The sequence below is a fragment of the Salvelinus alpinus genome, chromosome 12 (assembly GCF_045679555.1).
Source record: "Salvelinus alpinus chromosome 12, SLU_Salpinus.1, whole genome shotgun sequence".
NCBI lineage: Eukaryota > Metazoa > Chordata > Actinopteri > Salmoniformes > Salmonidae > Salvelinus > Salvelinus alpinus.
This window is the reverse complement of record NC_092097.1, coordinates 1,143,939-1,265,834: the sequence shown is the minus strand read 5'-3', so window position 1 is coordinate 1,265,834 and position 121,896 is coordinate 1,143,939. Positions and strand designations below refer to the sequence as shown.

The 121,896-nt window shown below is 42.6% G+C and overlaps 2 protein-coding genes across 4 annotated transcripts in view; one reads left to right on the top strand and one right to left on the bottom strand.

Moving 5' to 3' along the window:
• Positions 1-2,311: 2,311 nt before the first annotated feature.
• On the top strand, positions 2,312-98,998 carry unm_sa1614 (un-named sa1614). 2 transcript variants are annotated; one of them, XM_071334657.1, is made up of 28 exons: positions 2,312-2,653; positions 20,503-20,575; positions 20,851-20,996; positions 21,340-21,414; positions 21,530-21,579; positions 23,933-24,062; positions 24,386-24,471; positions 25,321-25,396; positions 26,488-26,574; positions 28,948-29,048; positions 30,843-30,912; positions 33,598-33,685; positions 39,017-39,065; positions 40,156-40,319; positions 41,900-42,033; positions 42,453-42,544; positions 43,900-44,086; positions 44,496-44,581; positions 56,326-56,441; positions 62,317-62,384; positions 62,751-62,852; positions 63,163-63,403; positions 85,449-85,640; positions 86,428-86,491; positions 91,722-91,783; positions 92,031-92,206; positions 92,802-92,924; positions 95,538-98,998. In XM_071334657.1, exons 1-28 carry the CDS (start codon positions 2,528-2,530, stop codon positions 95,610-95,612), a joined length of 3,039 nt encoding a protein of 1,012 aa, XP_071190758.1. In that variant the 5' UTR covers positions 2,312-2,527; the 3' UTR covers positions 95,613-98,998. The 2 variants fall into 2 exon arrangements, with proteins under 2 accessions (XP_071190758.1, XP_071190759.1); XM_071334658.1 differs by lacking the exons at positions 2,312-2,653; positions 20,503-20,575 and having other exon boundaries at positions 20,891-20,996; positions 21,262-21,414.
• Positions 98,999-120,807: 21,809 nt separating this feature from the next.
• LOC139535342 (CMP-N-acetylneuraminate-beta-galactosamide-alpha-2,3-sialyltransferase 2-like) overlaps positions 120,808-121,896 on the bottom strand; it is a 35,243-nt gene continuing 34,154 nt past the window's right edge. For both annotated transcript variants that reach the window (XM_071334656.1, XM_071334655.1), the window contains exon 7: positions 120,808-121,896. This exon is cut by the window's right edge and continues 2,592 nt beyond it. The gene's annotated coding sequence lies outside the window, so the exon portion shown is untranslated.

The following is a 121,896-nucleotide window of genomic DNA, read 5'->3' as shown; positions in this document are numbered from 1 at the left end:
CGTTCGTAAGCTCACAGTGTTGTCAGATGGTCCGTTTGTAAATTCATAGCTTTTCACTCTCGGAGAATTCAGAATGCACAGTGGATGCTCTGGCTGTGGAGGAGGGTTGATCCGAGCGTTCTGACCTTACAACAGCAGTCAAATTGGTATGGCAACTGCTTGGCATCTGACCGTAAGGCGCTACAGAGGGTAGTGCGAACCGCCCAGTACATCACTGGGGCCAAGCTTCCTGCCATCCAGGACCTATATAATAGGCGGTGTCAGAGGAAAGCCCAGAAAATTGTCAGAGACTCTAGTCACCCAAGCTATAGACTGTTTTCTCTGCTACCGCATGGCAAGCGGTACCGGAGCGCCAAGTCTTGGACCAAAAGGCTCCTCAACAGCTTCTACCCCCAATAGCCTTCTGTGTGTTCTCTTTTCGACTCCCTCTGTATAATTTTCTCCATCTCCTTAGCTATCATACTCAAATTCCACTGATTTCAAAACTCGGTTTTCCAGAAAGTGGAGAACAACACTTTTGCAGTTCTACACTACTCGATATCTTTCAAAAAAGAAGCAATAGAAAGGATTACCTACACATACTGACCAGCTCATGTTATAGACAGAAGCAGGCTACATAGCAGTCCAATCCAAACTCATCTCTGGCAAGTCCAGCCCATCTATTATCTGAGCCAATCATGGCTAGCAGGAAGGTTCCTGACTTTTTCCAAGGCTCAACCAACTAGGCTCGTAATTTAACAATTTTATTTGCATTTACAGATGGCATACAAGTTTGTAATTAACGAGTCAGACGCAAGGGATTTACTCTAGACACCTGACAAGGCCCTCATCCCGATCATTCGCAGGACAAAGAGATGGAGATATCGGGGACGAAGGTCGGGGTGCCTCGTAAGGATCCGGCGGCGAGTGGGTAATGTGCCTTTACCATCGGTCCTATTAGCCAACGTACAATGATTGGATAGTAAAATAGACAATCTACGAGCACGTATATCCTACCAACGGGACATTAAACACTGTAATATCTTATGCTTCACCGAGTTGTGGCTGAAGGACGACATGAATAACATACAGCTGGCAGGTTATACACTGTATCGGCAGGATAGTAGCCTCTGGTAAGACAAGGGGTGGCGGTCTATGTATATTTGTAAACAAAAGCTGGTGCACGATATCTAAGGAAGTCTTGAGGTTCTGCTTGCCTGAGGTAGAGTATCCCATGATAAGCTGTAGATCTCACTATTTACCAAGAGAGTTATCATCTATATTCTTCGTAGCTGTCTATTTACCACCATAAACCGATGCTGGCACTAAAACTGCACTCAAGTGAGCTGTATACAGCCATAAGCAAACAAGAAAACAACTGCATTGTTGGTTAAGAGCTTGTAAGTAAGCATTTCACTAAGGTCTACACCTGTTGTAGTTGGCGCATGTGACAAATAAAATGTGGAATTCAAGTTTTTTTCTGTCAATAATGTTTGGCTTGTGATGTGATTGGTCTGAAGCCAAATCCAAACGGGCTTCTCTTGACCCTTTTTTAAATTTTATTTTTTTAGGTGCACCAGGACTATTCACAGCTGAGCTCACTCAGTTTAGTGCATTGCTGATTGGCTATTATTTTATTATTTTTTTTTATCAAGGGACGCCAAATAGATATGCTACACATACTAAGACAGAAGGTCGCTATTTTGTTTGCTAGGATGCTTTCGTCGGTGAGAAACATTCATCCTCCTGTGAACTGAAGAAAATGTATGAAACACAGAGAGACTAAAGATAAATAATTTTGTATGTTTTTTTCTTTATACATTTTTGGGGAAAGTCTGGCATCCCTTGGCATCCGCTGTTGATGAGAGGAATCATTTGAAGCCATTGCGGTCTGGTCAGTTCTTTCAGTTTTGCCCAAAGGATTTTGGGTGTGTGAGTCCGCTTCCCTTTCAAAAATGCCTGCCTTGGGGGAGGGACAGGCCACAGCACGAAGCATGTTCAGATCTCCCCCCCCCCAAATACACTGGAAGTTGTCATGGGGTGAAGGCCTATTGTTTGGTGCGCAAAGCCCTCTTCATGGCCAATTATGTGTGAAACACATCTCACTGACCTATAAATCCCTAGGACATGATTAAAACAAACCCAGGTGTCATAACATAAAATTGCTTTGATATCATGTGAAAATTAGACTACAAAAAGAGCATGAAAAAAAGGAAATTGTGGGAAAGTGTTTATGATATAGGCCAAGGTCATTACAATGTAATTTGTGGTGAATTTTTCTCCACCAAAAAATGCCATTATTGAAGGTGCGTGTTCGGGCATGCGCGCATCCATGCCATCAGTGCGAGTCTGACGATGATGCACGCGCACAGGAGAGTAGCCTCGATTCCTCCCTCCTTTCGAATGTAGTATGGATTTTAGATGGGTTGTCGAAAGGATAAACAATAACATGACTTACTTAGCCTATTAAACGCCGCATGTTTAGTCTATCACGTTGTGAATTCATTTACATTTTTTTATTAAATTCCGTGCTCTTTTTAAGATCAAAATGCCGGAGTTTATCTCTGTCGACGGGTTTATCGCCGAGACCTTGGAGGACTATAGCTCTCCAACAACCTCGTCCTTCACAACCAAAATGTCAAGTTGTAGAAACGCAGTAGACAACATCGAGGAGGTAAGTTAATCGTTTCTGTACATTATGGCTGTCGTAACCTGTAATCATTTTGAGAAACACTCTTTTCACGTCACTTCGATACAGAAACGAATGGGAGTTTTTGGGAGGCTTGCCAAGGTAACGTAACGTGCACAGCACAAAGGTGTGCTATACAATTCAGGCATCAACCAACTGACGTTATCGCTCAATCTATGGACTGGGGTAGTAGACAAAGCGCCTGACGGCTTTCTTTGTGTCGGCCGCATCTTTTTTCTCGTTTGTTCATGGATTAATTTAATTCCACAATACATAAGCATGGTTTTTGTCACGAAAAGGCTCAATGTTGCATTAGATTTCACCAATATGCGTAAAAGCATCTACATTGAGGTGATGTCCTTTGTTTATCAGATTGTGGCGCTCGTGCTCATTGTATGGAACGCGAGGAAAAACATTCAAATGTATTCTATATCAATAACCATAATAATAACTACTACTATTATTTGATGGTGTGCAGGCAAAACGTCCTATTCATGTTGCCTTTGAATCCATTGTCACTGGTTTTATTGTTGGACTGAGAACGTCATTTTACCACTATACTCAACAGTAAATCGACTGCTGTAGCACAGTCGATTCATTAGGAAAGTGATGAAATTAACCATTTAGACAAATACGCCCATGGCATAGAAAAATGACAACACAACTTTGTCTTCTCCGTTTATCTATCCTAGATATCAATTCAATAAAGTTATTTTTATAATAGTCATAATTTACACTACTGCAGTTTTTATGATTTTGATTCAAGCTACTTCAAATAATAGGAGGCTATCAAGGCCCATATAGCAATATATATATATATATATATATATTTTTTTTTTAACAAAACCGGGCAGTTCTTTTAAAGATTAAGATGCTTAATCCATAATTTTAAAACCATTATTTAGTGGAGGCCTACTGTATATCTATCCATGCTTAGTCAATGATCATAAATGCTGGACAGCTGTTTTTGACCAGCAGTATTTGACCAGCCGTATTTGACATCCCAGATACCTCAGAGGTAATGTTTTTATTTTTTAACTTTTACCCCTTTTTCTCCCCAATTTCATAATATCCAATTGGTAGTTAGTCGCTGCAACTCCCGTACGGACTCGAGAGAGGCGAAGGTTGAGAGCCACGTGTCCTCCGAAACACGACCCTGCCAAGCCACACTGCTTCTTGACACACTGTTCACTTAACCCGGAAGCCAGCCGACACCAATGTGTTGGTGGATGAAACACCGTACAACTGGCGACAAAAGTCCGCTTGCACGCGTCAGTCATCTAAACCCTCCCCTAACCTGGACGGCGCTGGTCCAATTGTGCAATGGGTGTCCGAGCTGTGTGCCAGTAGTTTAAACAAACCACTTGGTGCATTCAGCTTGTCAACACTTCTTACAAAAATAAGTATTGATCAAGTCAATCTCTCTTCCACTTTGAGCCATCAGAGATTGACAAGCATATCATTGTTAGCTCTCCGTGTACGTTTAAGGGCCAGCCATGCTGCCCTGTTCTGAGCCAATTGCAATTTTCCTAAGTCCCTCTTTGTGGCACCTGACCACACGACTGAACAGTAGTCCAGGTGCAACAAAACTAGGGCCTGTAGGACCTGCCTTGTTGATAGTGTTGTTAAGAAGGTAAAGCAGAGCTTTATTATGGACAGACTTCTCCCCATGTTAGCAACTGTTGTATCAACATGTTTTAACCACGACAGTTTACAATCCAGGGTTAGTCCAGTCAGTTAAACTTCTCTGGGATATGTGGGACGGTAGCGTCCCACTTGGCCAAAAGCCAGAAAAAATGTAGCGCGCCAAATTCAAATATATTACTATAAAAATCTATCTGTCATGAAATCGCACATGAAAGACACCAAATTAAAGCTACACGTTGTGAATCCAGCCAACATGTCTGATTTCAAAAAGGATTTACGGCGAAAGCACACCAAACGATTATGTTAGCTCAGTACATAGCCACAGAAAAACACAGCCATTTTCCCAGCAAAAGATAGTAGGAACAAAAAGCAGAAATAGAGATAAAATTAATCACTAACCTTTGATGATCTTCATCAGATGACACTCATAGGACATCATGTTACACAATACATTTATGTTTTGTTCGATAATGTGCATATTTATATCCACAAATCTTGGTTTACATTGGCGCCATGTTCAGAAATGCCTCCAAAATATCCGGAGAAATTGCAGAGAGCCACGTCAAATAACAGAAATACTCATCATAAACTTTGATGAAAGATACATGTTTTACATAGCGGTTGCATTAAGAACAAGTGTATCTTTAATTCTGTGTCAGATTTTTTTTAAACTACGTAAAAAGCACACCATGCAATAATCTGAGACGGCGCTCAAAAATAACAACATTTCTCTGCCATGTTGGAGTCAACAGAAATACGAAATTACATCATAAATATTCCCTTACCTTTGATCATCTTCATCAGAATGCACTCCCAGGAATCCTAGTTCCACAATAAATCGTTGTTTTGTCCGATAAAGTCCATTACTTATGTCTAAGTAGCTACTTTTGCTAGCATGTTTAGTGCACATGTCCCAACGCTCGCGCAGATGCAGGCGAACTCGGACGAAAACTTCAAAAATGTATATAACAGGTCGAATAAACTGGTCAAACTAAGTAGAGAATCAATCTTCAGGATGTTGTTATCATAACTATCCAATAACGTTCCAACCGGAGAATTCCTTTGTGTCTCTAGAAGTTATGGAAAGCAAGACGATATTGTTTGGAACCCGCATGACCAGGAACTGGCATTCTGCCAGACCAATGACTGAAACACCTCCCATCCGGCCCCACATCACACTAGAGGCTTCATTCCACGTTCTACAGACTGTTGACATCTAGTGGAAGGTGTAGGAAGTGCAAACAGATCCATATCTTACAGGGAATTGAATAGGCGATGAGTTGAACATTGTGAGTTGAACACTGTTTGGATTTTTTCTCAGGTTTTTGCCTGCCATATGAGTTCTGTTATACGCACAGACATCATTCAAACAGTTTTAGAAACTTCAGAGTGTTTTATATCCAATAGTAATAACAATATGCATATATTAGCATCTGGGACAGAGTAGGAGGCAGTTCACTATGGGCACGCAATTAATCCAAAAGTGAAGTTAATCACCTCTACTTGCATAATTTCACATTATTCATTACAATATTTACTTGAGGTTTAGGGTTTAGTGAATGCTTTTAGTTTTTTTTTTTAAAACCTCCCTAACAACCCAACCAAGCCGCACTGCTTCTTAACACAGCGCGCATCCAACCCGGAAGCCAGCCGCACCAATGTGTCGGAGGAAACACTGTGCACCTGGCGACCTTGGTTAGCGTGCACTGCGGCCCGTCACAGGAGTCGCTGGTGCGCGATGAGACAAGGATATCCCTACCGGCCAAACCCTCCCTAACCCGGACGATGCTAGGCCAATTGTGCGTCGCCCCACGGACCTCCCGGTCGCGGCCGGCTGCGACAGAGCCTGGGCGCGAACCCAGAGTCTCTGGTGGCACAGCTAGCGCTGCGATGCAGTGCCGTAGACCACTGTGCCACCCGGGAGGCCCTGCAGCTCTTAAGTGTTGCAGTCATTTCATGTCGCTGATGTGTATAGTGTTGAGTCATCGGAATACATAGTCATTAGTGAAGTAAGGGGCATAGACAGCTGCCCTGGGGAATTCCTGATTCTGCCTGGATTATGTTGGAAAGACTTCCATTAAAGAACACCCTTAGACTGATGGATGCCACCCTTTCGATAAAATGCCAGCAGCTCTGCTGTTTATGAATTCAAGCCTATCAACTCCCGAGATTAGGCTGGTGTAACCGATGTGAAATGGCTAGCTAGTTAGCGGGGTGCGTGCTAATAGCGTTTCAAACGTCACTCGCTCTGAGACTTGGAGTAGTTGTTCCCCTTCCTCTGCATGGGTAACGCTGCTTCGAGAGTGGCTCTTGTCGATGTGTTCCTGGTTCGAGCCCAGGTAGCGGCGAGGAGAGGGATGGAAGCTGTTACACTGGCAATACTAAAGTGCCTATAAGAACCTCCAATAGACAAAGATATATGAAATACAAATCGTATAGAGAGAAATAGTCCTATAATTCCTATAATAACTACAACCTAAAACTTCTTACCTGGGAATATTGAAGACTCATGTTAAAAGGAACTACCCGCTTTCATATGTTCTCATGTTCTGAGCAAGGAACTTAAACGTTAGCTTTCTTACATGGCACATATTTCACTTTTACTTTCTTCTCCAACACTTTGTTTTTGCTTTATTTAAACCAAATTGAACATGTTTCATTATTTATTTGAGGCTACATTTATTTGATTGATGTATTATATTAAGTTAAAATAAGTGTTCATTCAGTATTGTTGTAATTGTCATTATTACAAATACGGCCGATTAATCGGCATCGGCTTTTTTTGGTCCTCCAATAATCGTTATCGGCGTTGAAAAATCATAATCGGTCGACCTCTAGTAACAAGCGCATGTGAATATTAACTACTAAGCCAGAAGGCTCATAAAGTTATGCAACAAATTTCTGCCCTGCCTAAGATCACCGTGCGCAATGCCAAGCATTGGCTGGAGTGGTATAAAGCTCGCCGCCATTGGACTTTTAAGCAGTGGAAACGTGTTCTCTGGAGTGATGAATCACGCTTTACCATCTGGCAGTCCAGTGAACATAAGTCGGTGCTTGCATCTGTAGCAGTTTGTATGAATTTGACTGGTTACATACAATGCATGGTGTCATATCTTTATTATCCTTAACGTGATGACATGCTATTTTATCAAATCGATTACCTAACATTTCATTGATTCCACAATTGAATTAAATCATGCAACAATTAACTCATTATTAACCTGGGGCACCACAGAGAAGTTTATTTAACCTCTCTGGGATATGTGGGACGCTAGCGTCCCAACTGGCCAACATCCAGTGAAAATGCAGAGCGCCAAATTCAAATAAATTACTATAAAAATTAAACTTTCATGAAATCACACATTCAATACACCAAATTAAAGCTACACTTGTTGTGAATCCAGCCAACGTGTCAGATTTCAAAAAGCTTTACGGCGAAAGCAAACAATGCTATTATCTGAGGATAGCAACCAAGCAAACAAACACAGACCATCATATTTCAACCCTCCAGGCGCGACACAAAACGCAGAAATAAATATATAATTCATGCCTTACCTTTGATGAGCTTCTTCTGTTGGCACTCCAATATGTCCCATAAACATCACAAATGGTCCTTTTGTTCGATTAATTCCGTCGATATATATCCAAAATGGCCATTTATTTGGCGCGTTTGATCCAGAAAAACACTGGTTCCAACTCGCGCAACATGACTACAAAAGTTACCTGTAAGCTTTGTCCAAACATTTCAAACTACTTTTGTAATACAACTTTAGGTATTTAACGTAAATACTCAATAAAATTGAAGACGGGATATACTGTGTTCAATACCGGAGGAAAACAAAGTGTAGCTAGCTTTCAGGTCACGCGCCTCTAACAAAGAGTACACTTCCCTCTCCCCTCATTCTGAACAGTGTTACTTCTTCATTTCTCAAAGGAAAAACCTCAACCAATTTCTAAAGACTGTTGACATCCAGTGGAAGCGATAGGAACTGCAAGAATGTCCCTTAGAAATCTGGATTCCCAATGACACCCCATTGAAAATAGTGACCTAAAAAAGAAAAATCTGAATGGTTTGTCCTCGGGGTTTCGCCTGCCAAATACGTTCTGTTATAGTCACAGACATGATTCAAACTGTTTTAGAAACTTCAGAGTGTTTTCTATCCAAATCTACTAATAATATGCAAATCTTAGCTTCTGGCTTCTGAGTAGCAGGCAGTTTAATTTGGGCATGCTTTTCATCCAAAATTCCGAATGCTGCCCCCTATCCTAGGGTCTTACTCACATCGGCTGCGGAGAGTGTGATCACACAGTCTTCTGGAACAGCTGGTGCTCTCATGCATGTTTCAGTGTTATTTGCCTTGAAGCGAGCATAGAAGTAGTTTAGCTCGTCTGGTATGCTCGTGTCACTGGGCAGCTTTCGGCTGTGCTTCCCTTTGTTGTCTGTAATGGTTTGCAAGCCCTGCCACATTCTGGACACAGAAGATACTCTTCAGGAATGACAGAGTCCATCCAAATCATCTTGGCTCCTGGACTCTGTCCACGCATTTCAAGGCTGTGTTGAAACAATGACTGGTAAATGAACCAAGACCAGCTCAGTTAATCCCTACCATTGTGACATTGAGTCGTCACTGCATCAAATGTACATGATCTTAGGGGCAATGGCAAACACAATGTAAGTAATTAAATTTATGTACCCCACATTGCACCGAATACATCTGTTTATCCTACAGCTATTGTAAGCAGTAATCATGAGCCTATAAACCAGAGTTAGCACTGAGGCGGTGTGCAATAGCAGGAAGACCACTTTATGCAGCTCACCCTGTACTATCAGCTCCAACGTCAATAACATGAGTAATTCTACGTCTGATAAGCTTCCCAGTAAAGCATTAAAAACAATCAAGAACCTCAGAAAAGTGCTAAAAATAGCCCATATTAACATACACTACCGTTCAAAAGTTTGGGGTCATTTGAAATGTTCTTGTTTTTTAAAGAAAAGCAAATTTTTGGGTAAATTAAAATAACATAAAATTAATCAGAAATACAGTGTAGACATTGCTAATGTTGTAAGTGACTATTGTAGCTGGAAAAGGCACATTTTTGAATGGAATATCTACGTAGGCGTACAGAGGCCCATTATCAGCAACCATCACTCCTGTGTTCCAATGGCACGTTGTGTTAGCTAATCCAAGTTTATCATTTTAAAAGGCTAATTGATCAGTAGAAAACCCTTTTGCAATTATATTAGCACAGCTGAAAACTGTTGTGCTTATTAAAGAAGCAATAAAACTGGGGTTCTTTAGACTAGTTGAGTATCTGGAGCATCAGCATTTGTATGTCCAGGCTCAAAATGTCCAGAAACAAAGTCCTTTCTTCTGAAACTCGTCAGTCTATTCTTGTTCTGAGAAATGAAGGCTATTCCATGCGAGAAATTGTGATTTTTAATGTTGACTGGCTTTTATCAAGCTGCCTACTCAGGAAAAAACTTCACCCTGTAACCAGTGCCTGCAACCTGGATCAGGCTTTCAGTCAACCTACCAGGGTAGTTCCAAACAGCACAGGAATTAAATCGTCAACATGTATTGATCACTTCTTTACTAATGCTGTAGACATTTGCTTTAAAGCAGTATCCAAATCCATAGGATGTAGTGATCACAATATAATAGCCATATCTAGGAAAACCAGAATTCCAAAGGCTGGGCCTAATATAGTGTATAAGAGGTCATACAAGAAGTTTTGTAGTGATACATATGTTGATGATGTAAAGAATATTTGCTGGTCTGTGGTGTGTAATGAGGAGCAACCAGACGCTGCACTTGACGCATTTATGAAACCACTTATTCCAGTTACTAATAAGCACGCACCCATTAAGAAAATGACTGTAAAAACGGTTAAATTCCCTTGGATTGATGAGGAATTCAGATATTGTATTGTTGAGAGGGATGAGGCAAAAGGTATGGCAATTAAGTCTGGCAGCCTAACTGCTTGGCAAACGTACTTCAAATAAAGAAATCATGTGACTAAACTAAACAAAAATAATCTACACTATGAAACAAAGATACGTTATATAAAGAAGCTTTGTGGCACCTTAAATGAAATTTTGGGAAAAAAAGCCAACTCGGCTCCTTCATTCGTTGAATCAGATGGCTCGTTCATCACAAAGCCCACTGATATTGCAAACTACTTTAATGACTTTTTCATTGGCAAGATAAGCAAACTTAGTGATGACATGCCAGCAACAAACCCTGACACTACACATCCAAGTATATCGGACCAAATTATGAAAGACAAGAATTGTACTTTTGAATTCTGTAAAATCAGTGTGGAAGAGGTGAAAAAAGTTGGCTATCAACAATGACAAGCCCCCGGGGTCTGACAATCTGGATGGAATATTACTGAGGATAAGAGCAGATGATATTGCCACTCCTATATGCCACATATTCAATTTAAGCCTCCTAGAGAGCGTGTGCCCTCAGGCCTGGAGGGAAGCTAAAGTCATTCCGCCACCCAAGAAGAGTAAAGCCCCCTTTACTGGCTCAAATAGCCGACCAATCAGCCTGTTACCAACCCTTATTAAACTTCTGGGGAAATTGTCTGGGCAATGCTATTTCACAGTAAACAAATTGACAACAGAATTTCAGCATGCTTATAGGGAAGGACACTCGACAAGCACAGCACTTACACAAATGACTGATTGGCTGAGAGAAATTTATGATAAAATGATTGTGGGAGCTGTCTTGTTAGACTTCAGTGCAGCTTTTGACATTATCGATCATAGTTAGGGTTTTACACCCCCTGCTATAATGTGGATAAAGAGTTACTTTTCTAACAGAACACAAAAATGGAAGCCTCTCAAATATAATCCAGTTAGAATCAGGAATTCCCCCAGGGTAGCTGTTTAGGCCCCTTGCTTTTTCAATTTTTACTAACGACATGCCACTGACTTTGAGTAAAGCCAGAGTGTGTATGTATGCAGATGACTCAACACTACCCACGTCAGCTACTACAGCGACTGAAATGACTGACTCAACAAAGAGCTGCAGTTTGAGTGGGTGGCAAGGAATAAGTTATCCCTAAATATTTCTAAAACTAAAAGCATTGTATTTGGAACAAAACACTCACTAAACCCTAAACCTCTACTAAATCTTGTAATAAATAATGTGGAAATTGAGCAAGTTGAGATGACTAAACTGCATGGAGTAACACTAGATTGTAAACTGTGGTCAAAATATATTGATGCAGTAGTAGCTAAGATGGGGAGAAGTATGTCTATAATAAAGCGATGCGCTGCCGCCTTAATAACACTATCAACAAGGCAGGTCCTACAGGCCCTAGTTTTGTAGCACCTTGACTACTGTTAAGTCGTGTGGTCAGGTGCCTCAAAAAAGGACTTAGGAAAATTGCATTTGGCTCAGAACAGGGAAGCACGGCTGGCCCTTGGATGTACACGGAGAGCTAATATTAATCATATGCATGTCAATCTCTCCTGGCTCAAAGTGGAGAAGAGATTGACTTCATCCCTACTTTTATTTATTAGAGAGATTGACATGTTGAATGCACCGAGCTGTCTGTCTAAACTACTGGCACACAGCTCAGATATCCATGCATACCCCACAAGACATGTCACAAGAGGTCTCTTCACAGTCCAACTCCAGAGCAGACTATGGGAGGCACACAGTATTACATAGAGCCATGACTACATGGAACTCTATTCCACATCGAGTATCTGACGCAAGCAGTAAAATTAGATTAAGAAAATACCTTATGGAACAGCAGGGACTGTGAAGCAGTACAAACATTGGCACAGACACATGCATACACACGATAACATACGCACTATACATACAAATAGATTTAGTACTGTAGATATGTGGTAGTGGTGGAGTAGGGGCCTGAGGGCACACAGTGTGTTGTGAAATCTGTGAATGACAAACTTTGATTTGATGTATGGTCATTTTTTAAAAGTTGTATTAACTGTCTTAATTTTGCTGGACCCCAGGAAGAGTAGCTGGTGCCTTGGCTAATGGGGATCCATAATAAATACAAATACACCCGACGAGTGTTAGAGCCGGTGTAGTACGATTTGATCTTAGTCTTGTATTGACATTTTGCGTGTTTTATGGTTCATCAGAGGTCATAGCGGGATTTCGTATAAGCTTCTGGGTTAGAGTCCCGCACCTTGAAAGCGGCAGCTCTACCCTTTAGCTCAGTGCGACTGTTGCCTGTAGTCCATGGCTTCTGGTTGGGGTATGTACGTACGGTCACTGTGGTCGATGACATCGTCGATGCACTTATTGAGGAAGCCAATGACTTATGTGGTGTACGCCTCAATACCATTGGAGGAATCCTGGAACATATTCCAGTTTGTGCTTGCATCTACTTCATCTGACCACTCTTTTTTATTTATCTAGTCACTGGTGCTTCCTGCTTTAATTTTTGCTTGTAAGCAGTAGGGTTGGGCGATATGGCCAAAATATTATATCACGGTATTAAAAAAAAAATGGACGGTATGACTGTTTTTGAGGGTATTTTTTAGTTTTTTAATAATAGAAGTTCTATGTTTGCTTCATTAGTAATGAGTGATCCTAGGGTGGCAACACATACATTCTTAGTGATTTCAATTAGTATTTCTCCATTGTGATTTGTTTTATACTGTTCAATTCAACTACAACCAAAACAAATTTCAGCACTTTTATCATTATATGATCATTATATGTTAATAGAAAATTACTCAAGTAAAAGTGAAAGTCACCCAGTAAAATACTACTTGAGTAAAAGTCAAATTATTTGGTTTTAAATATACTTAAGTATCAAAAGTAAAAGTATAAATAATTTCAAATTCCTAAGCAAAGCAGATGGCACCATTTAATTTTCTTATTTTTTATTTACGGATAGCCAAGGGAACACACTCCGACATAATTTACAAACAAAGCATTTGTGTTTAGTGAGTCCTCCATATCAGAGGCAGTAGATGACCAGGGATGTTCTCTTGATAAGTGCGTGAATTGGACCTTTTTCCTACCCTTCTAAGCATTCAAAATGTAATGAGTACTTTTAGGTGTCAGGGAAAATGTATGGAGTAAAAAGTACAGTATTTTCTTTAGGAATGAGGAAAGTAAAAGTTGTCAAAAAAAAGGTAAAGTACAGACACCAAAAAAATGACTTAAGTAAAAATACTTTGAGTACTACTTAAGTAGTACCACTGCTCAATTGAGATAATTTCCACACTGCCACGTAGGGGTGCACGATATGGGCAAATAATCTAGGATTTATGTTTAACCAAATGTTGCAATTGCGATTTGACTTGCGAATTAGAGCAAAACTGTTGGAATCATGGAATCAGAATGACTATTCTAATTATATACACTGCTCAAAAAAATAAAGGGAACACTTAAACAACACAATGTAACTCCAAGTCAATCACACTTCTGTGAAATCAATCTGTCCACTTAGGAAGCAACACTGATTGACAATAAATTTCACATGCTGTTGTGCAAATGGAATAGACAATAGGTGGAAATTATAGGCAATTAGCAAGACACCCCCAATAAAGGAGTGGTTCTGCAGGTGGTGACCACAGAACACTTCTCAGTTCCCATGCTTCCTGGCTGATGTTTTGGTCACTTTTGAATGCTGGCAGTGCTTTCACTCTAGTGGTAGCATGAGTCTACAACCCACACAAGTGGCTCAGGTAGTGCAGCTCATCCAGGATGGCACATCAATGCGAGCTGTGGCAAGAAGGTTTGCTGTGTCTGTCAGCGTAGTGTCCAGAGCATGGAGGCGCTACCAGGAGACAGGCCAGTACATCAGGAGACGTGGAGGAGGCCGTAGGAGGGCAACAACCCAGCAGCAGGACCGCTACCTCCGCCTTTGTGCAAGGAGGAGCAGGAGGAGCACTGCCAGAGCCCTGCAAAATGACCTCCAGCAGGCCACAAATGTGCATGTGTCTGCTCAAACGGTCAGAAACAGACTCCATGAGGGTGGTATGAGGTCCCGACGTCCACAGGTGGGGGTTGTGCTTACAGCCCAACACCGTGCAGGACGTTTGGCATTTGCCAGAGAACACCAAGATTGATAAATTCGCCACTGGCGCCCTGTGCTCTTCACAGATGAAAGCAGGTTCACACTAAGCACATGTGACAGAGTCTGGAGACGCCGTGGAGAACGTTCTGCTGCCTGCAACATCCTCCAGCATGACCGGTTTTGCAGTGGGTCAGTCATGGTGTGGGGTGGCATTTCTTTGGGGGGCCGCACAGCCCTCCATGTGATCGCTAGAGGTAGCCTGACTGCCATTAGCTACCGAGATGAGATCCTCAGACCCCTTGTGAGACCATATGCTGGTGCGGTTGGCCCTGGGTTCCTCCTAATGCAAGACAATGCTAGACCTCATGTGGCTGGAGTGTGTCAGCAGTTCCTGCAAGAGGAAGGCATTGATGCTAGGGACTGGTCCGCCCGTTCCCCAGACCTGAATCCAATTGAGCACATCTGGGACATCATGTCTCGCTCCATCCACCAATGCCACGTTGCACCACAGACTGTCCAGGAGTTGGCGGATGCTTTAGTCCAGGTCTGGGAGGAGATCCCTCAGGAGACCATCTGCCACCTCATCAGGAGCATGCCCAGGCGTTGTAGGGAGGTCATACAGGCACGTGGAGGCCACACACACTACTGAGCCTCATTTTGACTCGTTTTAAGGACATTACATCAAAGTTGGATCAGCCTGTAGTGTGGTTTTCCACTTTAATTTTGAGTGTGACTCCAAATCCAGACCTCCATGGGTTGATACATTTGAATTCCATTGATTAATTTTTATAAGAAAAAAGTATTTAATAAGAACATTCAGCTCTAGGATGTGTTATTTTAGTGTTCCCTTAATTTTTTTGAGCAGTGTAGTTAGAATATAACAGTGGGCACTTTGAATACAGTGTTGTTTGAGATGACAACGAATTAAAATGCTAGGGAGGTGTTATTGTGACCGGGTAGGAACTTAATTGTTGATAAGTGTTTCCTAGGGGACCCTATAAGCTTTGGCTACATTGCATGTTTTCTCTAGCTACTTCTTGTAGCTAACATATTCTTGCTTTGCATATTCCTCTTTAGAAGATTTAGAAGATACTGTTGCACAAACAACATCCTGATTTAGGTTGTATTAGCTAGCTATGTTTGCTCTTACTCAGTACATTTATTAACTAGCTAACGTAAACTCACCCCATTCCGTACAAATGTGCGCAACCGCAACATTCAAACGAGGCTACAAAGAACTAATGGGACTGTAGCGACTGTGTTGACTTCAAAATCGGGGGTGTGAACTAGGTTTCTATTCAAGCGTTGATCGACATGGTAATGGCTCTATAGTATTGGAGGAAAGTTGAAAAAACGGACCCTCCGTTACCTCGTGACGTGTCTTGTCGTAACGTACAGCACGCATAAAGTAACTATTTCTGTCTTACAATCTCTCTCCACCAGGTGTAGCACTTCTCTCATCGTTTAAAAACAAGAAATGGACAGTGACGGGGGTAAGGGGGGGATACCTAGTCATTTTTTGCGTCATCTTTGCATGCGATCATCATTCTCAAAGCCACTGTTTACTTCTAAGATTACTTTAGCACCGCCCTAAAAACTTTAGCACCGCCCTAAAAACCTGATTCAAATTCGACACAAACCTTCAAATAGGTATGTAATGACACATTATATAAACTCTTTATAGTGTTTTATTTACATTTTAGAGGCGATAAGGTGATAAGTTGGACAGATCGAGTGAAAAAAAAGCTATTTTCCCACAACATCTCTTCTTCTCACTATCACGCATTAGTTTCGCTTCCTCAACCGCCATTTTTAAACGGACCCGACGGGGCTCATTGCCTGCTTGAATTATGCAGAAACGGGCAGCGTTTAGGTCATGTAATTGATTCTGTTGGAAAGGGGAGAAATTGTGCTTTACAATGGTATTGACATTACAGTTGATCTGGAAGTATTACGTTTTTGGGGCACTAAAATAAGGGCAATTGTACGGACCAAGGCGATGTATGAGTTTACGTTAGCTAGCTGTTAGCATTAGCGTCTCACAAGTTTTAAGGCAACTTGCGAAGAAAAGACAAACTAGCTGTTTGCTGATGTAAGAAACACAAACGAATAGTGTCACTTATAGAATGCTACTGGATTTATATTAAGAAGCAAAGTGAAAACAGCATTGTTGTCATCAACATTATTGCATGTGCTGCATTGAGGTCTGTGTGGAAAGAGGCACAGAGAGAAAGAGCGGAGTGAGATGACTTCAAGTAGCGAAGTAAACTATAACAATTAACATTACACATGGCGTATCACATTTAACAAACCAAACATTCAAATACCGGCAGTGAAGGTAAAGTAAAAACCCAAACCGGTCCCTGCATCAAAACCGGTATATCATAAAAAAACGGTATACCTCCCATCCCCAGTAAGCCGGAATCAGGAGGATAGAATTATGGTCAGATTTGCCAAATGGAGGGTGAGGGAGAGCTCTGTATGCGTCTCTGTGTGCGAAGTAAAGGTGGTCCAGAGTTTTTTTCCCTCTGGTTGCACATTTAACATGCTGATAGAAGTTTGGTAAAATGGATTTAAGTTTCCCTGCATTATAGTCCCCGGCTACTTGGAGCGCCACCTCTGGGTGAGCGTTGTCTTGTTTGCTTATGGCAGAATACAGCTCATTAAATGCTGTTTTAGTGCCAGCCTCTGACTGTGGTGGTATGTAAACAGCTATGAAAAATACAGATACACTCTCTAGGTAGATAGTGTGGTCTACAGCTTATCATGAGATGCTCTACCTCAGGCGAGCAATTGCTTGAGACATAGTCCGCCGCCCCTTGTCAGACGCTGCTGTTCTATCCTGCCGGTACAGCGTATAACCAGCCAGCTGTATGTTGATAGAGTCGTTGTTCAGCCACTCTAAGGTAACCTGCTTAATTGACGTCTTTAGCCATGAAGTACTTCAAAAGGCTGGTCATGGCTCACATCAACACCATTTTCCCAGAAACTCTAGACCCACTCCAATTTGCATACCACCCCAACAGATCCACAGATGATGCAATCTCTATTGCACTCAACACTGCCCTTTCCCACTTGGATGAAAGGAACACCTATGTGAGAATGCTGTTCATTGACTACAGCTCAGCGTTCAACACCATAGTGCCTTCAAAGCTCATCAATAAGCTAAGGACCCTGGGTCTAAACACCTCCCTCTGCAACTAGAACCTGGACTTCCAGACGGGCCGCCCCCCAGGTGGTAAGGGGAGGTAACACATTGGCCCCTCAGGGGTGCGTGCTCAGTCCCCTCCTGTACTCCCTGTTCACTCATGACTGCACGGCCAGGCAGGACTCCAACACCATCATTAAGTTTGCCGATGACACAGCAGTGGTAGGCCTGATCACTGACATTGACGAGACAGCCTATAGGGAGGAGGTCAGAGACCTGGCCGTGTGGTGCCAGGACAACAACCTCTCCCTCAACGTGATCAAGACAAAGGAGATGATTGTGGACTACAGGAAAAGGAGGACCGAGCATGCACCCATTCTCATCGACGGGGCTGCAGTGGAGCAGGTTGGTTGCTTGAAGTTCCTTGGTTTCCACATCACCAACAAACTATCATGGTCCAAGCACACCAAGACAAATTCCTATTTGAAAAGGGCACAACAAAACCTATTCCCCTTCAGGAGACTGAGAAGGTTAGGCATGGGTCCTCACATCCTCAAAAGGTTCTACAGCTGCACCATCGAGAGCATCCTGACTGGTTGCATCACTGCCTGGTATGGCAACTGCTCGGCCTCCGACCGCAAGGCACTACAGAGGGTAGTGTGAACGGCCCAGTACATCACTGTGGTCAAGCATCCTGCCATCCAGGACCTCTATACCAGGCGGTGTCAGAGGAAGGCCCTAAAAATAGTCAGACTCCAGCCACCCTAGTCATAGACTGTTCCTTCTGCTACTGCATAGCAAGTTTTACCGGAGCGCCAAGTCTCGGTCCAGGAGGCTTCTAAACAGCTTCTACCCCCCCAGCCATAAGACTCCTGAACAGCTAATCAAATGGCTACCCAGACTATTTGCATTGCCCCCCCCCCCCCCTCCTTTACACTGCTGCTATTCTGTTATCATCTATGCATAGTCACTTTAATAACTCTACCTACATGTACATTGACCTATTCGCACATTGACTCTGTACCGATTTAAATTGTCTACTTAGCTACCTTTTTTTATTTTAAGCTCTGTCTATACCTTGGTCTAACATGCATCCTTTTTCCTGATCGTGTCCACATTATGCATTGTTTGACAAGTATATACGATTAAAAGACTCATTGTGATCAGATCTTTCTGATCACCTCCGGAGTATATACAGACCTGAACAGTGAAACCATTTAAATCATCATTACTCCACCTTCTAAAGTCATTATCAGGTGACACCGTTGACTTATGGCATATGTTTCTTAAAATAAATAAATACATGTTATTTTGAAGGAGTAGCGGTCGAATAATTTCCATAAAGGGAGGGACCAGGATATCTGGTCCCTCCCACAGTGGACAGATGAGACACTTTTTACTACCATGTGTAGATGCAACGATAAGATCAGGACAAAGGACGCATGCTAGCACTAGGTGTAAATGAGGCTATATAAATATCTTTCCACACCGCCAGCCTCATTCGCATACCTCATTGTTAAAAACTCCCAACTACCATTTATCTTGCCTTGCTCGCTTATGTGCTCCAAAATTGCCTTGTGATGAATAGCAGTGATGGGGGCATTCTTTGCAAGGGCACACCAAACCCCCAGTGCTCTTCACATCACACATTTCTATTTCTCTCTATGTGTGTTTGTGTGTGCACGAGTGTGAAGAGGGGCCTATATTACGGACATGAACATAGATTTTAGCATATGCTCCATTTTAATCAAGCATAATTAGGCTAGTGTTATGTAACAGTGAGAGCTTTGTAAATTAACGGATTTTTTGTTCAACCATATGAATATGATGTTCATTGAATTTGCATGATGGCACATCATTGTGGTATTCTTAAGAGTTTCTACTGTAAGTGTTATAACTGCTGCCACAACATGATGTATCAGACTCAAAAATATGTCTTTGGGTGAATTGTTTTACCTTAAACAATAACATACTATACACACCATACTATGTCACATTCTTAGTGTACGTTTTTGTTTGGGTCTGTCTTATACAGTCTATGTGTTTGGTGTTCTGAATTAGGCTATGACATGTTGAATTGCCTCTTTATCAACGGTAGAAACATGTTTCATTGACCATAGCCTTCTATTCACAAGCCTCTGCACAAGTCACCACTTTTTTATGGATGCGATCAATCATCAAGCCATGCACATCAAAGAACAAAGTTTTAAGATTAGCTGTGCTGGTTTATTGTTGGGCTTATATATGGTGAAATGCATGGTTAAAAGGGGAAAAGAGCAGTGAATTCTTGTAGGGCTGGGCGATATATCTTATTTTAAAGGGATAGTGCGAGATTTTGGCATGTAAGGCCATTTTTGGCTTTGTCTCTGCATGCTTTGAAGGAAGTTGAAATTAGTTTCATGAGCATGCTAGCTGTTCAGGTAGACTTCCAGTCATTGTGCTAATGGTAGTTAGCAATGGCTCGTGAAACTACCTTCAACTTCCTTCAAAGCATGCAGAGACATAAAGATGGTATCCATGAGCTCATCTGACTATGGGTAAGTAGAAAAGGGGCTTAATTACCAAAATCGTGCGCTATACTTTTAGAGGCGGTTTCCCGGACACCAGAATAAAGCCAAGTCCTGGACTAATAAGCAAGCTCAACGGAGAATATCTATTTTAAAGTGTTTTTTAGTCTAAAACTAATCTTAATATGTATCCGGGAAACCGCCCCTCAAGGTGTACCAGTATGGATACACATACCGGTATGAATTTTTACAATACTATTTATAATTATATTTTGATACAGTTACTAAATAAATGAAAATTCGACACATTGGACTACTTCACTGTCAATTTTAGCCTAGTTTGGTTGAGAACCAATCAGAATAGAGAAAGCCCATTAAATCCACTAAGCATTAATTTGTTGCCATGCTAGGGTCATGTACTACTCATAAAACATATATTTAGAACTGTTTTCAGAAACATAAAATACAATTCTGGCCAAGCCCTAAATTATTGTTTTGTATATGTTTTACAGGCTTTGGACTGTGACAGAACAGTCTTGCAGAAAATGAAGAAAGCTGCGAAAGCCAAGTATGCTTCAGGTCAAGGTAAAACACAATCATATTGAATAAATCATCATTTTGTTTGGTACATTTAATAGAACTGGGGAACAGTGCAAAACAAGTGCCAATTGTGCCTATTATTCTATGTGATTTGCAGCACACAGAATAGCACCTTTTATCCAAGATCTATAGCACAAATGGTAGCCGTTACCTAGAGTACCGTGTAGGAATCATGTGGGCCTGTTAACACTGATCTAGTGAAACCTGTCATCTGCTGTTATGTATGTGTGCTAAACGTATTGTCCCTTTCCCCCTTATAGACCATATCTCCCATCTGGAGCTGTACATCAGTTCCATGGAGAAACTGGTTGTGAATTTCCGCTCCAATGGAGAGAAGGAAGTGGCCTCTGCCTTCACTAAGTTTGCTGAATTTTCCAAAGAGCTGTTGACGCCAATAAAGAACTTGGTGAGAGAGAAGATTGCTTTCGAGAGTATAAACAAACAAAAAACGATTAAAAAAGGTCAGACATCTCATTAGGCGAGAAGAGAACTCACTTGGCAGATAATGTGCGTTGCTTTTTACTTCAGTCCTCTTTCAGCTCTCTGTGATAGTATCTGTGATACTTTGTCTCATTCAAAGTTCTGACGTAAACCTCTTTTGTGAAAAAAAACCAACTACCTCAAACTTGAATAATCAGTTAGAATGTGTTTCTGTTGTGTCTACTTCAAAGCTCCTCAGTGACAGTGTGACATTGTGCGTATTGTAACCCACCACAACTGGACGTGAACTGAGTGTGTCTTCCCATCAGTTAAAGAGCATGCTGCACAACATCAACTTCTTCCTGGACTCTCTAGTAAAAGGAGACCTGAAAGAGGTCAAAGGGGTAAGTCTAAAATGTCAAATAGCTGATCTTGCCTCGCTCAAATATCATTGTCGTATTGCTTATTTGTGATGACCCCTCTAAAATAATGCAACGTTTCTGTTCTCTTCTCCGTCAGGATTTGAAAAAGCCGTTTGACAAAGCATGGCGGGACTATGAAAATAAATTGTGAGTGTACATCTGCCCAACAGCTAAATGGTCCTGGTGAGGGACCAATGATTTTACCTGGCTTTTACATTTTCACACCAGTGCCGAATGATGCATTTGCTCCATATCAATACAATGCATTGCATTCATACTTCCTACAGTCAACTGAAATATTGCTGTATTTTTTTAAATTCTGTATAGCTGTTTTAATTAAGTAGACACAACAGGCTGGTTTATTGCCAGGCCAATGGGCTGGAGGATATTGTTTTGATTTGTGGTGCAAGAGTTATTGTTCATGTCACAAATTTGGTCCAAGAGACAGAAGTTATATCCTCCACCAACAAGACAAAATGGACCTGTTCCTATTTAAAGAAGGTTTTAAGTGTCATAGCAACCAGCTTTGAATTACTGTACTCTGTGGGGCTGTTTTCAGTCGGGCAATTTGTCCATGGTGGGTTTTTATTCGTCTGTGTGTCTGCTCCCACTAACGGGGTCAGAGGTACAGCTGCCCTTGACACCACATTCACATCCCCTGTACTGGAAACAGTGGTTGAGCCGTGCATCATTTGAATGATTCTCTATATGCTCTTATTACAAGCCATTCCTGTTCAAGCTCCCCACAGTCTCGTTTTCCCCAAGGCCTGAATCCAATCTTCTGATTTTCGATGCAAATGACCTCAAAAACATCATATGACAACAATACTGTACAGCCCAGCACCATTACATAATATTACGTAATATTAACCATTACATAATGATTTACCATTCATATGATTTTTTGCATTAATAGTAGTCATACTATTTCTCATGTGAAATATAATCAGTATCCCTTATCAATATCACATTCTTCCCTATGGTATGATCGCAAACATAGAAACTCAGCAAAAACATTTACTTCCCCTTTTCAGGACCCTGTCTTTCAAAGATATTTCGTAAAAATCCAAATAACTTCACAGATCTTCATTGTAAAGGGTTTAAACACTGTTTCCCATGCTTGTTCAATGAACCATAAACATGCACCTGTGGAACGGTCGTTAAGACACTAACAGCTTACAGACGGTAGGCAATTAAGGTCAAAGTTATGAAAACTCGGGACACTAAAGAGGCCTTTCTACTGACTCTGAAAAACACCAAAAGAAAGATACCCAGGGTCCCTACTCATCTGCGTGAATGTGCCTTAGGCATGCTGCAAGGAGGCATGAGGACTGCAGATGTGGCCAGGGCAGTAAATTGCAATGCCCGTACTGTGAGACGCCTAAGACAGCGCTACAGGGAGACAGGACGGGCAGCTGATCGTCCTCGTAGTGGCAGAACACGTGTAACAACACCTGCACAGGATCGGTACATCCAAACATCACACCTGCGGGACAGGTACAGGATAGCAACAACAACTGCCCGAGTTACACCAGGAACGCACAATCCCTCCATCAGTGCTCAGACTGTCCGCAATAGGCTGAGAAAGGCTGGACTGAGGGCTTGTAGGCCTGTGTTAAGGCAGGTTCTCACTAGACATCCCCGGCAACAACGTCGCCCTGTCTCACCAGGTGATAGTCAGATTCACGTTTATCGTCGAAGGAGTGAGCGTTACACCGAGGCCTGTACTCTGGATCAGGATCGATTTGGAGGTGGAGGGTCTGTCATGGTCTGGGGCGGTGTGTCACAGCATCATCGGACTGAGCTTGTTCAGTCCTGTGCGTTACAGGGAAGACATCCTCTTCCCTCATGTGGTACCCTTCCTGCAGGCTCATTCTGGCATGACAATGCCACCAGCCATACTGCTCGTTCTGAGCATGATTTCCTGCAAGACAGGAATGTCAGTGTTCAGCCATGGCCAGCAAAGAGCCCGGATCTCAATCCCATGTAGCACGTCTGGGACCTTTTGGATCGGAGGTTGAGGGCTAGGGCCATTCCCCCCAGAAATGTCTGGGAACTTGCAGGTGCCTTGGTGGAAGAGTGGGGTAACATCTCACAGCAAGAACTGGCACATCTGGTGCAGTCAATGAGGAGGAGATGCACTACAGAACTTAATGCAGCTGGTGGCCACACCAGATCCTGACTGTTACTTTTGATTTTGACACCCCCCCCTTTGTTCAGGGACACATTATTCTATTTCTGTTAATCACATGTCTGTGGAACTTGTTTATGTTTCAGTTGTTGAATCTTGTTATGTTCATACAAATATTTACACATGTTAAGTTTGCTGAAAATAAACGCAGTTGACAGTGAGAGGACGTTTCTTTTTAAGCTGAGTTTAGAATAGCAATTTTGTCCAATTCTCTCAACTGTATGAATCAACCAACCGTAATGAGCGGTACCAGTGTGTTTATCTCTTTGACTGACCTGAGAGGAACTACTATTATATTGTATCACTCAGCACCAAGATCGAAAAGGAGAAGCGGGAGCTGGCCAAGCAGTACGGCATGGTGCGCACAGAGGTGAGCGGGGGAGAGATCGCAGAGGAGCTGGAGAAGGAGCGCAGGATGTTCCAGCTACAGATGTGTGAGGTGAGCGGGATCTACTGTATAGAGGGGTTCTTATTCAAATTATATGGGGGAGTCTCAAAGTTTTGACATCTGATTAACAGTTCTGGCTTTGAGCTTTGGCCAACATTTGTGCCTTCTGAGAATGGGGTGTTACCTCAGGGTTTGACCTCTTATCCCGTAATGACGTAGAGTTTCAGATATGAAACCTTTCTGAATAGCTCCAAGGTCTTCCATTGGAATCTGTAGTTTCTCTGTCTTAACGATTGCTCGATGGACACATTGGCTTATTCAATGGATGAGTAACTCAACCATAAAAACGTTTGCTTCTCCTGTGTTTCTTGTAGTACCTCATCAAAGTGAACGAAATCAAGACTAAGAAAGGTGTCGACCTGCTTCAGAATCTCATCAAGCACTATCACTCCCAGTGCAAGTAAGGCAATGTGGTCTCTGTCTAACTAAAGGTCAGGGGGAGAAATTAACTTCTCAGCTAAACGTGAGTGTGTCTCTCTGTTGCTCTGAGGTTTATTGAGCAAAAGGAGAACCTCAGGTGGTAAAAATAATGGGGAGAGTGGAGTGATTGTATACTGTACTGTAAGTACATTGAAAAAAAGCTATTGCCTAATGATCTTACTTCTGCTTTCCTGAAAAATCCAATAACTTTTTCAATCATATGACTTTATATCTTATTGAAATATGTAAATCATGTCTGTCCCACATACTGTATTACTGTGCTAGCTCAAAGTGTTTTATAAAATACATAACACTTATGGTTTATCTAGATTATGATATAATAAAACCTGTTGGGGAAATTCAGGCTTGGACTCCAGAGGGTTGATAGACATATTGATGCATTATATTGAGTAAAGGGTGATTTATTAAAAAATGCTTTTGAACAAGATAAGTGGTTGCGAAATGAGTTGACATAATGGTTGCGGTTTTAGATTTGCCCGAGGGTCATGCAGTAGCAGTATGATGGCATGATCATATACAGATAACCAGATGAGAACCAGCCTATTGTAGAACTCATTTTCATCTTTCAGTAGAGCTTCAATTGCGTGTGCCAAACACATCAGTTAGATGTTAAACACAATATCCCCTGTGACTGACTCTCCCTCCCCTCTATGGCCGCCATGCGCCATCATATGTGACCAGAATCGGGAAACATGCTAGCCCATCCTGCAACACATCCAAACACTCACTCACTCATTCTCACACACACTCACACATACTCTCACATACACACACAATGTGGCAATAAACTGATATTTCCTTTTGTCAGTTTCTTTCAGGAGTGCCTGGTGGCCACAGAGAAGCTCAAGCAGTATATTGACGAGCTCACAGGAGCGCTGGGCACTGTGAGTGGCATTCCACTAATTCATTTTATTTAACCTTTATTTAAGCAGGGAGTATGTTGAGACCACGGTCTCTTTCACAGATGAGCCCTGCACATTCTGGTGTTCGATCAAATGGCAACTTGCAAAGGTGATGTTCACTACAAACACCCCCTACTGCAGTCTCAGAATGAGCCGTTTGCAATCAACTGCGGTTTTGGTTTTCTGTTGCAACCATCCCCCACACAACTGATTGATTTTGGTTTTGCTACAAACCCGCCTTGAACAGATGTAAGGATTCTCTCCAGAAACCATATAAAAGATATAATCTGAACTGTTAATTTTTTTACTCCTGTCATCAGTAGTCGGTGACTGTCCTCTCTCCCAGCTGTTGGGTTCCATTTAAGATTCTATTGAGATAAACAGCCCACGCTGTTAGCCCTTTACTCACATTTAGTGTAGATAGAGATAATCAGCTCAGTTAGCCTCAAACCACTACCGCTCTATTCAGAGAGCCATTCATGCTGCGCTATGGGCAGAAAACTTGCACATGTGACTGAAGCAGGGCATCTGCATTCTGAACACTCTCCCCACCCTACAGCTCACACAGACAGTACCCTTTGATCAACATCCAACTGGATCAACTCCATCAGAGTAGACACTGCACAATGGTTGTTCGTGTAGATCATAGTGAGCCAGTAAACGACCAAACGTGCTCTGTTTATGACTACCCTATCCTGCACGGTGAAGGGCTATGAGGACTTTTGCTGTCGGAACACCTGTAATGCCTCTGGCAGATTTCCTTGGGCTAAATTACAAATGTTTTATCCCTAGTCTCTAGCTCCTACCCCCTAAACACTGCTGTAGAACTGAAAAGTTTGGATGGGTTTAAGCAATACATTTTCACAACCATTGGGTATTAAAGGAAGATTTTTATACTCAACGAGATTGTTTTAAAGCAGCCATTCACGCAATCAATTTGTGCGACCTGGAATGTGTTTGGAGGGAAAGGATGTGAGGGGTGGGTGGAGTGTGTGTATGGGAGGTCTAGAGTGTGTGTGTGTGTTGGGTGGTGATGATGAGGGTATTATTGAATGTGCTCTGTCTCTGTCCAGATCAAACACAGACAGGACGAGGAGAAGAGACAACTCTGCTCTCTGAGAGACCAGCTCCGGCCCTCACTGCAGCCTGAGCTCAAAGAGGTGAGGGCACACACACACACCATACATACAGGTTTGATTGAAATTCTAAATGTGCCTGTCTATGTAAAAAATGTGACATTTGAGGTTGTTTAAGAGTAATATATATATATTTTTAAATGCTTCTTGAGTAAAGCATTTATCTTCCATGCTCATATGGGGTGAGTATTATCTCACTAAATGTGGATGTTGTAATTCATTATATAGAAGTATTAACATTGGTTTTATTTCAATCCTGCAAGTCGTCTAGTCAAGGAGAATAAGTTGAATTTGATTTACTTGATATGTACAGTACTTGCATATGATAAAAAATAAAGTTAATAACCAAAAACCTGGAAATGCAGTGCATTCGGAAAGAATTCAGACTACTTGACTTTTTCCTCATTTTGTTACGTAATAGCCTTATTCTAAAATGTATGTTTGTTTTTTTCCCCCTCATTAATCTACACACAATACCCCATAATGACAAAGCAAAAACAGGTGTTAAGAAACTTTTTTGTAAATGTATAAAAAATAAAAATGGAAATAAGACATTTACATAACTATTCAGACCCTTTACTCCTTTGGCAGTGATTACAGCCTCAAATCGTCTTGGGTATGACTCTACAAGCTTGGCACACCTGTATTTGGAGAGTTTCTCACATCCTCTCAAGCTCTGTCAGGTTGGATGGGGAGCGTCGCTGCAAAGCTATTTTCAGGTCTCTCCAGAGGTGTTCAAGTCTGGGCTCTGGCTTGGCCACTCAAGGACATTCAGAGACTTGTCCCAAAGCCACTCCTGTGTTGTCTTGGTTGTATGCTTAGGGTTGTTGTCATGTTGGAAGCTGAACCAGTCTGAGGTCCTGAGCGCTCTGGTAGCAGGTTTTCATCAAGGATCTCTGTACTTTGCTCCGTTCATCTTTCCCACGATCCTGACTAGTCTCCCAGTCCCTGCCTCTTAACAGCATCCCCACAACATGATGCTGCTACCAACATGCTTCACAGTAGGGATTGTGCCAGTTTTCCTCCAGACGTGACGCTTTGCATTGAGGCCAAACAATTCAATCTTGCTTTCATCAGACCAGCGAATCTTGTTTCTAATGGTCTGAGAGTCCTTTAGGTGCCTTTTGGCAAACTCCAAGTGGGGTGTCATGTGCCTGCCAAATGCCTACTGAGGAGTGGCTTCCGTCTGAGCACTCTACCATAAACGCCTGATTGGTGGAGTGCTGCGGAGATGGTTGTCCTTCTGGAAGTTTCTCCCATCTCCACAGAGGAACTCTGGAGGTCTGTCATGCGTACCACCACCTCCCCCGATTGCTCAGTTTGGCCAGGTGGCCAGCTCTAGGAAGAGTCTTGGTGGTTCCAAACTTCATTAATTTAAGAATGATGGAGGCCACTGTGTTCTTGGGGACCTTCAATGCTGCAGAATTGTTTCGGTACCCTTCCCCAGATCTGTGCCTTGACACAATCCTGTCTTGGAGCTCTACGGACAATTCCTTTGACCTTATGGCTTGGTTTTTGCTCTGACATGCACTGTCAACTGTGGTACCTTATACAGACCGGTGTGTGTTTTTCCAAATCATGTCCAATCAATTGAATTTACCACAGATGGACTCCAATCAAGTTGTAGAAACATCTCAAGGATGATCAATGGAAACAGGATGCCCCTGAGCTCAATTTTGAGTCTCATAGCAAAGGGTCTGAATACTTATGAAAATAAGGTATTTCATTTTTTAAATTAAAAATAAATACATTTGCAAACATTTCTAGAAACCTGTTTTTTGCTTTCATTATGGGCTATTGTGTGTAGATTGATGAGAAAAAAATAATATTTGATCAATTTTAGAATAAGGCTGTAACATAACAAAATGTGGAAAAAGTCATCAGGTTTGAATACTTCGAATGCACTGTACACCTGTGGTGGTTCTATTCAGTCCTTGTGCAACAAGCTAAATGTTTTACATTCAAGGGCTATTTGTACTTTTTATGAATCACCCTTTTTTAGAAACTTTTGTTTAGTATGTGTTATGATGTTATGGCTGATCTTAGACAATCTCTTCTTGTCAAATAACACTGTCTGACCTACCACTCAGCTACTACTGTACTTGCATGCATACGTTAATCTGTCTTGTTTGTCACATCACATTTCTGCTTTCCGTGTTCCTCACTGCTTGAGTCACAGGATCTAGATATCGAAACTTGAGTCATGATATGTTAATATGGAATATGTCAAATAAAATAAATGTTTATTGGTCACATACACATGTTTAGCAGATGTTATTGCAGGTGTAGCGAAATGCTTGTAAAGGGATAAATGGTGACGCTCTGTACATTATAGAAAATAATGGATGACGTGGTAGGGAATCTTGTAAATGACCTCCATCTCTTTGTCAAACCCAGGACTCCTTGAGCAAGCAGACATTCTACAGCATGCACCAGCTGCAAGGCAACAAACATTATGGCACAGAGAAAGCGGGATACCTCTACAAGAGAAGTGACGGGTATGAACACTTTATCTGTGTGAAAGTCATTATCCCAAGCAGAATTGTCATACCTACAGTGGCAAGAAAAAGTATGTGAACCCTTTGGCATTACCTGTATTTCTGCATAAATGTGTCATAGATGATCAGATAACATTTTAAGTCACTACAATAGACAAACACAATGTGCTGAAACTAATAACACGCAAACAATTATACATTTTCATGTCTTTATTGAACACACCGTGTAAACATTCACAGTGCTGGGTGGAAAAAGTATGTGAACCCTTGGATTTAATAACTGGTTAACCCTCCCTTTGGCAGCAATAACCTCAACCAAATGTTTTCTGTAGTTGGCGGAACAGACCTGCACAAAGGTCAGGAGGGACTTTGGACCATTCCTCTTTACAAAACTGTTTCAGTTCAGCAATATTTTTGGGATGTGAACTGCTCTCTTGAGGTCATGTCACAGCATCTCAATCGGGTTGAGGTCAGAACTCCGACTGAGCCACTCCAGAAGGTGTATTTTCTCCTGTTGAAGCCATTCTGTTGTTGATTTACTTCTGCGTTTTGGGACGTTGTCCTGTTGCATCACCCAACTTCTGTTGAGCTTCAATAGGCGGACAGATAGCCTTACATTCTCCTGCAAAATGTCTTGATGAACTTGTGAATTCATTTTTCTGTCGATGATACTAAGATGTCCAGCCCCTGAGGCAGCAAAGCAGCCCTAAACCATGATGCTCCCGCCATCATACTTTACAGTTGGGGGAGGTTTTTATGTTGGTGTGCAGTGCCTTTTTTTCTCCACACATAGTGTTGTGTGTTCCTTCCTTCCAAACAACTCAAATTTAGTTTCATCTGTCCACAGAATATTTGACCAGTAGCGCTGTGGAACATTTTGCGAACTTCAGACATGCAGCAATGTCTTTTTTGGACAGCAGTGGCTTCTTCTGTGGTGTCCTCCCATGAACACCATTCTTGTTTAGTGTTTTACGTATCGTAGACTCGTCAACAGAGATGTTAGCATGTTCCAGAGATTTCTGTAAGTCTTTAGCTGACACTAGGATTCTTCTTAACCTCATTGAGCCTTCTGCACTGTGATCTTGCAGTCATCTTTGCAGGACAGCCACTCCTAGAGAGAGTAGCAACAGTGCTGAACTTTCTCCATTTGTAGACAGTTTGTCTTACCGTGGACTGATGAACATCAAGGCTTTTAGAGATACTTTTGTAACCCTTTCCAGCTTTATATAAGTTTACGATTCTTAATCTTAGGTCTTCTGAGATCTCTTTTGTTTGAGGCATGGTTCACATCAGGCAATGCTTCTTGCGAATAGCAAACTCAAATTTTGTGAGTTTTTTTTATAGGGCAGGGCAGCTCTAACCATCATCTCCAATCTCGTCTCATTGATTGGACTCCAGGTTAGCTGACTCCAATTAACTTTTGAAGTCATTCGCCTAGTGGTTCACATACTTTTCCCAACCTACACTGAATGTTTAAATGATGTATTCAATATAGACAAGACAAATACAATAATTTGAGTGTTCTTAGTTTAAGCACACTGTGTTTGTCTATTGTTGTGACTTAGATGAAGATTAAATCACAATTTATAACCAATTTATGCAGAAATCCAGGTATTTCCAAAGGGTTCACATACTTTCTTTCCACTGTACAAGTGAAATCCTATTTATACTAGACGGATGTAGTATTACTATGTGTATAGTGAGAATTTCATTTGAGCTTCTATACAATTACATCAGTACCTCAGTCAGTTTGTAGGCTGAAAAATGTTCACTCTTGTTATTTGTTCCGTGCAGGTTGAGAAAGATGTGGCAGAAGAGGAATTGCACGGTGCAGAACTGCTACCTAACTATTGCACATGGAACTGTGAGTTCAGTGTTGTGGATTATCTTCTGACACAATTGATGATAACCTGGTACCAAATAGTCCCTGGTGTTTTTTTTTATGAATCCCAAAGAATCAAACGTGATAGTAATAACCTATGTGATAACCATTTTACCATGTTATCTCTTAGTAAATACCTGCCAATTTCTGTACCCTAAAGTAAAGTGCAACTTTAATGCTTAAAGTGCAACTGACAGCATTTTAGCAACATTAAACATTAAACAAATCTGTTCAATTACACCACCAGGAAGAGTATGACAATTTTGTTTTTGTTGCATTTTCTGACAAGCAAACACTTAGATATGGTCATTTTCACGTTTTCATAAATTCTTAGTATAAGTAAATCCTAAACATTCTCAGGCATTTGTGAAAATTCTATAGCAGTATAGAGTGGGAAAGCGGCCGTGCATTTGGACAATTGACACTGCAGTAAGTAAATAACACCTAATAAAGACATCTGTCTCGTCCAGAACCAGAGTCTACGCAGACCGATGCGCCATAGCCAATCAGAGGTACATTAGGCCTACAGTGGGGCAAAAAAGTATTTAGTCAGCCACCAATTGTGCAAGTTCTCCCACTTAAAAAGATGAGAGAGGCCTGTAATTGTCATCATAGGTACACTTCAACTCTGACAGACAAAATGAGAAAAAAAATCCAGAAAATCACATTGTAGGATTTTTTATGAATTTATTTGCAAATTATGGTGGAAAATAAGTATTTGGTCACCTACAAACAAGCAAGATTTCTGGCTTTTTCCGTAAAGTGTTTTTGAAATCTGACACAGCGGTTGCATTAAGGAGAGGTATATCTATAATTCCATGTGTGTAACTTGTATTATCATCTACATTTATGATGAGTATTTCTGTTGAAGCGATGTGGCTATGCAAAAACACTTGATGTTTTTGGAACTAGTGAATGTAACGCGCCAATGTAAACTCCGATTTTTTGTTATAAATATGAACTTTATCAAACAAAACATGCATGTATTGTGTAACATGAAATCCTATGAGTGTCATCTGATAATCAAAGGTTAGTGATTTAATTTTATCTCTATTTCTGCTTTTTCTGACTGCTAATCTTTTGCTGGAAAAATGGCTGTGCTTATTGTGGTTTGATGGTGACCTAACATAATCGTTTGTAGTGCTTTCACTGAAAAGCATATTTGAAATCGGACACTTTGGTGGGATTAACAACAAGATTACCTTTAAAATGATATAAGACACATGTATGTTTGAGGAATTTTAATTATGAGATTTCTGTTGTTTGAATTTGGCGCCCTGCACTTTCACTGGCTGTTGTCATATCGATCCCGGTAGCGGGATGCAGCCATAATTAAGACACTAACAGCTTAGACTGTAGGCAATTAAGGTCACAGTTATAAAAACTTCGGACACTAAAGAGGCCTTTCTACGGACTCTGAAAAACACCAAAAGAAAGATGCCCCGGGTCCCTGCTCATCTGCGTAAATGTGCCTTAGGCATGCCTCAAGGAAGCATGAGGACTGCAGATGTGGCCAGGGCAATACATTCCTATGTCCGTACTGTGAGACGCCTAAGACAGCGCTATAGGGAGACAGGACGGATAGCTGATCGTCCTCGCAGGGGCAGACCACGTGTAACAACACCTGCACAGGATCGGTACATCCGAACATCACACCTGCGGGACAGGTACAAGATGGCAACAACAACTGCCCGAGTTACACCAGGAACGCACAATCCCTCCATCAGTGCTCAGACTGTCCGCAATAGGCTGAGAGGCTAAAACTAAAAGAGGATTTACCTTAATTGGTCGAGATCAGAGGGACCTCGAGTTAACCCGCTCGCAGGATTGGTTTGGTTCTTTTATACGTTAGCAACGAAGTTAGGAAAGTTGGAATCTTGGGTAGTATGGCTTTTGTAAACAAAAAGAGTGTAATGAATTGATCTACTGGCCTTTAATGAAGACCAGCCAACCTTTTGATACACGATGTAGTGGTGAGTATTAAAACTGTCACCAGTGATAAAACAAATGCTGCTATGGTAGACGGCATCCAAAGGTTTAAGAGTAGTGGCTGCTGCAATCTGGTAAATGGTGTCACCATAATCAAGAAATGTCAGGAAAGTTGACTGTTCAAGTTATTCTTCCTGCTATTTAGGGAGAGGCAAGATCTATTTCTTAAAAAGAAGCCCACTTTAAATCTTAGCTTTTTACCTAGCTCATCTGTATATCCTTCAAAATGTTGTTTGCGGCCCACCCGTTGCCCTTTCCTCCTCTTATAGTGTTCACAATTTCCAGCCATGAAACAGCATTTGAATGTCATTGAAGCAGCGTTTTTTCACTGTTGGTCACTTTAATTGCTGAAAATAACAATAAACCTCATGTTTAATCATCACCATGTTCTATTAGAGAACGGTGTCTTGCACTCCTGTCAAAGCAAAACAGAATTGACAAAGAGATAGATGATACTAAAGAGACCCTGGTGAAAAAGAGCAGTGCGAGAACTTGAGAACATGTATTTAGTCTTGCCTGCATTAAGTACACATTTTAAACCAACTAGGGCTTTCTGTAAGGTAACAAAGTCAGATTTCAGCTTTAACATAGCTTGGTCAACAGTTGGGGCAATGGCATACATAATTGTCGTCTGCAGGAGGGACTTCCCTGGAAGTAACCATGCTATCCTTTCCTCAGCCCAACAAACCACCAGCCAAACTCAACCTGCTCACCTGCCAAGTCAAGCCCAGTCTGGAGGACAAGAAGTGCTTTGACCTCATTTCTCGTAAGTCAGCCTCCCTAACCAGGATTGAAAATATACGTACAATGTAACTTTCCGGTCTAATTTGCATCTGTAATTTGTTCTCCTCTGTTAGTCTAACAACCAAAATTCAATATAATGTTTTAGTCCAAATAATTTGGAAACATCGCTGTTTGAAATAATCATGCCTGTCAACCATTGCCTATTTTCATTATGAGTTCAGGCATATTGCGTATGCCATATAAAACACACACATACACTTTGTCATGCAGACTTTGCTATGTTCCGGGTAGCCTCGGATAATAACATTGATGTATACACGGACAGAGTGACATAGTTCATCAGGAAGGGTATAGGGGATCTTGTTCCCACTGTGACTATTAAAACCTACCCAAACCAGAAACTGTGAATAAATGGCAGCATTGGCGCTAAACTGAAAGCGCAAACCACCTCACTTAACCATGGCCTGGTGACTGGGAATATGGTTGAATACAAACAGTGTAGTTATTCCCTCCGTAAGGCAATCACACAGGCAAGACATCAGTACAGAGACAGTGGAGTCGCAATTCAACGGCTCAAACACAAGAGGTATGTGGCAAGGTCTACAGACAATCAACTACAAAGGGGAAACCAGCCACATTATGGATAATATCTTGCACCCAGACAAGCGAAACACCTTCTTCGCCCGCTTTGAGGATAACACAGTGCCATCGACGCGACCCGCTCCCAAGGACTATGAGCTCTCGTTCTCCGTGGCCGACGTGAGTAAGACGTTTAAGCGTGTTAACCCTCGCAAGGCTGCCGGCCCAGACGGCATCCCTAGCCGCCTCCTCAGAGCATGCACAGACCAGCTGGCTGGAGTGTTTACGGACATATTCAATCTCTCCCTATCCCAGTCTGCTGTCCCCACTTGCTTCAAGATGTTCACCATTGTCCCTTTACCCAAGAAAGCAAAGGTAACTGAAATAAATGACCATCTTCTTCTGTCATCATGAAGTGCTTTGAGAGGCTAGTTAAGGATCATATCACCTCTACCTTAGCTGACACCCTAGATAGATCCACAGGCGATGCAATCGCCATTGCACTGCACACTGCCCTATTCCATCTTGACAAGAGGAATACCTGTATAAGAATGCTGTTCATTGACTATAGCTCAGCCTTCAACACCATAATGTTGATGCTCGGGGCCCTGGTCCTGAACCCCGTCCTGTGCAACTGGGTCCTGGACTTCCTGACGGGCCGACCCCAGCTGGTGAACATAGGATACAACACCTCCACTTCAATGATCATCAACACAGGGGCCCCACAAGGGTTCGTACTCAGCCCCCTCCTGTACTCCCTGTTCACCCATGACTGCGTGGACACTAGAGATGAAACGGTATGAACATTTCATATCACGATTATAGTGACCAAAAGTATCATGGTTATGAGTATTATCACGGTATTGTTAAAATGTGCTAGAAATTATCAAAAAGTACTGATACACACACTGAAATCATTTCACCAAGTTTTATATTGAAAACCAGCAAGCATAAACATTAAAATATTAACATTTAAAGATGGCACCATGTGGCCATGAGAGGTAAAAGTTTCCCTAGTGCAGGTTTAAATGAACACAACCTTAAGTAAGCAAATAAACAAACAACAAATAAAATTAGCAGCGCTCACTTTGTAGTGAGGCACGGCAACCTTCATCAGCTTTAGAAAGCCAGGCCTCTCAATAATTTGAGAGAACAAAAATACCCTTTTCAAACATCTTTCCCATATATACATGTATTTTCTCAACCGGCACATTTGGTAACCCTGCAGACAGGGTTACTATCTTCGATTAACTTTCCCTCTGCACTAATGTAAAACCCAAATACGACCACAATTCAGATTTGATCCTCTAAGAAGGCTGAAAAATCTCCCGAGCGCTGTCACTGCCTTCCTCCATGTTTTCACACAAAACCCACATTGCATGCTGCGCCGGCGTCAAACTGTTGCTAACTTTGGTTGATGCTGGACAGTATTTACCGTGAGTTTTTCAAACCGTGGTAATCAAACACGGTTTTTAATGATAATAAAAAAATTGAAACGGTAATACTAATCATCAGGAATTTTACTGTGGATTATCGTGAAACTGGTAACCGTTTCATCCCTAATGGTCACGCGCCTCCAACTCAATCATTAAGTTTGCAGACAACACAACCATAGTAGGCCTGATTACCAACAATGACGAGACAGCCTACAGGCAGGAGGTGAGGGACCTGGGAGAGTGGTGCCAGGAAAATAACCTCTCACTCAAAGTCAACAAAACAAAGTAGCTGATCGTGGAGTTCAGGAAACAGCAGAGGGAGCATGCACCTATCCATATCGACGGGACCGCGGTGGAGAAGGTGGAAAGCTTCAAGTTCCTTGGCATATACATCACTGATGAGGGCCCTGGTGGAGTGGTTTGAATTTAATTTTTTATTTACAAATCAATACAGGAAGTACATGTGGGAACAGAAGTATATATAAATAATATTCAAAGGACAACTGGGCTAGGGGGTACAATATCACATTACACAAGGACCTTAAGGGACATACATTCACTTATTATTCTAACAGCTTTTTTGTTAGAGTATTTAATTGTCTTAAGCCCTGGTGGAGTGGTGCCAGGAACATAACCTCTCCCTCTACGTCAACAAAACGAAGGAGCTGAGCGTGGACTTCATGAAAAAGCAGAGGGAGCATGCCACTATCCACATGCAGTGGAGAATGTGGAAAGCTTCAAGTTCCTCAGCGTACACATCACTGAAAACTGTAATATCTTATGTGTTACTTTTTATTATATATTTTTTTACTTTTGTTTATATAGTAAATATTTTCTTAACTCTATTTCTTGAACTGCATTGTTGGTTAAGGGCTTGTAAGGAAGCATTACACGGTAAGGTCTACACCTGTTGTATTCGGCACATGTGACAAATCACATTTGATTTGACTATCTGAAATGGTCCACCCACACAGACAGTGTGGTGAAGAAGGCGCAACAGTGCCTCTTCAACCTCAGGAGGCTGAAGAAATTTGGCTTGTCCCCTATGACCCTCACACACTTTTACTGATGCACAATGGAGAGCATCCTGCCTGCCCTCCAGGACACCTACAGCACCCGATATCACAGGAAGGCCAAAAATATAATCAAGGACATCAACTACCCGAGCAACACCTGCACCCCGCTTTCATTCAGAAGGCTAGGTCAGTACAAGTGCATCAAAGCTGGGACCGAGTGACTGAAAAACCGCTTATTTCTCAAGGCCGTCAAACTGTTAAATAGCCATCACTAGCCGGCTACCACCCGGTTACTCAACCCTGCACCTTAGAGGCTGCTGCCCTAAATACAGTTGAAGTTGGAGGTTTACATACACCTTAGTCAAATACATTTAAACTCAGTTTTTCACAATTCCTGACATTTCATCCTAGTAAAAATTCCCTGTCTTAGGTCAGTTAGGATGACCACTTTATTTTAAGAATGTGAAATGTCAGAATAATAGTAGAGAATTATTTATTTCAGCTTTTATTTCTTTCATCACATTCCCAGTGGGTCAGAAGTTTACATACACTCAATTAGTATTTGATAGCTTTGCCTTTAAATTGTTTAACTTGGGTCAAACGTTTCGGGTAGCCTTCCACAAGTTTCCCACAATAAGTTGGGTGAATTTTAGCCCATTCCTCTGACAAAGCTGGTGTAACTGAGTCAGGTTTGTAGGACTTCTTGCTCGCACACGCTTTTTCAGTTCTGCCCACAAATGTTCTATAGGATTGAGGTCAGGGCTTTGTGATGGCCACTCCAATACCTTGACTTTGTTGTCCTTAAGCCATTTTGCCACAACTTTAGAAGTATGCTTGGGGTCATTGTCCAATTGGAAGACCCATTTGCGACCAAGCTTTAACTTCCTGACTGATGTCTTTCAATGTTGCTTCAATATATCCACATAATTTTCTGCCTCATGATGCCATCTATTTTGTGAAGTGCACCAGTTCCTCCTGCAACAAAGCACCCCACACACAACATGATGCTGCCACCCCTGTGCTTCATGGTTGGGATGGTGTTCTTCAGCTTGCAAGCCTCCCCCTTTTTCCTCCAAACATAATGATGGTCATTATGGCCAAACAGTTAAATTTTTGTTTCATCAGACCAGAGGACATTTCTCCAAAAAGTACGATCTTTGTCCCCATGTGCAGTTGCAATCCGTAGTCTGGCTTTTTATGGCGGTTTTGGAGCAGTGGCTTCTTCCTTGCTGAGAGGCCTTTCAGGTTATGTCGATATAGGACTTGTTTTATTGTGGATATAGATACTTTTGTACCGGTTTCCTCCAGCATCTTCACAATGTCCTTTGCGGTTGTTCTGGGATTGATTTGCACTTTTCGCACCGACGTACGTTCATCTCTAGGAGACAGAACGCGTCTCCTTCCTGAGCGGTATGACGGCTGCCTGGTCCCATGGTGTTTGTGCAGATGAATGTGGTACCTTCAGGCATTTGGAAATTGCTCCCAATGATGAACCAGACTTGTAGAGGTCTAAATGTTTTTCTTCTGAGGTCTTGACTGATCTCTTTTAATTTTCCCATGATGTCAAGCAAAGAGGCACTGAGTTTGAAGGTAGGCTTTGAAATACATCCACAGGTACACCTCCAATTGACTCAAATGATGTCAATTAGGCTATCAGAAGCTTCTAAAGCCGTGACATCATATTCTGGAATTTTCCAAGCTGTTTAAAGGCACAGTCAACTTAGTGTATGTAAACTTCTGACCCACTGGAATTGTGATACAGTGAATTAATCTGTCTATAAACAATTGTTGGAAAAATGTCTTGTGTCATGCACAAAGTAGCTGTCTTAACCGACTTGCCAAAACTATAGTTTGTTAACAAGAAATTTGTGAAGTTGTTGAAAAACAAGTTTTAATGACTCTAACCTAAGTGTTTTGTAAACTTCTGACTGCATCTGTACGTAGACATGGAGTCACTGGCCACTTAAATGATGGAACACTAGTCACTTTAATAATGTTTAGACACTGCTTAACTCATTTCAAATTCGTAATACTGTATTCTATTCTATTGTATTTTAGTCAATGCCACTCCGTTGCTCATCCTAATATTTATATATTTCTTAATTCTATTATTTTACTTTTAGATTTTTGTGCATTGTTATATATTACTGTACTTTTTGGAGCTAGGAACTTAAGCATTTCACTACACCTGCAATAACTTCTGCTAAATATGTGTATGTGACCAATAAAATGTGATTTGATGAGAGCTCCTTTCATTTAAATGTGAAACATGTTCTTTGGATGCAGACATTCTGATTTAACGTATTTTCTCTTGTGTTCTAGATAATCGCACATATCACTTTCTTGCTGATGACGAGCCAGTGTGTGTTGCGTGAGTAACCTTTCTATAGCAGGGACAGGCAACTTTGTTGGGGGTCGGGGCCACAAAAAATCTTAACTCATCGTAAGGGGCCGCAGTTGCTCGCTGGTCTTTAAAAAAAAACTCCCGTATGAACGGGAGTGGCAAAGGTCGAGAGCTCTGCGTCCCCCGAAACACATCCCAACCAAGCCTCACTGCTTCTTGACACAATGCCCACTTAACTCGGAAGCCAGCCGCACCAATGTGTCGGAGGAAACACCGTACACCTGGCGACCGTGTCAGCGTGCACTGCGCCTGGCCCGCCACAGGAGTCGCTAGTGCGCGATGGGACAAGGACATCCCTGCCGACAAACCCCCCCTAACCTGCAAATTGTGCTCCGCCCCATGGGTCTACCGGTCGTGGCCTGGACTCTAACACAGAATCTCTAGTGGCACAGCTAGCACTAGACCGACTGAGTTTCTTTTTTGGGGGGGGGGGGGGGGTTGACCTGAGGGCCTTCAAAAGGGGTGCAACGGCATGCCGTTTGCCCATCCCTGCTCTATAGTGTTCACCTTTTCCAGCCATGAAACAGCATTTGAGTGTTATTGAAAGCAGCATTTTTTACTGTTAGGCTACACGTTGCTACTGTATGTGTGTTGAAAACATTTAATCTCCGGTAAGACATTTAACTTGTTTAGTGTAGTCCGTTTTTTACTCCACTCACTACTTGTAGTCCGTTTGTTTGTGTTGTTGGTCTGGCTATCTTAATGTTCCAGTTGGTAGCTAGCTAGCATTCACTCACTCATGTGGCCTCTAGCACCATCATGAAAAGGTGCATGAGGGAAGCACTACAATATTACGTTTTTTGAAGTAGTGAGAATGCTCGGGAGCAGGCAATGTTGAAAAGTCATCTTTAGACATGTACTTTTCTCGAATGTAGTTTTGTAATTGACTAAAACAAGCAGACGACAAGAAAATTGTGTTTGGATTTTTTTTGTTGCTGTGGGCCTAGGTAACCACAGGTTGCTATCCTCACAGGCAGGCAGGCCGTGACATTCTATCTAATAACGACTGGGACTATGGAATAGACCTTTTACTTTCCCTCTTCTTTTTATCATGCAGGTGGATCTCAGTGCTGACCAACAGTAAGCAGAAAGCCCTTAACGTGGCTCTGGATGAGCGGAAGTCCAGTGGAGACAACAGTGTCGAGGACCTGACCAGAGCCATTACCGAGGATATCCGCCGCATGCCCGGCAACAACATGTGCTGTGACTGTGGGGCGCCAGGTCAGACCATGCCTACAATGTGCTGCAGCCGGTTAGGTGTCAGTTCTATTTCAAATCAGTCAATTGGGAAAGTAAACTGAAAGTACAATTTCTCAAACAGGAGTTTACTTCCTCAATTGAAATGCAATTGACCCCAGCTCTGGTGTGCTGTCAGAGGAAGATTATATTTGTCAGAGGAGTTTGGTTCCCAGCAGTTAGGGTGCAATGTATTTCTATTTATTATGGATCCCCATTAGCTGCTGCCAAAGCAGCAAAATTAAGGCAGTTTATACAATAAATAAAAATATCACAACACACTGTGTGCCCTCAGGCCCCTACTCCACCACTACCACATATCTACAGTACTAAATCCATGTGTATGTATAGTGCGTATGTTATCGTGTGTGTGTATGCATGTGTTTCTGCCAATGTTTGTGTCTGTTTTTCACTTTCCACTTTCAGCCAGGAGAGATTGACATGCATATTATTAATATTACCTCTCTGTCGACATCCAAGGGCCAGCCGTGCTGCCCTGTTCTGAGCCAATTGCAATTTTCCTAAGTCCATTTTTGTGGCACCTAACTACACGACTGAACAGTAGTCAAGGTGCGACAAAACTAGGGCCTGTAGGTCCTGCCTTGTTGATAGTGTTGTTAAGGCGGCTGAGCATCACTTTATTATAGACAGACTTCTCCCCATCTTAGCTACTACTGCATCAATATGTTTTGACCATGACAGTTTAGTCATCTCAACTTGCTCAATTTCCACATTATTTATTACAAGATTTAGTTGAGGTTTAGGGTTTAGTGAGTGTTTTGTTCCAAATACAATGCTTTTAGTTATAGAAATATTTAGGGCTAACTTATTCCTTGCCACACACTCTGAAACAAACTGCAGCTCTTTGTTGAGTGTCGGTCATTTCAGAAACTCTGGCTTTGTTCAAAGTCAGTGGCATGTTGTTAGTAAAAATTGAAAAAAGCAAGGGGCCTAAACAGCTACCATGGGGAATTCCTGATTCTAACTGGATTATATTTGATAGTCTTCCATTTAAAGAACACCCTCTGTGTTCTGTTAGACAAGTAACTCTTTATCCACATTATAGAGGGGGTGTAAAGACATAACAAACACGTTTTTCCAGCAGTAGACTATGATCAATAATGTCAAAAGCTGCACTGAAATCTAACAAGACAGCGCCCACAATCATTTTATCATCAATTTATCTCAGCCAATCATCAGTCATTTGTGTAAGTGCTGTGCTTGTTGAGTGTCCGTCCCTATAAACACGCTGAAATTCTTTTGTCAATTTGTGTACTGTAAAATAGCATTGTATCTGGTCAAACACAATTATTTTGTGTATGGTGCAATGTGCACCTAGCTCTGTTGACCCTGCTTAAGAACTGACCTCTATTTGTTTGGATTGAAAATGTTGGTGTTGCTTCATGGGCCTTTGCACCCTGTCCAGAAAAAATAACCTTGGAAAAACACTGTAAATGGTTTCTCACAAGTGTTAGCATGCAACTGTCTTCCACAAGGCATCGTTTTGCAAATGACAAACCTTATACTGTCGGCATACTATAAACTATGCCCACGTCTCTCTTTAGACCCAACCTGGATCTCCACAAACCTGGGCATCCTGACATGTATCGAGTGCTCTGGGATACACAGAGAGATGGGCGTGCACTACTCCCGGATCAAGTCCCTTTCCCTGGACAAGCTGGGTACCTCAGAGCTAATGGTGAGTGCCTCTGAATCTTTAGTTGGACAAAACAACTATGAATGTTAAGAATACCATATGAAGGGTAAGACTAGGTAAAGGGTGAATTTGAAAAGTACTCTCAGAATAAACGGTTAGAATAGTTCCCCAAGGGTGTTCATTTTCTCCTCAATTTGTGATGAGGTAGAATGTAACAATAGTGATTTAAACGCAATTAAATATGCAGCAGACATGGCATTAATTGCATGCTTTGAGGACAAATAAGTTATTGATTTAAAAAAAAATCTATTCAACAATAACTCAGTGATTGTCACCAACTGGATCAGTGTCCTGTATGCTTCAGTGTTTGATGTGAAATCAGTTTTAGTAGTTGGTCAAGCTCCTCTCAACTCTATTGTGAATGGTTTTTCATGATTTTTCCCCCCCCTTCTCTTTTTAAGCTGGCAAAGAACATGGGCAATTCAGGCTTCAATGAGATAGTGGAAGCCAATGTCCTGAGTCCCTCACTGAAACCCACGGCAGAAAGTGACATGTGAGTGACGAGCAGGGCTGGAATTACTCCCCAGTCCTCAAACTGCAGCCAATCACCTACAGCTGTATGATTCCCTAGAACTGCTCAGCTTGCTATGGGACTTTAGAGATGCTATATCAAAATTAAGCCTAATCTTATTCCTCCGAACTCCTTTAAAAGATAACTCGTGGAACATTTTATACATTACATTTTTATAAATACATTACGTTTTGGAGCATGCATTGAGATTTAATAGTGTGCTGTGTTGAAAAGCTCACTGTCAAAAATATATTCTAATTGTATTTTGATATTTACTATTTCAAACTATGAGAAAATAATTAAGATGGGACAGTGTGTTGGGATAACATAAAAATGCTTGACATGTCTGTGAACCCCTTATTAGTAAGGTCCTGTCTAGTGGTTACTGTGTGTAAGAAAAGCATAACTACAGCCAGCCTTGTTACATGTGGACATGCGCCATAAGCACAATCCATTTCCATTAAGAGAGTGACACTTCCCCCCCCCCCTCAGTGCCACCAAGCGTTTTTATATGGGGAGAAATCAGCAAGTTGACGGTATGTTCTCTCACCAAATGGCATTGGCTGCTTTTGTCACGGTAGTCTGTCACAGCCACATTCTCACTGCATCAGAACAGCTGGAGCCACTTCTCACTGTAACCTTAATGTTTCCCCAGTGGACTTTTATCACACAGAGAACACAGCCACTGCTACTTGTTCAGAGCAAGGGCCGGAGATTGGGCTACACAGGGACAGATTAAGCAATTTGCTGACAGAACAAGGACCTGGTGTAGGCCCTATGCAAGTACTGACCTTGCAGACCCTGACCCTGCTAGTCTTAACATTAATGGCAGAATTGTGACTCACACACTGATGTTCAGTTCATATTTGCATGAGTGAATGTACCCATGAACTGAAAATGTCATTCTTTCAGTGCTTTTAGGAAATAGTAGTTTCAACAGGGGCTCCCGTGTGGCACAGTGGTCTAAGGCACTGCATCTCAGTGCCAGAGGCGTCACTACAGACCCTGGTTCGATTCCAGGCTATATCACAACCGGCCGGGATTAGCAATCCCATAGGGCGGCGCACAATTGGCTCAGCGTCGTCGGGGTTAGGGTTTGGCCGGGGTAGGCCGTCATTGTAAATAATAATTTGTTCTGAACTGACTTGCCTAGTTAAATAAAATAAAAAACAGACTTACTGTTTGTCTTAGATGTTGATCATAGTAGCCTACTATATCTCTCATTGAAATGTATGAATGGCTGTTTTTTTACTCTTCATATGGCTCTGATTTCCTAATTGCAATACCCATCTGTATCGTGTAATGAGTGCGTCCTCCCTGCCTCTCTGTATCATTAGGATGGTGCGTAAGGACTTCATCCTGTGTAAGTACATGGAGTGTCAGTTTGCCCAGCACAGCAGCAGCTCCTTTTCCACTTTGAGAAGGAATTTACAGGAGGCGGTGTGCAGCCGAGACATCTTCAGCCTGCTCCAGCTCTATGCCGTGAGACTGGACCTCAGCCAACCTCTGGCCAACCCTGTGCAGGTAGACCCAATGACTAATCTAAACTCTAACCTGATAAACTTAGTACCTAACACTGACCTCATCCAGCCTTTAGCCAGCCCTGTGTAGGTACATACTGTAAGTATACTTACACAATGACTAACCATCACCCGAGACAAAACCTTACTCCATACCCCTGTGCATGTAGACCCAGGCCCTGTTCAGAAACAACCCCTACCCCCAAGACACCTGTGGAGTTCTGAAAGTATTTGATAGGTTTACATATATGGTGATAGCTCCACCCTGTCCTCTGATAGGCTAGGTGGAATTTTAGCCATATTGCTTACGCCTGTCCTTCCCTCTGTGTCGAGGGGGTAGGGGATAGGGATTGGTTCTGGACAGGGCGCCGGACTCTTAACATAACCATAACTCAACCCTCCCATGTTTGTAGGAGAATGGGGAAACTGCACTCCACCTGGCTATCCTGCTGGCTGATAGGACCTCGCTTCACATTGTGGACTTTCTTGTTCACAACTGGTAAGTCATTTTATGCAGCATTAATACAGATTTTTTATTTCAAGGGACAGTCAAGAGAGCTGTAATGCATGAAAAAGGAAATGGAAGAATGCCATTAGTAATGTCTCTATATTCCTATAGCTCAAAGGGACAATCCCATCCAATGTGGCCCTTGCCCTTTGTTAATTCTAAACTGTTAACTGTGCTCTGAACTCTTGCATGATGTTTGTTGTGGCTTTAAAGAGATTCTCTGGTACTTTTGTATACTTTGTAGACAGTAGTTCTGAAAGTAGCACCCACGAGCCAAAGGTGGCCCCCCAAAAATTGCGTACTACGTCACATATGTGCTGATATGTGCGCCACGTCATTGCTCTCTCTCTCTCTCTCTCTCTTACTCTCTGCTGTTTCCTGTTGTTGGGCCCGCCCTGCAACCTCATTGGATAACGCTGGGCAGGTATCTTGATAGCTGCCACTCTTTATCCACAATATAGCAGGGGGTGTAAAGCCATAACACATGTTTTTCCAGCAGCGGACTATGATAGATAATGTCAAAAGCTGCACTGTAGTCTAACAAGTCAGCCCCCACAATCATTTTATCATCAATATCTCTCAGCCAATCATCAGTCATTTGTGTAAGTGTTGTGCTTGTTGAATGTCATTTTCTATTAGCATGCTGAAAATGTATTGTCAATTTGTTTACTGTGCAATAGCAGTGTATCTGGTCATACAATTTTTTCCAGGAGTTTACTAAGGGTTGGTAACAGGCTAATTGGTTGGCTATTTGAGTCAGTAAAGGGGGCTTTACTATTCTTGGGTAGCAGAATTACTTTAGCTTTCCTCCAGGCCTGAGGGCGCACACGTTCTAGTAGGCTAAAATTGAAGATGTGGCAAATAGGAGCGGCAATATCGTCTGCTATTATCCTCAGTAATTTTCCATCCAGATTGGCAGACCCCGGTGGCTTGTCATTGTTGATAGACCACAATAATTTTTTTACCTATTCCACACGGATTTTACTGAATTCAAAAGTATATTTCCTGTCTTTCATAATTTTGTCAGATATACTTGGATCTGTAGTGTCAGTGTTTGTTGCCAAGTGGAATAATCAATTTCATAAAAGTGTCAAGTGCAGAGTCTGGTTGCTCTTCATTACACACCACAGACCAGCAAATATTCTTTACATCATCAACATATGTATCACTACAAAACTTCTTGTATGACCTCTTATACACTATATTAGGCCCAGCCTTTGGAACTTTGGTTTTCATAGATATGGCTATTATATTGTGATCACTACATCCTATGGATCTGGATACTGCTTTAAAGGAAATTTCTGCAGCATTATTAAAGATATGATCAATACATGTTGATGATCTCATTCCTGTGCTGTTTGTAAATACACTGGTGGGTTGACTGACAGCCTGAACCAGGTTGCAGGTACTGGTTATTGTTTGTAGTTTTTTCTTGAGTGGGCAGCTTGATGAGAGCCAATCAATATTTAAATCACCCAGAAAATATTATTCTCCGCTGATTACACATGCATTTCACAGATATTATTCATATACTGACTGTTAGCACTTGGTGGTCTACAGCAGCTTCCCACACGAATGAGCTTAAAGTGAGGCAGATTAACCTGTAGTCCTATTACTTCAACAATATTTCACATGCTTTACAGGAATGTGGTTCTGAATATAGACCGCAACACTGTTGGAATTTCCGTCTTTTCGGTAGATGTTATAACCGTGTATTGCTACCACTGTATCATCAAAGGTATTATCTAAGTGAGTTTCAGAAATAGTCAGAATATGAATGTCATCTGTTACAAGCAATTTATTGACTTCATGGACCTTGTTTATCAGGCTCCGTATGTTAATATGGGCTGTTCTTTTGCACTTTTCTGGGTTGCTTGATTGTTTTTAAGGCTTTACTGGGAAGCTTATGAGAAGTAGACTTGCTCATGTTACTTATTTTGGAACTGATAGTGCAGGGTGACCTGCACAAAGTGCTCTTCCTACTAGGGCACACCGCCTCAGTGCAAACCGTGTAACTCTGGTTCATAGGCTCATGATTACTGCATACAATAGCTAGCTGTAGGATCAACAGAGGTATTCAGGGCAATTAAAGGGACATAAATTAGGTTACTTACGTTGTGTCTGGCAAAGCCCCTAGGATAATTTACATTTGATGCAGCATTATGACGACTCATTGTCAAAATGGTAGGGATTAACTGAGCTGGTCTTGGGTCATTGTTTCAACGCTGCCTTGAAATGCGTGGACAGAGTTCCAGGAGCCAAGATGATTAGGATGGACTCCGTCATTCCTGTAGAGCAGTGGTTCCCAAACCTTTTATAGTCCCGTACCCCTTCAAACATTCAACCTCCAGCTGCATACCCCCTCTACCACCAGGGTCAGCACACTCATAAATGTTGTTTTTTGCCATCATTGTAAGCCTGCCACACACACACAATATGATACATTTATTAAACACAAGAATGAGTGTGAGTTTTTGTCACAACTCGGCTTGTGGGAAGTGACAGAGACCAGGGCACAAATAATATAATATCAATAATTTTGCTCTTTTATTTAACCATCTTACATATAGAACCTTATTTGTTCATCGAAAATTGTGAATAACTCACCACAGGTTAATGAGAAGGGTCTGCTTGAAAGGATGCTCGTAACTCTGCAATGTTGGATTGTAAAATCATTTCCCACACACAGTCTGTGCCTGTATTTAGTTTTCATGCTAGTGAGGGCTGAGAATCCACTCTCACATAGGTACGTGGTTGCAAAGGGCATCAGTGTCTTAACAGCCGGATTTGCCAAGGCAGGATACTCTGAGCGCAGCCCAATCCAGAAATCTGGCAGTGGCTTCTGATTTTAATTCAATTTTCACAGAACCGCTTGTTGCATTTTCGATGAGGCGCTCTTGTTCAGATATGGGTAGGTAGACTAGAGGCAGGGCATGAAAGGGAAAACGAATCCAGTTGTTTGTGTCATCCATTTCGGGAAAGTACCTGCATAATTGCACACCCAACTCACTTGGGTGCTTCGCTATATCACATTTGACATTGTCCGTAAGCTTGAGTTCATTTTCACACACAAAATCATACAATGATGGAAAGACCTGTGTGCTGTCCTTGTTAATGCAGACAGAGTAGAGCTCCAACTTCTTTCTTGCCCGTCAGAAAGTCCAGGATCCAGTACCACAGGGCAGGGTCCAGACCCAGGGTCTCGAGCTTAATAACGAGTTTGGAGGGTACTATGGTGTTAAATGCTGAGCTGTAATCGATGAACAGCATTCTCACAAGAGGTATTCCTCTTGTCCAGATGGGTTAGGGCAGTGTGCAGTGTGATTGTGATTGCGTCGTCTGTGGACCTATTGGAGCGGTAAGCAAATTGGAGTGGGTCTAGGGTGTCAGGTAGGGTGGAGGTGATATGATCCTTGACTAGTCTCAAAGCACTTCATGATGACAGTAGTGAGTGCTACGAGGCGATAGTCGTTTAGCACAGTTACCTTAGCTTTATTGGGAACAGAAACAATGGTGGCCCTCTTGAAGCATGTGGGAACAGCAGACTGGTATAGGGATTGATGGAATATGTCCGCAAACACACCAGCCAGCTGGTCTGGGCATGCTCTGAGGACGCGGCTAGGGAGGCCGTCTGGGCCGACAACCTTGCGAGGGTTAACACGTTTAAATGTTTTACTCACATTGGCCACGGTGAAGGAGAGCCTGCAGGTTTTGGTAGCGGGCCGTGTCTGTGGCACTGTATTGTCCTCAAAGCGAGCAAAGAAGTTGTTTAATTTGTCTGGGAGCAAGATGTCGGTGTCCTCGAAGGGGCTGGTTTTCTTTTGCCACATACGTCTCGTGTCTGAGCCATTGAATTGCGACTCTCCTTTGTCTCTATACATATAGCTTAGCTTGTTTGATTGCCTTGCAGAGGGAATAGCTACACTGTTTGTGTCCGCTCATGTTTCCGGTCGCCTTTCCATGATTAAAAGCAGTGGTTCACGCTTTCAGTTTTGCACGAATGCTGCCATCAGTCTACAGTTTCTGGTTGGGGAAGGTTTTAATAGTCACCGTGGGTACAATATCACCGATGCACTTGCTAATAAACTCGCTCACCGAATCAGCGTATACATCAAATCAAATGTATTTATATTGCCCTTCTTACATCAGCTGATCTATCAAAGTGCTGTACAGAAACCCAGCCTAAAACCCCAAACAGCAAGCAATGCAGGTGTAGAAGCACGGTGGCTAGGAAAAACTCCCTAGAAAGGCCAAAACCTAGGAAGAAACCTAGAGGAACCAGGCTATGAGGGGTGGCCAGTCCTCTTCTGGCTGTGCCGGGTGGAGATTATAACAGAACATGGCCAAGATGTTTATAAATGACCAGCATGGTCAAATAATAGTAATCACAGTGAAAAGGTCAGGGTTCCATAGCCGCAGGCAGAACAGTTGAAACTGGAGCAGCAGCACGGCCAATGTTGTTTGAGGCTGTCCGGAACATATCCCAGTCCACGTGATCGAAGCAATCTTGAAGCGTGGAACGACCAGCGTTGAACAGACCTGAGCACAGGCGTTTCCTGTTTTAGTTTCTGTCTATAGGCTGGGAGCAACAAAATGGAGTCGTGGTCAGATTTGCCGAAAGGAGGGAGAGGGAGGGCTTTGTGTGCGTCGCGGAAGTTAGAGTAGCAATGATCCAGAACGCTGCCAGCCCGGCCGCGCATTCGATATGCTGATAAAATTTAGGGAGCCTTGTTTTCAGATTAGCTTAGTTAAAATCCCCAGCTATAATAAATGCAGCCTCAGGATATATGGTTTCCAGTTTACATAGAGTCCAATGAAGTTCTTTCAGGGCGGTCGAGGTGTCTGCTTGGTGGGGGGGATTTACAGGGCTGTATTTATAATCGAAGAGAATTCTCTTGGTAGATAATGTGGTCGGCATTTGATTGTAAGGAATTCTAGGTCAGGTGAACAAAAGGACTTGAGTTATTGTATGTTGTTAGGATCACACCATGACTCAAATCATAAGGCATACACCCCGACCCTTCTTCTTACCAGAGAGATGTTTGTTTCTGTCGGCGTGATGCGTGAAGAAACCGGGTGGCTGTACCGATATGATAACATATCCCGAGTGAGCCATGTTTCCGTGAAACAGAGAATGTTACAATCTCTGATGTCTCTCTGGAATGCAACCCTTGCTCGAATTTCGTCTACCTTGTCAACATAGTAGTATATAGTAGTATACGTCTGCACCTTCTGCGGCGTCGTTGTTTTGGGTCGCCTATTGGGATCCGATCCATTGTCCTGGGTGGTCGTCCAAACAGAGGATCCGCTTCGGGAAAGTCGTATTCCTGGTCGTAATGTTGGTAATTTTTTACATAAAAAAAATAAAAAAATAAATCTCCCCAATTTCGTGGTATCCAATTGTTAGTAGTTACTATCTTGTCTCATCGCTACAACTCCCGTACGGGCTCGGGAGAGACGAAGGTCGAAAGCCATGCGTCCTCCGAAACACAACCCAACCAAGCCGCACTGCTTCTTAACACAGCGCGCATCCAACCCGGAAGCCAGCCGCACCAATGTGTTGGAGGAAACACCGTGTCCCTGGCGACCTTGGTTAGCGTGCACTGCGCCCGGCCCGCCACAGGAGTCGCTGGTGCGCGATGAGACAAGGATATCCCTACCGGCCAAACCCTCCCTAACCCGGACGACGCTAGGCCAATTGTGCGTCGCCCCACGGACCTCCCGGTCGCGGCCGGCTGCGACCAAAGCCTGGGCGCGAACCCAGAATCTCTGGTGGCACAGCTAGCACCACCCGGGAGGCCCGTAATGTTGGTAATTTGACGTTGCTCTTATATCCAATAGTTCTTCCCGGCTGTATGTAATAAGACTTAAGATTTCCTGGGGTAACAGTGTAAGAAATAATACATAAAAAAACTAAATACTGCATAGTTTCCTAAGAACACGAAGCGACCATCTCTGTCGGCACCATCTTCTTCAAGAATATGTAAGGATCCGGCGGCGGGGGGGTAATTTGCCTTTACCATCGGTCCTATTAACCAACATACAATAATTGGAAAATAAAATAGATGAACTACAAGCACATACAGTGGGGAGAACAAGTATTTGATACACTGACGATTTTGCAGGTTTTCCTACTTACAAAGCATGTAGAGGTCTGTAATTTTTATCATAGGTACACTTCAACTGTGAGAGAAGGAATCTAAAACAAAAATCCAGAAAATCACATTGTATGATTTTTAAGTAATTAATTTGCATTTTATTGCATGACATAAGTATTTGATACATCAGAAAAGCAGAACTTAATATTTGGTACAGAAACCTTAGTTTGTAATTACAGAGATCATACGTTTCCTGTAGTTCTTGACCAGGTTTGCACACACTGCAGCAGGGATTTTGGCCCACTCCTCCATACAGACCTTCTCCAGATCCTTCAGGTTTCGGGGCTGTCGCTGGGCAATACGGACTTTCGGCTCCCTCCAAAGATTTTCTATTGGGTTCAGGTCTGGAGACTGGCTAGGCCACTCCAGGACCTTGAGATGCTTCTTACGGAGCCACTCCTTAGTTGCCCTGGCTGTGTGTTTCGGGTCGTTGTCATGCTGGAAGACCCAGCCACGACCCATCTTCAATGCTCTTACTGAGGGAAGGAGGTTGTTGGTCAAGATCTCGCGATACATGGCCCCGTCCATCCTCCCCTCAATACGGTGCAGTCGTCCTGTCCCCTTTGCAGAAAAGCATCCCCAAAGAATGATGTTTCCACCTCCATGCTTCACGGTTGGGATGGTGTTCTTGGGGTTGTACTCATCCTTCTATTCCTCCAAACACGGCGAGTGGAGTTTAGAGCAAAAAGCTCTATTTTTGTCTCATCAGACCACATGACCTTCTCCCATTCCTCCTCTGGATCATCCAGATGGTCATTGGCAAACTTCAGACGGGCCTGGACATGCGCTGGCTTGAGCAGGGGGACCTTGCGTGCGCTGCAGGATTTTAATCCATGACGGCGTAGTGTGTTACTAATGGTTTTCTTTGAGACTGTGGTCCCAGCTCTCTTCAGGTCATTGACCAGGTCCTGCCGTGTAGTTCTGGGCTGATCCCTCACATTCCTCATGATCATTGATGCCCCACGAGGTGAGATCTTGCATGGAGCCCCAGACCGAGGGTGATTGACCGTCATCTTGAACTTCTTCCATTTTCTAATAATTGTGCCAACAGTTGTTGCCTTCTCACCAAGCTGCTTGGCTATTGTCCTGTAGCCCATCCCAGCCTTGTACAGGTCTACAATTTATCCCTGATGTCCTTACACAGCTCTCTGGTCTTGGCCATTGTGGAGAGGTTGGAGTCTGTTTGATTGAGTGTGTGGACAGGTGTCTTTTATACAGGTAACGAGTTCAAACAGGTGCAGTTAATACAGGTAATGAGTGGAGAACAGGAGGGCTTCTTAAAGAAAAACTAACAGGTCTGTGAGAGCCGGAATTCTTACTGGTTGGTAGGTGATCAAATACTTATGTCATGCAATAAAATGCAAATTAATTACTTAAAAATCATACAATGTGATTTTCTGGATTTTTGTTTTAGATTCCGTCTCTCACAGTTGAAGTGTACCTATGATAAAAATGACAGACCTCTACATGCTTTTTAAGTAGGAAAACCTGCAAAATCGGCAGTGTATCAAATACTTGTTCTCCCCACTGTATATCTTAACAAATGGACATTAAAAACTGTAATATCTTATGTGTCGTCGAGCCTGAACGACGACATGAATAACATTAATCTGGTGTGCTATACACTGTATCGGTAGGATAGAACAGTAGCCTCTGGTAAGACAAGGGGTGGCAGTCTATGTATATTTGCAAACAACAGCTGGTGCACGATATCTAAGGAAGTCTCGAGGTTTTGCTCACCTGAGGTAGAGTATCTCATGATAAGCTGCAGACCATACTATTTACCAAGAGAGTTTTCATCCATATTCTTCGTAGCTGTCTATTTACTACCACAAACTGATGCTGGCACTAAGACCGCACTCAATGAGCTGTATACAGCCATAAGCAAACAAGAAAATACTCATCTAGAGACAGCGCTCCTAGTGGCCGGGGACTTTAATGCATGGAAACTTAAATCCGTTTTACCTAATTTCTGCCAGCATGTTAAATGTGCTACCAGAGGGGGAAAAAAAATCTAGACCACCTTTACTCCACACACAGAGACGCATACAAAGCTCTCCCCCTCACTCAACGAGCTGTGTAAGGCCATAAGCAAACAAGAAAATGCACATTCAGAGGGGCCGTTTCTCTACATTTTATAAAATGCTTGCTTCCATTCAGCCGCAAGAGCATTAGTGGCTCGCATTCGGCCAGGCCTCAGTGCTCAATCTCAGTGCTCAACCTCACTTCCAATTCATCCCAAAGGTGTTCAATGGGGTTGAGGTCAGGACCCTAATCTGGATGTTTATAAGTAATCCCATTACGACCTCCGTCGAACCATCAAACAGGCAAAGCGTCAATACAGGACTAAGATTGAATCCTACTCTGCCGCACGATGGATGTGGCAGGGCTTGCAAACTATCACAGATTACAAAGGGGGACCCAGCCATGAGCTGGCTCACTTGTTTCAAGCATAGTCTCCATGCCCCAAAACACCAAGGTATCCTCCCTAAATGACTATCGCCCCGTAGCACTCACATCTATAGCCATGAAATGGTTTGAAAGGCTGGTCATGGCTCACATCAACACCATCATCCCAGACACCCTGGACCCACTTCAATTTGCATAACGCCCAAACAGAACCACAGATGATGCAATCTTAATAGCACTTCACATTGCCCTCACCCACCTGGGCAAAATGAATATCTATGTAAGAATGCTGTTCATTGACTACAGCTCAGCATTCAACACCATAGTCCCCTCCAAGCTCATCACCAAGCTCAGAAATCTGGGAGTGAACACCTCCCCTGCAACTGGATCCTGGTCTTCCTTACGGGCCGCCCTCAGGGGGGTGTACTTAGTCCCCTCCTGTACTCCCTGTTTACCAACGACTGCGTGGCCATGCACGACTTCAACGCCATCCTCAAGTTTGCTGACGATACGCCGGTGGTTGGACTGATCACCAATGACAATGAGGCAGCCTATATGGAGGAGGTCAGAGACCTGACCGTGTTGTGCCAGGCCATAACCTTGCTCTCAGCTTCAGCAAGACAAAGGAGCTGATCGTGGACTACAGGAAATGGATGGGCGAGCACGCCGCCATCCACATCAATGGGGCTGTAGTGGATTGGGTCGAGAGCTTCAAGTTCCTTGGTGTCCACATCACTAAGGAATTAACCTGGTCCACACACACCCACAGTTGTGAAGAGGGGACGACAGCGCTTCTTCCCCCCTCAGGAGGCTGAAAAGATTTGGCATGGACCGTCAGATCCTAAAAAAGTTCTACAGCTGCACCATTGAGAGCATCTTGACTGGCTCCATTACCGCACCCGACTGCAAGCCACTACAGAGGGTGGTGATTGTGGCTCAGTACATCACTGGACCCCTCTATACCAGGCGGTGTCCGAGGAAAGATAAAAAATGGTAAAAGATTCCAGTCACCCAAACCATAGACTTTTCTCTCTGCTACCGCACAGCAAGCAGTACCAGTGCACCAAGTTTGGAACCAACAGGACCCTGAACAGCTTTTACCCCCAAGCCATAAGACTGCCATAGATAATCCAATGACTACTCGGACTACCTGCATTGACCCCTTTTGAACTACTTCTCTTGCACTGACTATGCACACACACCAGACTCTATGCAAAAACTCACACATACTTAACTGACACCCCAACACACACACTACATATTTTTTTGTAAATATACACTGAACAAAAATATAAATGCAACATGTAAAGTGTTGGTCCCATGTTTCATGAGCTGAAATAAAAAATCCCAGAAATGTTCCATTGTTATTATTATTTCTTAAAAATGTTGTGTACACATTTGTTTACATCCCTATTAGTGAGCATTTCTCCTTTGCCAAGATAATCCATGCACATGACAGGTGTGGCATATCAGGAAGCTGATTAAACCGCATGATCATTACACAGGTGCACCTTGTGCTAGGGACAATAAAAAGCCACTTTAAATTGTGCAATTTTGTCATAACAACCACCAACCCTAATTGTAGTAAACTAATGGACAACAATACTTAGGCGTCTACTTCCAGCTTATACGTACTATATACATTTTAAGGACAGTATATTTTATATTAGTTATCTTTCGTTTGTTTTTTTGTCCCAGCCTCCATCTATCTCTGAAGACCATCCAGTTATGATTTCTAGCAGCCATATAGACTACATGACCAAAAGTATGTGGACACCTACTCATCGAACATCTCATTTCAAAATCATGGGCATTAATATGGAGTTGGTCCCCCCCTTTGTTGCTATAACTGGTGTAAGGATTTCCACTAGATTTTGTAACATTGCTGCGGGGACTTGCTTCCATTCAGCCGCAAGAGCATTAGTGAGGTTGAGCACTGATGTTGGGAGGTTAGGCCTGGCTCGCAGTCGGTGTTTCAATTCATCCCAAAGGTGTTCAATGGGGTTGAGGTCCGGGCCCTGTGCAGGCCAGCCAAATTCTTCCACACCGATCTCGACAAACCATTTCCGTATGGACCTCACTTTGTGCACAGGGGCATTGTCATGCTGAAACGGGAAAGGGCCTTCCCCAAACCGTTGCCACAAAGTTGGAAGCACAGAATCATCTAGAAGGTCATTGTATGCCATAGCATTAAGATTTCCCTTCACTGGAACTTAGGGGCCTAGCCCGAACCATGAAAATCTGCCCCAGACCATTATTCCTCCTCCACCGAACTTTACAGTTGGCACTATGCATTCGGGCAGATAGCGTTCTCCTGGGGTGTCCACATACTTTTGTGTGTATATATAGTGTATTTTCAACTGTGCTGTGATGTTTCACAAAAGTTCTGAACGTTTCTATTCTCATAGTTTCTACAGATTGTAAATTAAAGATAGACATTTTTTGTTAAGAGTATTATTATATTATTGATCGATTTGACTATGACATTTCAAATTCACCTGGCAGTGCTTCAGAGTTCAGAGTTTCAGAGTTAAATCCAAGTAAATATTGCAATTTTTTTGCCACCTGCGATCAAAAACAAGCAACATATGTGCAGTACCAAAACAAGTGATCTAATGATTGTCTCTTCGCAGCTAAATCTGCAGAGATGGGTTGGTTGTATCCCCATATACAGTATATAACATTATATTGGTTGCAAGGAGTAAATGATAGTTGGCATTTAGAGGTCTGAGCATAGCTGAGCATTTAGAGGTTGAGACAGCAGGTGAGGTGGGGAGGGAGAGGGAGTGAGTGGGTCAAAAACAGCAGGTTCGGGACCAGGTATCACGTCCGGTGAACAGGTCAGGGTTCCATAGCTGCAGGCAGAACAAGAGTCATCAGGTCAGGTAGCCAGGTAGGCATTGGCTCAGGGCGAGCGAGAGAGAAATACTTAAGTTCACACAGGACACCAGATAAGACTGGCGCATAGATTCGATTTACTGCATGTCTTCTAAGTTATGGTACCATGTCAAGGATGCTGGCCAAACATGCCGAGTAGATAGTTGTTATTCATCATGGAGTTGTCAGACAGTGGCTCCTGTGTTCTTCTTAGTCAGTCTAACATGTCAAAGGTTTATATCCCAGTGTATTGTATGAGTATAACTGTGTTGTGTTTTGATTTTATTACAGCAACAATCTAGATGTCCAGACTGCCAGGGGAAACAGTGCGTTGCATTACTGTTGTCTGCACAACAGAACAGAGTGTCTTAAATTGCTTCTCCGAGCCAAGGCCAACATACATAACAGTGAGTGTTATGAGTCGTCCCTTGCTAAAGACCAGGCCTGCACCCTAGTGGTCCTCTCCTGAGATCAGAAATGCCTTCTCTATTCAATGTCTATCCATGTTCTATCCATGCTGCTCTGTGTGAGGCATAATTCACTTTGACTGTAGTCCATGTCATGCATTGATGTCAATGGGACTGTGATTTTTATTTTAATTTTTTACTGTGAATTAATCTTCTCTTAATTGATCTTCTTTTTAAAAAGCCTCAAGGATTTTATTTAACATTTTAAGGTCCCTTTTAGATGAGCCCCGTATAACACAATACACATCAAAATACAATATACACGTCAAACTACACATTCATATACACAATACAATACACGCAAAACACAATCATAAAAAACAGACATTCTTCAGTAAAAGGGTCCCCTAACAACCATCTGAAATGCCCTAGAGGCACCAATTCTTCAATTTTTAAAGTGTATTGTAGATCATTCCTCACATAAGGTGCAAGAAATTTAAAGGCTGATTTACCTCACAGGCTGACTATATCGCTAACGTCGCGTGCGCTGCAAAATACATTTAGAAATCTATATTATTCAATTATTGCACCCACACTGCTCGCACGCGCCAACGAGCGTCTGCGTTGCCAAGGGCTAAAATAGAAGTCAGTTCTATTTGTGTCGCATATCGCGCTGCAAGTCCCGCCTCTCCCATCTCCTCATTGGATTATAGAAGCAGGTACCCACGTGCCATCACCTCATTAGTTATACCCACGTGGGTGACTGAAAGACGAACGAGGTCGGTGGCGGTAATAAACCTAATTTATGAAAGTTGCCAATCGCAATATAAAGTCCAGAGAAGAAAACTAGAAACGATTTGGTTGACCGTTTTATGTGTGGATTGATTGTCGGAGTAGAGGACCTTGTGCATTTCAGGTAAAATAACAACTCATTGTTTATATCCCAGGACAAATTAGCTAGCAACAGCAAGCTATCTAAATAGGACAAATTAGCTAGCAAGTGCAAGCTAGCTAGCTAAATTGCCATAAATGTATAATGCTTTTCGACCTGTCCCCAAATTAATGTTATTGGTTGAGTTTGTTTTGATATTTTAACCTGTGTGCCATGATTGTGTTTGGTGTGGGGGGACACAATACATTTATGCGAGGATAGCGCACGACCGATTTGGGTTCCGTGTCACTCTGTAGACACCAAAGGAGTCTCCAGAGTTAACCAACCCTGTGAACAGGTTTGATAACTTGTCATTTTAAAGTCAGAAGTTTGTGGAGCAGGGCTTTGTAATCTACGTGACTTCAGAGGTCCAACCAACCTTTTGGTAAAGAATACAGTGACGAGTAATAAAACTGTCTCCTGTGATAAAACGAAGGGCGCTATGAAAAAGTGCATCCAAGGATTTAAGTAGAGGCAGCTGCACTTTGATAAATAGTATCACCATAATCAAGAACAGGTAGAAAGGTTGACTGCACAATCTGCTTCCTGCTGACGAGAGAGAGACCAGATCTGTTTCTATAAAAAAGAAGGCCCACGTTAAATCTTAGTTTATTAACAAGCTGTTGTATGTTTTTTTTAAACGATAAATACCAAGGTATTTGTTTGCAGCAACTTGTTTGATTATTTAACCATCCGATGAGTAAAGAGAATGCAATTGAGACAATCTTAACAGAACTTGAAAACAACATGTATTTTGCCCGTATTAAGTACGAGTTTTTAAATCAGTAAGGACTTCCTGCACAACTGCAAAATCGGACTGTGGTCTTGTCACAGCCAGGTGAGCAGATGGGGCAATTACGTACATAATAGTATCAGCCGCATTTAGATTATCATTTTTTTTTTACAGATTGACCAATAACATTTATATAAATAATGAAAAGAACATGTTCTAGTATCGAACCCTGCGGAACACCTTTATGTGCTTCAAGAAATTCTGACTTAACCCCATCAATCACGATGTCCTGAGTTCTGCCACTAAGATAACCATGAACATGTGTCGGAGCTCAGGCCTATCGAGGACAACTTATTTAATAAAATGTTAAACAGTACCAAAAGATTTTCAAAAGGGTTATTGAGCCCACAATGAATGGATCCAGCAAACATGGATCCAATTGGTTAGCCCTGTGGATTTCTTGTTGTCTATTGCTAGCAAAGCATCCAGGACTTTTTTTCTTCTGTAAATAGCCTAAAAGAAAAGCTTTGAAAAGCATTTATCTTATCATTCAGCAAGTTTTCCCTATCAAAATCCAGCCCGGTATCATTGTGAATAGACTTAGAAGTTATTTCAAAAAGAGAGCTCGCTGAAATAAAATGGTGATTAAATACATCAATGATAGCAATTTTTTGTGTCTGAATTAATGTCTTGTGGCAGAGAGGAAGAAATCCCTTTAGGGATTTGACAGTTTTCCAGAATTTTGCCGGGTTCCCATTACAATCCGAAAGAGCGGTTACATAATCAGATTTAGCCTTTCTGATTTCTTACACAATGATTCCTCAATTGCTTAAACGCTTGCTAGTCCAGACCTAATCCTGTGTTCCTGGCCTTGACCCAAGCATCATCTCTTTTATGAATGACTTCTGATAATTCTGGAAAGTACCATGCATTTGATCTACCTTTAACCCTTCATTATTTGAAGGGAGCATAATTATCCACAATAGCATAGAAAACATCTGCAAAAAGGCTGAGTGCTAAATCTGGTTCAGGGATAGCTGAAATACAATCCGGGTCATTAAAAAAAGATAATGTAAAAAAAATCCTGTTCACTGAAGTTTTTAAAGTTCCTCTTTGTGATGACACAAGGCTATCTGACACAAACAACTGGTCAATGGTCACTAATATCTTGGGCGAAGAAACCAGTAGAAACATATTTCTCTGGTGTATTCGTTAAAACAAGATAAATCAGAGTTGACTTTGAAGGATCTTTAATGTTGGGCTGTGTCTGAAATTCCTTATCTATGTGAAATGCCCTTAAGGCATTTGGAGATCATTCCACACGTAAGGTGCAAAAAAACTGAATGCAGATCTACCGTCAGTGGAATCGAATGGATCTCCAGCGTTCGCCATCCCTGTGATCGGGTCTGGTGACTCGTATATCTGTAATTTAACAATGGAGTTTGGTATGGCTGAAGTTTGCACAAGATGGCCTTATAAACGAAAAGAGAGCAGTGCATTGATCTACGAGACTTGAGAGGGCCGAACCTAACAAAATGGCACTGATAGGAGACATGAACAGGGCGACCATGTCTAAGTGTTATTTCTCACATTATCAGCTCAGAACATCCTTTGCACTATTACTTACAGCCAGAAAGAACTTTTGGAGATGAGAGCGGCTGTAACTCCCCAGAATTTCTACAAGAAATATGACTTTCCTGAATTGGACCCTTTATTCGTACCCCCCAAGGCAATTCCACTTATCCCAGAGACTGCTCTAAGACTCTGATTCAGGAGGCGTGCATCCCATCCAACGCTTACCAGTATATTACTCGCTAATGGTCAGGCCCTGGACAATAAAGTAGACAAGCTCAAGGTGAGAATCTCCTTCGAGAGACACCAGGGACTGTAAAATACAGCCGTGGCCAAAAGTTTTGAGAATGACACAAATATAAATTTTCACAACGTCTGCTGCCTCACTGTCTTTAGATATTTTTGTCAGATGTTACTATGGAATACTAAAGTATAATTACAAGCATTTCATAAATCTCAAAGGCTTTTATTGACAATTACATGAAGTTGATGCAAAGAGTCAATATTTGCAGTGTTGACCCTTCTTTTTCAAGACCTGCAATCCGCCCTGGCATGCTGTCAATTAACTTCTGGGCCACATCCTGACTGATGGCAGCCAATTCTTGCATAATCAATGCTTGGAGTTAGTCCGAATTTGTGGGGTTTTGTTTGTCCACCCGCCTCTTGAGCATTGACCACAAGTTCTCAATGGGATTAAGGTTTGGGGAGTTTCCTGGCCATGGACCCAAAATATCAATGTTTTGTTCCCCCGAGCCACTTAGTTATCACTTTTGCCTTATGGCAAGGTGCTCTATTATGCTGGAAAAGGCATTGTTCATCACCAAACTGTTCCTGGATGGTTGGGAGAAGTTGCTCTCGGAGGATGTGTTGGTACCATTCTTTATTCATGGCATTCTTTATTCCTTGGCTGAGAAGCAATCCCACACATGAATGGTTTTAGGATGCTTTACTGTTGGCATGACACAGGACTGATGGTAGCGCTCACCTTGTCTTCTCCGGACAAGCTTTTTTCCGGATGCCCCAAACAATCGGAAAGGGGATTAATCAGAGAAAATGACTTTACCCCAGTCCTCAGCAGTCCAATCCCTGTACCTTTTGCAGAATATCAGTCTGTCCCAGCAAGACAAAAGAGATGATCTTGGATTACAGGAAAAGGAGGGTCAATCAGGCCCCCATTAACCCGCTCCACTACAGCCCGATCGATGTTAAGATTTTCAAGTTCCTTGGTGTCCACATCACCAACAAACTATCATGGTCCAAACACACCAAGACTGTCGTGAAGAGGGCGGAGACTGAAAAGATTTGGCATGGGTCCCCAGATCCTCAAAAGGTTCTACAGCTGCACCATCAAGAACATCCTGACCGGTTGCATCACCTCCTGGAATGGCAACTGCTCGGCATCCGAGCATAAGGCGCCACAGAGGGTAGTGCATACGACCCAATACATCACTGCCCAAGCTTCCTGCCATCCAGGACCTATATACTAGGTGGTGTCAGAGGAAGGCCCATAAAATTGTCAGACTCCAGTCACCCAATTCATAGACTGTTCTCTCTGCTACTGTACGGCAAGTGGTACCGGAGCGCCGGATCCAAAAAGCTCCTTAACAGCTTCTACACCCAAGCCATAAGACTGCTGAACAATTAATAAAATTGCCACCGGACTATTTACGTTGACCCCCTGTGTATAGCCCCCTTATTGTGTTACTTTTTATTTTATATTTTACTTTAGTTTACTTAACTTTATATTTTCTTAACTCTATTTCTTGTTAGTTAAGGGCTTGTAAGTAAGCATTTCATGGTAAGGTCTACCTGCTGTATTTGGCGCATGTGACAAATAAAATGTGATTTGATATGGATATCTCATTGGAGTGTGTTAAGTCTCTATATCCACTTTTTGTTGGATTTTCATTTCGAGAGGTCAATTGAGATTCTTTATTTTTCTGCCTTGGGTTTCTCAATGAAGGGCAGCATCAAATCCAAAGAGCATTTATTCAAGACATGTTTTCATTTGCGCAAAAACTCTTAATAATTTTTGCCAAAAGCTGGTGCTTTGTGAATCCGTAAACACCTCTGAATGTGTTTCTAAGTCAATAGTATGTCTAGGAGCTCAATACTCATATTTTTTTGTGGATTCTGCACGTTCAGGTACTTGTGCCAGGTCATTAAACAGGGAGTGCGGTAGGAAAGTGTTTTGTGCTTATTAATCCGTAAAGGATAAAGGTTCTGCCATATTAGCTCTGATTTCAGCAAACTAAGTCATTCTTCATTAATTAAAGTATATTCCAACAATAGTGGTAGATCCTCCTTTATGGTTAGTCAGAAATTGTGAGCGGCGTCAGGCCAGATAGACTGTCAAAATGCCAATAAATAGGAAAGCGTTCAGGTGGGCCATCAGCAAACAAAAGAAAGGAGGGGTGCTCAACAACAACTGACAAGAATCTTGAGAATGGTTTACCAAGAAAAACTTCCAAAAGGACTAATTTGAGATAAGAAGGAGTTGTAATGTAATGTATTGCATTGTTGTGTTGTGCCACATGACAATGAAGGCTTCATATATTGTGGCTCTGCATACAAGTGGTTGTTGTGCCAGCCATTAATGCTTGATGATGATCCCAACTGTGCTCTTTGTTGTTTCTCAGAGAATGAGGTGGGCGAGACTGGGCTGGATATTGCTAGCAGATTAAAGAACACGCACTGTGAGGAGCTGGTGAGTCCACCCTGACTACAGCTGACTCACAGCTACACTGTTCAAGGACTAGGCGCTTTAAGTAATTTACTAAACCAATTCACTCGTTATTCATAGCACCTCCTTATCAATATATATTTTTTCTCCTTAGTCTGTGGACACCAAAGGAATCTTGATTTATTTTGTATTGATAGATTGATTTCCATAGCTTAGACAAAAAATGTGTAAATTGCTTAGTGCAGAGGCAGTGACGGTTCCAGTCCAAGTTCATGCTATCCCCAATGTGATATATATATTTATATATGGTAGGCAGTGGCTGCGTTTCTATATAGTATGATACATGATGATTGACACGCGGCAATTCTCCTGTTGTGTGTTGTGTACCAGATCAACCAGTCCCAGAGTAACCAGTTCAACATGCACGTGGAATACGAGTGGCAACTGCGTCAGGATGATCTGTACGAGAGTGATGATGACCTGGATGACAAGGTCAGCAATATTATGGTCATGTTCATTTGGTACCAAATGGAGAAAAAAACTGAGTAAAACAGGGAGGAACTATTTGGTAAATTAACACTTTTTTTGGTTATTAAATGTTTTTAAATGTTTTCAGTTGCATGCCCTAATCAATACGACCCAGTCCTTCACAACTCTATGTTGTCTGCTGCGATCCTGATTCTGAGGCGTTAGTTAGTCAGAAAGATTATTTGTAGCAGTCTATTATTACTGTCTGTTATGACTGCTGAGTATAGAGAGCGAGACCGAGAGAGTGTGTTTTGTTTGTTTGTTACTTACTTAGACAGGTCCAGTACAGAAGGGCCGCTCTTCTCGGCCCTTCAATCTGTACCAGACCCACACCAGCTCCTCCACCCTGGACCGAGGAGGAGGTGGACTCTTCAGTGTGGGTCGCAGGCTAGCACTGGCCCACAATCAGAAGCGGGAGGTGTACGCCAGTCCATGCTCTCACACGCGCAGCTTGGACAGCCCCCCGCCCGCTCCACTCTCCTCACTTGCCCCGTCTCTCCCTTCTAGAGTCAAAGGTGAGTCCCACGCCGTCTTCTCTTCTAGGATTTAGAACCGTACTATATCTATCCCATATTAATAATTATGTATGCATTTATCTCTCTGATGAGATAAATGCATAAATAGAGCTGGGATGGCTTTCGACGAACTCTGACTGCTTTCCCAGTTTATTCTACCTGTTTGCCTTTTACCAGGGTGGGTGTGAACCGTGTTTACTCAACCTTTACCAGGGTGTGTCAGAACCGTGTTGTCTCAACCTTTACTAGGGTGTGTGAGAACTGTGTTGTCTCAACCTTTAAGTACAGTTGAAGTCGGATGTTTACATACACCTTAGCCAAATACATTTAAACTCAGTTTTTCTCAATTCCTGACATTTCATCCAAGTAAACATTCCCTGTCTTAGGTCAGTTAGGATCACCACTTCATTTTAAGAATGTGAAATGTCAGAATAATAGTAGAGAATTATTTTTCAGCTTTCCCAGTGGGTCAGAAGTTTACATATACACTCAACTAGTTTTTGGTAGCATGGCCTTTAAATTGTTTAACTTGGGTCAAATGTTTCAGACAGCCTTCCACAAGCTTCCACAAGCTTTTTCCCACAAGGATTGAGGTCAGGGCTTTGTGATGGCCACTCCAATACCTTGACTTTGTTTTCCTTAAACCATTTTGCCACAACTTTGGAAGTATGCTCCGGTCATTGTCCATTTGGAAGACCCATTTGCGACCAAGCTTTAACTTCCTGACTGATGTCTTGAGATGTTGCTTCAATATATCCACATAATTTTCCGGCCTCATGATGCCATTTATTTTGTGAAGTGCACCAGTCCCTCCTGCAGCAAAGCACCCCACAACATAATGTTACCACCCCTGTGCTTCACGGTTGGAATGGTGTTCTTCGGCTTGCAAGCCACTCCTTCTTCCTCCAAACATAACGATGGTCATTGTGGCCAAACAGTTCAATATTTGTTCAGACCAGAGGACATTTCTCCAAAAAGTACTATCTTTGTCCCCATGTGCAGTTGCAAACCGTAGTCTGGCTTTTTTATGGTGGTTTTGGAGCAGTGGCTTCTTCCTTGCTGAGTGGCCTTTCAGGTTATGTCGATATAGGACTCATTTTACTGTGGATATAGGTACATTTGTACCTGTTTCCTTCAGCATCTTCACAAGATCCTTTGCTGTTGTTCTGGGATTCATTTGCACTTTTCGCACCAAAGTACGTTCATCTCTAGGAGACAGAACGCGTCTCCATCCTGAGCGGTATGACGGCTGCGTGGTCCCATGGTGTTTATACTTGTGTTCTATTGTTTGTACAGATGAACGTGGTACCTTCAGGCATTTGGAAATTGTTCCCAAGGATGAACCAGACTTGTGGAGGTCAACAATTATTTTCTGAGGTCTTGGCTGATTTCTTTTGATTTTCCCAAGATGTCAAGCAAAGAGGCACTGAGTTTGAAGGTAGGCCTTGAAATACATCCACAGGTACACCTCCAATTGACTCAAATAGATGTGATTTTCTGGATTTTTTAAATTACAGACCCTTACATGCTTTGTAAGTAGGAAAACCTGCAAAATCGGCAGTGTATCAAATACTTGTTCTCCCCACTGTATATGGGCGTAACCACGTGACAAATAAAATAACTCAATCACTTTTTTGACGTTTGCCGTCTACTGTATTCTCTCTTATGAGTAATGTAAGATATGTAAACATTATTAAAGTGGCATTGTTTAAAGTGACTAGTGATCCATTTATTGAAGTGGCCAGTGATTGGGTCTCAGTGTAGGTAGCAGCCTCTCTGAGTTAGTGATTGCTGTTTAGCAGTCTGATGGCCTTGAGATAGAAGCTGTTTTTCAGTCTCTCAGTCCCAGCTTTGATACACCTGTACTGACCTCGCCTTCTGGGCGGTAGCGGTGTGAACAGCAAGTGGATCGGGTGGTTGTCCTTTGTTGTCCTTGATGATCTTTTTGGCCTTCCTGTGACATCGGGTGCTGTAGATGTCATGGAGGGCAGGTAGTTTGGCCCCGGGTGATACGTTGTGCAGACCGCACCACCCTCTGGAGAGCCTTGTGGTTGAGTGCGGTGCAGTTGCCGTACCGGGCTGTGATACAGCCCGACAGGATACTCTCAATTGTGCATCTGTAAAGGTTTTGGCTGACAAACCAAATTTCTTCAGCCTCCTGTCGTTGAAGAGGCGCTGTTGCACCTTCTTCACCACACTGTCTGTGTGGATGGACCATTTCAGTTTGTCTGTGATGTGTACGCTGAGGAACTTTAAAACTTTCCACCTTCTCCACTGCTGTCCCTTCAATGTGGAGAGGGGGGTGCTCCCTCTGCTGTTTCTTGAAGTCCACGATCATCTCCTTTGTTTTGTTGACGTTGAGTGAGAGGTTGTTTTCCTGACACAACACTCCGAGTGCCCTCACCTCCCTGTAGGCTGTCCCGTCGCTGTTGGTAATCAAACCAACTACTGTTGTGTCGTCTGCAAACGTGAGGATTGAGTTGGAGGCGTGCATGGCCACACAGTCATGGGTGAACAGGGAGTACAGGAGGTGGCTGAGCACGCACTCTTGTGGAGCCCCAGTGTTGAGGGTTTATCTCTGTCGGCGCGATGCATGGAGAAACCCGGTGGCTGAACCGATTCCGACAACCTATCCTGAGAGAGCCATGTTTCCGTGAAACAGAATTTTACAGTCTCTGATGTCCTTCTGGAAGGCAACCCTTGCTCGAATTTTGTCTACCTTGTTGTCAAGAGACTAGACATTGGCAAGTACTATACTCGGGAGCGGTGTGCGATGTGCACGTCTACGGAGCCTAACCAGGAGGCCGCTCCGTCTGCCCCTTCTGCGGTGTTGTTGTTTTGGGTCGGCTGCCGGGATCAGATCCATTGTCCTTGGTGGTGGTCCAAACAGAGGATCCACTTCGGGAAAGTCGTATTCATGGTCATAATGTTGGTAAGTTTATGTCGCTCTTATATCCAATAGTTCTTCCCGGCTGTATGTAATAAGACTTAAGATTTCCTGGGGTAAGAATGTAAGAAATAATACATAAACAAAATACTGCATAGTTTCCTAAGAACTCGAAGCGAAGCAGTCATCTCTGTCGGCGCCATCTTGTTGCTCCGTTGCAACACTCACTACCGAGTTCCAAACTGCCTTTGGAAGCAATGTCGGTACAAGAACTGTTCGTCGGGAGTTTCATGAAATGGGTTTCAATCGCAAAGCAGCCGCACACAAGCCTGGGATTACCATGCACAATGTATGGAATGGTGTAAAGGTCACCGCCATTGGACTCTGGAGCAGTGGAAATAAGTTATCTGGAGTGATGAATGACGCTTCACCATCTGGCAGTCCGACGGACTAATCTGGGTTTGGCGGATGCCAGAAGAACACTACCTGCCCGAATGCATAGTGCCAACTGTAAAATTTGTTGGATGAGGAATAATGTTCTGGGGCTGTTTTTCATGGTTTCCCTTAGTTCCAGTGAAGGGATGTTTTTACGCTACAGCGTACAAGGCCATTCTAGACGATTCTGTGCTTTTAACTTTGTTGCAACAGTCTGGGAAAGGCCCTTTTCTGTTTCAGCATGACAATTTCTCTGTGCACAAAGCGAGGTCCATACAGAAATGGTTTGTCAAGATCGGTGTGGAAGAACTTGACTGGCCTGCACAGATCCCTGACATCAACCCCATCGAACACCTTTGGGGTGAATTGGAACGCCGACTGCGAGCCAGGCCAAATTGCCCAACATCAGGGCCCGACCTCACTAATGCTCTTGTGGCTGAATGAAAGCAAGTCTCCGCAGCAATTTTCCAACATCTAGTGGAAAACCTTCCCGGGAGAGTGGAGGCTGTTTTAGCAGCAAAAGGGGGACCAACTCCATTTAATGCCCATGATTTTGGAATGAGATGTTCGACGAGCAGGTCATGTAGTGTACACCTGTATGCAGATGGCACTGTTGTGTATGCTATTGCCCCCACGGCTGACCAGGCTTTCCCGGAGCTTGAGTTGTTTATTTTTATTTTTACAGGGACAGTGCACATTAATCAACATTTCAGTAAAAATGCTGGTTTTAGCCAGCCGGCTAATTTTCAACTACAGTCCCTGGACAGGTTATTAAAAACAATTACAATACAGACAATCAATGAGCAGTGAGCACACGCAGAGCAACATAGGACAAGCAAGACATAGCATGCAGACAGAGCAACATAGCACAAAAAGCAACAAGACAAAATCCATAAAAGCAACAAAGTGTTTCCACACCTCACAAGCTACAGAGATAACATGGAAAGCGGCAATACACAGCTCGGGATTATGTTCACAAATCTGATTGACCTTTAGATAGGTGGTGCAGTGTATTCCAGACATGGGAAGCGCTAACAGAGAAAGCAGATTGACTTAAGGTGCTTTTCCTTAAGGGAACTATACAGTCACCTCTCATGGCAGACCTTGTGGATCTGCTGCCATATGTTTGGGTTTTCTGTTTAACAAAAGTACTGAGTGGAGGGGGAGCCAGGCCATTTATGATCTTGAATACAGGACATGCGGCGGTGTATTGCACAAGATTTTCCCAACTCAGGAGTTCATGCTTTCTGAGGATGTAACAGTGATGATGGCTATTGGCCTTCCTATCAAGCACTTTGAGAGCCTGTTTGTAGACCGACTGAATGGGTTTTAATGTTGTACAGCAAGCTTGCGCCCAACTAGTCAAGCAGTATGTTAAGTGGGGAAGTATCATAGATTTGAAGTACAGTTTTGCTACCTCTGTAGTCAAACAATTTCGTAAAAATCGGAAATTAGCTAGGTTGAATTTTGTTATTTGAATTACCTTTTTCACATGCTTTTTAAAAGAAAGGTTGGAATCAAGTATGATGCCAAGGTACTTAAAATCGGATACCACCTGGAGCTTCTCCCCTGACACATAGAAATCTGTCTCAGTAGCATCTGTTGCCCTCTTTGTGAAGAACATGCAGACATTTTGTTTCACATTGAGATGTGCAGCTTGTTGTTTGCTCTTTGCATGCACATATATCACTGTATCATCTGCATACATTTGAAATTCAGACATTTACATTACATTTAAGTCATTTAGCAGACGCTCTTATCCAGAGCGACTTACAAATTGGTGCATTCACCTTATGATATCCAGTGGAACAACCACTTTACAATAGTGCATCTAACTCTTTTAAGGGGGGGGGGGGTTAGAAGGATTACTTTATCCTATCCTAGGTATTCCTTAAAGAGGTGGGGTTTCAGGTGTCTCCGGAAGATGGTGATTGACTCCGCTGACCTGGCGTCGTGAGGGAGTTTGTTCCACCATTGGGGTGCCAGAGCAGCGAACAGTTTTGACTGGGCTGAGCGGGAACTGTACTTCCTCAGAGGTAGGGAGGCGAGCAGGCCTGAGGTGGATGAACGCAGTGCCCTTGTTTGGGTGTAGGGCCTGATCAGAGCCTGAAGGTACGGAGGTGCCGTTCCCCTCACAGCTCCGTAGGCAAGCACCATGGTCTTGTAGCGGATGCGAGCTTCAACTGGAAGCCAGTGGAGAGAGCGGAGGAGCGGAGTGACGTGAGAGAACTTGGGAAGGTTGAACACCAGACGGGCTGCGGCGTTCTGGATGAGTTGTAGGGGTTTAATAGCACAGGCAGGGAGCCCAGCCAACAGCGAGTTGCAGTAATCCAGACGGGAGATGACAAGTGCCTGGATTAGGACCTGCGCCGCTTCCTGTGTGAGGCAGGGTCGTACTCGGCGAATGTTGTAGAGCATGAACCTACAGGAACGGGTCACCGCCTTGATGTGAGTTGAGAACGACAGGGTGTTGTCCAGGATCACGCCAAGGTTCTTAGCACTCTGGGAGGAGGACACAATGGAGTTGTCAACCATGATGGCGAGATCATGGAACAGGCAGTCCTTCCCCGGGAGGAAGAGCAGCTCCGTCTTGCCGAGGTTCAGCTTGAGGTGGTGATCCGTCATCCACACTGATATGTCTGCCAGACATGCAGAGATGCGATTCGCCACCTGGTTATCAGAGGGGGGAAAGGAGAAGATTAATTGTGTGTCGTCTGCATAGCAATGATAGGAGAGACCATGTGAGGATATGACAGAGCCAAGTGACTTGGTGTATAGCGAGAATAGGAGAGGGCCTAGAACAGAGCCCTGGGGGACACCAGTGGTGAGAGCACGTGGTGCGGAGACAGATTCTCGCCACGCCACCTGGTAGGAGCGACCTGTCAGGTAGGACGCAATCCAAGCGTGGGCCGCGCCGGAGATGCCCAGCTCGGAGAGGGTGGAGAGGAGGATCTGATGGTTCACAGTATCAAAGGCAGCCGATAGGTCTAGAAGGATGAGAGCAGAGGAGAGAGAGTTAGCTTTAGCAGTGCGGAGCGCCTCCGTGACACAGAGAAGAGCAGTCTCAGGTGAATGACTAGTCTTGAAACCTGACTGATTTGGATCAAGAAGGTCATTCTGAGAGAGATAGCAGGAGAGCTGGCCAAGGACGGCACGTTCAAGAGTTTTGGAGAGAAAAGAAAGAAGGGATACTGGTCTGTAGTTGTTGACATCGGAGGGATCGAGTGTAGGTTTTTTCAGAAGGGGTGCAACTCTCGCTCTCTTGAAGACGGAAGGGACGTAGCCAGCGGTCAAGGATGAGTTGATGAGCGAGGTGAGGTAAGGGAGAAGGTCTCCGGAAATGGTCTGGAGAAGAGAGGAGGGGATAGGGTCAAGCGGGCAGGTTGTTGGGCGGCCGGCCGTCACAAGACGCGAGATTTCATCTGGAGAGAGAGGGGAGAAAGAGGTCAAAGCACAGGGTGGGGCAGTGTGAGCAGAACCAGCGGTGTCGTTTGACTTAGCAAACGAGGATCGGATGTCGTCGACCTTCTTTTCAAAATGGTTGACGAAGTCATCCGCAGAGAGGGAGGAGGGGGGAGGAGGATTCAGGAGGGAGGAGAAGGTGGCAAAGAGCTTCCTAGGGTTAGAGGCAGATGCTTGGAATTTAGAGTGGTAGAAAGTGGCTTTAGCAGCAGAGACAGAAGAGGAGAATGTAGAGAGGAGGGAGTGAAAGGATGCCAGGTCCGCAGGGAGGCGAGTTTTCCTCCATTTCCGCTCGGCTGCCCGGAGCCCTGTTCTGTGAGCTCGCAGTGAGTCGTCGAGCCACGGAGCAGGAGGGGAGGACCGAGCCGGCCTGGAGGATAGGGGACATAGAGAGTCAAAGGATGCAGAAAGGGAGGAGAGGAGGGTTGAGGAGGCAGAATCAGGAGATAGGTTGGAGAAGGTTTGAGCAGAGGGAAGAGATGATAGGATGGAAGAGGAGAGAGTAGCGGGGGAGAGAGAGCGAAGGTTGGGACGGCGCGATACCATCCGAGTAGGGGCAGTGTGGGAAGTGTTGGATGAGAGCGAGAGGGAAAAGGATACAAGGTAGTGGTCGGAGACTTGGAGGGGAGTTGCAATGATTAGTGGAAGAACAGCATCTAGTAAAGATGAGGTCAAGCGTATGAGTAGGGGGGGAAGGTGAGAGGGTGAGGTCAAAAGAGGAGAGGAGTGGAAAGAAGGAGGCAGAGAGGAATGAGTCAAAGGTAGACGTGGGGAGGTTAAAGTCACCCAGAACTGTGAGAGGTGAGCCATCCTCAGGAAAGGAACTTATCAGGGCGTCAAGCTCATTGATGAACTCTCCAAGGGAACCTGGAGGGCGATAAATGATAAGGATGTTAAGCTTGAAAGGGCTGGTAACTGTGACAGCATGGAATTCAAAGGAGGCGATAGACAGATGGGTCAGGGGAGAAAGAGAGAATGTCCACTTGGGAGAGATGAGGATCCCAGTGCCACCACCCCGCTGACCAGAAGCTCTCGGGGTGTGCGAGAACACGTGGGCAGACGAGGAGAGAGCAGTAGGAGTAGCAGTGTTATCAGTGGTAATCCATGTTTCCGTCAGTGCCAAGAAGTCGAGGGACTGGAGGGACGCATAGGCTGAGATGAACTCTGCCTTGTTGGCCGCAGATCGGCAGTTCCAGAGGCTGCCGGAGACCTGGAACTCCACGTGGGTCGTGCGCGCTGGAACCACCAGGTTAGGGTAGCGGCGGCCACGCGGTGTGAAGCGTTTGTATGGTCTGTGCAGAGAGGAGAGAAGAGAGATAGACAGACACATAGTTGACAGGCTACAGAAGAGGCTACGCTAATGCAAAGGAGATTAGAATGACAAGTGGACTACACGTCTCGAATGTTCAGAAAGTTAAGCTTACGTTGCAAAAATAAATAAAATCTTATTGACTAAAATGATATAGTACTGCTGGCGGTGAAGTAGGCTGGCTAGCAGTGGCTGCGTTGTTGACTTTGTTTGAAAGTGTAGCTGGCTAGGTAACCTCTAACTGGCTAGGTAACCTCGACAATTTCTCAAAAACTACACAATTATCTTGGATACAAGGACAGCAAAGACAACTATGTAGCTAGCTAACACTACGCTAATCAAGTCGTTCCGTTGTAATGTAAGTTGTAATGTGAGTTTCTACAGTGCTGCTATTCGGTAGAAGTTGGCTAGCTAGCAGTGTTAGCTAGCAGTGTTGACTAGGTAGGAGAACGGCACGGCGGACGAAAATAGCTGGCTAGCTAACCGAATAATTACTCTAAACTACTCTAAGCTACACAGTTATCTTAGATGCAAAGATAGCAAAAACAACTATGTAGCTAGCTAACACTACACTAATCAAGTCGTTCCGTTGTAATGTAATCGTTTCTGCAGTGCTGCTATTCGGTGGCTAGCTGGCTAGCTAGCAGTGTTGACTACGTTACGTTAGGACGAAAATAGCTGGCTAGCGAACCTCAAACCTCAATAACTACACAATTATCTTTGATACAAAGACGGCTATGTAGCTAGCTAAGATCAAACAAATCAAACCGTTGTACTGTAATGAAAATGAAATGGTAATGGTAATACTACCTGTGGAGCAAAGCGGAATGCGACTACTCGCTCCAAACCGGAACCGGAACCGGAACCAGACGAGGGACAGACAGAAGGCAGATCATTAATGTACAGGCTGAACAGGAGGGACCCCAGTATTGACCCTTGGGGCACACTTACATCATAGCTAAGAGTGGGCGACAGCTCATTTCTCACTTTGACACACTGAGTTCTGCCTTCAAGGTCTGATTTCATCCATCTCAAGGCATCGGGGAAAAGTTGACCTTGAACAATTTTGTGATGAGACCCTCATCACAAAACCTTTTTTATCAACATGCATTTTTTGTCAGAAAGGCCTTCTGGAACATGTGAACTTTCATGTGCCCCAGTAACAGACTTGTATGCCATCTGTAAATACAAATAAAAAGCCTAGTTGGTTTAGCCACGGAAAAAGGCAGGAACCTTCCTGCTAGCCATGATTGGACGAGATAATGGTTGGGATAGACATACCGAGAGATTGGATTGGTCTTCCATTAAGCACACTTCTGTCAATAACATGAGCTCCTTAGTTTGTGTAGGTAATCCTTTCTAACACATTTATTTTGAAAGATAACACAACTGCATAAGTGTTGCTAATGCTCTCCACTTTCTGGAGGACTGAGTTTTGAAATCAGTGGAAGAGAGTCTAGCTAGTTACATTTTCAGATATACATTTCTCATTTGGTCAAAGTCCTTTTCATTGTAAGTTGAACCGTGCTGTTAGTTAGCTAGCTAGCTAATTTTAGCTGGCTGGCTCGCTAGCTAACATTACGTGTATGATCTGTGTAGTTATGTTATTTGTATCTCAGAGCCATTTGCATTGCTAGTTATAGCTTAATGTTACCTAGCGAGCTAAGATTGAACCTAGCTTGTTGGTTAGCTTTATCTACCAGCAGATTCATGCAGGGTAGTAACGTTATGAGTTGGGATTATGGTTAATTGTTTAGCTAGTTATCTACATGTCTAAACAAAATACTCCACTATGCAAGTAACCATTTCACTGTACTGTTTACACCTTCTGTATCCTATGCATGTGACAAATAAACTTTGATTTTATTTGATAGTGTGTGTGTTAGGTTCTAAATAAACAAGAGTAAAACTTATGGACGACTAGTAAAGCTAAAACCAAGTTTATTCACCCACTGGGTCAAACAGCTGAAAAAGACAGACATATTTACGCAAGTACATATATTTATACCCTCTACTGGGCGGAGTCAACTCCTTGCACATCTAGACAGCCAATACATCTCTGTTACTAGGCAGTAACTTTAGTGGTTCCTCTCATTGGTGTAGTCATGGCCCTGCCTCCTATGTGTGTATGTCATAGGACTGTTCCTCTTCACTTCATCTGACCTGACCTCTGCCCACATTCCTCACTCCTCCCTAACTCATGGCTGTCCTACCTTATCAGTTACCTGAAACCAGACTGTGGCCCTTTTCCTTTCCGTAGGATACCTGAGATTTAACAATATCATGTTCTTCCTGCACTCCCTTTTCTCACGCAGTAGAGAAATACCCTCAGTTCTAATATGGTAACATAAATAAGGATATTTCAAGTTTAGAAGTTAAGAACCAACAGTCCCCCCTTTTTAACAGTAACTCCATACTTAAATCTTAATTTCTTGAGATTCACAAAGGTGTTCCTCAGGGTTTGGTTTTGGGTCCATTATTGTTCACCTTGTATATTAATGACATAGGAAGCAGTGTTAATACTTGTAACGTTAATCTCTATGCAGATGACACAGTGTTGTATTCCTGTGCCACCTCAGTGCAGCAGGCCATTCGTGAACTTCAATATGACTTAAGTACAAGTGTTCAATACAAGTAAAACCAAGCTCATGCTGCTCTCTAGGTCACGAAATGTTGACCCTGAGGACCTGCATATTTGCACTACAAATGGAGCCCAGATTGAGCTTGTTTCTCAATATAAGTACCTGGGTGTCTGGATTAATGACAAATTGTCCTTCGTAACGCATATAGAAAATCTGACTAAGAAGCTAAGATTTTTTTTTATTTCAAAATAAATCATGCCTCAGTATTGAAAATAGGAGAAAGATTGTTCAAACAACGCTTCTCCCTGTATTGGACTTTGCTGATATTGTTTACATGCATGCAGCAAACCTCTGTTTCGAAACCCGTGGACGCAGTCGTCCATTCCGCAATACGTTTTATCACAGGCGACAATTTTAGGACTCATTGTAATCTGTATACAAATGTGGGATGGACCTCTATGTAAGAAGAGAGCTGCGTTCTCTTTTATTTATTTACAAAGCAATCTTACAGAGACTCCCTCTATGTAACTTCATTAATTAAGTTAAGATCATAAGTTACCTAACCTGTTCTCACGAATGGATAACACTAGAGATCCCTTCAGTCGCCAACAGTTATTTTGCCCCTAATCACTGCAGTTAGATGTGCTGGTGCCACTCGGGCAGTTTAAATTATTGTTTGAGGACCTCTATGTAGTTGAATGGGATTGCTTTTTATTAAATATGTTTATTTTGTGCTGAATGTTATTGTTTTATATACATGTATGTTATATTATTTCCATTTTATTGTAATGTATACAGGGCTCTCTGTAAAATGTAGATTTTTAATCTCAATGTGACTCCCAGTTTAAAGGTTAAATAAAATAGAAACGGCAACACTATCTTTACTACTCCCACCATGATCAATTTGTATTTGTCACATACACGTGTTTAGCAGATGTTATTTTGGGTGTAGCAAAATGCTTGTGTTTCTAGCTCCAACAGTGCAGTAATATCTAACAATTCACAACAATGCACACAACCTAAATGTAAAATAAGGGAATTAAGGAATATATATAGATTAGGATGAGCAATGTCGGAGTGGCATAGACATTGCGCCTTCTTCACCACACTGTCTGTGTGGGTGGACCATTTCAGATAGTCAGTGATGTGTATGCCGAGGAACTTTAACTTTCCACCTGCTACACTGCGGTCCCGTCTATATGGACAGGGGTGTGTGCTCCCTCTGCTGTTTCCTGATGTCCACGATCAGCTCCTTTGTTTTGTTGATGTTGAGTGAGAGGTTATTTTCCTGCCACCACTCTCCCAGGGCCCTCACCTTCTCCCTGTAGGCTGTCTCATCATTGTTGGAAATCAGGCCTACTACTGTTGTGTCGTCTGCAAACTTGATGATTGAGTTGGAGGCGTGAGTGGCCACGCAGTCATGGGTGAACAGGGAGTACAGGAGGGTGCTGAGCACCCACCCTTATGGGGACCCTGTGTTGAGGATCAGTGAAGTGGAGGTGTTGTTTCCTACCTTCACCACCTCGGGGGTGCTCGTTAGGAAGTCCAGGACCCAGTTTGCACAGCACGGGGTTCAGACTGAGGGCTCCGAGCTTAATGATGAGCTTGGAGGGTATTATGGTGTTGAATGCTGAGCTATAGTCAATGAACAGCATTCTTACATAGGTATTTATCTTGTCCAGATGGGATAGGGCAGTGTGCAGTGAGATGGCAACTGCATCGTCTGTGGATCTATTGGGGCGGTAAGCATATTGAAGTGGGTCTAGGGTGTCAGGTAAGGTAGAGGTGATATGATCCTTAACTAGCCTCTCAAAGCAATTCATGATGACTGAAGTGAGTGCTACGGGGCGATAGTAATTTAGTTCAGTTACCTTTGCTTTCTTGGGTACAGGAACAATGGTGGACATCTTGAAGCAAGTGGGGACAGCAGACTGGGATAGGGAGAGCTTGAATATGTCCGCAAACACCCCAGCCAGCTGGTCTGCCATGCTCTGTGGATGCGGCTGGGGATGCTGTCTGGGCTGGCAGCCTTGCAAGGGTTAACATGCTTAAATGTCTTACTCATGTCGGCCACTGAGAAGGAGAGCCCACAGTACTTGGTAGCAGGCCACGTTGGAGGCACTGTGTTATCCTCAAAGTGGGCGAAGAAGATGTTTAGCTTGTCTTGAAGCAAGACGTTTTTGTCTGCGACGTGGCTGGTTTTCCCTTTGTAGCCCGTGATTGTCTGTTGACCTTGCCACATACGTCTCGTGTCTGAGCCGTTGAATTGCGACTCCACTTTGTCTCTATACTGACGTTTTGCCTGTTTAGTGTCCTTACGGCGGGAATAACAAGTGTTTGTATTCGGCCATATTCCCAGTCACCTTGCCACGGTTAAATGCTGACATCTATCCACGGTTTCTGCATCTGGGTATGTGTGACGTTCAATTTACTTCATAGTAGTCTCTATATTGTGCACAGTTAGCAGTCCTTCCTCTCCTACAAGCTATCCCCTGATATCAGTATACACAGAGGAGTGGTATTGTTCCCCAGAGACTCTATAATACCACTTTCCTTAATTTATGAGCCACGCAGATCTCCACCCCAGTCACATTCCATTCTGCTTTCCCAATAACGTTAACGCCTTGGTTTTTGGTACACTGATGTCAGTCCTGCCAGACTCTGCAACTAACACCAATATGCAAACAGTCCTAAACACATGCCCTGTATGTACTTAGCCCCGGCTTCAAATACATTTGTACATAAATCATTCCATCTAACCCATAACACGTTAGTCACTACTGCTAGTCCACTTATATAGTTATAAACATACTAGAACATGCTCAAGTCAATTAGTCAATATCCAACAATCCCTCATCTGGAACAGTGATCACGCACATGTTCCACAACACCTAGAAAACATGTTGACTTGAACAGGCAAAATGCATGTTAAATAATTTCACACCACCCTTGATTCAAATGAGGTTGGGGGCAAGAACCATCCATCGTTCTGTTCTATGCCAATGGGATGCTAGTCTCCATGCCAGGGTCCTTCATCCTCCTCAGGTGTCAAAGCAAGACACAGACTATGAGCTTCATACTTATTAATTGTACTGTATCATCCAGCATGCCATATGTATTGATGCGCTTTAACATGAGGATTTTGACATGGTAAAATGAAACCCCTACTATCAATGTCCCATCATGGTTAGCCCGAGCTATCATCTAGTGGGTTCTCTAATAACCTCCCTCTCGGAGGACACGACAAGATAAGATTTCCCTAGACTGAATAGATTTGAGCAGTGCACCCTCCCCTCACTTTGTGCTCTCCTCACAGCTTAGGGGAAGTGCGCTCTCTCTCTCTCTCTCGTTCTCTCCTTTCCGAATCATAATTAAAACAGTTGATAAATGATCCAACCCAAATTTAGAATGACAGTCCTTAGTGCTTCACGTTGAGTCTATCACTCGAATTCGAGACGCTCAACTGAGCACACACCGACACGGTTAGAATGTACATTTACAAAAAGGGGACTATATGTGGTCGGTATGTACTACTTATATTACCAGGATTAACTTTTCTCATTAAGGCCCCCGTTTCTCCCTGTTTTACTGTTGCGATGTTAATGACAGATCGGTATCTGAATGCATTTTAATCTAAATTACAATAAACTTCCCAGCGTGTAGACCTCCTAAATCAACCTGATACCCCATATATACAGTTTAGGGCAACCCTAAATCAATGTACGGGTACAGTTGACCACCCCCCTCCTTCCCGGCACATCTTCATTGTTTTTCTTCAGATAGGGTTACAGTTCATCCTCCCAAGGCACATACAGTGGGGAGAACAAGTATTTGAAACACTGCCGATTTTGCAGGTTTTCCTACTTACAAAGCATGTAGAGGTCTGTCATTTTTTATCATAGGTACACTTCAACTGTGAGAGACGGAATCAAAAAAAAAAGATCCAGAAAATCACATTGTATGATTTTTAAGTAATTCATTTGCATTTTATTGCATGACATAAGTATTTGATCACCTACCAACCAGTAAGAATTCCGGCTCTCACAGACCTGTTAGTTTTTCTTTAAGAAGCCCTCCTGTTCTCCACTCATTACCTGTATTAACTGCACCTGTTTGAACTCGTTACCTGTATAAAAAAGACACCTGTCCACACACTCAATCAAACAGACTCCAACCTCTCCACAATGGCCAAGACCAGAGAGCTGTGTAAGGACATCAGGGATAAAATTGTAGACCTGCACAAGGCTGGGATGGGCTACAGGACAATAGGCTAGCAGCTTGGTGAGAAGGCAACAACTGTTGGCGCAATTATTAGAAAACGGAAGAAGTTCAAGATGACGGTCAATCACCCTCGGTCTGGGGCTCCATGCAAGATCTCACCTCGTGGGGCATCATTGATCAAGCCCAGAACTACACGGCAGGACCTGGTCAATGACCTGAAGAGAGCTGGGACCACAGTCTCAAAGAAAAACATTAGTAACACACTACGCCGTCATGGATTAAAATCCTGCAGCGCACGCAAGGTCCCCCTGCTCAAGCCAGCGCATGTCCAGGCCCATCTGAAGTTTGCCAATGACCATCTGGATGATCCAGAGGAGGAATGGGAGAAGGTCATGTGGTCTGATGAGACAAAAATAGAGCTTTTTGGTCTAAACTCCACTCGCCATGTTTGGAGGAAGAAGAAGGATGAGTACAACCCCAAGAACACCATCCCAACCGTGAAGCATGGAGGTGGAAACATCATTCTTTGGGGATGCTTTTCTGCAAAGGGGACAGGACGACTGCACCGTATTGAGGGGAGGATGGATGGGGCCATGTATCGCGAGATCTTGGCCAACAACCTCCTTCCCTCAGTAAGAGCATTGAAGATGGGTCGTGGCTGGGTCTTCCAGCATGACAACGACCCGAAACACACAGCCAGGGCAACTAAGGAGTGGCTCCGTAAGAAGCATCTCAAGGTCCTGGAGTGGTCTAGCCAGTCTCCAGACCTGAACCCAATAGAAAATCTTTGGAGGGAGCTTGAAAGTCCATATTACCCAGCGACAGCCCCGAAACCTGAAGGATCTGGAGAAGGTCTGTATGGAGGAGTTGGCCAAAATCCCTGCTGCAGTGTGTGCAAACCTGGTCAAGAACTACAGGAAACGTATGATCTCTGTAATTGCAAACAAAGGTTTCTGTACCAAATATTAAGTTCTGCTTTTCTGATGTATCAAATACTTATGTCATGCAATAAAATGGAAATGAATTACTTAAAAATCATACAATGTGATTTTAGATTCCGTCTCTCACAGTTGAAGTGTACCTATGATAAGAATGACAGACCTCTACATGCTTTGTAAGTAGGAAAACCTGCAAAATCGGCAGTGTATCAAATACTTGTTCTCCCCACTGTATGTAACTCATGCCTGTCAAAGTGGATAGCCCTTGATAATGTCCTGACGAAGATCGTACTTTTGGAGAAATGTCCTCTGGTCTGATGAAACAAAAATAGAACTGTTTGGCCATAATGACCATCGTTATGTTTGGAGGAAAAAGGGGGAGGCTTGCAAGCCAAAGAACACCATCCCAACCGTGAAGCACAGGGGTGGCAGCATCATGTTGTGGGGGTGCTTTGCTGCAGGAGGGACTGGTGCACTTCACAAAATTGATGGCATCATGAGGAAGGAAGTTTATGTGGATATATTGAAGCAACATCTCAAGTTATCAGTCAGGAAGTTAAAGCTTGGTCGCAAATGGGTCTTCCAAATGGACAATGACCCAAGCATACGTCCAAAGTTGTGGCAAAATGGCTTAAGGACAACAAAGTCAAGGTATTGGAGTGGCCATCACAAGCCCTGACCTCAATCTTATTGAAAATTTGTGGGCAGAACTGAAAAAGTGTGTGCGAGCAAGGAGGCCTACCAACCTGACTCAGTTACACCAGCTCTGTCAGGAGGAATGGTCCAAAATTCACCCAACTTATTGTTGAGTGTATGTAAACTTCTGACCCACTGGGAATGTGATGAAAGAAATAATAGCTGAAATAAATTATTCTCTCTACTATTATTCTGACATTTCACATTCTTAAAATAAAGTGGTGATCCTAACTGACCTAAAACAGGGAATTTTTACCCGGATTAAATGTCAGGAATGGTTTAAAACTGAGTTTACATGTATTTGGCTAAGGTGTATGTAAACTTCCGACTTCAACTGTATCTCCTATTCTCCAAGGTACCCACTTCCTGCCTTTGTCTCTCTACATGGACTACTTCTCTATAACCTATCGTACTAGCACATGGATGTGCCAACATCTTCATATAGCCTAGAGACACTTAAAACAAACTCCAACCCCTAATCTAACCTATTACGTTGGGCTATTTCCCTCCTGAACACGCTGTGCCCACAGTGCTCAAGTCTAACCTAGTAGAGGGCTAAACCCTCCTGAACACGCAGTGCCTACTCTAACCTTCCGGTGGCTAAACCCTCCTCGGCACGCAGTGCCCGCAGTGCCTACTCTAACCTTCTGGTGGCTAAACCCTCCTAGCCCCGCAGTGTCTAGTCTAACCGTCTGGTGGCTAAACCCCCCTAGGGGCCTCAACCCCTATGTCTACCAGGAGTATTTACAGTGGGCTTACTAAATAAACTTAGGCTTTTCTAGGTCTGTATCCTATAATTGTTCAGCCTACGATTCACACCCCCCCCAGGATGTCAGAATGAGTGGTAACAGGTGTAGGAACTGTGCCTACCTTGTTTTAAAAAAAAATGGTGCCGGCTCCTGCTCCACTGATTCGGACTCTCCAGTTCGACTGTAAATGGTGGTGAACCCTGCTCGCAGCGCCAACTGTTAGGTTCTAAATAAACAGAGTAAAACTCACGGATGACTAATAAAGCTCAAACCAAGTTTATTCACCCACTGGGTCAAAAAGACAGACATGTTTACATGACTACATACAGTACCATTCAAAAGTTTGGAGACACCTACTCATTCAAGGGGTTCTCTTATTTTTACTATTGTCTACATTGTAGAATAATATTGAAGACATCAAAACTATGAAATAACACGTGGAATCATGTAGTAACCATAAAAGTGTTAAACAAATCAAAATATATTTTATATTTGAGGATTTTCAAAGTAGCCACCCTTGATGACAGCTTTGCACACTCTTGGCATTCTCTCAACCAGCTTCATGAGCTAGTCACCTGGAATGCATTTCAATTAACAGGTGTGCCTTGTTAAAAGTTAATTTGTTGAATTTCTTTCCTTATTAATGCATTTGAGGCAATCAGTTGTGTTGTGACAAGTAGGGGTGGTATACAGAAGATAGCCCTATTTGGTAAAATACCAAGCCCATATTATGCCAAGAACAGCTCAAATAAGCAAAGAGAAATGACAGCCCATCATTACTTTAAGACATGAAGGTCAGTCAATCCGGAAATCAAGAACTTTGAAAGTTTCTTCAAGTGCAGTCGCAAAAACCATCAAGCGCTATGATGAAACTGGCTCTCCTGAGGACCACCACAGGAAAGGAAGACCCAGAGTTACCTCTGCTGCAGAGGATAAGTTCATTAGAGTTACCAGCCTCAGAAATTGAAGCCCAATTAAATGCTTTTTGAGTTCAAGTAACAGACAAATCTCAACATCAACTGTTCAGGGGAGACGGTGTGAATCAGGCCTTCATGGTTGAATTGCTGCAAAGAAACCACAACTAAAGGACACCAATAAGAAGAAAGGGCTTGCTAGGGCCAAGAAACATGAGCAATGGACATTAGACCAGTGGAAATCTGTCCTTTTGGTCTGATGAGTCCAAATTTGAGATGTTTGGTTCCAACCGCCGTGTCTTCGTGAGACGCAAAGTAGGTGAACGGATGATCTCGGCATGTGTGGTTCGCACCGTGAAGCATGGAAGAGGAGGTATGATGGTGTGGGGGGTGCTTTGCTGGTGACACTGATTTATTTAGAATTTAAGGCATACTTAACTAGCATGGCTACCATAGTATTCTGCAGCGATACGCCATCCCATCAGGTTTGCGCTTAGTGGGACTATCATTTGTTTTTCAACAGGACAAGGACCCAACACACCTGCGGGCTGAGTAAGTGCTATTTGACCAAGAAGGACAGTGATGGAGTGGAGTGCTGCATCAGATGACCTGGCCTCCACAATCACCTGACCTCAACCCAATTCAGATGGTTTGGGATGAGTTGGACCGCAGAGTGAAGGAAAAGCAGCCAACAAGTGCTCAGCATATGTGGGGAATTCTTCAAGATTGTTAGAAAAGCATTCCAGGTGAAGCTGGTTGAGAGAATGCCAAGTTTGCAAAAATGTTATCAAGGTAAAGGGTGGATACTTTGAAGAAACTTTCAAAGTTCTTGACATTTTTTGAATTGACTGACCTTAAATTTAAATGCACTCCAGGTGACTAGCTCAATGAAGCTGGTTGAGAGAATGCCAAGTGTGCAAAGCTGTCATCAAGGCAAAGGGTGGCTACTTTGAAGAATCTGAAATATAAAATAAATATAAAAACACTTTTTTGGTTACTACATGATTCCATCTGTGTTATTTCATAGTTTTGTTGTCTTCACTATTATTCTACAATGTAGAAAATAGTAAAAATAAAGAAATGCCCTTGAATAAGTAGGTGTCCAAACTTTTGAATGGTACTGTATATTTATACCCTCTACTGGGCGGAGTCAACTCCTTGCACATCTAGACGGTCAATACATCTTTGTGGTTAAGTGGTTCCTCTCATAGGTGTAGTCGAGACAGTTTCCAAGTTCTACAATTCTCAGGTAGAATGCCCTGCTTTTATTTTGTCACACTCACAACCATAAGCTATTTTCTGTAATTAGTGTGCCATTAACTTGTAAATAGTGATCTTTCTGTGAGTTCCCTTCGATCTCCACTGAGTTAGGTACATTTGCTTTGTTTCCTTGCACCCCATGTATGGAATGATCTACAGAGTTCCCTGCAACTTGATGTTCTGGTACCTCTGGGGCAGTTCAAATTGTTGATTTAAAGACTTCTTTGCTGAGGAATGGCTTGTAAATCCTGTTTTATTATGATGTAATTGTAAATTGTTCTTAAACTGTTTCAGCATGGGACCCAAATGAGAAATTCTGTGTTTTCCTGGGCCCCAAGCTTAGAAAATATGCAAATATTCGTAAATATCGATACATTTCATTGCCCTAATGCCTAAAAGAATATAAACAAAAACAAATAACAATTAAATACCCATATCTTTTCATGTTTTTCCCCCCCATTTAAAAACACACTTACATAACTGTCTAGGTTGGAACTGTTGCTGTTAAAATACAATACATAATTTAATTCTGAACTGGAATGGATTTATCACATCACACAGATGTACAACAGAACACACACACAGGCTTTTTGATCGTGCAACCCTAAGTAACAGTACAGATAAAAAATGAGCAGGTCTACTGTACATCTTACTATATAAATTATTGTTGATAGAAAGTCTAGGTTGGAACTGTTGCTGTTAAAATAGATTTTTTATTCTGAACTGGAATAAACTGATTGATCACATCACACAGATGTAGACCAGAGAACACACACACACACACACACACACACAGTCCTAATGAGAGGTGTATGGCTGGTTGAAGGTTTCAACAAGCATGTCTATTCTGGGCTCAGTTTTTCACAGTGCAACACTGAGGTCATGCTCAGCATTGACACTGTTTTTGTACTTGAGAACCCTGACTTGCATAGGTGTATGTGGTGCCAAACTGGATCAGAACATCTACTGCTTTCTCAGTCAGGCAGGAGACCGCTTCCTGCTGCAGATGAGCAACCCAGAACTGTGTGAGTGTTTGCGTCAAAAAGCAGCTTGCTTCAATCAGGTTATTCCAGTTCAGAATAAAAATTATTACTTGCAACAGTTCCAACCTAGACTTGTTTTAAACAATAATTTCTACAGTAAAATGTACAGTTTCTTAGGGTTGCACTATCAGTAGTTAGTTAGCTTGCTTTGGCTAACGTTAGCTATTAGCTGTGTAACGTTACAAGGCCAGGAGATTGTTTGAAAGAGAAACTCACATCTACTACTATGAGAGATAGTACTCCCTTATTTATACTTATCATCACCTGTTATAAAATGACAATAATGCCTTGCTAGTTGACTTACTCTTCCACTTTCGAAGCACTGTTTCCTGAAGAATTCTGCCCTGTTCTGAAAGAACTCCCTGGGTTTACCGTCATGTTGTGCCTGGATGTTTGATCAGGACGTGTCATTTTATTAATTTGTTAGTTTTGAGACTCATTACTAAGCACTTCCCCACACAAAACACATTGTGGGCGCTCCTCATTATTTCTCAAAGTTTGTAAGAAAGAGACAAGAAGTCATCACTGTATTTGCGTTTCATGACCATTGAGCTCAGTCAGAACTTGTGGCTAGCATGAGTCCATTTCATGACAGCGGTGAGTGATGGCTAGTGGGAATAACAAGTCAGTGACTTGAATGACATCGCTGCAGCGTGTGGGTCGCGGAGTGATCTTCAAGAAAACTGCAGAAAAAAGATCCGATAAACCGTGAAGAACACAGGCATCATCCTCTATCTCTCCCACTCACGCAGCTGCCAAACTGAGCAGGGAGCGCTGCTATGCAGAGAGCACACTGAACCGAGTTCGCAGTTGCACTTGGCCAAATCAGTTCCAGTAATTAATGAAATAATTATACATTTACGTCGCGACCCACCATTAACAGGTCCGCGGCGACCCATACTTTAAGAAACGCTGGTATAAATTGTGTATATGAAGGGCTTCCTTTGGGAATAGAGGCATTGGTCTCAATGGGACTCCCTGTGAAAATAAAACGCATTTTTTTTTTATCTCGACCCGGGGTGGGAACTAATTAAATAAATCCGGGTTTCAAAATTCAACGGAGGGTCGGACAAATCATTTTTGGGGGCTGATTTGTTCATCAAAATCAATTTGTGTGCTGGAAAAATAGTGTACGTATTATAGGTGTATTATAATTTCTTCATACTTTCTATGTGGTTTTAGACGCTCAAGTGTAACATTTAAAAATACATTTAATTGGCTTTATGGGCCTTACTTTGGCCACCCCTGATATAGACAGTACGCAAATGTGCTTTGTTGAAAAACATAATTTAAAAACTCCTCATAGGAGATCAGACAATATTATTGGCACAGTCACAGGGGCATAAAAAATGGGACACTATTTTATGTGAAGTACTTTAGTCCTTTTAGCTCCTAGTGCAAAAAAGTGCTTCAACAATCAAACCGTCTTGTGCAGTTTTCTTCAATTCTATTCCAGGTGGTTTCTGCATCAATCTGCTCTTCATCAGATCCTCTGTCTTTTATGGATTGCCAATGCTAAAACCATGTTATTATAACTTGTGTTTTCCAGCTCCAAATGTCCCACCCCCTCCTCCCCCGGTTAGCCCACCAGTGGCCTGGGGTGATGTCATCATCCCCACCACCAGTAGCAGCAAGAAGAGGACCCCCCCTCCGCCTTTGGTTATCCGCCACAAGCGCACCTACTCAGAGCCCACCCCCCAAGTGCCCCACAGCCCCCATTCCTCCCAACAGAGCCACGCAGGTATGTCACATCACAGCAGCACCTTGTAATTGTAATCAGAGGGCTAATATTAATACTATGCATGCCAGTCTCTCTTGGCTAAGAGTTGAGGAGAGACGGACTGCATCACTTCTTCTTGTTGAAAATCCCAAATTATTTGCGTAGTCAACTTACACACAGCTCTGACACACACACTTATGCCACCAGGGGTCTTTTCATAGTCCCCAAATCCAGAACCAATTCAAGAAAACGTACAGTATTATATAGAGCCCTTATTGCATGGAACTTCCATCTCATATTGCTGAAATAAACAGCACACCTGGTTTCAAAAAACAGATAAAGCAACACCTCGTGCACAACGCCTCTCCCCGCCTCTGACCTAGATAATTTGTGTGTATGCATTTATACGTAGGCTACGTGTGCCTTTTTAAAAATGTATGTAGTTCTGTTCTTGTCTTATGATGTTCTGTATTATGTTTCATGTTTTGTGTGGACCCCAGGAAGAGTAGCTGCTGCTTTTGCAACAGCTAATGGAGATCCTAATAAAATACAAAAAAATACCTTCCGTCTTGTGTAAACAGTATGCTCACTTCTGAATGATAGGAAGTCTCTGGGTGTACGGTGCTAAAAAGCACATAATAACAGGGGAAAAACCTGCACTCACTGGTAATAGTCTTGTAAGATTAAATTTATTTTTGGCAGTATGTCCGTTGACGTCTTTTTTTTTATCTCTGGGGCAGGGACCTGTGGAGACAGAATGGTGGGCTCTGACTTACTGTTAAATGTGATCTGTTAATCCTCTGTATAGATTATGGGGTACCATCAAATTCAACAGGCTACAGTGGTCCAGAGTCATCCTTCCAGAAGTGTGTGTGAGTATGCCAACTTCATTTAGATATTTTGTTAAGATATAGACCAGGGGTGAAAGTAGATTTAATTCCTTCCCGGTACAGGACCTCCTATGCTTGAAGAACTTTTGGGGGCGTAATTATAGAATTCAGTGGCGGTCAGTGCCGTTTAAGATGAGGGAGGATGATTGAGCATGGTCTTGTTTCTATTACATCATATTGGATGACTGTCATTCATATTCCATTCACCTAGTTCAATGTAACAGCGATAAGTTTAGGCTACTACATGATACTTGAATTTTACTCTTAAATGGAAGATTTTTGTAAATACTAAGACTCTTCCTAGAGTCTTGGTGCAATCTGGGGAGAAGAGCCTTGGCCAGGTAGGTAACCAAGAACCCAATGGTCACACTGAGTTCCTTTGTGGAGATGGGAGAACCTTCCAGAAGGAGAACCATCTCTGCACCACTCCACCAATCAGATCTTTATGGTAGAGTGGTGAGATGGAAGCCACTTCTCAGTAAAAGGTGCATGACAGCCTCCTTGGAGTTTGCCAAAAAGGCACCTAAAGGACTCAGACCATGAGAAACAAGATTCTCTGGTCTGACGAAATCAAGATTGAACTCTTCGGCCTGAATGCCAAGCGTCATGTCTGGAGGAAACCTGGCACAATCCCTACTGTGAAGCATGATCGTGGCAGCATCATGCTGTGGGAATGATTTTCAGCTGCAGTGACTGGGAGACTTGTCAGGATCGAGGGAAAGCTGAACGGAGCAAAGTAGAGAGATCCTTGATAAAAACCTGTTCCAGAGCACTCAGGACCTCAGTCTGAGGTGAAGATTCACCTTCCAACAGGACAATTACCCTAAGCACACAGCCAAGACAACGCAGGAGTGTCTTCGGGACAAGTCTCTCAGCCAGAGCCCGGACTTGAACCCGATCAAATCTCTGGAGAGACCTGAAAATTGCTGTGACGCTCCCCAACCAACCTGACAGAGCTTGAGAGAATCTGCAGAGAAGAATGGGAGAAACTCTTCATACAGGTGTGCCAAGCTTGTAGCGTCGTACCCAAGAAGACTCAAGGCTGTAATCGTTGCCAAAGGTGCTTCAACAAAGTACTGAGTAAAGTGTCTGAATACTTATGTAAATGTGATATTTCTGTTTTTAATTTTTAATAAATGATTCAAACATTTTTACAACCCTTTTTTTTGCTTTGTCGTGATGGGGTATTGTGTGTAGATTGATGAGGGGGGGGGGGGAAACAATTTAATCCATTTTAGAATAAGGCTGTAACATAACAAAATGTGGATAAAGTCAAGGGGTCTGTATACTTTCCGAATTCACTGTCAATATATCCCAAGATTTACGCCCATTGGTTGAGAGAGAGAGAAAGGTAATATTTGCAAGAGTGTACCAACAGGTTAAACAGCAAGCGTGAGGAATGTACGTGATTTTGCCGTGCTCATAGGCTGTAAGGTAGATGGGTGAATGACATTCCCCACGTGGCTAATAAAAGAGAAGGGACATTACGCTATGCTGATGATACATTTGTATACATTCTCACAACATGCCCGTAGAACAGAAAATGTCAATTATATTATGCTTACTATAAATCAAATCACATTTTATTGGTCACATACACCTATTAAGCAGATGTTATTGCGGGTGTAGCAAAATGCTTGTGTTCCTAGCGCCAACAGTGCAGAAGTAACTAACAATTCACAACAATACACACACATCTAAAAGTAAAAGAATGGAATTAAGAAATATATTTTATATATATATATTAGATTGAGCAATGTCAGAGTGGCATTAACTAAAATACAGTAGAATAGAATACAGTATATACAGTACCAGTCAAAAGTTTGGACACCTACTCATTCAAGTGGTTTTCTTTATTTTTAAGATTTTCTACATTGTATAATAATAGTGAAGACAACAAAACTATGAAATAACACATATGGAATCATGTAGTAACCAAAAAAGTGTTAAACAAATCAAAATATATTTTATATCTTAGGTTCTTTAAAGTAGCCACCCTTTACCTTGATGACAGCTTTGCACACTTTTGGCCTCCTCTCAACCAGCTTCACCTGGAATGCTTTTCCAACAGTCTTGAAGGAGTTCCCACATATGCTCAGCACTTGTTGGCTGCTTTTCCTTCACTCACTGTGGTTCAAACTCATCCCAAACCATCTCAATTGGGTTGAGGTCCAGTCATTGTGGAGGCCAGATCATCTGATGCAGCACTCCATCACTGTCCTTCTTGGTCAAATAGCCCATACACAACCTGGAGGTGTGTTGGATCCTTGTCTTGTTGAAAAACAAATGATAGTCCCACTAAGCGCAAACCAGATGGGATGGCGTATCGCTGCAGAATACCGTGGTAGCCGCGCTGGTTAGATGTGCCTTGAATTCTAAATAAATCACTGACTTTGTCACCAGCAAAGCAACCCCACACCACCACCTCCATGCTTCACCGTACGAACCACAAATGCGGAGATCATCCGTTCATCTACTATGCATCTCACAGACACGGCTGTTGGAACCAAAAATCTCAAATTTGGACTCATCAGACAAAAGGACCGATTTCCACTGGTCTAATGTCCATTGCTCGTGTTTCTTGGCCCAAGCATGTCTCTTCTTCTGATTTGAGTCCTTAGGTAGTGGTTTCTTTGCAGCAATTCGACCATGGAGGCCTGATTTACACAGTCTCCTCTGAATAGTTGATGTTGAGATGTGTCTATTACTTGAACTCTGTGAGACATTTATTTGGTCTGCAATTTCTGAGACTGTTAACTCTAATGAACTTATCCTCTGCAGCAAAGGGAATTCTGGGTCTTCTTTTTCTGTGGCGGTCCTCACGAGAGTCAGTTTCATCATAGCGCTTGATGGTTTTTGCGACTACACTTGAAGAAACATTCAAAGTTCTTGAAATTTTCCAGATTGACTGACCTTCATGTGTTAAAGTAATGATGGACTGTCGTTTCTCTTTGCTTATTTGAGCTGTTCTTGCCATAATATGGACTTGGTCTTTTACCAAATAGGGCTATCTTCTGTATACCACCCCTACCATGTCACAACAGAACTGATTGCCTCAAACGCATTAAGGAAAGAAATTCCACAAATGTACTTTTAAGAAGGCACACCTGTTAATTGAAATGCATTCCAGGTGACTAGCTCATGAAGCTGGTTGAAAGAAAGCCAAGAGTTTTAGCACTCCCGAGTGGCGCAGCGGTCTAAGGCACTGCATCTCAATCCTAGAGGCGTCACTACAGACCCTGGTTCGATTCTAGGCTGTATCACAACCTGCCGTGATTGGGAGTCCCATAGGGCGGCGCACAATTGGCCCAGCATTGTCCAGGTTAGGGTTTGGCTGGGGTAGGCCGTCATTGTAAATAACAATTTGTTCTTAACTGACTTGCCTAGTTAAATAAAGGTTAAATAAATAATGTGCAAAGCTGTCATCAAGGCAAAGGCTGGCTACTTTGCTGAGGCTGGCTAATTTGTTTAACACTTTTTTGGTTACTACATGATTCCATTCGTTATTTCATAGTTTTGATGTCTTTACTATTATTCTACAATGTATAAAATAGTAAAAATAAAGTGTCCAAACTTTTGACTGGTACTGTACAGTCATGGCCAAAAGTTTTGAGAATTACACAAATATTAATTTCCACAAAGTTTGCTGCTTCAGTGTGTTTAGATATTTTTGTCAGATGTTACTATGGAATACTGAAGTATAATTACAAGCATTTCCTCAGTGTCAAAGGTTTTTATTGACAATTACATGATGTTGATGCAAAGAGTCAATATTTGCAATGTTGACCCTTCTTTTTCAAGACCTCTGCAATCCGCCCTGGCATGCTGTCAATTAACTTCTTGGCCACATCCTGACTGATGGCAGCCCATTCTTGCATAATCAATGCTTGGAGTTTGTCAGAATTTGTGGGTTTTTGTTTGTCCACCCGCCTCTTGAGGATTGACCACAAGTTCTCAATGGGATTAAGGTCTGGGGAGTTTCCTGGCCATGGACCCAAAATATCAATGTTTTGTTCCCCGAGCCACTTAGTTATCACTTTTGCCTTATGGCAAGGTGCTCTATCATGCTGGAAAAGGCATTGTTCGTCACCAAACTGTTCCTGGATGGTTGGGAGAAGTTGCTCTCGGAGGATGTGTTGGTACCATTCTTTATTCATGGCTGTGTTCTTAGGTAAAATTGTAAGTGAGCCCACTCCCTTGGCTGAGATGCGACCCCACACATGAATGAATTGGTCAGACCAGCGTTGAATAGACCTTAGCACATGTCCTTCCTGTTTGAGTTTCTGCCTATAGGAAGGGAGAAGCAAAATGGAGTCATGATCAGATTTGCCAAAGGTAGGGCGGGGGAGGGCCTTGTATGCATTTCAAAAAGGTGTGTAGGAGTGGTCCAATGTTTTTACAGAGCGAGTACTACAGTTAATGTGTTGGTAGATCTTCGGTAGCATTTTACTCAAATTTGCTTAGTTAAAATCCCAAGCTACAATAAATGTATCCTCGGGATATGTGGTTTCCAGTTTGCATAAAGTCCATTGTAGATCTTTGAGGGCCGTCGTGGTATCGGATTGAGGGGGAATATACACAGCTGTGACTGTGTATAGAGAATTCTCTTCGGAGGTAATACGATCGGCATTTGATTGAGGTATTCTATGTCTGGTGATCAAAAGGACTTGAGTTTCTGTATGTTATCACAATCACTCCATGAGTAGTTAATCATGAAACATACATACGCCTTTCTCTTCCCGGAGGAGAGTTCTTTATTCCTGTCAGTGCGATGTACTGAGAACCCAGCTGGCTATATTGACTGTGACAGTATATCCCGAGAGAGCCATGTTTCCGTGAAACAGAGTATGTTACATTCCCTTGTGTCTCTGGAAGGAGATCCTCGCCCTGATCTCGTCTACTTTATTATCCAGAGACTGAAAAGATTTGCGAGTAATATACTCGGAAGAGGTGGATGGTGTGCACACCTCCTGAGCCGGACTAAAAGCAGCCTCTGGAATAAGTTAAATTCCTCTATAGGAACAAAGGATCCAATTCAGGGAAGTCCTAGTCGTAATGCTGTATGAAATTAAATGGAGCAAGCCATTCAGACAAGCCTTACTGATTGAGCCATCGTAAACTACATTCAGTAACTTTCACCAGATACATCAATTTATTCTGTCATAACACTGTGCCAACTACTGTATACATTGTCTTTCCCCGTCCATTTCAGCTCAGGGTCTCCAAAATACTCTGTGACTGCCCTCAACTCCCTATCTGAACTGCCAGAGAGAGGTAAACTATTCTATCTGTATTTTACAGATTGAATCTATTTTACTTATGTTTGTATCACACATATGAAAGCACATCCTTTTCAGGAGCAACATTGGGTAACACCTATTTCTTGAAGTGGTTGCTAGTTGTAAAACCACACATGATCATTCTCCATAGTATGCTCTCTACATAGAATTCAACCACATTTATTTCACAGACATAACGGGCGAGTGTCTTTATTGATCGCTCTCCCCTTTGTGCCCCCCAGGATTCCGCGCAGATGGAGAGAGCAAAAAGTCCCACTTTGTCTATCAGATGCCTCAGCCCAGCAGCAGACACCCTCCTCTAAACTCCACCATGGCCCCCTGCTCCATCAGCCTGCAGTCCAATGGGGCCTCCTCCCACCAAGGCGATCCCCCACACCCCATGCCCAGGAGAGCACTGGTGAGAGGGGGCAGACTGACTCTTTTCCTTACATTATTTTTGTTAGGGTGTACAACAATTCATTTTCATTAATCCCCCCGCTCCAGTTTAAGTTTCATCATCAATATTTTGATTTGGTTGGTATTTCCATTTAGTAGAGGTCAAGGCATAGCAGACTATATTTAAGTTGGAATTTTACTGTATACGTCCAAAGGCCAGCCATTTTTATTCTGTTTCGATAATGTGTTTTTTAGGCAAGCAGGCCTCGGATACCTCAAGTTGGCAATAGCTCTATCTGCTGGGACGCAAAGGCTCCGGCAAATAGTTGGCAACTCCAAGTCTTAGTCACCACACCAGGATTAGATGCTCAGTTTGAGATCTTTACTTACTCTAATGACAGAAAATATGTATTTTGACATTTTCCCTGAATCATTACTGTGGGGCATACACCTATTTATCTCTACTGGGTGTTTTCCCCCTCAGAACAAATATGTTATTTTGGTTAAGCACAGGTTTAGCTTAGTCACCCTTAGGGATGGTGTAATGTTTTTGTTTCCTTACTGGTGTGGTGTTTTTCACTCAGTAGTGCTGTTGTGTCTATCTGCTTGTTTTCCAGCCCAAGCCAAAAGTGATGCGGGTCCAAGCCATCTATGGCTGTGTGGGTGACCACCATGATGAGCTCACTTTCAACGAGGGCGAGGTATTGGTTGTGCTTGGAGAGGACGATGCTGATTGGTGGGTAGGTACCTCTCGGTTACAGATAGAAGTTGCCCTCAGACACAGATTTAGTATCAGATTACCCTCCATAAATCTGTTTTTGCAGTAGGCCTTCTTCAGTGTGTAGGTTCAAAGTTTTGAGGCAACAGCTTAATTGATATAGTAAACAAAATGTGTAAACTGTACCTTTATTTTGACAGGGAAGTCATACTGAGACTAGGGTCTATTTTACAGATGAGCCCTGCATAAATACATCAAACATAAACAATATACAAAATATGTTAAGAAAAACAGACACAGTTAACTCAGCTACTTGCAATTAGCGCTGACCTTAACCATTCATTGAAGGGGTAAACCATTTAGTGATCGGTCTTTAGGAAGGGACTCGTACATTCTGTGTTATCCAGTCTGGTCAGTCGTGCATAGCCACAGGATTGGGTCTGCTCTTCTGTTTTTGTTGTGTAAATAATCCCAAGGTTTACAAGCTAACATGCACCATTAGAGAGCCAGGGGGGTCAATCTTGTTTCCAAACCGTAACATCTGTATAAAAACACTGGACCCTCAGACTTTTACTGTTGTTACCTCCAGTATCATATTTCTTCTGTCTGTAAAAAGCCAAGTGATTTACAGTAAATCCTCCTCGTGAATTGTGACACAAATCCCTGTTCAAATCACAAGTTTCCCTTAACTGTCAGCTAGAATATCTGTGTGATAATTGACAGAATAATTTACTGATTGAGTAAGGAGATGGACATCCAAAAGAGATGCTTGTCAGTTTGCGAAACAAGGTGAATAGTTCGCAGACAGACAGCGGGACAGTTGGAATTGGTTCCGACCAGATTCTTCTCCGTTGACATTGTTTCATTCAGTCTCCATATCTGCATCAATGAGTCGTCGACAAAACTTCCAACCAGGTCCTCATAATGCCTTCCAGATGAGGTTTTTACCCTCGACAATATCCTACAGATTGCCCTGGCGTAGAAATACACTACATGGCCAAGAGTATGTGGACGCCTGAACATCTTATTCCAAAATCATGGGCAGTAATATGGAGTTTGTCCCCCCTTTGCTGCTGTAACAGCCCCCACTCTTCTGGGAAGGCTTTCCACTAGATGTTGGATCATTGCTGCGGGGACCTGCTTGCATACAGCCAAAAGAGCATTAGTTGGGCACTGATGTTGGGCAATTAGTCCTGGTTCGCAGTCGGCATTCCAATTCATCCCAAATGTGTTCGGTGGGGTTGAGGTCAGGGCTCTGTGCAGGCCAGTCAATTTATTCCACATTGATCTTGAAAAAACATTTCTGTATAGACCTCGCTTTTTTGTACGGGGGCATTAAGCTGAAACAGGAAAGGGCCTTTCCCAAACTGTTGCCACAAAGTTGGAAGCACAGAATCGAATGTCATTGTATGCTGTAGCGTTAAGATTTCCCTTCACTTGAACTAAGGGGCCTAGCCGGACTCCACCAAACTTTACAGTTGGCACTATGCATTTGGGCAGGTAGCATTCTCCTGGCATCCACCAAACCCAAATTAGTCCGTCGGACTGCCAGTTGATGAAGCGTGATTCATCACTCCAGAAAACGCGCTCTCACTGCTCTCCAATGGCGGCAAGCTTTACACCACTCCAGCTGACGCTTGGCATTGCGGATGGTGATCTTAGGCTTGTGCGCAGTTGCTAGGCCATGAAAACCCATTCATGAAGCTCCTGAGGAACAGTTATTGTGCTGACATTGTTTATCTATGGAGGTCGTATGGTTGTGTGCTTGATTTTATACACCTGTCAGCAATGGGTGTGGCTGAAATAGCCGAAGGGGTGTCCACTAATTTCAAGGGGTGTCCACACTTTTTTTTCTTTTTTTTAACAGAAGAGTTACAGATTCCGCAATAAAAATGTTAAAGTCATTTCCGATTGAGCCGACATGCAGAGTTTACCTTGTAAAGCTGAACTTCTGCAATGTGGATTGAATAGTTAAGAAAGAAAACAAAAGTAAGATGGAAAGACAAGTATAGAATGTCTAGTCCAACCCAAAGATCCCCTTTCATACAGGATACAGACCTGGGTTCAAATACATGTGTATTTGAGTATGTGGTATTCAAAATACTTTTTTCTGTGTATTTTAGTATTTTCAAATACACAGCCCGAAAACAAAACAAATACTTTTATTAAGAGTTCTTGAATGGTTATTTGTAAAAGCAAATAAATGGGTTAAACGCATGGGACCGTATTTGAGTCAGTATCTTGTATTTTCAAATGCTTTCCATGTGTATTTCCAAATACATTCCAATATTCAACTACTTTTTTCTTTTTTTTCAAATGTGAAAGTAATTGAGATATTTGAAATAGTACTAGAACCCAGGTCTGACAGGATATTAATGTCCATTGTATTCTTTATCTTCTAGAGCCGTGATATAACTATGCCAGAAACCCTATATAGAAGGGCTATAGGATAAACAGCTTCCTCCTCCTCTGGATACTCAATAGGCCATCTGGTTTTCCAATGGAATCTCCCCCCGTAGTCACAAAAGCAGACAACCTGAACTAACAAACATACAAATGGGGTGTAGATGGGTCAACGGTCCAATTTTTTTTTTTTTGTGCAACCTATCAATATTTTGTTCTTTTGTCCTCACAGCATGGATACGTTGAGGGCCAGCCAAACAAGAAAGGCCTGTTCCCTTCATCTTTCGTCCAATTGTTGTCTGACTGACACAAGCCAAAAGCTGGAGGACATGTTCTGTAAAGTAACCTGGCAACCTGCCACCCTTCCCAGTGACTTCAGGACCAGGCTCAAACTTATTCCATACCTTAACTAACTGTTAACCTATAGATGTAGGGGCTACCGGACCTGGGCTCAGAGATGGTTAACTCTGGACATTCCTTTGATCTCCACTGAGTTGTTAGGGGACCTTTTTTCCTGAACAATGTCTGTTTTTTTCTGGTTGTGTTTTGCTTTTCGCGTGTTGTGTATTTTAAATGTGTAGTTTAATGTGTTTAGTGTATTTTGATGTGTATTGTGCTATACAGGGCTCATCTGGGAAAGAGACCTGGGTTTCAGCCATGACTCCCTATCAAAATAAAGGTTTTTCGAAAAAATACCCAAGGATCATGGGGCACTCCGGGAACTTTGGTTCTGATCATGAATGTACGCCGATGGAGAGAACATTGTTTGAACATCACCGCTCAAGTTTTCCTCATCTTGGGGAAGCCATATGTTAAAAATTTTTGCTTTAGTTTTTTTGTGTGACCAAATCTTCTTTTTTTTTCTCTCTTTTTTTTTTCTTGAGGGGGTGGGGGGGGCTACACGCACAATACATATATTCATATTATTGAATAGTTAAGTCGCATCCAGACGTGGGCTGCCAATCAAAAATAAGAAATAAGAATTTTAAAAAGCAACACAAATACAAACTGTTAATCACCATGATTATAACACAGAGCCAACAAGTAACAATACATTTAGTATGTAAAAAATGAAATAAGTAAGTGAGCCTGTTTGTATGTTTGGACTTTATAGATTGTTTATTTGGATGTGTTGGGCTTTAGCTGAGGTTATTCTTTAGAGTCAAGTGTATTTGTCCAGGCCTCAATTGTTTCTTAATTAGCACCATTCATTCTCTCCGTAGATCATTCTAATGGTATAACTTCTAATAGTAACTGTATCTTCTGAGGAATCTGGAGAGAGTGAGGCGATTGCCATTTAGGAGCCAAGATCTTTTTTTTGCGGCAGTGCTGCATGCCAGCAGTGATCATCTCTGATTTATTGAGAGATTCAAGGACCTATCATCGTTAAGTAACATAGTATATGCAAAGCATTGAATATTTAAATTCATGCACATACATTTTGTAGCTTCGTCCCAGCAGCATTTAGCTGCAGGCCACTCCCACATCAGATGAAAGAATATGCCTACCTGATTTAGGGGACACAGTGGACAGTTGGGGGTTGGGGCCTGTTTCATCGTAAAACGTTTTCTTGGTGTTAAATACAGTCTGTGAACAAACTTAAAATGTATAAATTGATGGTTTCGGATTGCCGGATGCCGAGGTCATATTTTTAGTTCAAATTCACTTAGATCTGTGGACAATACTTTTTTAATGGCTCACTCAGAATGAGTGAGTGAGCTTTCCAAAAGCTTTCCAAAAGTTCGGAAATTATTCAGACCCCTTGACTTTTTCCATATTTTGTTACGTTCCAGCCTTATTCTAACATGGATTAAGTATTTTGTTTCCCCTCATCAATCTACACACAATACCCCATAATGGCGAAGCAAAAACAGGTTTTTAGACATTTTTGTAAATGTATTAAAAATAAAAACTGAAATATGACATTTACATAAGTATATTCAGACCCTTTACTCAGGACTTTTGTTGAAGCACCTTTGGCAGCGATTACAGCCTTGAGTCTTCTTGGGTATGATGCTACAAGCTTGGCACACCTGTATTTGGGGAGTTTCTCCCATTCTTCTCTGCAGATCCTCAAGCTCTGTCAGGTTGGATGGGGAGCGTCGCTACACAGCTATTTTCAGGACTCTACAGAGAGATTCAATTGGATTCAAGTCCGGGCTCTGGCTGGGCCACTCAAGGACATTCAGAAACAAGCCACTCCTACATTGTCTTGGCTGTGTGGTTAGGGTCGTTGTCCTGTTGGAAGTTGAACCTTCGCCCTAGTCGGAGGTCCTGAGCGCTCTGGAGCAGGTTTTCATCAAGGATCTCTCTCTATCTCTCTCTTTGCTCCGTTCATTTTTCCCTGGATCCTGACTAGTCTCCCAGTCCCTGCCACTGAAAAACATCACCATGATTCACCATAGGGATGGTGCCAGCTTTCCTCCAGACATGACGCTTGACATTCAGACCAAAGAGTTCAATCTTGGTTTCATCAGACCAGAGAATCTTGTTTCTCATGGTCGGAGAGTCGTTTGGGGGCCTTTTGGCAAACTCCAAGCAAACTGTCATGTGCCTTTTACTGAGGAGTGGTTTCCATCTGGCCACTATACCATAAAGGCCTGATTGGTGAACTGTTGCAGAGATGGTTGTCCTTCCGGAAGGTTCTCCCATCTCCACAGAGGAACTCTTGAGCTCTGTCAGGTTCTTGGTCACCTCCCTGACCAAGGCCCTTCTCCCCCGATTGCTCATTTTGGCCTGGGCAACCAGCTCTAGGAATAGTCTTAGTGGTTCTTAACTTCTTCCATTTAAGAATGATGGAGGCCACTGTGTTCTTGGGAACCTTCAATGGTGCAGGCATTTCTTTGGTACCCTTCCCCAGATCTCTGCCTTGACACATCCTGTCTCTGAGCTCTACGGAGAATTCATTCGACCTCATGGCTTGGTTTTTGCTCTAACATGCACTGTCAACTTTGGGACCTTATAAAGACAGGTTTGTGTGTGTACCTTTCCAAATCATGTCCAATCAATTGAATTTACCACTGGTGGAATCAAATTCTAGAAACATCTCAAGGATGATCAATGGAAACAGGATGCACCTGAGCTCAACTTCGAGTCTCATATAAAAGGGTCTGAATACTTATGTAAATAAGGTGTATTTTTGTTTAATAAATTTGCAAACATTTCTTAAAACCTGTTTTCGCTTTGTCATTATGGGTGAACTGATGATCATTTTTTTAAATCCATTTTAGAATAAGGCTGTATGAAGCAAAATGTGGAAAGGTCAAGGGGTCTGAATACTTTCCCGATATGCACTATATGATATAGAGAGATCAGTCCTTTCGGCAACCCAGATAATTTATTCATAAATCCCATTATTGGATGGTTCGGTAGTTGGGTTTCCCAAGGGACTCCATAGGCTAGCATAGTTGAACAAAATTGTAATTAGGAAAAAAATGAGTTGCCTGGTAATGTGTATGTTTTTCAAATCTTGGAATGTTCTCAAAGCATTACTGTCCATGACATCGGCAAGGGTACAGATTCCACATTTGACCATGGGGGGAATGCAAAAAGGTCACAAGGTATTATTGTGAAATATTGGAGTATGGGCATGACGTTTTGATTCCCAGTTACACTGAACAGAATTATGAATGCAAGATGTAAAGTGCTGTTCCCATGTTTCATGAGCTGAAATAAAATATCACAGACATTGTCCATATGCACAACAATATTATTTCTCTCAAATGTTTGTGCACTAATTTGTTTACATCCCTGTTAGTGACCTATTTTATCCTTTGTCAAGATAATCCATAAAGAAGCGGATTAAACATCACTACACAGGTTGCACCTTGTGCAGGGGACAATAAAAGACCACTCTAAAATGTGCAGTTTTGTCACGCAACACAATGCCACGTGCAATTGGCATGCTGACTGCAGGAACGTCCACCATACCTGTTTCCAGATAATTGAATGTTAATTTCTCTATCATAAACCGACTCCAACGTCGTTTTAGATCATTTGGCAGTACGTCCAACCGGCCTCACAACCGCAGACCACGTGTAACCACACCAGCCCAGGACCTCCACATCCAGCTTCTTCAACTGCGGCATCATCAGAGGGGGAGGTTGGGGTGCTGAGCAGTATTTCTGTCTGTAATAAATCTCTTTTGTGGGAAAAAAACATTCTAGTTGTCTGGGCCTGGCTACCCAGTGGTTGAACCTGGCTTCCAAGTAGGCCTATGCCCTCCCAGGCCCACCCATGGCCCGCGCCTCTGCCCAGTCATGTGAAATCCATAGATTCATTAATTAATTTCAATTGACAGATTTTCCTTATATGAACTGTAAATTGTTATGTTTATATTTTTGTTCAGTAGACATTGTTTCAAAATGTTGCACCAAATAGAGATTGTGTGAGCAATAATGGGACCAAAGAGTAGTTGAGGGATATGTCAGTGAAACTGCACAATAGCCAGAAGGGGGAGACAAGAGAAGCATTGACCTACATAAATTCAGCCATGGCAATATATATTTATTTTGACAATAGATATTCTGCTGACTAACACTAGAACCATCATAGGCCACTGACGTTTGATTTCGTAAATTTTAAATGAAAAAATCACACCCCAAATAACCTTTGTCCTGCTCCTTCCCTGACTTTTCCGAAATGTTTGTATTTTACATTTTGATTTCAAAATTCTGACAGTTGAGCAAAAAAAAAAGTATGTAGAGCCTTTTCACCTGTTTTCTTCACACCTATCTACTTAACATGCCAAGACAATGCACTAGGATGTTGGTACCCAGTCAGGAACTAAAGCGTCTCTCTCTCCTCACTGAATGAATGACGAATGGATTATAATTGTGCACGTTACTTCACAATTTAATTTAAATTAAGCCTAACTGGATGATGAGGAGCGTGAAGAGGTTGTTTTAATTTAGAAATACAATAGTGTATTGAGTTTGTTATGCCTATTTATCAGCGTTAGCACTTATGTTTATAGCAAATAATTATATTTTCTTTTACGTTTTACTTTGTAAAAATAAGCTATTACGGGACTGTTTTATTTACTATACCTATTACTAATCAAATTTATTGTAAGGTAAAAATGAAAACATGGTACGTGTTGCAGTAGTCCTTCAGAATAATGCAAAATATATCCTTGACTCTTGTTATCCAAGTTGATGAGCAAGGGGAAACAAACGATGCCAGTCAGCCGGCCCATCGAAACTACACCTACGCTATACCAAAACGAATTCCACACAAGAGTTTGCCTATAGACAAGATTAAATTGGCAATAGTCTGATGACTGACAGTATTATCAGTTGTCAAATTGCACATGAAGAGAGGGGTGCAGCTTGTAATGCACTTTATCAAATCCTCCTTCAGTCACATGCAGGTAACTTTTTGATTTCCATGTAGTATGAGAAACAGCATATTCTGCAGTTTCTATGACACTTACCTTTGTCACATAGTTTCCAGCTCTATTTCCAAACTTCACTTTTTCCAAGAGTATCTGCGCTGTCCATGCGTTTAGGACATGACCGCTTGTGTGGCAGCATTGCTCTGGCTACTAGGCAGACCAACATAATACACGTAAAATTCACTATTCTGTTTTCTTTTAAACACATTTTCTCATTTCCACATGTTTCTTTAGACCTGGCAAAATGAAATTATAATGGACTTCTTGAACTAGTGTTTCTTTTAACTTATAGCCCTAGACTAATACATGCTATGTTATTTGAAAGAATAGTTTTTTAGTTTTCTAATGTTACCTTAGACCTTTATAAACACAACAAAAGTATTATTCTTCCCATAGCATGTATGAAATGCATGTATGACTGTTAGAATGTTGATACGCCATCGGCCAGGATGTGTCGAAAATTGGCTTTAGGCCTACATGTTTAATAGGACTTTGTAGAATTATACAAAACATATCATTGACTATCTGAACGAATAACTATTGTTTTATTTTTACAATAATATATTTCCACAAATATTTCTTCATACAAGTCATGCTTTACAATTGTTTAAGCACTATTTATCAAGCCTTGGTGCTTATGTTTGCACACCTTGCGGTTTCATTTGCATCCGATGCGTATGGTAAATGGGACGCCCGACAATGTTCCCAACGTTCTCAGACGGGTACTCGGTTCTAGTATTATAAGAACTGGGATTTTAGTCTGTCTACTGAGGTCGGATTGAATTCAGCGTGCTGTTAAAGTTTCTGGTTGTATCTACGGAAGGAAATATGTCTATTCCTAAATATTTAATATGGGAACCGATTAGGATTCCGTTTAGTAGAGATGGAGTCCTCCATCGGTGTCTTGAGAAGCAGTAGGACAGATTTGGTTGGATTTATTTTATAACTTGAGGTGGAGATTTTAAAAGCATTTGGGAGGGATTGAGATATATTGTCAGTGTATAATGGGATGATGTGATCCATAGAGTTGAGCGATATTGGTGTAATAGTTTAACAAACCGGCTTTGGCACGGATGTATCAACTTGGTAAAGTCAGTTGCCAGGCTGTATCACATCAGGTCGTGATTGGGAGTCCCATAGGGCAGCCCACAATTGGCCCAGCGTTGTCCGGGTTTGGCCGGGGTAGGCCATCATTTTAAATAAGAATTTGTTCTGAACTGACTTGCCTAGTTAAATAAAGGTTACATTTAAAAATAATAATAATAATTAAATTCGGTACGGGACGACATAATAAATAAAACACGTTTATTTATCAACGCTAGGGGGCGATAGTGAGAACACTGGGTTGCATCCTTACCTTTTTTATTTTACAAAAGCGAAATTAGTGTTGTATTTACATTCCTTCCGAATGAACCGTTGTGAACAGCTGTGTTAATAATTTCAAGTAACAGTGGACCTAATTGGTTTGAAAATGTTAAATAAACCTTAGGAGGAATACCCTTCCAACCAGATGATATGCCTTTATTCATGTTATCCAATGCCCTTTTTGAGTTTATGGAGAGAGATTTGAGCTCCCAGCAAGCACGCTTCCTCAGTTGAGAGGAGGAGTTCTTATTTCTTTTAAAAAGGACTCGTCTGACTTGGTGTGGATTTACAATCAGAGGTGTACAATTCTTTATAAAAACGGGAGAATCTTTGGTTGATTAATTTGGGTTCTGATAGTAATTCATTGATCACAAAACCCACTGATATTGCCAATTACTTTAATGATTTTTTTCATTAGCAAGATTAGCAAGCAAACCAAGGCATGACATGCCAGCAACAAACGCTGACACTACACATCCAAGTATAACGGATCAAATTATGAAAGACAAGCGTTGTATTTTTGAATTCTGTAAAGTGAGGGTGGAAGAGGTGAAAAATTATTTGTCTATCAACAATGACAAGCCACCGGGATCTGACAACTTGGATGGAAAATTACTGAGGATAATAGCAGACGATATTGCCACTCCTATTTGCCATATCTTCAATCTAAGCCTACTAAAGAGCATGTGCCCTCAGGCCTGTTGGGAAGGAAAAGTAATTCCGCTACCCAAGATGAGTAAAGCCCCCTTTACTGGCTCAAATAGCCAACCAATCAGCCTGTTACCAACCCTTAGTAAACCTTTGGGGAAAATTGTGTTTGACCATGTACAATGCTATTTTACTGTAAACAAATTGACAACATACTTTCAGCACGCTTATAGGGAAGGACATTCAACAAGCATGGCACTTAAACAAATGACTGATGATTGGCTGAGAGAAATAGATGATAAGACGATTGTGGGAGCTGTTTTGTGCTACTTTGACATTATCGATCCTAGTCTGCTGCTGGAAAAACATGTGTTATGGTTTTACACCCCCTGCTATATTGTGGAAAAATAGTTACTTGTCTAACAGAACACAGAGGGTGTTCTTTAATGGAAGCCTCTTCAACATAATCCAGGAGAAATCAGGAATTCATCAGGGCAGCTGTCTAGGCCCTTTACTTTTTTCAATCTTTACTAATGACATGCCACTGGCCTTGAGTAAAGCCGGTGTGTCTATGTATGCGGATGACTCAACACTATACACGTCAGCTACTACAGCGAAATCACTGCAACACTTAACAAAGAGCTGCAGTTAGTTTCAGAATGGTGGCAAGGAATAAGTTAGTCCTTAATATTTCAAAAACTAAAACCATTGTATTTGGAACAAATCATTCACTAAACCCTAAACCTCAACTAAATCTTGTAATAAGTTATTTGGAAATTGAGCAAGTTGAGGTGACTGCTTGAAGTAACCCTGTCATGGTAAAAACATGTTGATACAGTAGCTAAGATGGGGAGAAGGCTGTCCATAATAAAGCGCTGCTCTGCCTTTTTAACACTATCAACAAGGCAGGTCCTACAGGCTCTAGTTTTGTTGCACCTGGCACTTAAATGTATACAGAGAGCTAACGTTATTAATAATATGCATGTAAATCTGTCATGGCTCAAAGTGGTGAGGGATTGACTTCATCACTACTTGTTTTTGTATGAAGTGTTGACATGCTGAACGCTTTGAAGTGTCTGTTTTTAAGCTACTAGCACACAGCTCGGACACCAATGCATACCCCACAAGACATGCCACAAAAAGTCTTCACAATCCCCAAGTCAAGAACACACTGGGAGTCGCACAGTACTACATAGAGCCATGGCTACAGGGAACTCTATTCCACATCAGGTAACTAATGCAAGTAGTAGAATCAGATGGGAAAAAACAGATACAAATACACCTCACGGAGCAGCAGGGACTGTGAAGAGACACATACAGGCACAGACACACATACACATGATAAGACACACACTACACGGGATCCTTAATAAATACAAATGCAAATTCACTTGATTCCAATTCAATAGTTGCAATATCTGCTAATTTATCATTACGGTGTTTAAGTCTAACTCAGTGGATGGCAAATTCTGCTCTGTCTTATCAATAGATTTAGTTGTGTCTTGACTTTGTAGAAAGTATACTCTACCTGGTCTGAAATGTGTGTTTGTTGAGAAGGCGCTTACGTCATTAACAACTTTTCCAATACTGAAATCTTCTTTAATTGTGATTTATTCATCCCAGATGCAAATGCAGTGGCATTGTTTTTAATAAAACCTTTGATGGCGTTTCATAAAATCCAAGGATCATCAACTGAATTTTTGTTAATCAATTCTATTTTCTTGATGAAGGAAATGCAGGAGCCGATAATAGTACGAAATCCATTCGGGAGAATGTTTTGTGCCTGTTTAAATAAAAATTATTATTTTGCTTTAGGGTTATGAGCTCCCCAGGTATCAATGAGGTGGTAATTGGAGAGTATATGTTGGAGAACCTTGGTTGCCTGTGGATTGTTGGTCTTATTAGATGTGTCCCGCATGTCCAGAATGGCATTCATATCTGTCCCAATAACCAGTTGGAATTAAGTTAATTCTAACAATATCCAGTTCAGAGAATAAAACAATTTAGGATCATTTGAAATTGGAGCACACACATTAATAAAGGACATTTCCTTTCTATTATGGATACATTTAAGGAAAGTTATTCTGCCTTCTTGGTCTTCGCTTTTAGAGGCAGAGAATCCCAGTGGAGAGAGGGGAACCGGCCAGGCAGAGACAGCAAGGGCGGTTCGTTGCTCCAGTGCCTTTCCGTTCACCTTCACACTCCTGGGCCAGACTACACTCAATCATATGACCTACTGAAGAGATGAGTCTTCAATAAAGACTTAAATGTTGAGACCGAGTCTGCGTCTCTCACATGGGTAGGCAGACCATTCCATTAAAATTGAGCTCTATAGGAGAAAGCCCTGCCTCCAGCTGTTTGCTTAGAAATTCTAGGGACAATTAGGAGGCCTGCGTCTTGTGACCGTAGCATACGTGTAGGTATGTACGGCAGGACCAAATCGGAAATATAGGTAGGAGCAAGCCCATGTTGTCACGCCCTGACCTTAGTTTTCTATATTTTCTGTATTATTTTGGTTAGCTCAGGGTGTGACGAGGGTGGGTATGTGTGTTTTGTCTTGTCTAGGGTTTTTGTTTATCTATGGGGATTTTTGTATGTCTAGGTTATGAAGGTCTATGGTGGCCTGAATTGGTTCCCAATCAGAGGCAGCTGTTTTTCGTTGTCTCTGATTGGGGATCCTATTTAGGTTGCCATTTTCCATTTTGGTTTTGTGGGTAGTTGTCTATGTGTTGTTGCATGTCAGCACTCGTTGTAATTAGCTTCACGTTCATTTTGTTATTTTTGTTAGTTTGTTTAGTGTTTTAGTGATCTTCATTTATTAAAGAAGAATGTCTTCAAATCACGCTGCGCCTTGGTCTCCTCACTACGACAAACGTGACACATGTAATGCTGTGTAGGTTAGCAGTAAAACCTTGAAATCAGCCCTTGCCTTAACAGGAAGCCAGTGTAGGGAGGCTAGCACTGGAGTAATATGATAAAAAAATGTGATTCTAGCAGCTGTATTTAGCACTAACTGAAGTTTATTTAGTGCTTTATCCGGGTAGCCGGAAAGTAGAGCATTGCAGTCGTCTAACCTAGAAGTGTCAAAAGCATGGATACATTTTTCAGCATAATTTTTGGACAGAAAATTTCAGATTTTTGCAATGTTACGTAGATGGAAAAAAGCTGTCCTTGAAACAGTCTTGATATGTTCGTCAAAAGAGAGATCAGGGTCCAGAGTAACGCCGAGGTCCTTCACAGTTTTATTTGAGACAACTGTACAACCATCAAGATTAATTGTCACATACAACAGAAGATCTCTTTGTTTCTTGGGACCTAGCACAAGCATCTCTGTTTTGTCCGAGTTTAAAAGTAGAGCATTTGCAGCCATCCACTTCTTTATGTCCGAAACACAGGCTTCCAGCGAGGGCAATTTTGGGGCTTCACCATGTTTCATCGAAATGTACAGCTGTGCGTCATCCGCTTAGCAGTGAAAGTTAAAATCATGTTTTCGAATGACATCCCCAAGAGGTAAAATATAAAGTGAAAACAATAGTGGTCCTAAAACGGAACCTTGAGGAACACCGAAATTTACAGTTGATCTGTCAGAGGACAAACCATCCACAGAGACAAACTGATATCTTTCAGACAGATAAGATCTAAACCAGGCCAGAACTTGTCCGTGTAGACGAATTTGGGTTTCCAATCTCTCCAAAAGAATGTGGTGATCGATGGTATCAAAAGCAGCACTAAGGTCTAGGAGCACGAGGACCGATGCAGAGCCTCCAACGATCTGCTCCTGCTCCGCATCAGATGACCCAGCTTGGTACACCCCACGCCTCAGATGGTAAACCATCGATGCCAGGGGCTCGGCCTGATGAGAGCTGCATAACTGCTGTGGACAGCTCTTGCAGTGTAATGTCAGAGTCCAATGCGACTCTCTGCTCATGTCCCAATCGAGGAAGACCGTGTAACAACTGTTCAGTACACAGAGAGTCACAATCCTCCGCCTTATAGAGGGCAGAGTAGAAATCCACGGCATGTTGACGCATTTCAATGTCATCCGTGGTCACCTTCCCATCAGGGAGACGAAGGCAGACCATCTGTTTACGTTGCAATGTCGACTGTCCTAGGTTTTTAAAAAAGCGCTAGGAGCATCCATATCCTTGAGGGAAGCGAAACGAGACCTAATCAAGGCACCCTTCACTCTTTCATGCAGAAACGACCTCAGTTCATGTCTCTTGTCCTGTAAGTTCATGACTACTCCAGGGTAGTTCTGAGTGAGCAGCTTCAATTCAATAGATCTGATGTCCTGTTCAAGGGCCTTGATAGTCTCTTTAACTTCAATTTGAGACAGAGCAGTATACTGTTGACAAAATACTCGTATTTGGGCCTTCCCAACCTCCCACCATTGACTCAAGGACTCAAAATTCCCTTTTGTAACCCTCCATTTTTCCCAAAACAACAAAAACCTTTCACAAAACATGACATCATGTAACAATTTAACATTAAAATACCAGTAAGGTGATGACCTTCGTGGACAGGACAAGTGAATATCAACAGTAACAATATGGTGATCAGAGAAACCCACAGGAGTAATGTCACACCTTCCAACCCTACTACAGTATTGCTCAGATACATACAACCTGTCTAACCTTGCTGCACTGACACGACCTTCATTAACTTTTAGCCATGTGTACTGCCTAACTTTTGCATTCCTAACTCTCCACACATCAGAAAGCTCAAACTCAGTTAATAGACCAGACAGGCAAGTGGCTGACCGCAGGTGAGGTTCTTCAGCGGTGCGATCAACAGTAAAATCCACTGTACAGTTCCAGTCCCCCCCTAAAACCATACACCTCTCTTGGTCACACTGTCTTAGGGTTTCCTTAATTTTATCAAAAACAACAATATGCTCTGTACCCTCATAAACATTCAGAAAAACAAACAAAAACCCCATAACATCCACCTTGACCAATAAAACCCAACCCTTGACAATCTCTGTTGTAGATACCACAGTCACCCCTAAGCCTGAGGAAAACAAGATTGCCACCCCAGCACTGAAATTAGTACCATGACTGAGTATATGCTGCCCCTCCCACCACATACCCCAGTCAACCTCATTTTCCTCATCACTATGTGTTTCCTGTAGGAAAACTACATTAAGCCTTTTCTGTTTTATTACTTATAATACCCAAGTCCTCTTATTCCTGTCCCTTCCCCCATTAATATTGAGAGAACCTACCCTTAGTACCTCCATATAGAAAAGAGAAAAGAAAAGCAGAAGAAACCACAGAGAAACCAAAGAGAAAAAATACACCCTATGAAGCATGATCATCATCATTATTTAAATTTTCTCTTATTAACCTGACTACGTTTCCCACCACCTTTTGCTGCTGCAACAGCAGTAACAAATTTCCTCAAGCAAGACTGCTTTTTCTCACTCAACTGGTCTAACCCCACTGTCTTCTGTAACATCACAGCTGACCTCACAAACTTATCAACATCAAAATAATCTGTTTATTTGACAGATTTCCCAAAAGTCTGATCCAGAAACCCATTTTCCTCCTCTAGGTCGTAAATTGAGTCCTCACCAGCTGCTATCATATCAAAAGAGATATCCATATCCTTCTCCTGATCCTCCTCAGCTGAGGCCACAGACCCCTGACTCCCCTCTACCACATCCCTTTCAACACTCCCCACTTGCACCCAATCACTCGTACCAGGCATCTCCTCCACTACCTAGGAGACTAGCCCCACCTGAACCCCATTACTTGTAGTGGGCATCTCCTCCACTACCTGGGAGCCTTACTCCACATGAACCCCCTCCTGTACCCCATTACTCGTAGTGGGCATCAACTCCACTACCTGGGAGCCTAGCTCCACATGAACCCTCTCCTGTACCCCATTACTCGTAGTGGGCATCTCCTCCACTACCTGGGAGCCTAGCTTCACATGAACCCCCTCCTGTACCCCATTACTCATAGTGGGCATCTCCTCCACTACCTGGGAGATTAGCTCCACATGAACCCCTCCTGTACCCCAGTACGAGTGCTGGGGTACAGGAGGGGTTCATGTGGAGCTAATCTGGGAGTCTGAGGAACTGGCTCTTCAGATCCATCCTTACCTTCTACAACAATATTTTTCTGTTGCATAACATTTCCCTCTAATACAAGTTGCAACTCCGTGCCCTCAACACGGATAACTTGTTCCTCAGCAACAGGTGCTTGTGGCTGCTCAACCACTGTCGGCCCACCTCTCCCTACATCAGTGGGCCCAGACGTTACGATGACCACCTGCGCCCCTCCCTCTGCCTTCTCCCTTTTCGGGCAAGCATGTCGCTTATGACCAACATCCCCACACTCAAAACACAGTTGACTACCCGTACTAGCATAAGCCATATACAGTCTATTGTCATACTTGACAAAAACACCTGTCGCCGAAACGACATAACCTGTTTCAACGCCGGGTGTTTGCAACCCAACGGGACAACCTTAATTGAACTTGCAAACTTCCCAAAGCGCAATAACTCGCGCTCCAATAGCTCATTTGGAATAAACGGCGGTACATTTGAAATCGTTACCCTTGTTGACGGAGAAAAAAGCGGCGTAACTTGAATAAACATTCCTTTAAGAAGTACGCCATGCTCAACCATACGATCTACAAGGCGCTCTTCTTTAACCTCTTTCAGCTAGGGGGCACTATTTTTATGTTTGGAAAAATAACGTTCCCAAGGTAAACAGACTATTTCTCAGGCCCAGATGCTAGAATATGCATATAATTGACATATAATATTAGGATATAAAACGCTCTAAAGTTTCCAAAACTGTCCAAATATTGTCTGTCAGTATAACAGAACTGATTTTGCAGGCAAAAACCTGAGGAAATCCAACCCGGAAGTGCCTTTTATTTGGAAAAATCACTGTTCCATTGCCTGCCCCTCCTCAATTTAAAGGGGTATCAACCAGATTCCTTTTCCAATGGCTTCCTCAGGCTGTGACCAGGCTTTAGACATAGTTTCAAGCTTTTATTTTGAAAAATGAGCGAGATTTATCAAAACGCGTCAGGTGTCCTTTGATTAGTTCATGCGCGCGAGAGTTGTAGCTCGACATTTTCTTTCTCTGTAGTATTGAATAGTTTACCGTCCGGTTGAAATATTGTCGATTATGTATGTTAAAAACAACCTGAGGATTGATTATAAAAAATGTTGACATGTTTCTACGAACATTACGGATACTTTTGGGAATTTTTGTCTGAGGAGATGGCAAAGGAGTTGTTTGTCATCAAGAGGGTGCTACAGCACAGAGAACAGACTGTAGAGACTCCCAGAGAGAAGCTGCAGCCCCTCACCACCCCTAACAACCCCACTGACCCACCTTTACCCACAATCCCCCCCATATTGACAACACTTTACCCACACCCCCAGTCAACAAGGAGGCTCACATGGAGACACCTACTACAGAGAGAAGCTCTCTGGCCCCCCCTGACACACCCCCACACACCCCTCCATGTACACAGGCCCTGTGTACTCCAGCCCCAGACCGTAAACGCACTAATTTGGTAAAACCCACTGAGGTGGCCATCCTCATTGACTCAAATGGGAAATTCATCCAAGAAGATAAACTCTTCCCCCAACACAAGGTGTGGAAAATATGGTGCCCAAAAACACAGGATGCACTCCACATCCTGTCCCAGCCTGACTTTGGCACACCAGGCCACATTATTATTCACACCGGCACCAACAACCTGCGAGAGGAGCAGGAGAGAGTAGCAGAGGGCCTCTGAACTCCCACATCTCCACTCTGCTGCCCCGCAAAGACTTTCATCCCCGTACCATTCAGAAAGTCAACGCTGACATCACCAGAGGGTGTGGCCTACTCCCGAACGTACACGTTGCTCACGACCCAACAATCACCCCAGAGCATCTGCACGACCACTCCCACCTGAGGAAGCAGACAGTAGGGATGTTTGCCAAGTCTCTAAAGGACGTGGCACTTGGTAGACAAACACCCCATGCCGCACTGGACAGAGGACCACCCAGAGACCCCTACCAGACCACTGCACCACCAAGGAGCCCCAGGCCCTTTCAGACCCCACCCACCACCAGAGCATCACCACTTCCATCGGCTTAGCCAGACCGGACCGGGCCCAGCCTACTACCCCGCACCAGACCACCACCCCTACCAGACCAGAGAGGAAGCCCCACGGCCCAGAACTGGCCCTCCTCCACTCCACAGGGCCCAACAGCAGGACCAGCGCAGCTACGCGGAGGTCGTCAGAGGACATGAGAACCCTGTAGGATTAAGTGAGATTAAACAGCTCCTCCAATACATCTGCACTAAACTGCACTACACACACACACACACACACACACACACACACACACACACACACACACACACACACACACACACACACACACACACACACACACACACACACACACACACACACACACACACACACACACACACACACACACACACACACACACACACCTATTGTACTAGAATTTACTTGTTCAATGAATATGAATATTTATATATACAACAGAAAAAATGTTAGCTGTTATCCTGTTTATCTCACTCTTAACTTATTAGTTAGTAGTTACTGTATTTCTGACTGCTATTCTTTCTTTTGGAACATGAAATCACTATCAGTTAGCATGTGGAACATTCAGGGCCTAAACTCATCAACCTTTGGACTGAAGCACTGGAGTTCAACAAAAATCTTAAAGATGTTGACGTCATCATTCTGCAGGAGACATGGTGTAAGGCTGACATTGTCACTCACTGCCCCACAGGCTACAGAGAGGTAATTGTGCCGTCACAAAAACACAGCTCTGTCAATAGAGGCAGAGACTCTGGAGGACTGATCATTTGGTACAAATCCGAACTACAACATCTAATTGATCCCCTCAAAATTGACAAATATCACATTTGGTTAAAACTGAAAAAAGAACTTGTACTGACAGAAAAAGATGTGTTCCTTTGCGCAATATATATCCCCCCCTCAGAATCCCCATATTACTCTGAGGAGATCTTCCCCACCCTTGAGGAAGAGACGTGCCATTTCCAGGCCCAGGGAAATGTGCTCATCTGTGGGGACACAAATGCGGCACAGGAACACTACCTGATCTAACGAGCACACAGGAACACTACCTGATCTAACGAGCACACAGGAACACTACCTGATCTAACGAGCACACAGGAACACTACCTGATCTAACGAGCACACAGGAACACTACCTGATCTAACGAGCACACAGGAACACTACCTGATCTAACGACCACACGAGGGGACAGCTTTATTACAGGCCATACTGTTTCTAACTGTCTTAATCTCCCCATAGGGGGACGGTGACAGCACCGTCAACAAAAACGGAAGGGATCTTTTGCAGCTCTGTCGAAGCCTGGGTCTGTACTTTGTCAATGGTAGGTTACGGGGGACTCTTTGGGGAGATTCACCTACTGCTCACCTCTTGGCCACAGTACAGTAGACTATATGATTACAGACATTGACCCTTTCTCTCTCAGCTCATTCACTGTCAAGCCACTAACACCTCTGTCTGATCACAGCCAAATTACCTTGTTCCTCAAAAGAACAGACATGGAAACAACCACACATTCACAGCCCAGTAAGCTGTACAACATCAGAAATTCATACAGATGGGCCCAAAACAACACAGAAGAATACCAGAAAGCAACCTGGAACCAAAATATCCAAACACTCTTAGATAACTTTCTGGATACCACATTCACTCACAGTAAAGAAGGCATCAATCTAGCAGTACAAAACATCAACTATATATTCAGGCAAACGGCAAAAGAAGCACAATTTTTTTTTTTTTTTTTTATTTTTTTTTTTTTATAAGATCATAGATGACAACTGGTTTGATGCAGATTGTAAAATTATAAGGAAAAAGCCTAGAACACTATCCAACCAAAAGCACAGAGACCCAAATAATGGTGAATTACGCCTTCATTACTGTGAGACTATAAACGTACACTCAGAACCAAAAAAGCACAGTACAACAGCAAGCAGCTGACACTAATTGAGGAGTCCATAAACACACACAACTTCTGGCAAAATTGGAAAAAATGAAAAAAATCTAAACAAGAGGAATTAGCGATACAAAATGGTGACATATGGACAACCCATTTTAAAACACTCTACAACACCGTTCAAATTGACACAAACGCAGAACAACGCCAAAATCATGAGAAGTTGAATGGATTAGAAAAAAGTTATAAAGGACAATCAAAATCCACTGGACTCCCCAATTACTGACCAGGAGCTCTATAAGAAACTTCAGGCTCTCAGATTCAAAAAGGCATGCGGACCTGATGGCATACTAAATGAGATGCTCAAACTCACTAGTGCAAAATTTCAATTGGCTATATTAAAACTGTTTAATTTGATCCTGAGTGTAGGTTATTTCCCTGACATCTGGAATCAAGGACTCATAACCCCAATCTTTAAGAACGGAGACAAATTTGACCCTGACAATTACAGAGGCATTTGTGTGAACAGTAACCTGGGGAAGGTTTTCTGTAGTATTATCAATGTAAGAGTTCTGAACTTCCTTCATAAGCACAATGTCTTGAGTAAAAGCCAAATTGTATTCATACCAAAACATCGCACAACTGATCATATTTACACCCTACACACCCTGATAGATAAACATGTCCACCAAAATAATACCAAAATATACGCTTGCTTTATCGACTTCCAAAAAGCATTTGATTCTATTTGGCATACAGGACTGTTCTACAAAGTTATTGAAAGTGGTGTAGGGGGTAAAACATATGACATAATTAAATCAATGTATACTGGCAATACGTGCAGCATTAAAATTGGTAAGAAAATAACAGAATTCTTTAACGAGGGGCGGGGCCTTCGCCAGGGTTGCAATCTGAGCCCTGCACTCTTCAATATTTACATTAACGAATTGGCCACTATTCTAGAAAAACCCTCAGCCCCTGGTGTTAGTCTCCACAATTCAGAAGTTAAATGCCTACTCTTCGCAGATGACCTATGCCTGCTGTCACCCACAGCACATGGCCTACAGCAGAGCCTGGACCTGCTAGAGCAGTACTGCCAGACCTGGGCCCTGGCAGTAAACCCTAAAAATACAAAAATAATGATTTTCCAGAGAAGATCCAGATCTCAGGGAATTAGACCAAAGTTCTCAATTGGTACAAAATATATAGAGTACTGTACACACAAAAATTACTTAGGTTTAAAAATAAGCTCAACTGGACACCTTAATGAGGCAGTGAATGAACTGAGAGAGAAAGCACGCAGGGCATTCTACGCCATTAAAAAGCAAATTCAAATTGAAATAGCTATTAAAATTTGGCTAAAACTTATTGAATATGTCATTGAACCAATTGCACTTTATGGCAGCGAGGTGTGGGGTCCACTTGAAAAACAATATTTCATCAAATGGGACAAACACCCCATTGAAACCCTGCATGCAGAGTTCTGTAAGATTCTCCTACATGTCCAGAGGAAAACTACAAACAATGCATGCAGGGCAGAATTAGGCCAATATCCACTAATAATAAAAACTCAAAAAAGAGCAATTCAGTTTTGGAAACATCTAAAATACAGTGACCCCCTCTCATATCATTACCAAGCCCTGCAATGCCAAGAGCTGAGCAAAGAAAAGAGTCCCCTCATCCAGCTGGTCCTGGGGCTGAGTTCACAAACCTGTTCTACTAACACACTGAAGCCTCAAGACCAGAACATCCAATCAATCAGAATAAACCAAATTACAACACAGTCAAAACAAAACTACATTGCTTATTGGGAAACACAAGCACAAACACAAAGCAAAATGCAGTGCTATCTGGCACTAAATCGACAGTACACTGTGGCTAAATATTTGACCATGGTTACTGATCAAAACCTTAGAAAAACCTTGACAAAGTACAGGCTCAGTGAGCACAGCCTTGCCATTGAGAAGGGTAGACACAGGAAAACCTGGCTCCCTGTAGAGGAAAGGCTGTGTAACCACTGCACAACCTTTGAACCTGAGACGGAGCTGCATTTCCTTTACAAAATGTCAAGAAGATAAAACAATAAGAGAGTGTCATTTTCCCAAATTTGAAACCCTTATTCAAGGTTTCAAAGACCTCTCTGATGAGGATATGCTACCCGTCCTGTTGGGGGAGGACGCAGAGAGCTGTGGGTTGGCAGCGCACTACATTGCTGCCTGCCATAAGTTGAGGGACAGTGTCTGACAGACCAATCAACCTGCACATGTATTCTACTGTATGCTTATTGTTATTGTTAAATGTATGGTTATTTTGACCCTTGGTTATTGTTGTTACTGTTGTCCCGTTGACAATTTTGAATCAATTAAAAAAAAAATTTTTTTTTAAAATATTGTAAATATCCAAAATAAGCTTTGGCAATATGTACATTGTTACGTCATGCCAATAAAGCGAGAGAGAGAGAGAGAGAGAGAGAGAGAGAGAGATTATTTATTTTAACTTGTGTGCTTTAACCATTTGTACATTGTTACAACACTGTATATATATAATATAACATTTGTAATGTCTTTATTGTTTTGAAACTTCTGTATGTTTAATGTTTACTGTTAATTTGTATTGTTTATTTCACTTTTGTATAATATCTACCTCACTTGCTTTGGCAATGTTAACACATGTTTCCCATGCCAATAAAGCCCCTTGAATTGAATTGAGAGAGAGAGAGAGAGAGAGAGAGAGAGAGAGAGAGAGAGAGAGAGAGAGAGAGAGAGAGAGAGAGAGAGAGAGAGAGAGAGAGAGAGAGAGAGAGAGAGAGAGAGAGAGAGAGAGAGAGAGAGAGAGAGAAAAAATACACTTAATTTCACAAAGAAATACTCCAGATGTAACAGACCGACACAAACTATTGCAGAATAATTACTGGAGGCTGAGATAGGAGGGGTTGAGAGACACTGTGGCCCCATCCGCCAACCAGGCAGGATATAACCTCACCCCCTTTGCCAAAGCACAGCCCCCACACCACTAGAGGGATATCTTCAACCACCAACTTACTACCCTGTACAGCAACCCAAGCTGTAAAATAGTAAATAATGGTTACTTCTCAGAAAGTATTGAGCTTTTAAGAGGAGGTTGTCTCCATATCTATTTATTATGGCCATTGAAATGCTAGCTATTAAAATGAGATCCAACAATAACATCAAGGGGTTAGAGATGAAAACAAAAGTGTCAATGTTTTTAATAGCTAGTTTTTTCTTAAGTCTGCAATCTGGATCCCAGCACAGTCTCATTGAAGATCTTGATCACGTTTCTAGCCTCTCCTAATTATGACAAGTGTACCATGTTACTTATTGGATTGTTAAAAAATACAGTGTTTACACTACCTTATGGTTTACCAATAAAATGGGTGGATGGTGAAGTAGACATACTTGATCTTCACATCTCAACAAATATAAATGAACTTACCACAATTTATTTCAATAGAAAGTTTGCAAAAATAGATAAGATTCTGCACCCACGGAGAGGTAAATACTTGTCTATTTATGGAAATACACATTGATTAACTCTATGGTCCTATCACAGTTTACTTACTCACTTCCTACTCCAGATGACTCGTTTTTTAAATCATATGAGCAAAAAATATTTTACTTTATTTGGAATGCTAAGCCAGACAGAATTAAATGTGTGTATTCATATGATGAATATGAGTTTGGGGATCTAAAATTATTAAATATTAAAGCTTTAAACCTCTCACTGAAAGTTTCACTCATACATAAATTATACTTAAACCCAAAATGGTTCTCCAGTAGATTATTAAGAAACACTCATCCTTTGTTCAAAAATTGCCTTTTTGCCTTCATACAGATTGCAACTTCTCATTTCCGACTCATTGAAAATGAAATTTTGTTTTAAAGTATCTCCCTTTCTTAAACAAGCCATACTGTAACGGTTTTCTTCCTGGGATGAAGGAGAGGACCAAAACGCAGCGCGGCTAGTGTTCAATATGTTTAATAAAGAGAATAACGTGAACACAACAAACTACAAAACAATAAATGTGAAAACCGAAAACAGTCCTATCTGGTGCAGAACACAAAGACAGAAGACAACCACCCACAAACCGCAACACAAAACAAGCCACCTAAATATGGTTCCCAATCAGAGACAATGACAAACACCTGCCTCTGATTGAGAACCATATCAGGCCATACATAGAAATGGACAAACTAGACACACAACATAGAATGCCCACCCAGCTCACGTCCTGACCAACACTAAAACAAGTAAAACACACAAGAACTATGGTCAGAACGTGACACATACAGAGCTGGTTACAACTTCAGTTTTATCCTCCAGAATAGACAGAACAAATATTACAACAAATGTTATGGTTAAACTCAAGTATACTGATTAATAAAAAAAAATCTTTATGGAAAAAATGTTAAAAAAAATTGTATTATATTTCAAATCAAATCAAAGTTTATTCGTCACATGCGCCGAATACAACAGTGAATTACAGTGAAATGCTTACTTACAGGCTCTAACCAACAGTGCCATTAAAAAAAGGTACTAGGTGAACAAAAGTTAAGTAAAGAAATAAAAACAACAGTAAAAAGACAGTGAAGAATAACAGTAGCGAAGCTATATACAGTAGAGAGGCTATATACAGGCACCGGTTAGTCGGGCTGATTGAGGTAGTATGTACATGTAGATATGGTTAAAGGGACTATGCATATATGATAAACAGAGAGTACCAGTAGCGTAAAAGAGGGGTTGGCGGGTGGTGGGTAGCGGGTAGCGGGACACAATACAGATTGCCCGGTTAGCCAATGTGCGGGGGCACTGGTTGGTCAGGCTAATTGAGGTAGTATGTACATGAATGTATAGTTAAAGTGACTATGCATATATGATAAACAGAGAGTAGCAGCAGCGTAAAAAGAGGGGTTAGGGGGGGGGGAAACTATGCAAATAGTCAGTGTAGCGATTTGATTACCTGTTCAGGAGTCTTATGGCTTGTGGGTAAAAACTGTTGAGAAGCCTTTTTGTCCTAGAATTGGCACTCCGGTACCGCTTGCCATACAGTAGTAGAGAGAACAGTCTCTGACTGGGGTGGCTGGGGTCTTTGACAATTTTTAAAGGCCTTCCTCTGACACCGCCTGGTGTAGAGGTCCTGGATGGCAAGCAGTTTAGCCCCAGTGATGTACTGGGCCGTACGCACTACCCTCTGTAGTGCCTTGCGGTCAGAGTCCGAGCAATTGCCGTACCAGGCAGTGGTACAACCAGTCAGGATGCTCTCGATGTTGCAGCTGTAGAACCTTTTGACGATCTGAGGATCAATGCCAAATCTTTTTAGTTTCCTGAGGAGCAATAGGCTTTGTCGTGCCCTCTTCACAACGGTCTTGGTGTGTTTGAACCATTCTAGTTTGTTGGTGATGTGGACACCAAGTAACTTGAAGCTCTCAACCTGCTCCACTACAGCCCCGTCGATGAGAATGGGGGCGTGCTCGGTACTCCTTTTCCTGTAGTCCACAATGATCTCCTTAGTCTTGGTTACGTTGAGGGATAGGTTGTTATTCTGGCACCACCTGGCCAGGTCTCTAACCTCCTTCCTATAGGCTGTCTCGTTGTTGTCTGTGATCAGGCCTACCACTGTTGTGTCTTCTGCAAACTTAATGATGGTGTTGGAGTCATGCCTGGCCGTGCAGTCGTGGGTGAACAGGGAGTACAGGAGGGGACTGAACACGCACCCCTGAGGGGCTCCAGTGTTGAGGATCAGCGTGGCAGATGTGTTGCTACCTACCCTCACCACCTGGGGGCGGCCCATCAGGAAGTCCAGGATCCAGTTGCAGAGGGAGGTGTTTAATCCCAGGATCCTTAGCTCAGTGATGAGCTTTGAGGGTACTATGGTGTTGAATGCTGAGCTGTAGTAAATGAATAGCATTCTCACGTAGGTGTTTCTTTTGTCCAGGTGGGAAAGGGCATTGTGGAGTGCAATAGAGATTGCATCACCTGTTGATCTGTTTGGGCGGTATGCAAATTGGAGTGGGTCTAGGGTTTCTGGGATAATGGTGTTGATGGGAGCCATTACCAGCCTTTCAAAGCACTTCATGGCTACGGACGTGAGTGCTGCGGGTCTGTAGTCTTTTAGGCAGGTTGGCGTTGTGTTCTTGGGCACAGGGAGTATGGTGGTCTGCTTGAAACATGTGGGTATTACAGACTCAATCAGGGACATGTTGAAAATGTCAGTGAAGACACCTGCCAGTTGGTCAGCACATGCCCGGAGCTCACGTCCTGGTAATCTGTCTGGCGCCGCAGCCTTGTGAATGTTGACCTGTTCAAAAGTCTTACTCACGTCGGCTATGGAGAGCGTGCTCACACAGTCGTCCGGAACAGCTGATGCTCTCATGCATGCCTCAGTGTTGCTTGCCTCGAAGCGAGCATAGAAGTGATTTAGCTCGTCTGGTAGGCTCATATCACTGGGCAGCTCTCGGCTGTGCTTCCCTTTGTAGTCTGTAACAGTTTGCAAGCCCTGCCACATAAGATGAGCATCGGAGCCGGTGTGGTACGATTCAAGTCCTGTATTGACGCTTTGCCTGTTTGATGGTTCGTCGGAGGATTTCTTATAAGCTTCCGGGTTAGAGTCCCGCACCTTGGGTTAGAGTCCCGCACTTCAACAAAACGCCTGGACAGCAGCTGGCCATCGTCTCTGCCAAATGGACAAGTACCTGCCCATGGTCCTCATGGCATGCCGCTCCGCTGTCCAAGATTCCACCTCCTGCATGCCTGCCCTCCTCATGCTGGGGAGAGAAATCCGCACCCCTGCAGAGATGGCGTTTGATCGGCCCCTGGGTATAGATAGATATTTGTGGCTGGGGAGCTGGTCTGGGAACGGCAGATGCCCCAAGTTGGACAGCCACTTGGTGGGGCCCTGCAGCGTCCTGGAGAGGTTAGGGGAAGTTGTGTACCGGGTGCAGGTTCCTCCCAGGGGGAGAAAGGTGGCACTGCACTGGGACAGGTTAGCCCCATACAGAGGGTCCTCTTTTCCTCAAACCGCAGGGACCCCACAATCCATCCCTCTGGCAATGACATCCCCAAAGCACTTTGACTTTGTTATGGGGGGGCTGTGTAGCGACCAGCACAGACAGATTTGTGTTATGAGTTATGCTGTTCATTTGTTGTGTTGTACTTACCAGTACCCAGCGTTCGCAGGGTCCGACATGCCAGTCAACCTGCTATCTGCCAACCACTGGAATGCCTGGAGTGTTCCGATTCGGGGCATCCTTGTGGTTGGTGGAGCGGCGGTGGGGTTTGGAAGGGGGGTGGAGCACTTCAAGTTTAAGACCATGCTTAGCCATTGTTCTCTCTCTTTACGTCTGGTCTTAACAAGAGATGGGTCACCGTTGTTTGATACTGTTTTCCTTGGTTTATTTGGTGTGGGCTACGGCCAAACAGTAGCCTGTGTTGAGTTTGGTTAATAAACCGGGAATTCGGAAACACAATCCTCTGTCCGGACATTTGTTCATTTATGATCTAGCCAGGTCATTACAATATAAATCTGTGTCTGGAATAAATCCATTCAGTAGTATCCAGACATGCATTAGGCTATTTATTGATAATTTGATAATTTCGGTGATAATTGAATAGGACTAAGTAAGTAAATTATGTGCATTTTCATCTGTCGGAGTCGTTTACCTTTGAACAATGTGTGTGAATCTGAAGGAACATAACGATGCTCTCTGACGGGTTGCCCAGTAATGTGCACTTGAGATCCACTCTATAGCGCAATTGAAATTTAAAGGCGATGTTCCTGTGTTCGCGTAGACCACATTCACGGTAAATGCTGCATATGTCAGCTCAATTGGAAATGACCTTAAATTTCAAAAGCGCTATAACACGGATCTTTAGCCGTACGGATTGAATCTAGCCCTTTCCTATTGGTTGTCACTCTTTGTTGCTGCTGGAAAATCATGCTGAAGAGGAAAGGTACAAACAAATAATGGTTGTTGCTAAGACACAGTTAATAATGCGCAGATCCTACTGCCTTCATTGGAGAAATATACTTTTTGGTTGCCAGGATTTTGACCCTTCAGGGCAAGAATGTTTCAGAATTAAAGGGAGGCGGTGTGTTGATTGGTAATTATGCTTTTATTAAACATGAACAAAAATAACACCACAGCTTGATTTATAGTCAATCACACACACAAACAAAATCCAACCATATGTACTCACAAATTCAACTTTCTTTCACTCACACACAGACACACACATACATTTGGGATTTCAAATGCAAATGCATTACAAATAAGGTACATTTTCACACTAGGTTACAAATGGTCAATGTGGACATTAAAATGTAAAGTATGAAAGTGCATTGAGCAACAAGGACGATAACTACTCAAAATAATACGTACAGTATGCTCATGTCACATTTGCTTCGTAAGGTTTATTTAAAGTCAGTGTTTAGTATTAATATATTTCGATGTGTGTATGAATGTGTGTTCCATGTCCAAGTCTTTGGGGTCACACCATGGTCCAAGAGTAATAATATTTTAAATCGAATTATACCACACTGTTTTTAAATGATTCATTTGTATTTTAGTATTTGTATTTATTAAGGATCCTCGTTTTATAATTACGAAAAAATAACAAACCACTCATTTCCAGAGCATACAAAATAACAAGTCCATCTCGGAAATAGTTGTAACAGCAATCAACCACATACATAGCTATCTTTACCTAATCTACCTGCAAACCAGTAGACAAATAATGAGATCACTTTTAACTGTGGTGTGGGAACAGTTTAACATGATTCACCTCACAGACACATCCACATGGATTTTGTACTCTTCCTGAGGTCCAGCAACATTAATGCAGTTATGTATAACTTAAAATATTACATTACATTATATTTCAAAACACTTTTCACAACACATTAAATGTGTTCTCTCAGGACTATACTCTACTACCACATATCTACAATACAAAATCCATGTGTACGTGTGTGTAGAGTGCGTGGTGAATCATGTTAAACTGTGCGGGGGAGAATCATGTTAAACTGTTCGAGGTGTAGATTACATCTAACATTCCAGTGTTCGAACTTATAAACAACGCATTGAAATGATGCAGACAATCTATCTGCAATATTAAAGTTAATCCCCCCCAGGCTGAATGCATGTGACTCCATGCAAAAAAAAATGGCAATGTTCTCTTTAGAT

Coding starts and splice junctions, on each gene's coding strand:
- unm_sa1614 (XM_071334657.1), top strand. CDS start 2,528: ATGCCGGAGTTTATCTCTGTCGACGGGTTTATCGCCGAGACCTTGGAG. Junction 20,997..21,339: donor TGACGCCAATAAAGAACTTG/GTGAGAGAGAAG, acceptor TCTTCCCATCAG/TTAAAGAGCATGCTGCACAA. Junction 91,784..92,030: donor ATCTGAACTGCCAGAGAGAG/GTAAACTATTCT, acceptor TGTGCCCCCCAG/GATTCCGCGCAGATGGAGAG.